Genomic DNA, 126784 nt, shown 5'->3' on the forward strand with positions numbered 1-126784 from the left:
GACATCTTTGAAGATGAAGATGACTGAGCAAGATGGTGTTTCATGTTTTTGAAAAGGGAGCCGGAGATACTGTAAGAGAAGTTACCTTTGGAACTCCTCCCTGAGAATTGACCGTTCATGCTCATTAACTCATCAATGGAAAATTTTGCCCCAAGTGAACCGGATGTTGAACCTTGACAGGGTCCCTAGAGCAATGACAGCTGTTGATGCTGATTATAAAGATACCTACCAGGAAAGGAGGCACCTTTGGTCCACATTTTGCTGGACTCACATTTTCAGGAACCAGTTAGCTTATGCCCCCCCCCCACCGATAATTTCAAATATAGATTTATGATACGTGTTTGGTTTAAAAAAATTTTTTTTAATGTTTTATTTATTTTTGAGACAGAGAGAGACAGAGCATGAACGGGGGAGGGGCAGAGAGAGAGGGAGACACAGAATCGGAAGCAGGCTCCAGGCTCTGAGCCATCAGCCCAGAGCCCGACGCGGGGCTCGAACTCACGGACCGTGAGATCGTGATCTGAGCTGAAGTCGGCCGCTTAACCGACTGAGCCACCCAGGCGCCCCACGTGTTTGGTTTTATATATTAAATAGGTATCTGTCAAAGTGGGTATCCAAAGTGAGGGATTTTACTTTTTATGATTAGTATTTGGCATTTTAATTATATGAAATAGATTTTTGGGAATAAAACTCCAATTCAAGAGGCAACATGGGACTCTTAGCTGTCATCCAGAGACTTTATTGTATATCATGGGCCAGTCATATCTGCATTTCTAATTCCAGTTTGTCATTCCTTCTGAGACACAGAAGGGGAAGAGCAGAGATGGGGGTAATGGTTTTTGAGCGCTACACATAAAGGATCTTATTTAGTCTTTATAAACACGATTGCCAAGAAATGATTGCCATCTACACTTTTTTTTCTTAGGTGAGGAATCTGAGGCTCAGGAAGATTAGGTAACATGCCTGGGGTCTTTAAAGTGTGTGATCGACAGAACTGAGACGTAGCTGCAGGTCTATTTTCATATGCTGCTTTTGCCAACAACCTATCCTACAAGAAGATGAAGGTAATAGCATTGAATTACTAACTTGAAAGTAACTATCGTGACTTTTACTTTGTTTTATCCCAAAGAAGTCTAGCTCAGTGCTGGGTACTGTAAATGACCACAGGGGTAGGTGAGGAGCTGGAGAAAGCATGAAATTTGGAGCTGTGGCACCCAGGCTTCAGAGCCAATTCCCAGGGCTTCCCGGATTCACCACTAACCAAATACGTACCCTCAGGAAAGTCAGCTTCCTCAGACTACCTATCTTTTCGGGTGGTTGTGGGGATTAATTGAGTTGATGCTAGTAAACCACTTAGGATAGTGTCTCATACATGATAAGTTCTCACTGGATATTAGTTTTTATTACGATTGATCAGACGGATTGTACCGTAGTGTAGGTATGTGAACTTGAGTAAGCCTCCTTTTCCTCCTCGGTAAAATATGGAAAACTCACTTATATGGCTATCATATTTAGCAAACATATGCTTTTATAGTCTTTGATCCGTGCTCTGTGCTCTTCAGGTATTAATTTATTTAACTTTCATAATAGGCCCACGGGGCATATACCATTCTGACCCCCATTTTACAGATGAAGAAACTGAGGACCTGAGAGGTTAAATATTGTCTTCAAGGCAATACAACTGGTAATTAGCCGAGGTGAGATTCAAACCCAGACACTCTAGCTCTAGAGTCTGAGTTTGTCATGTCTAATCCATGCCACAGCTGCAGTGAAACAACATTCGTAAAGCATCTGTCCATTTCCTGGCAAAGAGCAGAGGCTTAGCAGATGTCAGCTCCTCTCTCATTTTCTCAGTATATACCCTTCAAAATTGTCGTGGAGTGCAACATATGCATTTATTAGCTGGCCAGCATGCCTTCCAAAGATGCCCACGTTTGTGTAATAGCAGCATCCCTGGACTCTTTAGGGGTGCCAGACAATATGTGAACATACCTCTCTCTGATTAGGCCCGTCCTGGATCGTCCTTTCTGTTGCAACGCTGGAGTTCGAGGAAGCAGGACGTCAACATGCACTCATGCGTGTGCAGTGATCTCCTGCAGGGCAGTTGTCGGTGCTAACAGTGTGGAGTAGAGCAGCTGGAGGGCAGCGCTGATGTTTCCAATGACGGAGAACAAGTAATGGAGATGAGGCAGCCAAACGGATGGCACCTGACAGTAGTGTGCACACCCCCAGCTGCTGTTCAGGGTTCCTTGATGAAGATGCTAGGAAAATTTTAGGTGAGGCAGTCTGTATCATGTAGGGCTGTCCCAAGAAAATCAACTGTGGATGATTTCATCCACTGAAGGATTTCTAGCATCCTTTACTCCCAGATACGAAATGCTGGTAACTGCACCAGTCATGGCAACAAGCAGAAAACAAAACCCAAATATGCTGCCACACATTGCTACCCGTGGGTAAGGGGCAGTGGTATTGGCCCTATTGAGAATGGCTCCCTGTCGGGCCCTTGGGATCTACCTGGGATTATGAGTAGAAAGCTGCTTCTTCCACTGCCTTACTGCTCAACATCAGGGGGCAGCGGGGAACCCCTAGCATCAGCACCACCTGGAGCTTATTACAAATGCAGATTCTCACCCCTTCTCCCCGACCTGTGAATCAGAAGCTGCATTTTTTTTTAATTTTTTTTTTTTAACGTTTATTTATTTTTGAGACAGAGAGAGAGACAGAGCATGAACGGGGGAGGGGCAGAGAGAGAGGGAGACACAGAATCGAAAGCAGGCTCCAGGCTCCGAGCCATCAGCCCAGAGCCCGACGTGGGGCTCGAACTCACGGACCTGAGCCGAAGTCGGACGCCTAACCGACTGAGCCACCCAGGCGCCCCAGAAGCTGCATTTTTTAATAGACTTTATTTATTTATTTTTGAGAGAGAGAGTGCAAGCAGGGGAGGGGCAGAAAGAGAGAGAGAGTCATAGAATCCAAAGCAGGCTCCAGGCTCTGAGCTGTCAGCACAGAGCCTGAAGCAGGGCCCGAACCCACAAACCAACCGTGAGATCATGACCTGAGCTGAAGTCGGAAGCTTAACCGACTGCGCCACCCAGGCACCCCTGAAGCTTCATTTTAATGAACCCCCCCCCCCCCCCCCCCAGTGATTTGTGTACACATTAAAGTTTGAGAAGCACCATCATCTAGATAGAACATGGACTTGGGAATAAGAAGGTCCAGAGCTGAAATCAAGATTCTGTCTCTTATTAGCTCTGTCACCATGGGAAGTTCACTTAACCTTTCTGAGCCTCAATTTTCTGGTCTCTAAAAAACCCTTCCTCACCATGTAGGCACTTAACAGGCATTCAACACAGGCCATTTCCCTTCTGTCCTCCTCTCTTCCATCAGACGACACAGTCAGGAAGGCCAGTTAAACTCCTTGGTGAACCTTAGCGAATTTTTATTGTAGGAAATTGTGGCAAGATGAGGATAGGATGACATTCTCTCTCCCTGCCCCCTCCTCACTCTCCGGCTTGCTTTCTGCAGTGAGAGATACAATACTTAACGAGTTCCAGCCCGAGGCATCACTGGGCCATGACAAACACTGGAAGCACGGGCTGATCTGGGCGTGTCCAGGTTGGGGAGAAGCCAGTACCCTTGGCTCAAACGGGTCAGTTAGAAAGAGCAAGTAAGATTTCTAAGATAAAGTCTTGGACTAACGGTAAAGGATGGATCTTCAAAGGAACAGCCCAGAGGGCAAGTTCAGGTCCAGGAAATTCATTAGGCAGATGGTAGGGGACTGAGGATCAGAGAGATCTCTGGGAATGAAGAAGATGAAACCAAACTTGTCAGGACACTTTCAGATCTTTCTACTACATCCTGTTCTGCGCTCCCAGAGTACCCTGTACATTACCAAGGTACCCACCACTCTGCGTGGAGTCACTGTTTTTATTACTAGATTGAAAGCATTTTGAGGATGAGTATTATTTTAGGGATCATGTCTTGTTTCATTTGTTTATACATCTAGAATGTATACACGAATACTGTTTGTTGAGGGGTGAATGAATGAAATTTTTGCTTCCAATGTTACAGTTCCACCACAGGCTATTCCTTAGTGGAATCCACGGGACCTTTAATGGAGCAAACAGTGAGGCTCTCAATGAACAACTGCTTCTCTGTTGATCTCTAGTCCTATATGCCTCTACCAGGTAGCAGCCTGGGTTTCCCATGGCCCCCTCTCCTCTTACAGCTAGTGTCCTAAGCACAGAGAAGGAACCGAGGGGAAAGGATACAAAGTGGGGCAGAATTTCTAGCCTACCTGTTCTCCTGTGTCGATGGTTTTGACTCTGGTTGGACTGAGAGCCTGTTATTCCACAGGGAACCAGCTGCCTCATTTCCAGGAGATTATAGAGGCTAGCAAAGAGTGATTTTACTTTTTCTTTTTTTTTTTGAAGAGCCACCTGTCAGCTCCCTGGATAGCTCAGGATGTCCAGCCCCAAAGGAGCTAGTTCAGGAATTTACCTGAACTCATGGGGGCATTGAAACTGGCCTAGGGAAGACAGATGTAAAATCCAGCCTCTCCATTATAGAGGAGAGGAGGCCAACAGCCAGGTATTGCTGGGAACCCTTGGAGGGTGGAGGCAAAGGCAAAGGTTCCCAGGCTGTGCCCCATGATTAGGGCTGCTTAGTGAGCTTGGCTGCTTTCCAGAAATGGATGTTCTGAAGGAGAGAGCACAGCCCCTCATGCAGCCCCCGGGCCTCAGGACTGGAGATTAATTGCCATCGGGGATTACTCATCCTGTAAGTTAAATGTATTTCATTTCATCGAGTATCGGCTCCAGAGCTTGTTATCATGGCTCAGCAAGACCATCTGCAGCCAGGTGTTTCCTCACAAGGGGAGATGAAGGAGGGGGCTTGTTGGTGGGATGTGGAGGGAAGAATGGCCGGTGGAGCTTTGAAAGGAAATCTCGCTCTTACTTTCCCCCTCTCTTCCTAGCAGATGTTTTTATCAAGTTCTGGCTTTCTGAAGAATGCATTATTCTCCTCAGAAGACCCCAAGCAGAGACGAAGGGCAGGGAGGAGTTGGTGGGTGGATGGGGGGTGTGGAATGACCCAGGGCTCTTGCATGCAGCAACCTAAGTGTTGACAATGGTTTTGAAGCCCTTCTCTACCCTATTTTTTGTTTGTTTGGTGTGTGTGTGGGTGAGGTGGGGGTGGAGAGAGAAAAGAGCAAGGAAAGTAGGGAAGGGAGAGTATTTGGCACTTATGGACCACGTAGGCATCTCTCTCTCTCATGTTCATTTGTTTGTAGGGTCCAGTTCAGTCGCACCCTTTCTTTTCCAGTCCCCAAGCTTTACTCACATTTTGGCAGAAAGTTTGAGTCACCCTGCCATGTAAAGACCCATCACCAGACGAGACGTTGGCTAAAACATGAGATGTTAGGGTAAAAGAACGTGCAAAGGCTAGTGGAAGAAGGAAGTTCTCAATGCCAACAAGGTCTAGTGATCAGTTGCAGAAAGGAAGTCTTTTGTAACTATGTGTTATTCTCTTCCTCAATTTAATATGTCTCTGTATCTGCCTATCTCTCTATTTGTCTAATCTACTTACAACCTGTTATTTGTATTCATCAGTTCCTCCTCTCTCCTTCATCCCTGCCATGTCTCCCCGCCCCCACCCCTTATCCAATATGAAGTGGTTAATCGTAGAAGTTGGTATATAAGTCATTGGCTATCAAAGGAAGATTGCATCTGGACTAGGAATAAATGTTCCCAGAGCTCAAGTCACACGTGGAATACTGTGTCTTTCTTTTTAGGGGGCAGGTGAGTGTGTAAGAGACAGTTGCATCACCTTAGGGATAAAATGATGTTGTTACTCTCCTCTTGGGGGAAGTTGTAATCTGGAGTAAGAAGGGTGGACTGTGCTCACTTATTTTCAGCTCAGTATCCTCACCACCTTGTCTAAGGTCTCCTTTGCAGGACAGAGAGGAAGCTGGGAATTGCATTTCTTTCAATTCCCTTTCTTTCAGGGTTCTGGCTACAGCTTGTCCATAAGACGTTCTCACATGAGATAGGAAAGATGGAAAAAAGGGAAAGTCATTCTCCGGACCATTGCTGGCAGGTGTGGGGGTAGCTGGGGCTCCCCAGTGAGCTCTTAAGAACCCCCTGTCTCACTGCTGGAGCCTGAGACAGTGGCAGCCTCCCAGAGACCCAAGAATTTCAGCAGTTACCTGCTATGGCTCCCCTACCCGTTTCTCTTCCTGCTCTTAAAAAGTTTGTGCAAGACTGATTTCTATGTGAAATCCTTAGCTTTGTGTTCAGATGTTCTTATATATTCCAGGAATGCACGGGGAAGTGCTTGTTGTTTTCCCCAATGAATGCCTGTGGCAGGTCTCAGTGTCCTGGCACGGGGGCCAGGGGTGAGCATTTGTCTCTCACACCACCCGACGGCCCCTGGCTTCCGTCGGGCTTGAGCTTTTCAGCACTTTGCCCAGCAGTGTTTGCTGTGGTGAGTTCTGTCCAAGTGCTGAGGCAGACACGGCTAGTGGGAGAACAGGAGTGCTCTGCACTGTCTCACCACAGCTACTGTGTGGGCTTCGTGACAAGAGAAGGGTCAGCCCGGAGTCCCCTGCTGTTGAGCTGGAGGTTGTCAGGTGGGTGACCTTGTCTGGAAGGACCAGCATCTTGACAGAGGGAGCCTCTGGGTCTGCCAGGCCAGGTGCCCTACGAGGGGGCCCCTGTGGTGACTCTAGAAGCCTCCCTTCAGGTAGGGGCCTTGCTTCTGTGGCGGGTGCCCGGCCTTGGCCACACTGGATTCAAACACGGATGTCTGGCTGAGTGTATGTGCAGGAAACTCGGGCACTGAGTGAGGGCTCTGTGGAAGCAGTCAAGAGCATGGACTCTGGAGTCTGACGGTTGGCACCAGAATTCTGCTCCACAACTTACCAGCTGTGTGACCTTGGGCAAGTTTCGACACCTTTGGCCCTTAGTTTTCTCATCAGTACCATGGGAATACTGTATTAATAAGATCTACCCCCTTGGGATGTTAATCCACGTAAAGTACTTGGAACAGTATCTGGCTCATCGTAAGTGTTAGGTGAGAATAAGCCATTATGATGATGATACCATGGAAAGACAAGTTAGTGACATAATGGAACAAGAGGGCAAAAGGGGAAGACATTCTGAGGGTAGAATTCCTAGTCCACGCTGCTGGGGATTCACGCTTGTCTCCTACGGAGAGCAGGGTAGCTTCAAGTGGAAGCTAAGAGGGGGGTTCTTCACTAAACTCTGGGAGACAGTCGGGCCAGTGTTTGTGCTCTGACAGAAGGGGGGTAAGTAGAGGCAGTCTCTTCCTTGGCAGAGAACACAGCCCAGCAGGGCAGCATGAATTGGCAGAAAGGTGACAGTGCCTGGCAGGGGACATGTGCTTGGGACCTGACTGGGCCTTCTCTGGGCTGCATGCCAGACTCCCTCCAGATCACCTAAAATAGCTGAGGGGGGTACCTCACAAGACGGGGAAGGGCCCATTTTAGTAGAAGGTGTGAGAGTCTTAAGAGCTGGGTTATATTTAGATCGGAAACCAGCCCCTTGAGTGGAAAATAACCAACGGCTCTGGCAACAGACCGACCTGGTTTGAATTCCACTTCTACCACTTACTAAACTGTAAATATTTGGCAAGCAGGGGCCATCTTATTCATTGCGGAGTACATATGTGGAAGGAGTCAGTAGATGCGTGAGTGAATGGAGTATCCTGGCACCTCAGTTTCCACATCTGTAAGATGGAGAGAGTGTAGTGATCACTGAGTTGATCCAAGGATTACATTAGACAATCAATGCCCACAGGTACCCAAAGTTCCTAATGGATACTACGTTCCTTCTGTTATATAGTAAATATTCAGTATCTTGCTTAAAATAGGAACACAATACACTTCTTGCCTCCAACGTATTAATGCTGCTTTAGTGCTATAAATGGAGTCCATTCTGTACTTGTCATAGATTAGGTCCTTTAAAAGAAGAGACCGTACTGCTTACAGGCATTTTCCCAATTTGATCATTGCTTTTCGATGGTCATTTATGACACAATACTTTCTGACAAACATCAAAATATAGCCAGCTATTGGTGAGCTGGGTGAGTACTACTGAATTTTAGGAGAGTAAAACATCACAGATAGGTTACTAAAGACTTGAAACATGTTATGATCTGACTTGGAAAAGCTATCATATAGGAAAATATATTGTTGGGGACCCAATAACTCATAATATGTAAACACCACCTGTTAGGCCGTTTCTTTCCATGCACGTTCAAAGTGCTTTCTGACCGATTCTGTTCAGACAAGCTTGGTTGGAATCATGGACTGGTTACTTGCTTTTGTGCCCATGGAGGGCCTCAAAAAAATGGCCGAATCATCAACAGGAAAGGGTCTGTTTGATGTCTGGTCCTGTTTTTTCATCTAGACTCTTCCCAGTCAAACCTCCACGTCGTGCCACTGGAAACCAAGCACCTAACCTTATTAAATCTGGCCTTAAGTTTCACATCATCAAATCAACTTGCTCTAGCTTACAGGTGGCTCCGTTCCTCTCCTGTGTTGCAGAGTGCATGCATCTTGTTGCCGTTCTTCTCCTCAGAATCAGAATAATCTTTGGTTAGCTTCTGAGGGTTGATGGTCTATTCTGAATGATTGAAATTGCTTGCTATTTAACTGTCAGGATGGGTATGATGGACTTAATTTTTTTGAAGGAGAGCCAGCAAGCATCAAATGTACTTGCTGATGTCAAATATGCCTTAATAAGACTTGAGTTTGTCTCACTGCCTACTTACTGAATCAAAGTGTTTATTCTTACATCTACTTGCTAAGACGTGGTGTATTGTTAAGAGCAAAATCACTCCTTAGAAAGTTTTGTTTCTGACACTCTTCAATTCTGTTTCAAGATCAGAGAAGCCTTCCTGCCGTGCAGAAAATGCTATCTATTGATGTGGGGTAAATTTTCTTTAAGAACAAGTCAAGGCTACTTAATATGAGCAGAGCGACTCAATGGCTTGAATAACAAAACATATCAAAATGTGAATCACTACTGTCAGATGCAGGCTTTTAACAACTTTAATTGATATAATTAGTATGCAATATGTCTTACAACAAATGTAGGTACAATGACATCAAATATCAAAGAAGTTGCACATCTTTCCATCTTTTAAGTGATGTTGGCTAACTCACCCCAAGAAAGCAAGCTGGCATGGGTCTTCTGGTTAGCACTATTACCAGTATCAACTAATGCCTTAAAATCAAAGTTGAAATGGTACATTCATTTGCCAACAGGAGGTTAAAGGCAAAGAAGGTGAATCAGTGAATCAACGTGCAAATCAACACGGCCCAGTTGCAAAATTCATTTCCCACCCGTGAGGGTTTGAACCATGCACCCTTGCAAGCAAGACGAAGGGCAAACAGATGACTTCAAACCAGAATCAACTCTGTAAAGAACTCAGAACAACTTCAGGGCGGTGAAGGCCAGAGGTCTACCGCTGTTAGTGCTCAGGTATCTATACTGTGTTACCCTAACCTCCTGGATCCTAGCTCAGTAGTCCGGGAGACCTATGTCCTGGGACATCTTTTCATTTGGAGACAGAAACCATTCTGGTCCTGGGCACAGCTAACCCTGCAGTCAGTCAGCAGCACGGGGGGTAGCTCATAGCTATGACAGCTGCCCGATGTGGCTACCATAACAGCTGTCGCTTGATAGATGTAAGTGAAAACACACCAGTACCACAACAAACAAGAAACTGAAACTGAGATCCCTTATATATATCTGCGTTAATACTTTAAATGTCCATAAATATCTTTTCTCCAGAAACTGAAAACACTAGACATCGTTTCATTAATCCTCACAACACGTTTGTGAGGTAGTGTGGGGTGAGGTCAATGTGAAAGCAACACCCTCATTTAAGAAATGAAGACAGACATCCAGGGAGGGCAAGAGACTTCACTGGGGCCAGGAGAAAAGAAGACAAAGTTGGATCCCACTGTTCATCATTTGCAATCTGTGGTTTCGAAGAGGCTGCTTGCCTCCCTCCTGCTCTGACATTCTATCGCTTTATTGACCTAGTCCTATTCCTGGAAGGAATGTGGTTGCTTTAGATCCGCTGAAGCTATTTCCCTTGGGTAGACCTGAACAGACTCTCTGATGTCTAGGCGTCAATTATCAGCATGTATTTCAGGGGTGTGTGTGTGTGTGTTAAGCAACCTATGTTGAATACAGTTGTTGAAATTCTTTGGCCAACTCAGAAAAAAAATGCACTTGGCAAAATAAGGTTCAACCTATGGTAGTTTACACTGACATAACACGGAGTGTTAGAGTTTTTATGGGAAGCTGTCACCTTGCTGAACAGATCTTCCTGAGGTCCAGATCTCTCCCTTTGCCATAAGGATTTGGAAAGTAACAGGAGCAACAAACCCACCAATCGCTCTTGAACAACAGAAGACTTCGGTTAGGACAGATGTTACTGAGTCCGTGGTTCATAACTGGTCAGCATTTCCTGGGAAGAGGTTGGTCCCTCTGACCCAGCATAATGACTGACCCAGTATTTATCCAGAAGAGCACCACTTTGAAGGTGTTTCATGGACATTTTGTCAAAATGTTTGTGGCTGAGGGAGAAAATAAAAGGGATATCCTGTTTTTACTGAATTGTTCTTTGCTAAACTGAGAGCCTCTAGGCTTTATAAAGGGCATGAGAGTAGGGAAGAGAGACAACTATTCAGGCCCATCACGGCCAGAGGGGGCACCACTGGTCATCCCTGGCCATTTTTCTGAGAATGTCCACTTTTTTTTTTTTTTAATCAGAGATATCAGAATTCTTGGCACTCTACTTCTCATTACCTAGTCCTATTGTAAAATATCTCTGGGGGTTGCTCATTCTCCTTTGATATGGAAGGAATTTAAGAATAATTTCTTCGCAGGGGCGTCTGTGTGGCTCAGTCGGTTGAGCATCCAACTTCGGCTCAGGTCATGATCTCACGGTTCGTGAGTTTGAGCCCCGCATCAGGCTCTGTGCTGACAGCTCAGAGCCTGGATCCTGCTTCGAGTTCTGTGTCTCTGCCCTTCACGTGCTCACGCTCTGTCTCTCTCTCTCTCTCTCTCTCTCAAAAATGAAATAAACATTAAATTGTTAATAAGAAGAATAATTTCTTTGCAGAGTGTGGGATGGCAGGCTGTGGAAAGTGGAACCCTCCTGGCAACTGTGAACAGCGTGGCAACAATGGTTTTCATGTCAGTACTTGCTGGACCACAGCGAGTGACAGGTTGACCTGAGGGTCAAGTTTCTGGAAACCAAACAGAGCCATGGCAGCAGGTCCGGGTTTAGAAAGAAAAACTGATCCCATTTCAAGTTCTTTAAAACACTGTGGGACAACAGAACACATTCTGAAACAGGGCCCAATTTATGTTTCCCAAACCATGGAAGTTTCCCACTCCAATCAGGACATGAGATGCCATTTGCTAACATCAGGTGTTACAGGAGGATAGAGTTTGAGCCATGAAATAAAGCTATCTAGAGAACACACAGAAATACACAGCCAGCCACGCATGCCAAAACAACCCATAAGCCAACAAACTACTTTTTAGATAACAATTTAACAAATTGTTTCATTTAATTAAAAAGAAAAAATACTACTCTGGCAGTGTCCTGTTTTGTTAAACATGGGCATTTCAGTAACTCATGGTTTCTCAAACTCCGTACTATTGACATTTGGGGCCAGATGATTCTTTGTTGCGGTGGGCTAGCCCGTGCCCTGTAGGTTGTTTAGCGGATCTGTGGCCTCTACCTACTAGGAACACCAAGTTGTGACACTCAAAAATGTCACAAGACATTTTTAAATGTTTCCTGGGGGACGCAAAATTGTCTGCCGGTTGAGAACCCCTGCAATAAATGGATATCTGCAAACATGATCGGTTCCTTCTCAAAATTCAAGTTGTAGGGTCTTAAGACTGTATACCTAAGAGTGCTCATTAATTAAAGGGCAGAATTAGTGAGGTAAGTGTATGGGAAGAATGCACGGATTACTCATGGTGTCTGTTTCCTATGGAATTGCCTCCCTGAACAACTGCATATAGACTAATGCCTTTACCCTTAAAAAAAAAAGTTTACAGCCATTATCCAACAGACCGGAAGGCAGTGGACCAGCTGTTTCATGGGTATAAAGCAAGGATTCCAGACGCCCCTCCAAGCAGTGGATGACACTGTTAGTTATTGAGGGCCGATTCCTAGTTTCCTTAACGCGGCACTCAGTGCTTGTCTGCTCCCAGCCTGCCCTCCCAGCCTCCCCCACTGCCCCACCGCACGCTCACTCGCACACACGCTCCCCCTTTCTCTCCGATAACTAAACTCATGTCACAGCCCTCTCCCACGGAGAGCCTGGGGGCCGCGATCTCAGCTGCAGCCGACTAGAATGAGCATCCTTAGCAGAGATGGGTGGCCTGGAGGGGAGAACAGATAGAGGGCACGCTGAGCTCTGACAGCAACATGCTACTGTCCTTCGGCTTGCTGGCCTCCTCCAGGTCACCTTCTAGTTTCCTCTTCCATTAATGAGGCAGTGAAGAAGCCGGGATCCAGCTTGTAGAGCCAAGCAGACATCCTGTCAGCTACAACTAGGTAAAAACAGATTAAAAAGGAATCCGAGCAGCCCCTGCTTCCTCACCTGCGGGGCGAAATCCTCCCAGTACTCATTTCCTTGCCCCTCACTGAGATTTAATAGAATTTCCTAAATAAAAGTATAAGAAACGCCACAAACAAAAAGTCCCTCCCAAAGTAACCCCCCCCAACCCCCCCACAGACACAAAACAACTCAATCCCTGGCCCTCCGTCCCTCTTCCAGTGGATCCTGTTGGGTCCAGAAGCCTCCACCACGGCGGTCTGGCCTGTGGCTCCGGCTCCAGGCTGGCCCATTTTGGCTGCAGATAAGCCTCCACTCACCTTAAAACAAAGATTCTTTTTGTACCAGAAAGGGGAAGTTACAGCAGCCAGAGGAGAGGGAGGAAAACAAAACAACCAAACCAACAAAACAGGGCTTAAGATTGTCGCGCGATGCGCATCAGGTACTTGTATTAATTCTACTGGGAAAGCACTTATAAATAAAGAACAGTTATTTCTCATCCCAGCCACGTTCCTTCGTTAGGAGTCGTCGTACAGAGGGTTGTTGTAGTTTCCCCAGGATCCGTAGTCGTGATCATCCAGAAGCCTTCCGTAGGAGGAATGCCTGGTGGGAGGAGGAGAGGGCTGTGGTTATTTGGAGAAGTTGGCCGTCTGGGGCTAGCTGACGGCGGCCCGACAGCCTGAGCAAAGGAGGCCTCCAGGGCCCTCACGAGGGGGACAGGATGCTTGCACCCACCAGCCGTGGAAGCCTCAGTCCACAAAGCCCTGGAAGTTACCACCTGGGAACTGCTCACCTGGGAACCCAGCTGGCACCTTCCACTGAGACCAGCTGGGTCCTTGTCCCTCTCCTTGACCTCCAGTGCTAGAGAAGGAGGGGGACCCATTCCTATGGCTACTTAATAAGAAGTAATGGCAAAGGGAATGTTGCATTCGGGCATTTCACTTAAGTCCTGGACTCAGTTTCCCCAGAAATAATAATGACACCACTGTTCCTCTCTCCACCCCTCCTGACCAGCATATAGTGTTTTACAATCTACAAAATGCTTCTGTGTTCCATTAGTACTTGAGGGTCCTCAAAATAAGGCCAGGGACCAGGTATTGCTTATTTTTCTGCTGGGGAAAATTTCTCCCTCAGAGCTGTTGACTGACGTGCACAAAGTCACCCAACTGAGCTATGAATCAGATTCCTACCTCCTGGGTCCCGAGCTCTGAGCTCAGCTTCCCAGAGTCCGATTAGCACCCCTCAGTTCAATGGCAATATGCGCTTAACAGGCTTTGATGGGTCATTCTGGGAACCTGTCTCACAATCAATATTATTTCTACAAGAAACTGAAATCAGATAGTGATCACTCCTCTGTTTAAAACCTCAGAGTGGCGGGGCGCCTGTGTGGCTAAATTGGTTAAGCTTCCAACTTTGGCTCAAGTCATGATCTTGAGGTTCACGAGTTCGAGCCCCGCATCAGGCTGTCTGCTGTCTGTTGTTGGCACAGAGCCTGCTTTGGATCCTCTGTCTCCCTCTCTCTCTGCCTCACTCTGTCCCTCCCCAGCTTGTGCTCGCAAACAAAAATAAACATTTAAAAAACAAAAAACCAACAACCTTGGAGTGGGTCCTCATCTCATAGAGTAAAAGCCAAAGTTATTACAACAGTGTTCAAAGCCCTTCGGGATCTGTCCCCTGTTACTTTTCTGACCACATCAGCTACTACTCCAGTCCTTCTCGCTCTTTCTGCTCCAACCATGCCTCCCTGCTCCTTCCCATCATGTCTGGCACCCTCTTGCCTCAGGGCCTTTGCATGTACCATTCCTTCAGCTTGGAACAGCTGTCCTCCAGGTGTCCACACAGTTCATTCCTTCATCTCTATCAAGTCTTTGCACAAATATCACCTTTCCAGTGAGGCCTTCCGTAAGAGATCTATTTAACTTGCAATTCCCACCCCCCCAGCACCCCTGGCTTGATTTTCTCATAGGACTCATCACCTTCTCACACACTATATAATTTACTTGTTTATTTTGTTATTGCCGCCTCCCTTGACGAAACTGTAAATACGGATGATTTGCCTACTTTGTTTGTTCTTAGCACCGTCTCCAAAGCCTCGAAGAATATCCAGCACATAATAAGTCCTTAATCACTGTTTGTGGAAGAAACAGTGATTGGAAATAAACTACATCCCGAAAAGCCAATCTGTTCCCAAGACAGAAGCTTCCCAGGGAGGATTATCATCATTTTACGGCTAAAACTAATGTCAGGACTGGGAGAACGGCACAAAATGAAACATAGAGTGGTTCTGAGGTTCATGCTAGTGTGTGAATTATCACACCTGGCCACTGGAAATCATGTCTGCTATATACAGGACACACAAATGTGGCCCCCCCACCTCCCTCCCCCCAATTTTTTTCTCGGCTCAACGTGAAAACTGAACAAAATGAAAATACAATCTGAAAGGCACAGAAAGCGTGCATTACACTTACATCTCTGGCTACCATAATTGCTGTCGCTCTTCTATATGGTGTTTACATATACCAGGGATTTGAAAAGAGAAGATCTGTTGCAAAGAGCCAGGCCCTTGCTGAATTCGTTTTGAGATTCTTAGACCTCAAAATTCTGAGAGCTGGCTCAGCTCACCCAGCCGATGCACCTGGAAATTTGAGAATGTTCCACCATGTGCTTTGGTTTCCCCTAACGACCCACACTCATTTCTGTAGGTGTGAGAAGGAAAGAGACCAGAAATAACACACCGTTGGATCTGATGGACGGGGATTAAGGGAGGCCAGTTTTGGTAAACAAGGTCACAGGCCATGCATTGCCAACACCTCCCCCACACTTAACACCTCCAGCCTCAAACAAATCCTTCAATGGGACGGTTGAGAAATGGAAGCTATAGAATGAACTAGTAAAAACCTCAGGATTATAGGACTGGAGCTCAGCCTAGATTTCAGCATGACTTACTGTTGCACGCCTGGCCAACATCTACCTAATAAACTTGCTCTGATATTGATAGGGTACTCCTGCCTCGCCTTTGTATGGTAATATAACGTCTCGCAGCATTTTACATCTACCATATAATTTTATTCCCATAAAGTATCAGTTGGGTCAATAGATGCATGTCCTTGAATATGTTTTTAAACCCCTGTTTATTCATCTATAAAATGGAGAAACTTAAAATGTGTTCGAGCTGGTGGGAGGACTAAATGAGGTAATGCATATAAAAGGCCTGGCACATAGTAAATGCACAGTAAATGTTGGCCAGTATCGCTGTTTAATTTTTATTATAATGAAACTTACACAAGCACACGGCAAATAGTGGAAAAGGGCACTGAGTGAAAAGCAAGCCTCCTTCCCACCAAGAACTCCTGAAACTACACTCCAGGCATAGTTAAAAAACCCGTTTCTGATATTGTTGTTATTTGAATTAAAAAAAAAATATTGTGCTGGAGTGGGGCCAGAGGATTAAAACTCTCTCGGTCATCAGGTTTTACTGCTTATCGTTATTTTCAGGCAAGACTATTTGATCAGAGCCTCCCTGAATCTGCTGTTTTATAAGAGACATTCACGACATCAATACTAGGAAAATAAAAGCAAAAGACCGATCTTTACTTTCATTTTTCTTTGCTTTCTCATTTGAATGAACAGGGAGTTGAATAAATTACCAATAAATGAGGAAAGTGAAGCAAGAGATAGAGATAAGCCATAAGTGGGAATGTACTGAACTTGTAGCTTGTTTTAATATATTAACAAGGCTAAACAAGAAGAATTGGGTGTGCTGGGATCCCAGCCAGGTTTGGATAAATCGTATAATACTGTAGAGAGAGAAAGACAAACACATTTGTGTGTGTGTGTGTGTGTGTGTGTGCGTGAGAGAGAGAGAGAGAGAGAGAGAGAGAGAGAGAGAGAGAGGGGTAAGAGGAGAACAATGACCCTTTTAAACTATCTCTCTAGGTCAGAACTTCTTAGATCATGCACATTTTAGATGGAAATCGGGAGGCTTCAGATCGGAACTCGTGGCGTCCAAGAGGTGAAAACAATCTCACTTTCAAGATTAGGAAGATGAGGCTTAAGAAACCTACGTGACTCTGTCCAAGTGATTTAATGGTAGAGCTGGTATTGAAACCTGGTCTCCTGGCCCTGTTCTGCAACACCGCTTCACCTAATTTCACTCCGAATAGCAGTCTGTACGAATGTCACCGCTGTCAGGTCGAGGCGGTTATCTTTACTCAACTTCATGAAGACTGGTACCATTCAACATAGCTGCATTTTCTAACCGCTGTGCCTTGGCTCCCTTAGATGGTAAACCTCTTGGGGGCAGCCTACGTCTTACCTTCCTTTGAATTTTCTGGACATATAGTATGTTGCTCTTACTGTGGTGGCTCTTTCATAAATATTTGATGACGAATGCTTACATCAGGTACAGATAAATAGTATATATGGAGTTTGTTTGGTCGATACCAGCAGGGATTAGTCTGGCCCGTGGCAATTCATCGTGCAGTGTAACCACGGCAAACTGAAAATATTATTAAAGAATACAAAGGGTCAAAGCCATCACTTTGACCTTAATTGTAGGGAGAGGAAAGAGAAGTATAGCTAAATTTCTCTCATGCAGTGATGTGGCTTCAAAGCACCCAGCACCGTGCTCACAGGCCCTGTGAATCAACGGCACTCTGCTGTCAGTGCCCTTCTGCGGTACAGTATGGTTTAGGGAGCTAACAGCAGAACCCGGGGAGGACAAAACAGGGAGTGATTTATGTTAAGCCCTGGCTTCGTGGCTTCCTTCTCAAATGGCTTGGCTCTAACAGGAAGCAGCCCTTCCTACTCCCCTCCTCCCTAACTGCTGATGCCTTGTGACAACTGATACCTGTGGTGGTGACGTTTGTGGTTTGAGGCCTTTTCCACAACTGCAAAATGGTACCTATTTTAAGACCACCGTAGCATCAGTACTTAACGGAACTCCATTGTCTTTGAAAATGAATGAGGTGTTTTACTTGTGCTGAAACAAACTTATTTTAGATCTACCCTATGACCCAGCAATAGCACTGCTAGGAATTTACCCAAGGGATACAGGAGTACTGATGCATAGGGGCACTTGCACCCCAATGTTTATAGAAGCACTTTCAACAAAAGTCAAATTATAGAAAGCCTAAATGTCCATCAACTGATGAATGGAAAAAGAAATTGTGGTTTATATACACAATGGAGTACTATGTGGCAATGAGAAAGAATGAAATATGGCCTTTTGTAGCAACGTGGATGGAACTGGAGAGTGTTATGCTAAGTGAAAGAAGTCATACAGAGAAAGACAGATACTGTATGTTTTCACTCTTATGTGGATCCTGAGAAACTTAACAGAAGACTGTGGAAGAGGGGAAGGAAAAAAAAAAAAAGAGGTTAGAGTGGGAGAGAGCCAAAGCATAAGAGACTGTTAAAAACTGAGAACAAACTGAGGGTTGATGGGGGGAGGGAGGGAGGGGAGGGTGGGTGATGGGTATTGAGGAGGGCACCTGTTGGGATGAGCACTGGGTGCCGTATGGAAACCAATTTGACAATAAATTTCATATTAAAAAAAAAAGGAAAGAAAACACCTTCCCCTTTGTAAGAATCAACCCCAGTTCTCAGTGAAGGCTCCAGCTTTGCTTATTGTGTCACCTCCCCAAGTTCTCACCTCTTTAGTCGAGGAGTGAGTCTTGCCATTCAATTGTTAGCTCTTATTATGTGCTAAGAAGAAGAGATGTAAAGATGAAAAAGATATGGCTTAGTGCTGGGAAAACACAGCCTTAAACCTGCAGCTCATTAGTCATTGGTAATTAAGCCTTCAGACTCTTATCATCCATTTGCAAAGCCAGTCCTGTGCAGCTACCACTGTCTCCTTATTCTGTTGGTGGCTTTCTCTGATTGTCATCTCCCTGTCTGGCTCCTTTCATTTCAGTAGTCACTGAAACCTTACAATCTATTAGGCCCGATTCTGGAGCTGGGAGAACCGCCACGATCCATGTCCTAAGGGACTTTACGATCTCCTGGAGGCCGACACAATAAATAAGACATGAAAAATAATAGGACGAATGGTAATATGTGCAACAGAAGACAACAAAGCAATGAAGGGGAATGAGGAGTTCCAAACGTGAGGTGGGGACTGTAACCACGAATATGGTTGGTGATCAGAAAAGGTCTCACTAAAATGACATTTGAAAGGACAGGTAAACCAGGTGTGGGATGGGCCATGTGAAGGCCCGCCAGGATGCAAGGATGGTACAAAGAATTCACATATGGCCCCCACCCAGCTTCCCTTGATATTGACCTCTTATTTAGCCATGGTGCATTTGTTGAAACTAGGGAATTAGCATTGTCAGCTATAGTTTTGGAGCCGAGAAAAACTGTGACTCTTAGGGGTAGATTTATTTGCCCACATTTCCTGAAGCAAGTTAGTGGCAGAATGAGTATTCTAATTTAGGAATCAGTTTCTGCCTTTCTACTAAAATCCCAATAATGGAAACATTCCAAACATTGATTTTCAAGGTGTTCTTCCCATGGTCTGGGTTTCTTTTAAAGAGCAGCTGTTTTAAATTTATCTTTAAGTAACCACCTCTACTGGGGCACATGGGTGGCTCAGTCAGTTGAGTGTTCAACTCTGGTCATGATCTCAGAGTAGTGGGATCCAGCCCCACATCAGGCTCCACACTGAGCGTGGAACCCACTTGGGATTCTCTCTCTCTCTCTCTCTCTCTCTCTCTCTCTCTCTGCCCCCACCACTTGCAAGTGCTCTCTCTAAGATAAATTTTTTTTAAAAATAACCTTTACTTTGAAGGAGTAGATGAAATTTATTTTTTATTTTAAAATTATCTGCCAGTATCATACTGGCAGGCTCTCATCACTTGTTTATTTGTAAACAAGTTCAGAGTCAGGAGGTCACTACCGAAAGTGTATGGTTTAATAGATTCCCAGAGCTTCCCCTCCTCTAAATTTAGTTTCCCTTTATTTGGAATAAATGAACACTGCCCACTGCACCCTTAACTTTCCTACCCAGAATTATTCACTCAGCCAGGAACTGTTTATAAAACAATTATTACATGTCCAGTACTGCCAGGGGCTTTCTATCCTTCTAGTGGAGGAGCCCGACCAAGAATACAACGATTCCAGGGCAGGGAACAGAGTGGTACAAAGGAGAGGTGTGCAGCTAGGAACTCACCCTGGAGAGGGTGGGAGGGAGGCTTCCCAGAGAGGGTCTCTTTTGAGATAGACAACCTGGAATTAGGCAGATAAAAAAGAGGTGAGCCAAACACCTGTGACCGAGGGATCAACTTGTCCAAAGTAGCCAAGACATGAACCAGCGGGGGCACTGTATCTAGAATGTGTGTGTCTGGTGTGTTGGGAGATGGGGGTAGATCAGGGTCACTCAAAGTATGGTTCTCACACCCAGTGGCACTGGCCTCACCTGTGAGCTGCCACACGGAATCAGAACCTATGGGGACCAGCCCCAGGAAACCACGGTGGTGTTTTTTGTTTTTGTTTTGGGGGGCAATGTCTTGAAATTTATTTATTCTAAAGACCCATGAATAACAGATATAGGAACGGGGACAATGGTCACAAGGAAGACACTTGAAGAAGAAAAAGCGATGAAATGATTATATAAATGAGTTCAGATAGAAATACAAATTTTTCCAATCATAAACATTTTTAGAGATTGGTAATTTCTTTTCTTTTTTTTTTAAGTTTATTTGTTTTGAGAGAAAGAGAGATAAAGAGAGACAGCAAGCATGAGTGGGGGAGGGACAGAGAGAGGAGAGAGAGAATCCCAAGCAGGCTCCACACTATCAGTGTGGAGCCTCACACGGGGCTGGATCCCATGAACCACGAGATCATGACCTGAGCCAAAATCAAGAGTCAGACGCTTAACTGACTGAGCCACACAGGCGCCCCTAGATTGGTATTTTCTAATCTTACATGTTTTCTCAGATTGGTATTAGCCTATAGGTGGATTAAATTGGTTGCTAAGCTTAAATATGCTGATTTGGAACATGACAATGAGCTGCCTAATGTCCATTAAAGCCTTTTTTCCTGTTTAGCAGACAGACAAGGAGTGCCTAACTTTGCTTAGATAAGCCATGGACACATCCTGGGGATAAAATACAGGGTACTAAATTAATTTTCATTTTCATTTAAGACCCACTTCCTTCATGAAGAGTCTGTCTAGTATCACCTCTGAACATTTTCCCCTTTTTTGAACTTCCGTCAAATAAGGTTGAACATTACTAAACTGGGTTTAGGGGAACATTTAGGAGGTGTTGCTAACATTGCTGGGCGATCACATGAAAAGGAACCGTGTTTTTAATTACCCCCCTCCCCCATTGATTCTTATGCACATTAAAGTCTCAGAACCACCGAAGTACAGAATCAAGTCAGTCAGACTTACGGAATGCCAAAAGCTGATCCGAAAAAAGTCAACTCGCAAGTAACAGATTCTAGAAGACCTTAGACTTTATGGCTGGGCCCTACTCTTCAAACCTACCAACATCCAAAAGGAATCCCGTTGTATAAAATGTGGTCACTGAAAGACTTCAAGCAAGACAGGTGACTTCTAAGAGAATGCCCTGTCGTGTCTCTAAATCAAGATCACATTTATTTTTGTGACGGGAACAGCCCCTGTTGTCCGTGTGGGTTACCCACACCTAATTATAGCAGCATCCACATTGCTGGCGATAGCAGATACGGTCTCCTGCACAGGGGATTATCTCGTGGCAGAACAGCTTTGAGCCAATTTAAACACAGCAAACCCGACTTACCTCGTTCTTCAATCATCACTAATTAAAGCCACCCTTCTGCAAGAGGCAGGCAGGGCTCTTGCTTCCTTTTAAAGTTGCAAACAGGCCCTGAGATCAAGAGTGCTCAGAGATGGTTTCTGTTTATGAACATGTAACGTGGATGCAACCGCACGGGCGTTTAGAAGAAGCACAACTGAAACCGCCAAGTGGAACACGGAAGTCTGTACATCGGCGTGTAATTGGAAAACGGAGCTGCTGTGTCATCTTCCCCCCTCTCCTCTCCCCTCTCCTTTGAATCCCTGCCTACCCAACGGGACTGTTGGCCGCTACCGTTCTACCGAGCACCTAAGTAGTAAGCGCTGCGTTAACAACCATTACAGTGACAGGACGTCGTCCTTCCATCGTGCTCACCTTGAACCCGGTGCTGAAGGTTTCTCTCTGGTACAATTTAACCCTCATACCAATTTCGAGCTAGGTATTAGGTATTAGTAGTAGTTAGGTAGTTGTATTACCTAACCTGAGTTAGGTATTAGTACTATAATACTGATATAAATATAACTATATACAGTTATAGAACACAAAACTGATCACAAAGTGCATAATACATTTGCCCTAGAACACATGTTCTTAACCACCCTGCTGCACGGTCTTTGCAGGTGCCGTACGTTCATCACTCCATTTCATCTTCAAAAGAACCTTGAAAGAAGGGTGTTACCCACTCGATGTTTGCAGATGAAGAAATTCAGGATCAGGGAGGTTATCATTTGTCCAAGGCCACTTAAATAGTAAGTAAAAGGGTCAGTGCTGAACTTGACCGCAAAGCCCACGTTCCTCCCTCTGCACGATGCCACTGCAAGCTAAAATGCGGGGTCGGTAATAGAGGAGAGCCCTGGAAGGTTCAGGGCAGCTCATTTTTACGTCGCTTCCAAAAGTGGCTTAGATTACAGAAAGAGATGGTTCCCTAGGCGGGGGGTATTGTGACAAAACTAGAGGTCATGGGTCCCTGAAGAACAGGAGTGTGGAAAGAGATGGCTGAATTTACCAACGCCTTCAGAGAGAATTAAGATTTAGGAAAAGGGGCAACTACTGAGCCAGCACTGGCAGAGCTGACAGGACGTGTCCCTCGTCTGGTTGTGAGGCTGCCCTTTGAAGCAGACACTTCTTTTGCATTTGCAGGGACACTGGCTGAGCCAGGGTGATAGCCCGTGGTCACATGCCAGCAACTAATGGTTCCCTCACGGGCTGTGATTTCAGTCACTTTCCGCCCAAGCCAAGTGAGCTGAAAGACCACAGAAAACAGACCACTTGTCATGTTCGATTTCTCAGAAATCGGGGATGATAGAAATGGAATAAACTTCCAGCCAAGGAAAAACCCGCCCTTAGGTATACACACACACATGCATGCACACAGGCAGGCCCCCATGCACACACGCACACGTACGTACACACACACATTTGTCGATTTAGCCAAATGTATTTTTGATGAATGATCAGTGGGGCTTTCCAAGAATCTGGCAAAACAACACTTGAAGCGCTTTTAGCCCAGCCTTAAGATGCACGAGGGCTCTTTAACCTCCTTATGTTATCGTTTTGCCAAAATAATTAACAGAGCAGCAGAAAGGGGTTTTCCTTAGGGGGTTTCTAAAGAGGGGTCTGATCACTTTACCCATCCTTAATGGTGTAGTCCCAAAGATAAATAACAACCTCAAACCTATACCACTGGGGCCTTTCTACATTTAAGACGGAGGGCCTACACGGGGAGGGAAGCCATGACGAATTCAGTGTAATCATTCACTGAGTTCACCTCGTGTTGAGAATGCCCAGAGAAGATACACTTTAAATTTTTAAAATAAAACGTGATGCAATTTTAATCAGCACTCATTAGAACCAATTTTTATGACCTGCCAGCAAAATATTCCAAACACAGTACATTCTGCGATGGGAGCACTGTGTCTCATCACTGATGGGACCACAGTGCTAGAAGGGTAACTGGCACACCGCTAATGCTCACGAACTAGAATGCACCTGTACTGCTGAGAGCCCTTCCCGCTTCCCGCTGACAACTTTGATGATGATGGTGATGATGATGGCAGTGCTAGGTACCTGGGAGGCAAGGTCCATTAATTTTCCCAACAATGCTACCAAGTAGTTAATACCGTGGCCCTTATTTTTATGGGGGAGGGAGAAGTGAGGGCTCACGAAGCTCCGTGACATTTTCAGGTCACACCAGAGCCTGCTCAGAAGTGGCAGAGTGTGGATTCAAACCGAGGTCTCCCTGCTTCTGGAGTCTGAATTTTTTTTTTAAGGTTGTTTATTGATTTTGAGAGAGAGAGAGAGAGACAGAGGACATGAGTGGGGAAGGGGCAGAGAGAGAGAAAGAGAGAGATTCCCAAGCAGGCTGCACACTGTCAGCACAGAGGCCGATGTGGGGCTCGAACCCATGAACTGTGAAATCATGACCTGAGCCGAGGTCAAGAGTCAGACCCCTAACCGACTGAGCCACCCAGGAGCCCCTGGAGTCTAATTTTTAATCATGGTTCTAGACTGCCTGTCTGTAGTCAGTGGTTTGAGACAGTAATCTTGAATTCTCGCCTGGAGTCAAGATGAAGAGTCCTTAGATTCTTTCAAGATCCTTTTTGGCAAGTGCATGGCGAGAGGAGAGTGTTTTATTTCACTCCACATTCCAGTGGACGTCACACTTTTTGTGACACAGCCCTTAAGAAACTCACCACTGTGACAACAGAATGGTTCTCAAATTTACCCGTAAGTTCCTTTTCTGCCTCCTCCCACCCCAACACGGAGAAACTGGCTACAAAGAGGGAATGAGGTCCCCAGACTAGTTCATAAAAGCCAACTTAACTCAGAATTAAAATGGTGTATCTGCAGTGATAAACTAGTAAGGAAACCAGCTGGAAAAGAGTACCATTTAGGAAGATATAATTCATAAAATTAAGTTTTCTGGTCAAGGAAATACAAACTTAATGGAGAAAAAGATTTTTTAAACTACGAAGGAGACAAAGATGCTTTTATAAAGGCTTTTAGACACAGGTGACGCTGGCCCTTTAATTCCAATTTCTCTTTGAAACCTGGCTTTCCTGTGCTTTGTACCTTAGATACAGGTGATAGTACCAGGCGCTCTCATATTTAACACCATCGTTTGATTCATCCTGTGCACAATTTAGAACAAAAGATGGAGGGAGATAGCAGGGCAAGAGAAGCGGAAGGGCACCTGGGTGGCTCAGTCGGTTAAGTGTCCTGAGTTTGGCTCAGGTCACGATCTCAGTTTGTGAGTTTGAGCCCCACACTGGGCTCTGTGCTGACTGCGTGGAGCCTGCTTGGGATGCCGTCTCCCTCTCTCTCTCTCTCTGCCCCCCCCCCCCCCCGTGCTCTTTCTCTCTCAAAAATGAATAAATTAACCTTTAAAAAAAAAAGGGAAAGAGGCGGGAGAGTTGGTGAGTGTTGGTTTGGGCTGGGGTGGCCAGGGGAAATGAGACAGGGCAGCCACGGAGACGTGTGAAGTGTGATAGAGATGATAAATGAAGTCCGTGAGATCCACGGAGGCAAGCAGGCCAGGAGGGAAGCACCGGATGTGCACCTCTTGAGGAAGAAGCGCAGCTGAGGAGAAGAAAAACCAGTGAGGAGTGTACATGTGTGTGCACGGCAGTGCCTGAGTGACTAGGTATTCTTTTTTATTTTTTTTTAAATTTTTTAACATTTGTTTATTATTGAGAGACAGAGAGAGACAGAGCATGAGCATGGGAGGGGCAGAGAGAGGGGGAGACACAGGATCCGAAGCAGGCTCCAGGCTCTGAGCTGTCAGCACAGAGCCTGACGCGGGGCGCGAACTCACAAACTGCGAGATCGTGACCCGAGCCGAAGTCGGACGCTCAACAGTGCGTCTAGACAGTGATTAACAGCCAGGACAAAAGCAATGAGGCACTTAGATAGTAAAGAACAAGGGCACCAAACTGGAAAGGAAGCCTTCTGGAAGATGTGATGTGAAAGCTTTGCGTGAGAGGCAGCTAGAAGAAAAGCCTTCAGAGAGGGGGACCAGCCAGAGCCAAGGGCCTGGAGAGAAAAAGAGCCTGGCATAGTCTATAAGAATTGGGCAGACAGCCAGCGAGCGCACCTGTGGCTCTGTGGTTAGGAGGGAGACGTGTGATGAGCAAGAAGAGGTAAGGCAGGCCCCGCGAATGACCTTGAAGGTCAAGCTGAAGGGTTAGAACTGAACTCTCAGGGCAGGGGGAAGCCACTGGGGGCTTTTAAGGGAGGGAGCACCAGGGCCACCATAAAGATGGCTCCAGCTGTTGAGAAGAGAATGGGTTGGAGGTCAGAGAGGGGCTGTTCTCACCATGGCCGCACATGCCCTTCTGTCCCTTATCGGAGGCACCGCACAGACTGGCACGGCGAATAAGACTGCTGCTTGCCATGAGGCATGTTTTCGCCGTGAGGACCCTCGGTGTAAGTCACGTGGTTTTGAGCCGTTGGGATTTCACAAAGCAGGAGACAACAAAAGTGGGCGCTCATAGTCTACTGCAAGTTTCTATTTGACTAGGGCAAGTAAAACCTCAGCTACCATCTGTGACCACCTTCATTTCATAAAAGAGGAGATATTTCGAAACCAAAGATAGAAGGGCATAATCTCAGAGGGGAAAACCCCATTTTGTAGAGAATACACTACACGTTCCGTGTATTTTCAACATTTTTGCTTTAGAACCCGTGAAAACCTCCTTATCGACCGGGTACACAGCCACACATCAGTGTTCCGTACGTCGGTATTCAGGAACCACTGAGCTCACGCCTCTACCCACTTCACAAGTGAGGAACCTGAGGTCCAGGAAGCAGGTGGCCTTCTCAGGGTAAAGGGGGTAGTTAAGGGCAGAGGGCCAAGGCTTCAGCCTCCTGACTACAGGTTCATTCTTGTCCCGTTACGTCATCGTGCCGCGTATTTATTCTGCTTATTTATTCTGCTTTGCCAACATTCAGATACTGTACCATCTATTCCGGTCCAATGTGTAGTGTACCAGCCGTTTTTACTTCCCTGCCAGGATTTCCAAGAACTAAGTACGTATCAGGAAACAAGCACTCAGCAATCCAGCTCTAATGGAATCCTTCTCTTCATAAAGAAGAAAGTGTGGTGCGTCTCACCTGATCTTCAGATACGCTGCGACTCCGAACACCAACAATACGACGGCAATGACAGTCACCGTAATGGCGGCGATGCTGCCTGTGGAGGAGGAGAGGCACAGAGAGAGATGAAGGAAGGGTATTCGTTTCAGATCAGTCTGCACAGAAGTCAGAGCTAGCATGAAACCCAGGATCTTAATTCTGTCACCAAAATGCTTCTCATTCTAGGAGAGATTTGTTAAATGACCAACAGTATTAAGACCTTTTGGCTGGTCCGGAGTTCCGGAAACAAGCCAACAGTAACATTTTTTGCTTTAAGGATGACACAACCTGTTGCTGTTGCTATTGGTGTTTGCGGGGATTTTCGGGGACTCTTGTCTCAAATCTCCTGACACCCTGTTTCCTTCTTCTATAGGCTCGGGCTCCTCTTTCTATCCCTTGTGAAATCTTGGGAGGCTTAGGATGTTTTATTCAAGGGTCACTACAAAGTAATGTGGTTGGTTTTTAAATAAACCAGACCCACACAGCCGGATCAGTAGTGTCTACTTCAAAAGGATCACCTTGGTAGGAGAAGCGCTCATTTTAACGATGCCATCAGATCATGTTTTAAAACTCCTTCTTGGAAAGTGTGTCGAACTTTCATCCTTGAAAGGTGAATTCGGTTTTGTGGAGAGTAAAGTCAAGTTTGGTGTAAAAATAAGGTCAAGTCTGATAGGTAACACCACTTTCTGTGTATAGAAATAACCAGGTGTAATTATAAAGTAACATGAACGTTTCATTGTGTAGTTTGAAATCTGGCTCCAAAGGCAACTATTAATGAGCAGCTAAAAAGCCCTTTGAGCACGTAGCCTTATGAGAATAGCCACACTGCTTCCAAGTATTACAACTTTGGAGCACAATGCTCTTTTTGTGTGAGCTTTGGATTGTGATGTATATACTTCAGTTTTGTTTCACCTGGGAAATGCCAAGAATCAATTGGGCTCTTGTCCCCTAATAATTAAAGTGACTTTTTTTCGATGCTAAAGCTGGTGCTAGGGAACCCATCAGTCCACTGAGAAACTATTTACCACTGCAACCAACGCACGGGGCCCTTCGTCACACTGGAAAGAGCATCAGGGATCTGGAGTCCGAATATGTAGATCCAAGCGTGGCTCCATCGCGGTTAGCTGCGTATGGAGCACGGGTTATTTAGGTAACACCGACTTGGCATGCCCGTCACCTGCAGCAACCGAGAGAGAAGAGCTGCTCCACCCCCCACACAACTTGAGGAGGGATGAAATGAGGAGCCATGCGCGGCAAGCCCAAGTCTTATCCAAAGCGTACCGTCCTGCACCGGTGCCCATCTGTTGTGTACTGGACCTCAAAGGTGATGGATCTGCCCCACGCTTTTGGAGATTTACCGTTTGTAGGTTATTTTGCCATTTCTCCTTTTATTCCTTTCCCTCTCTTATGAATGCCTTTTGTATATTGTTCTTATTAGACCTTTCCACCAAAGGAATTAGAGCAGAGCTAAGAGGCAAATCAGTCTACTTACTTATTAACTCTTTACTAACTCCCCAAAAGCTCCGGGTGAAAGAAGGCTACATCAAACATCCACGCGCTGCTGGTTATGTCTCTCAAAGGGAGCCAAGGAGGTCCGCTGCTAACCCTGAGGCTAAGACCAGAGCTTGACGTGTCTACACAGACTGACCACATTCCACCATTTCAGAGTTGCCACACGTGTGGACGCTCACATGCCTACCTCCTTGCTCCTGGAATCCTTCAGAGCCAGCTTAGTACAATTTATCAGGTTAATCCTTTTCCCCTTGTTACTACTGTGAAGATAGAATTGTGGCACGAAATGGTCCAATGTACACATCGGATCGAGTAGAGAGAGTTCAAGGTCAGATCCCCTTATGGAAAACTTCCACTCCTCCTCTGAAAGGCTGCACTTGGCTTTGTGGCCTCCAAACTGTGCTGAAATTAGAACAATTCAAAGTTCACGGAAGCCTCTTAACAGCTCTTTTAAAAGAGCTTGTGAAATGAGGATTATGACTGCAAGGTAAGGTGCTGGGGGCCTTTCAAGACTCACAGAGATACAGTGGTTGCAATTAGGAGCAGTTGAAACACTGACCTTTAAATTTAATTTGCCCCTTTCAAAAAAATGGGAAAAGAGACAAAATAGAGTTGATTTCTTTCTGAGACGACTCTTTCTTGCTCCCGCAGAGTTTAATGCAGGAAACTGTAGGTTTGACCTTTTTCAAAGTTTCTTTCCTAACCTTAGGCAGTTGGATCTCCTCCAAATCCGTGATTTACTGGATATATTTATGTATCGCCTCTCTCCAGAGATAAATCAGGCAGTTCCCCAAGTCAAGTGCCGTTCTCAAAAAAATGGCAAGCGATAGAGTGACCAGCTGCCCCTCTAAGTGGCTGCTGGCCGTCTAGCTCTCGATGAAGCCCCGATCCTCAAATGGGGCTCTCAAGGTCATCCTACCTTGTTCACAAGAGGGCAGCCCCTGCAACCAGAGCTGGGATTAGCAGGTGATATTCCCCCTGCTGGGCTCTTGAGGGCAGCTGGGCAAAGGGGCCCTTCTGAGGGTTGGTCCTGCTCCACATGAGGTAGAATAGGTCGTACTTAAATATCTGGACCACTTATGAACTATTCCACCACCCGCTGGCTCTCCTCACAGGGTGCCAGCCAAGGGAGCAAGGGTCCTCTGGAAGTCGATCTCTATCAGGCCCCAAGCCTAGGAGGTCTTGTGTGGCAAGCCTGCTCTGCCCCCCACAGCAGCTACCTTCAGAAGCAGCGGGGAACCTCATCCTGGGAAGTTCCGCACCTCGGGGCATCATGGTTCCAGCATAATGGGTTGCTGAGCCAACATTAGCATAACTTTTATGGTAACTGAAAAGGCTTGATTTCCTCCTGGTGAAAACAAATGTCACTTCCCCCAGAGTTCTGTTTAAACTAAACTGGAATTTCCCTTCTCCTCCTACTTACTCTTTTTTCAAGGAGGGGCAGGGAGAGAGAAAAGGAGGAAGGTGTGGCCGGCCAGGGAAGGTTTTGCCCCGTGAGGAAGGTATGGACACTTGTGGGCAGGGTGCTGTGAGTGGGGGATGGGGAAGAGGCTGGCATTTCACTTCCTCCTTACTGGGGTTTGCCAGTTACTGACTGGGTGTGACTCATGCTGAAAAGCCCTGGAGCCAGAAGGAATTAGAGAGAATTGGAGGAAACTTATCTGTATATTTTACAAGCTGAGACGCAAGAATATTCCACTGTGCTAGCACATTCCACTGTGCCAACATGTTCGGCCTGACCGGAGGGTTGCTGAAGATCCACGCAAAGCCTCCTTGAAAACTGGGCCTCTCTGGAGGCTGGGATTTCTCAGGGTGCCATTTTGCCACTTTCACAACTCAGAACAAAAATAAACAAGCTAAAGGACAACCATAGTTGTCTCTGCACGCGGGTACTTTGGGCCAGTACGTGCCCAGAGCCTTACGGCCATCAGGTCACTGAAGTCTCTTTAGGAGATGAATGGAATTATCCCCACTTTATGGATGAGAAAGTTAGGGCTCAGGGAAATGAAGAGCTTGGTTCAGATCTTACAGTCTGATAAATGGTTACGCTAACATCTGAACCCGGACTATTTCATCGCACGCTTTGTATCTGTAATCACTAATACACACGTTATGTCCACTGGCCCTTCTCTTAGCTTGGCCAGCTCCTTCTCTTTCCTCATGACCTAACTAAATATCAACCCTTCCGGGCGGCTTTCTTGACACCCCCACACCAATTACCATGTTACTGTGGGTTCTCAACTCTTCGTGTCTGCTTCTTTCAAATGCTGTGTGTTGCGTTTATAAGCTTCCCCAGGCAGGTTCTAACCATATTCATCTCTTCCTCTTCTTCCTGCCCTCTCAACCCCAGATGCAGTCTCTAGTCCATAGTGGGTACTTGACTCATTTATTTAATGCTGAATGACGAAATGTAATGTTGGCAAAAAAAGAGAGAGAGAGAACTGGCAGTTTTGGAGCCCCATCACTGTGCTGAGAAAGTTCCCAAGCAGCAGGTTTTCCGTCTACCCATCTTGGAATCCCCTGCCCCAGGTCTTACCTGATTATCTACACGAATGACTCTATAGCCATGGTCCAACCCCTGCATCATGAGCTTGTGAGTGTCCATGGAGGACAGAGCTGGAGGAGTTATTTGGGGAACAGCCATCCAAACAGAGTCAGATGACATCCTTGAAGTAGGCAGAGCAAACTCCCAGAAGGCCATGCTCCTGGTCAGACCTGGCACTCCAGGAGGCAGGCTGTTCCGGAGGTCATCACTTGCCCTGCTTTGAGTCTGTTCTGTGCCCTGTGCTGTCCTGTTATAAACTATGGCATCATTTTAAGGGGTCTTTCTTCTCACACCTGATACTCATGCAACAGGCATGTCCCTTTCTTGATCACACTCCTACTGGTCCTTCACGGACATAGAAGTCTTCATACTCCAAAGGGACTCCGCTCCTATCCCAACTAACCCCTCGCCCCACTTGACCTGAAGAGGCCCGCCTGTCTTAAATGTTCCTCTGGGGACTTTTCTTGTTGAAGGATTTTCTCTTTTCCCCACTTTAAACGTGGAAGAAATGTTTCATATGAAATATTCAGCAGGATACTTGTCAATCCTATGGAGGATGGGAATATTAGGATATGGCAGGGCAAACCCGAACAACCTCTCGAAGAGCCTTCCCAGGCTCTTTAAAGGAGCTGCCATCGCTCTGAGAGCACAGGAGGTGACAACGGGCAGTTCCTGGGTGACGAAGGTGAGCTGTCCACAGGCGACTCCTGAACAATGTTTTCCTTGGAAATGCAACAACCGGCTTATTTAGAATGCACTCGTAAGTATTTTGACCAACTTCCTGGGTATGTGTGTGCACGTCTGATCTATTTTGAGAAGTCTGTAACAGACCTTTGGCTGTTTTTAAATATTCTTGCTCTTCTCTTTCCTTTTCCTGGTCCAGAGGGTAGGTAAGACATGGAGAAGAGGAGCAGGTGACCACTTCAGAGTGTGGCGGCCTCTCCAGTCAGGGTCACCAGAGGAAAGGAACATCTTTTCTCAAAGGAATTCTTCCTCTATAAACGCAGGTGTCTGCGCATGTGCTGGAGGAGGGGCGTGGGTAGTGAGTGGGGGAGAGGCTGCAGTGCAAGACCTCCGTGTGTGCCCGATTATACTAGGAAAAGTTCCTCCAGCAATAGTCTCCTATCACACCTCTATCCTCCCAACAACAATGATAACAGTAATAAACAACGCTAAAAATGATCGCGACTGACACTGTCTTGTTATTGGCTCTGGGCCGGGCACTGTTCTATGAGCTTCACTTACTCGAATTCATGTCATTCTCGTGAGAACTTCGTAAGGCAGGTGCTCTCATTATTTTCTTCTTACAGATGGGGAAACCAAGGCACAGAGAAACTAAGGGCGGGGAGGCGCAGAGTTGATCATTAAAATTGCTGGGACCCCAGCACAGGTTGCAGAGTCCATGTTGCTTGGGGCTGGGCTCTCCTGACACCCCGGGCTGCAGCAGTTAAGTGTGAGTCCACCTGGGGGTTAACTGGTGCCCCTGGCACCTCCTCTGCCCGCTGTCGCTGTCCGGGAACCAGGTCCTAACTCACGGCTGTGTGGCGTTTTGCGTCCTCCCGTAGGTACTGGTGAAGTTGGTCAAAGCTCTACAATTCAGAATACTTGTAGGCAGGACTAGTTAGAAGCAGACAGTAGTCACAGAACAGCGACCTAATAAGGCCATGTCCTTGGTTTCCAGCATGTGTCGGGGTCCAGAAGAATCGCCGAGATCACTGCCCAGTGCTATTCACCGCAGCATACCAAGTCACCATGGGTAGCTGGCAACTGCAATTCACGCTGGTGTGTGTGTGTGTGTGTGTGTGTGTGTGTGTGTGTGTGTGTGGGCGCGCCTGTGTGTGTAGGATGTGCTATGGGGAAGAGAAGGGAAAAAGAAAATCTCAGTTTTTGGATACTCTCACCCCAGTGGGTCCTAATTTTACCATTACTGAAGGTCACTTGGACTTCGGACCTTGAGTCCTGCTTGGATTTCACTTCTGTTTTTTTCCCTCGTTCACTCTGTCCCACAACAAGGGAAGCTAAGCTTATCTCACTCTGATCCCAAATCAATCCCATGAGTTTCTCCTGAATGAGCTGCATGGGTTCCTCTGAGCTAAGGCAGTTGCCGGGTGTGGAGAAGCAACAGGCAAGGCTGTGAGGTTTCACTTCCCAGTTGCGGAGACATGTGTCAGGCTCGGGAACCACACTGGGAAGCGTAGGATTGGATGGATAGGCAGGTAGGTAGTTATGGGGGGAGGTGTATGGTACCGAACTCTGTATTTCTGTCTCTAACTTGGGGATGTCTATAAAAATTGGAACCTTGGGGAGACACGGGAATGAGGCTGTTCTTTGAAGGATGGACAGGACTCGAATAGACAGCGATGAAGGTTTGAGTCTGGGGCCAGGTAGAGGGAGAATAGACACCTAACATTTCTAGGCTGAACATTTAGCACTGAGTCTGGAGACAGAAGCACCTCAACTGGTGTCCTTAAGTAAAAAATGGCATATTCCTTGTCTTGTCCATTTCATAGGAATATTGAGATGGGGGTGCTTTGTAAATCAGCACAAATGAAGGGGACTGTTGTGATCTTTGCAGAGCCCAGCCCCTTGACTTTAGGGTTCAGGAGTCCTAAGTACTGAGGGATTCACTGAGTAACTTACCCAAGGTCACCCAATTTACAGTGGTGACAAAACCAAAGTCACACTCTACGTAAAAGGATATAATGGAAATTAATAGGGATCATGAAATGGTTGGTATTTGGGACCAAATCATGGAGTATTCTCAAAGTCAGACATGGTATTTGGGGACACCGTGACAGTATGGGGAATGGGGACCATGGAAGCGTTTTGGGCAGAGGGATGATTTGCAATAACCTTCTCAAAAATCCAGTCTTCTCTTAGAACTCATCCCCAATGACGTCTGTTCATCTTGAGCCCTCTTTTTCTAGATATTTGCCCTTTTACTTAGCATGGCACCATTTTTTAAAGTTTATTTATTTATTTTGAGAGAAAGAGAGAGCACAAGTGGGGGAGGAACAGAGAGAGAGGGAGAGAGAGAGAATCCCAAGCAAGCTCCACACTGTCAGTGCAGAGCCCAACGCGGGGCTCGAACCCACAAACCGTGAGATCATGACCTGAACCGAAATCAAGAGTTGGACGCTTCACCGACTGAGCCACCCAAGTGCCCCAGCATGGCACCATTTAATAAACTTATTCTAGTATATAGCTAATACTGACACGTGTGGTTACGGGTAGTTATGCACACACACACAAGATAAAGACGAGATATGGTATTATACTAATGGTTTTATGTGAGCACGTTCTTTCTGCTCTCTCTAGACTGAAAATCCCTTAAAGCCAGAGATACCAAATACATTTCTTTATTTGTCTAGGCCCAAAGTAAGAAATTCATAAAATATACAATTGCTTCTGAAAAGCGTAGCTGTTTTTAAAATTGGACTTTATTAGCAGCTATGATGCAAATATGGAGCTCCCTTATAAGGCATACAGCTTGCACATGAATATGCTACAGAACTGTTTTTAATTAGCAAAACCTAAATTTGCCTCCGTAAGTTAGTCCTGCTCCCCCATGCCCCATGCCCCCAAACCTTTAAGTCATTAAATTATTGCTTACTCATTTCTTCAGAATGGCAGGAGGTAAACTTTATCAAATTTAGTCAAATATGACCGCAACTGGCATCTTTTATTTCACATTTCTACTCTTATTTAAATGATAGTTAATGAGCAGAATTGCTTAATGGGCAGATGTGGGATTCAAATTTCGGGGCAGAATCCCGAATACCTATCTTTTTCTTCTTCTGGTAATCAGAAGACCTGGTTTGGGGCCTGGTTCCACTTTCATCTAAATATTTTACCTACGTGGGTAGCATATAGAGATGTATACTGGAAATACTAATCTCTTCAAAGATGTATATTGGAAATGTCAGTATCAGGCAAATGCTTATTTCCTCTTCCTCAGTTCCCTTTCATGTGAGCACATCAGCTGTACTTCAAGGATGCAGGGAGCACAGGTTTGCAATGAATACAAGTGGGCACGGTCCCTGGTTATCATGGTTTTAAGGTTTTGTCATTTCGGGGCACCAGGGTGGCTCCGTTGGTGAAGTGTCTGACTCTTGATTTTGTCTCAGGTCATGATCTCACGGTTCGTGAGTTCAAGCCCTGCACTGGGCTCCGTGCTGACTGGGCAGAGCCTGCTTGGGATTCTCTCTCCCTCTCTCTCTGCCCCTCCCCTGCTTGTGCTCTCTAAACAAACAAGCAAACAAACAACATGTAAAAATTCTCCATTTCATTTAACATTGACAGTCTTTCCCAACGCAAATGAAGCCTCTTTCCCACGAGGAATTTCTTCGGGCTATGTGTTCAGATCCCCTGATCCCAACTCTTCTTCGACACTTGTAATGTGAACTAGCTTGGGTTTCTACAAACAGCAAACAGTGCTCCCCAGCCCCTTTGCCCATGGCCAGTTTTGCAGCCTCCAGTCAACGTCAGGGGGCGTTCCTCTCACTCGGCACTCCCTAGACTAAAGGAGCCCTGGGGAATGAGAACGCCCTCCTGAAACGTGGGTGAGCCCTCCGTCTGAACTCTATTACAGAGTCTCCTCCAGGACTGCTCTGAGTTCAGTCTTGGCGCGGCAACCGTTCTCAGGGGACATCTGTAGTATTATGCTAAGAACAGTAATAACAACAGAAAGGAAAGCAAAGTCATAGCTGCCATCATTTACCGTGGCTACCCTGTGCCAGGCCCTGAGCTGGGCACAGCGGGGGAGTATCTCCACTTTGGTGGTTAGGAACTGGAGGCTCCAAAAGAAGTTACCAAAAACCTGCTCCACTGGTTAGTGGGAAGGAACGGGATTCAAGCTTTAAAGCTGCATCCCCCAAACCTATGCTCTTCTAGTTTGTCATCAGGAGACCCGGCATACAGACCTGCCTTACAGATGCACCCACGAGCTGAGTAACCATGGGCAAGCCACTTTACCCCTCCCTGTCTGTGTTCATGACCTCATTTGTGTCTCTGTCTCTACTTGTAAACTGAGGATTCTTTCAATCATTCACACAGCTGCTGTTTATTGTTTACGATGTGTCAAACTTTGATGAAACACACCCTGCCTCTCAGCGCCTCTCTACAAATTAAATCGTTCATTTCAAATGCTTTGTCCATCACGAAGTGCAACACAAAGGTCTCATGGGCTCTGGGCACCTTCTACCCATAAAACTCTAAAAAGCCAGTAAGGAACTTTGGTTCCATAGGAGATGTGAGCCAACCTGGGTATTTTAGAAATGACCACAGATCTCAAGTTCAGGTTTTGCTTCCAGTGAGGTCATGACCAAAGGAATAATGCAATTTTACCATTCAACGGAAATTCTAAGAAGGTTCACTGAATCTAACCTCTTCATTTTACAGAACGGAAGGTGATAGAAATTAAGGGATTTGGTCGAGATCAGACTCCATCAGTTGCAGAGCTGGGACGAGATACCTTTTGATTTCTGGTTTGCATTCTTTTAAATTCTCTAATTCTGGGACTCATCCCAAGTGAAGCCTTCAAGGACTGATAGCTGAGACAACAGATAGGGATAAGATCCTGGCCTCTACTTCACAGCCATGTTTCCAAAAATCATATGGAGTCATGAATTCAACATGCTGTTTTATTCTTTTCTCAAATTCAGATGAAGACAAAAACCAGTCTTTATTAGGACAAAAAGGGTTCGCCACCTTGCATGCTATCCACCCAGAGTAGGGACCACACTCTGGGAACATAGCTCCCAGGAACATCAGTTTCTCAAAGGGGTTGGGAGAGGAGATGCTGGGCTGGGGGGGTGAGGCACCGGCCCTCAGGGCCCCGAAAGAGGCCAAAAAGAACAGAGGGCAGAGAGCTGGGGCCAGCAGCGTCTGCCCTGTCAACTCCTGTCCCTGCCCCTGGGAATGCAGCAGCTTTATGAATACTGCTTCTTAGTGAAGGCCCAAGTTGGTAGAAATGTGACGTAGGAGTGACAGCTGTCTCACCCTGCCTCACCCACTCCCAGGAGCAGTGCAGACACGAGGGAGGACTTCACTTCTGGGTCCATCAAGCTAAGCCCTGTGTCTGCCCCTTCACATGCGCTATGCCAGTTTCTGCCCTTCTCAGCTCTCTCCTGCAGGACAAATTTGCAGTGCCTGGCTTTATAGCCTAGCATAATTAGTTTTAAATTACTTTATACAAGGTATATAATTCAGCCTAGACTGAATTATAACTTCTTTACAAAAATGTTTTTTAATGTTTATTTATTTTTAAGGAGTGGGGGGAGAGGCAGAGAGAGAGGGAGACATAGAATCCGAAGCAGGCTCTAGGCTCTGAGCTGTCAGCACAGAGCCCCATGCGAGGCTTGAACTCATAAACTGGGAGATCGTGACCTGAGCTGGAGTCGGACGCTTAACCCAGGCACCCCTGGACTGAGTTATAACTTCTAATGAGCTAAGAGAACTACAACTTGCCATGGGGTGAGGAGGGGGGGATTTCAGCTCAGATTCCTGGGGCAGAGGGAAGGCGGGCAGGGTCGGAGAACAGAGAATCCCCTCTATGGTTTGCCCGGATGAAGGAGAATTTTCTTTCCTCTTCTGAAAATTCTGATCTCTAAGTGTGAGCGGGTCAGCTGTGTCATGTCAGGTCACCTAATTCCTTGACTGGGGGACAGATATTTCTATTCACGAGTCAAGTCAGAAAGAGGAAAAGAAATCCCTAAATCACTCTGCTACCTGAGTATCCTTAATGCAATTCGCATTGAAATTATGGAAAAGAATTCCCTGGGGTTCTTTCAGGTGGGAACAACTAACTCCATGGCAGTGGGGAGGAGGAGGAGTGTGGGGGCTGAGAAGTCAGCCTTTTGTGGCCCCTGACTTTCAACAGTAAGGGACCAGGTTGAGAATCTCAACTTGGAAGTCATCCCTTTGTGAATTCCACGGAGGGGGTGAATAATGGATGGCACTGCTTGCTTAAAAGCTGTCACTGATCTCCATGGACTCCATGGACGGGGAGGTTTTTGTTATTGTTCCTTCAGTATTTCAATGAGGACAATGAGGCATGACCATGGATAAATCAATTCTGGGTAAAATAAACCAGAAAAGTTGGCCCAGGCTCTTTTTGAGACTCACCCAGTCTGCAAGGCAAGGCTCAGGGTCCTTTGGGGTTCACCAGCCTTAGCACGTGAAACCTTCCACACTGGTGTTCCCTTGAGAACATAAGCAAGAAGGAAGGGAGGAACCTCTCAGAGCCCGAGATAGAGACTTGACCCTATTTGCCAAGCGGTGTGCAAATGTATGACTTTTATCATGGAATATGGGTGGAGAGCAGAGAGTTTCAGGACACCTGTTCCAATACTTACCTTGGCCAATGGCAGTGACACTAGTGTAATTAATGCAGCCCAAGGACTCAGGGATCTCTGCAGAACCATTAATTAATTTAGCCTTGCCTCCATGTATTTAGTCACCTAGGCCAGGTAGAAATCTGCTTTTGGATATTATTATTTTACCAAATTTTAATTTTTCCCAGACTCAGGCCCCCAAGGTTTTAGCGTTAAAAACTTTGGAAAGAAAATAATTTCCAGGGCGCCTGGGTAGCTCAGTTGGTTAAGTGTCTGACTTTGGCTCAGGTCATGATCTCACGGTTCCTGAGTTCAAGCCCCGCAGCAGGTTCTGTGCTGACAGCTCAGAGCCTGGAGCCTGCTTCAAATTCTGTGTCTCCTCCTCTCTCTGCCCCTCCCCTGCTTGTGCTCTGTCTCTCTCTCTCAAAAATATATAAACATTAAAAAAATAAAGGAAAATAATTTCTAAACTTTGATGCCAGTAAAGAGGAGTGAAACCCTAGCTCCTAACTGGCCACACTCAGGGGCCAGTGGGTCCTTGGCAAAATCCTAGCTCGGCTTTTGTATCCCCGTCTCCCCACAAGATTTCTTTTCTCCCCACTAGAAATCTCCAGTTGTTGGAGATTTCTTTACCCTTTCCCTCTGCGTTTCCCAAGTTCCACAAAACAGTTACTATTTCAAATGTGAACCTTTTTATTTCTCCTTTACACGCTCTTCTGATTATCCTTTTCTGTACTGTGTTACAGATGGGTACTTAAATGGATCCTTATTACCTAATATTTACAGTAATAATCCTTTTGGGAGTCTTAAAGTGTTTTACAAACATTCCATTTTTTTCAAGTTGAGAAAATCAAAGTCGAGAAGAGTCAGACTCTTGTTGGTATCCACACAGAGAGCTCGAAACCCACTGTAATAATAATAATAGCTAACATTTACTTGGTGTGAACTGTGCAAAAGACACTTTATATATACTTGTCTCAGTTAATGCTAATAAGCACCCTATAAGGCAAGTACTGCAATTCTGTTGTCCTTGTTTCATAGATGAGCAAAACGTGATACTCAACGACAAACAAACTTGTGCCCGTCTCCTCTCCAACGAGTGGCGTCGGTGGAATCTGAACCAGGCAGTCTCGTGCCAAAGTTTGTAATTCTTACCCCTCTTAGAGCCTGTCTTTAAAGTGACCCCACAATTTCTCCAAACAGAAATACGGCAAAGTGTTTTTGATGGCCCACCTCCATGGACTCACTGAGATTTTATGATTTTAACCTAAATTCACCTTCAGTTTTGAGATTGTGGTAACCCCCCCCCCCCAAAGGTTGGGAGTCTGATGATAAAAGGAAGGTACCGTGACCTAAGATGCTGGTTCTTATTGGCCAATATTTTCCTTTCGTACGACCGGAGAAACAAGGCATGCTGAGGGCAATATCAATTAAGCATCCAGCATGCGTTCTAGAACACGCTGGGGTGGGATTTCTACATTCTTATCTGATAAAGATGATGGATTGGTGCTGATCCGTTTTCACTTTCCTGTTATTATTTTATGATGAAAAAGACATGATCTTTGCAGTGCAAAGATTACGGTAAAGGGTCTGGATATAGAACTGGTTCTATTCCAACCAGTTTCCCCAGTGAGACAGTAAGCCACAGATTCATTAATGATATCAGCTGTGCTTATAAGCTAAATCCCACTCTCTCAGTGAAGCATTTCCAGAATCACTTTAGTCATATACGACTGGTGAAATTATTTGAAACAGAAAGTAAGAAAGTGTTCCATGGAGACAGAAACTCTCCAAATGTAATGAAAGGTGATGCTAAGACTATTAAAATACGGGATGGAGTTGCACCCCTACCAGGTAACAACATAAATGGTAACTAGCTGGTTTCATTACCTTGACATGTATTTTTTAAAGGATATTTTGGAAATATCTCAAAACCAGATTAAGGTTTAGGTAGTAAAAGTAAACCAAAGGAGAAATAAAAGTCATAGAGACAAGACTGCAGAATAATTTTTACCTAAAATGAAATCTGATCTTTGGAGTTCCTTTGGGCAATTTACTTGGAGTTAACAAACTTTGAGGTTTAGCCTAAGCTTCAAAAATTAGGCACAAAATAAAAAAAAATAAATGTGAGTGAGGGTTTTACAGCAATCCATAATCTCATCAGCTCTGAAGTCCATCGGAACCAAAGGCAGGAGGCAGTCAGCAGGTCAGGAAGGAGGTGTGGTGGGAAGGGGCAGTGGGAACCCACAGTGGCAGCACAGAGCCCTTTAGGTCGTCTATAATGATCGCAATGTATTACAGGGGTATCTGTGTGCATGGGTGTTATGAACTAAATGTTTATGCCCAACCCCCAACTCATATGTTGAAATCCTACCCCCAGTATGATAGTATCTGGAGGTGGGGCCTTTGGGAAGTGACTAGGTCATGAGGTGGAGCCCTCATGAACGGGATTAGTGCCCTTATAAAAGAGTCCTCAGAGAGCTCCTATGCCCCTTCTGCCACGTGAGGACACAGTGAGAAGATAGCCATGTGTGAACCAAGAAGTAGGAGGTCTCATCAGACACTGAATCTGCAGGTGATTTGATTCTGGATATCCCAGCCTCCAGAACGGTGAGAAATAAATTGTTTAAGCCACCCAGCCTGTGGTATTTTTGTCGTACTAGCTTGAACTGATTAAGACAGTACGTGAAAGTGTTTTTCTTCATCCTCAATCCAAAGGTCAGGGTTTACGAGGCTAAGAAAACACGTGGACTTATTATGTGAAATTTGATATTTAGTCATTAAACTATACACTGTCGGGTGCTAGGAATTTCTTTGTGAGCCCAAACAGACAAGGCCCCACCCATAGTTACCTGGAAATGCAGGGTAAACGATGAACAAAGAGCCACAAGCATAAATGTGAAGAAGAGATACAACTGAACTGTGACAGTGTAACTGAAGACCAGAGCTAGACTGGGGGGCCCAAGAGAGACTTCCTGAACAGGTGATCTGAGCTGCTGAGACCCCAGGAATGAGTTAGAATTAACTGGTGAAGGGATGTGTTTTGGGTTCCCAGGAGAAGGTGTGTCAAGAGGGAGATCAGCATGTTCATGAAACGGACAGACGTCAGCGTGGGAGGGGCAGAGAGCAAGGAGTAGGGGGTGGGATGAGGCAGGGATGGCAGGGCTCTGTGGCCTTATGGATTCCATCCTAAGGGCAGTGGGATGTCCCAGAGGGGCTGGGATGCGGGGAGGAGCAAGGGGTGTGTGACCTGATCAGATCTGTGTGTGATCCTCACTCTGGCTGCTCTTTGGTGAATGGGCAGGATGGGGAGATGGGTGCAGGGGAGCACAAAGAGGGGCCATGGCGGTGGAATTATGGGAGCTCGGACACGAGAGCAAGAATGAAGTGAAGCGGATGCATTTGGCAGCTACGAAGATTTAGAAATCAACAGTGTTCGGTACTGAGAGGACACAGGGAGCAAAGAAGAACAACCTGAAAAGATGGTGGCACCTGTTATGGAAAGAGGCCAGGCTTGGGCATGCACAAGGATAGGACGTCTGTACCACTGAGCCTGAGACGGATATAATACACTTCAGGATTATCACTTCCTGACACACTGTGGGCATTCCAAAAGGATGTGATCGGCAAATTTGACATTCGTTTAGATGATGCTCTCACTATGTGTTCTTATTAAATCACCATTTTCTCCCCTTAACATATTTTTAATCATCTAAATATGATGGTAATTAACTTACTACAACACACATTTTTTATTCCTAAAAGTTTTCCATGTGTCCTTTAAAAAATATTCTTCCATAATTCGCCTATTTTTGAATGATATGGAAAATTTTAACACTTCAGTGTGACTGTCAACTATTCAAGATTACATAGACCTTGCAAAATAGTGATATTTTGGTTAAATAAGTAAGTAAATAAATATATTCTTCCATCTTTTTAAGGACTTAATTCTTTCTCAAATCTATACTCATCGTTATGAGTTAATCATGGAGTAAGGAGCTGTCGTGTAGAGCTAAAAGTCCCCTGCAGGTATGGATGTAGAGATGTCTAGATGCCCATGCCTGCCAAGTGCCCTTTATTTAAGGGTATTTATTAGCACAGTTTGTACTGAATAAAGACGGGGGTTCAGACAAGCAATTTAAAGTTCGAAGGCCTGCGGCACCTGGGTGGCTCAGTCGGTTAAGCTCCTGACTCTTGATTTAGGCTCAGGTCATGATCTCGTGGTTCATGAGCTCTAGCCCCGCGGCAGGCTCTGTGCCGACAGCGTGGAGCTTGCTTGGGATTCTTTGTCTCCCTCTCCCTCTCTGCCCTTCTCCTGCTCACTCTCTCTCTCTCTCAAAATAAATAAATGAACATTAAAAAAAAAAATAAAGTTCAAAGGCCTTCATCGATTTTCACAATATGTCCTCTTTGTAACGGGAAGTATAAGATAGCATAAAGAAGGCCAGTGGACGCTTGGATTTTATAGACAAAAGAGAATATCCCCTTTGCATCAAGCAAAGTGACTGTAATTTTAGTTTTCATTTGCATGAATTGAAGACATTTTGAATATAACTTGGAGCGCGATGTCAGTTTATCTCTCAAGCATTTGCTGAGCACCAAATCGTGCACGACACCGTTTAATTTAGTTTATGGGTCAAAACATATCATAGTCATAGTTTCCGCCCTTTTAGAGTTCTGATTCAATAACACAAGAGGATCCAAATTTAACATATCGTGCATCTCTTTCTTTCTTAAAAACAAAACAGATACAAACATCAGAACTCATTTGCCCTGCAGAGCCGCTCTGGGATGGCCGTGACTACCACCTCCCTCTCCTTCCATCAGGCAGCCCCACCGCCCCTTGGACTTGGCTGGCCACACTCCATCCACGGGGCTTATTTCCACAGTGGTGCTGGAGGCCATCAGTCCTCCCCTGACTTTTCACTTCTGTGATTTCAGGTAGGATGGCTCTAGTGGAATAAACTCTTGACTCAGGGCCAGTTAGGAGAACTGAATGGCACTCCTGGTCTGGGTGCTCAAGTGAAAACTTGAGTAAGTTACTGAATCTCTTTGGTTGAACACATACCATCGAGATCACATCACTGGAATGTTCTGAACATCACACAAGGGACTTACCTGTGTCAACTGCTAGCCTGACTCTTAGAACACGTATATTCTCAGTCAGCTTCATATGAATATGGATCTCATTCTTCTGCATCGGACAATTGTAATACACAATTTCATGGCAGATAAGCCAAAAGGACCTGAAAGATTGTCTCTCTTATATTTAGTTTATAGCTAAGAGCCCTTAAAGTCAAAGTAGTTAAGTGACATGGTTTATCAGTGGCAACAGCAAACTGGAAACCACGTAGAAACTGGTCTTTGTGTTTCTAGCACTGAACTTCCTGCAACTTAACCATACGTGTTCCTGACAACTGAATATTCTTAAAATATAATTCTCAGCATTTTCTTCTCCTGATCAAAAGCTCTTGATGACTCTTAATGGTCTGGCAAGTAACGTAAACCACCTTATCCTGCTACTCAGGGTCCTCTAACACTTGCTCTGAAATCTTGTTTCCTGCTTCTTCGAGTTTCCTCTCCATGCAGTCTGGGATCCACTAAACTAGGTTACTTGCCATGTTGTGTTCATGCTACATTGTAAGCTCCATGAGAACAGTGATGTCTCATTCATGGCCAAATCCCCAGTACCTAGTCAGATGCCTGACTCATAGTTAAAGCTCAATGAAAGTTTGTTGAAAATGGTGGACATTCTTCATTACAATAAATGTAACAGCAACAGAAATAATAATAACAATAGTAAAATGGCAATAATAATGATGCTAAATCATAGTAAAATAATAATCATAGATATTGACTGGGCCATTGATCAACAGTCACTAAGCTATAAATTTCTTTTTTTAAAGTTTATTTTATTTATTTGGGGGGGGTGGGGCACAGAAAGAGGGAGAGAATCCCAAGCAGGCTCTGCATCCTCAGCGCAGAGCTGGGATGGGGGTCAATCCCACAGACCGTGAGATCGTGACCTGGGCTGAAATCAAGAGTTTGATGCTAAACTGACCGAGTCACCCAGGCGCCCCTAAGCTGTAACTTTCTTTTTTTTTTTTTTTTTTTTTTTTTTTTTTTTTAATTTTTTTTTTCAACGTTTTTTATTTATTTTGGGGACAGAGAGAGACAGAGCATGAACGGGGGAGGGGCAGAGAGAGAGGGAGACACAGAATCAGAAACAGGCTCCAGGCTCCGAGCCATCAGCCCAGAGCCTGACGCGGGGCTCGAACTCACAGACCGCGAGATCGTGACCTGGCTGAAGTCGGACGCTTAACCGACTGCGCCACCCAGGCGCCCCTGTAACTTTCTTAATTAAACCTTATAATAATCCAGTCATGTGGATACTGTTCTTATCCAACTGATGACATGACCAATGCTCAGGGAGATGAAACAACTTCTCTGGTGTTGGTTGACTGACTCTTTCATTCACATGTTCAACAAATGTTACTGAGGGGCTACCCTGTGTCAGGCTCTGTTCTAGGGATTGGGGACACAGCCTACATATTCCTCTTCGTGAACAAGCTCTTTGCTTTCAGGAAGCTGACATTCTAATGGCAGAAGACACACACCCACTCACTAAATAAATGAGATAGAAAGTGGTAAGAGATCGTGATGGGATGACGGTTTCATACAGGGCTAAGGTTAAAGGCTCTCTGAGGGGATGACCGCCGAAGTCTTGACTGATGGAAAGGAGTGAGCCGTGAAAGACCTAGAGGTTTTTAAAATATCTCAGGCAAAGGGAACAGCAAGTACAAAGGACCTGAGGTAAGAGTGTCTCTGGTATCTTCCAGAAAATGGTAGGCTGCCGGTGTGTCTGCAGGTGAAGGTGGAAGAAGAGAGCAGAAAGACCGCACAGATTAGATCACATGAACACTGCAGGCGCCTCACAAACTTGGCTTTGGCTCTGATTCAGAAGGTAAGCAACAGGAGAGTCAGAGCCGGGGAGTGACAGGTTCTATCCTGGGTTCTAAAGGGATCTCTCTGGCAAGGATGTAGCTAGTGGGGATCAATTACAGGAATATTAAAATCGTATCTGTGACCAAAGTCAGAGGAGCCTGGGTTCTGATGGGCTGCATGAGGAGTCTCTGAGGAAAGGAGTCCAGGATTAGCCCAAGGTTTCTGGAAGGTGAGGGAGGAGCAGGTCAGGGGCTGAGGATTTCAGGACCTTACCACATACATATTCAGTGCAAGACGCCTACGAGCCACGCACGTGGAAATACGAGTTAGCTGACAGCTGGATGTACACGTCTTTAGTTCACTGAAATGAAACAGGGATAGAACTTTCTGTCTCAAAGTTATCAGCATGTGGATGGCATGGTGAGTCCTGTGGTGGGATGAGATCATCTCAGGAATGAGTGTGGAGAGGTCAGCAGAGAGGAGGGCAGGACTGGCCCTGGGTTGCTCTGGTGTGGGAGGGGGTGAGAGGCAGGGACTTTGGAGGAGTGGTCAGCGAGGCAGGTGAAGGAATGAGAGATGTGTCCTCGACGTCAGATGGAGACTGCGCTTTAAAGACCAGGGCAGTGACCATCCCTGTCAAATGCTGTGGAAAGGTCAGGTCAAGCCAGGCCTCAACCCCTAGACTCGGCAGACGTGGAGGGCATTGGAAAACTCACCAAGAGCAATTCTGGGGCTTGCAGCTGCTGGGTAGATTCTGAACTACTTTGCCACTGCTTCCCTACTTTGCACGCAGGTGCTTGGATCTCCTTTGCCCTGTCTCTCTTTAGGTCCAAATTCCCTTCCGCTCCTAGGACCCCGCTCCTGTGCCCCCTCCGTCACAGAACCTTCCCTGATCCCCTAGTCAAATTTCACTGCCGTGGCATTTACCTTGTTTTAGCATTATTCGTTGGTGACTGTATCTAGATATTTGTTGAATGGATGAGTCCCTGGGCCAATAAAAATATGCCATGTGAACTTCATGCAGAATAAGACAAAATGCTAAACAAAAGTGTGGTATTATTACTGCCACAATTAGGGCAGCTCACGCATCTGAACACGAACACCCCCAAACGGTAACCTGCCAGCACGGTCTCTGGGTGCTGCTGGGCCTGCGGGGCTGGGGGAGGAGGGAGCGCAGAGACACCGGCTGTTGAAAGAAGACTTGATTGTGGTTTTAAGGATCTGGGCTCTGGGCCCAGCTCTGCCACTGGGTGGTGTGACCTTGGGTGAGGCCCTCCAAACTTCTGGGACATAATTTCTTCACCTTTGAAACGAATGAACAGATTGTACCCCATCTGCTCAAAGATCCTTCCACACACTTCAGTTTATACTCAGGTTAGAAAGTAATGTGGTCACTCTAATGGTATTAAGAGTTACTTGCGCCCTTTCTCTCTACTCAAACTGCAAAGATTCAAAGACAGGTCTCCCACGTCTCTGCCTCAAGCACAGTATACTGGTGGATGCAGAGGAAATGTTTTTTGATTTAATAGATCACAAGAATAAATCCTTTCTGGTCTATGAAATGTACACTGGCCCGATCTCTCTTCACCCTGCCACCCATCTGTCTTCTCAAATCAGTCCCTCCTTCCTTCCTTAATTCACCTCGGAGTTGCTACTGGGTGTAATATTCCCTAGAGCTATAAAGGTTCATGACCCAGCTCTGTCACTAATTTTGCACCTCTTGACTCTGTTGGCTTAGAGTTGAGGACATCGAGACACAGGTTCTACAACACAGGCCAGAGCACTGGAACTGGACGGTCTCAGATAATCCAGCCCATGGAACTACGGTACTTGTAGAAAGTGGTAGGTTGTGTCTGATTCTGGAGATTTATGCATGGCAGGCTCAGAATCTGTGCTCAGGAATCTTAATCCACCATGTCTGAGTATCCCGGAGGGGACAGAACTCGGGAGAGAGGGCCATCAGCCAGAAAGCCGAAGACACGGCGTCACGGGGGTGGTGTCGTGGCCTGAACTAGGGAAGAGAGAAGAGATGAAGGCCACTTCAAGCCAGTACTTTGCTGGCACCTTTGACAGGGACAGTCCTTCAGACACTGAGTCAACACCCACCCTGTTCCAGGAACTGGGTCCGCGTTACAGAGGTCACCTGCAGGCTGGGAGCACAGCATCCTACAACACCACACCGAAAGGCACTGTGATGAGTGCTGGCCGGAGGTGTAAACAGGGTGCCAATGGGGACGGGGGCTGCACAGACGAATCAGCCTTTCAACGGGGTGTGCCACTCTCTACTGTACCCTTCTCCACTTTGCTCTCTGATGGGCCCTCCGGGAGGCTGACCTGTATGGACGACGTCCATGGGCTTCCCCGTTCTTGGCTTCTGGCTGTATATCTAAGGGAAGGGAGACGGGGAGGGCAGAAGGTTTATTTATTTCACTCTCAGGGTTAGCTGTGTCTCTCAACCAAGAGTCGGTGCTTCTGTCAAGGTGGTCTGTTCTACAAGACTCTCCTTGTGGGTTCTGGTGACTGTTCCCTCCTCCAAGGCCTGACTCACGATAGCTCTGCTATTATGCTCCCCTGTGGTTACCCTGGACCTTCGTAATTAATTCCTTTACCCCCGTTTGACTGCATCGCTGTCTCTTTTGGGACTCTCACGGATGTATTAGGCCTTCGGCATCAGAACGTGTAATTCTTCGGGACTTCATCCCCTAGTGAACTCATCTTCCGTGAGGAATCATGTCTTGTTAATCTTAGCCCTCTCTCCCCACCTCCACTGCTTACTGGAGTTTCTGTTCGTAGAGGTTTTCATCGTTAAACGGGAGTTCAATTCTCCTCGGTCACAGCCATTCCTTTGACTCCACCTGGTCATGTGTGGCTCTATTCTGAATACTCCCAGGGCAGCCCACAGCTCTGGCAGGACTGTCCCAGCGAAGGGGCCACAGAGCCATTTCCTCCTTCACCTTCTGGCTGCTCTCACCTTATTGTTTCTTGCTCAGGAGGCCAAACGCTCCCACTAAAGCCTATTCCTGCTCAATACCCTCAAGTTTACCATTTTTACGTCAATGTCACACACATGGGACCTTCGAAGAGACCCTAAATCTCCCTCCACTGTAATTTCCGAGATTGGAAAATCAAGATAAAAATAATACTGACTTCACAGGGCTGCTGGGAGAATAAAAACAAATCCAATGTCCTGTAAAATTTATTGTCTTTCCCATGAACTCTAGCAGTGACTATAAAGAATCAGCCAAGTTCTCGACACACACCCCCCGCCCCCTCCCTACTTTGCTTTACTGGTTTCCATGAAGTAAGCACTTCGTTAATACACTGAGAAAAATACTAATAACTGACACGTCCTGAGCACTTACTAAGTAAGCACTTCACAGGCATCTCATAGAATCTCCCCAAGGATCATGTACAATAGAACCCCTTGTGTCCCCATTTTACAGATAAGGAAAAATAAGGGCACAAAAAGATGAAGTCACTTGCCCAAGGTCAGGAGCCGGAACTAAAACCCAGGAAGCTGCCCAAAAGCCACACCCCCCTTTGCTTATACTGTCTCATTACCCCCTTTGCTTATACTGTCTCATCTGCTGCCATTGTCTGTGACATCTGTGAAGACAAATTGTAAAGACTGGTTGTAATAATGAGATATCCTGTAGAAATTATCACGTGACTAAAGGCAAAGTTTGCACTTCTGTGGACATTCTTGTGAATTCAGCTCAGGCACTGCACCCCCAAATTCAAATGTAACCTACTGTGCTGGGTTAGCGGAACCGCATTCTTAACATCTCCGTGGTCTAGTGACTGAGACTCACCTGAACTTAGAGCATGCTCCACTTCCTGCATGATCACCCCGGGGGAGGCAGTGGTCTCGACGTCGATCAGCATACAGGTCACTTTGGTCGGCACTGTCGCTTGGGGCGTCGTCTCCGTGGGCACGGGCTCTGCCGTGGCATGCGAAGTGGGTGTGTGGTCAGAGCTGTGCTCTTCTGCTGGGGACTCTGGTGTGGCTGGGGCTCCTGTGGGCTTGAGGCTGGTCTCAGCAGAGCTGTGGTTGGTGCTGGCAGAGGAGGCAGACGAAACCTCGGGGGGTGAGGTTGACAGGGGTGGAGGTGATGAGGCTGGAGCCTGAGGGGAGGTGAGTGCAGGAGACTCGGTGGGGGACTCAGCGGGGGACTGAGCTGGGGTCTCAGAGGGGGACTGCGACCCTGTGGGTGGCACGCTTGCCTTGGGAGTGCCTGAGCTGTGTTCTGAGGGCGTGGGTGTCAAGTGCTCCCCGCTTGTTGCGGAGGGGTCTGTGTTCTTGCGCTCCCAGTGAGAGGCCGGGAGGCTGGTGTCCTCCTCTCTGGGCTCTATGGAAACGTTCTTGGGGAGTGTAGGTGTTGGAGCCGAGGTCGTAACTGGGAAGACGGATGTGCCAGTGGTCGGGGAGGCAGGGGGGCTTTGCGGAGAGCTTGTCCAGATGCCGGTCGACGAGATGTTTGTCGGAAGAGAAAGAGGCAAGGGGCCTGATGTAGGCAGGCTCTGGACCCTCAGCCCTGTGGAAAAGCCAGTACGAACGTGGTGAATGCGTGGAAACCCGGGAGGCAAGGCTGCTTCATAGCACGTTCACAGATCTTTCTCATTTTGCATTGCGCCTCCCCAGTTGTGCAGGTGACTTTTAAATGTTTTCTTCCCGCTAACCGCTCCCTCCTCCCTTTGTGACTTATCAGTAGGAACCAGCCCGAAGGCTCCGTAAGAATAATTAGTGGGTCAGGCAACACGAGCCCGGCCAACACACTGAATGAACCCATCTCGTCTCCTGCTTGCTTAGAAGTGTGCCCTTAAAATAGTGAGACTCTCTGAGGAACTGACCTTTATGGGGATTTGTCCAGACTGCTGAGAGGCTGGTTCCCCAATGCCTGCAGTGATACCCAGGGTATGTGCTGAGGGTGGGGAAGGCGTGGTTGGTGAGCGCACAGCTGGAGGAGCTTACTGATTGGCTGGTCCCTCTGAGGGGAGCTCACTGATTGGCTGTTCCCTGTCCCAGGATTGTGGGCTCTGCATTTATGCACAGGGATGCTGGCGCTATGGGCTTGTCGGCTGGCATGAGTCAAGATGTGGACACATCCCTTGTGAAGGAGGAAAGGGGGGGAAAAATCCCAGAATAAAAGCTGAGAGGAGGAATTTGAGGTTTGGAAATATCATCTGAGACTGGAACCCAGTTCTTTCAAATTCTAGCTGGGGTCTTTACAATCGTACCATCTTGCAAAATGTTCTCCTTCACATTTTGTAAAACTTAGAATTAGTTTCTTTTCTTCCTTCCTTCCTCCCTCCATTTACACATTCCGTTTAATTAACTAATTAATTCTTTCATTCAAGTACTTAATAAATGGCTTCTATGTGCTATCACTCTGCTAGTACTGGGTTTTGATTTTTTTTTTTTTTAATTTTAATGTTTATTTTTGAGAGAGAGAGAGAGACCATGAATAGAGGACGGGCAGAGAGAGAGGGAGACACAGAATCTGAAGCAGGCTCTAGGCTCTGAGCTGCCAGCACAGAGCCTGATGTGGGGCTCAAACTCAGGAACTGCAAGATTGTGACCTGAGCTGAAGTAGGTCGCTTAACTGACTGAACCACTCAGGCGCCCCTTGATTTCGCTTTTTATGTAAACCATCTTTTGATTGACTCCCATGCCCCTTATCATCCCCCCAACTAGCTTTTCCCCTAGTCGTTGGCACCCTCTCTCACTCAGCTGCTCACTTAAAAACCGAGTCAACCTTAAGTCAAAACCTTAAGTCATCTCTTTCCCTCATACTGCACATCAAATTCATTGGCAAATTATAATGGCCCAACCTTGAAAACATCCCAACTTAATCACTTTTCACCACCTCCCCCATTATCTCAACATCACCTGAGCCACCAGTCACTTGCTAGACTATTGCCATAGTCTCTTCATTGGTCTTCTGCTTTTCAGATTTTCTCCCTTTCAGTTACTTTTCACATAGCAGCCAGCATATTTTAAAGTGATCAGTCAGATCATGTTCGTCAACTGGTCAAAACCCTCCAAAGCCATCTATCTGCTGCACCTAGAACAAAATCCCAAACTAATCCCCCATTGTCTCCCCATGCTCTCTTCATCATTCCAGTTGGTCTCTACTCAAATGGCCACCTCCTTCTCAGAGGAGCCTTCCCAGATGATCCTAACTATAATCATTCCTACTCCAGCTAGCTCCTTGCTTATTTTTTTAAAAGATTACTTTTTTAATTGTTAAAATATACATAGCATTTACCATTTTCACCATCTTTAAGGGTACAGTTCAGTGGCATTAAGTACCTTCCCATTATTGTTCAACCATCACCACTAACCCATCTCCAGAACTTTCTTATCTTTCCAAACTGAAACTCTGCACCATTAAATAATAGTACTCTCCTTTCTTCCCTCTCCCCAGTCCTGGAAACCACTATTCTACTTTCTGTCTCTATGAATTTGATTGCTGCAGGTAATGCAAGCAAGTAGAATCATATTATAATTGTCCTTTTATGATTGGCTTATTTCACTTAGCATAATGTCTTCATGGGTCACTCATATTGCAGCAGGTGTCAGAATTTCCTTACTTTAAAAAAATGTTTATTTTTGAGAGAGAGGGAGAGAGAGAGAGAGAGAGCGTGCGTGCACAAGCAGGGGAGGGGCAGAGAGGGGGGACAGAAGATCTGCTGTGTTGACAGCAGAGACCCCCGATGAAGGGCTCCAACTCATGAACTGCAAGATCATGACCTGAGCCAAAGTCAGATGCTTAACCAACTGAGCCACCCAAGAGTTTCCTTCCCAGAAAATTCCACCCAGAATTTCCTTCCTTTTTAAGGCTGAATAATATTCCATTGTATATATAGACCACATTGTATTCATCCATGCATTCATTGATGGACTTCGATGGGTTGCTTCTACCTTTTGGCTACCGTGAATAATGCTACGAATCTGAATGTACAAATATCCATTTGAGACCCTGCCTTCAATTCGTCATATACCCAGAAGTGGACGTGGTGGGTCATATAGTAATTTTATGCTTGATTGCTTGAGGAACCACCATACCCTCTGGTCATTTTGTGTTCGTAAAATAAAATAGTTCTTCCTGAAATCATTTTATTTATTTATTTATTTATTTATTTATTTATTTATTTATTTTATTTCTCTCTCTCTCTCTCTTCTATCAGAATATAAGTTCCATGAGGGTATAGGGACATGATCTTATTCATTGCTGTTTGCCTCAGACAGTGGCTAGGTATAGTAAGTGCTCAGTATGTACTTGCAGAAGGAAGGGAGGAGGGAGGAAAATGAATTAACTTAAGAACTTCATTCAAAAATACCCCAGAATCTTCTCTCTATTCTCTTCTATATATCCTTAGTATGGCCACACCCATCATAGCTACCTCAGCAATGGCTGCCTACCGGGTTGTAACATGAGGGAAGGAACCTTGCTTTGAAAGTCAGCCTCACTCTATGTCACTCTACCATGACATATACCTATCCCGGATGTCATGTTGGGTCTTCAGCTATTTAACCCTCCATACTCTGAGGAGATTTCCTTGGGGGGTAGCATATAGGTAATGGTCAACCATGATCAAAATTCATAAGGAATAAAACATGGGCTAGATTCCAGCACAGAGGAAGGGGGGGAAAGATGTATATGGATGCATTCTGGCACTCGGGATAAAACTGCTTACTTCTTCATTCTTGTGCATAGTAGCCTCAGCAACTGATGAAAAGTTGTGCAACAGAATCTATCCTGAAAACATAATTTTCTCCTGCCTAACCAAATTTAACATTTGGATTGTTATCAAAGCACTTGGTTTTATCTTACAGAAAAGGAGTTGGTCAAGACCGTAAACCATACGAGGGCGACTGTCCTAGGAAACAGGAGGGCAGACCTCCTAAGTTAGCCACATAATAGTCCATGTTGCTAGGCAGACTTTTGGCAGTTCTGAGTGTCAATAGTTCAGGATGGATACAGATCAAGAGATCTTTCAAATATAGACATAACAACAGTTGGGAGAAAGATTATTAAAAACACTAGACCTTCATATGGACCTTTGGAGCTTACTAGCTCTGCCTCCTGGTAGCTCCCATGGCTCATTATTCTGTGGCCACAAAACAAAAATGGTAATGTTTACTGTTGACAGTATCGTTGAACAGACTGGCAGAGGGAGGGAGAAACAGTCTCAGTCTGGTAGCCGAGTCAGAATCTTTGGAAACCTGGGATAAACTAGGAATAAGTCATATACAAAGAAACACTCATTCATTCATTCATTCATTCTTTCATTGAGTAGCTTCTATGTCTATAGCTTTGTCCTCAGGGAGTTCAATATCCAGCAGGACGGAAACGACACCTGACTTCCTGAAATATGATGTGGTAACTGCCTCGCTGAAGCAAAAGCAGGTTAGAGTGGGACCCCTGAAGTACAATGAATCCAATCTGCATAGGGACCATGGAATGCAAAAATATACAAATGTCATTTTCAGAGGACATTTAGAGAAGTCACAGAAGAGATGACATTTGAGTTGGTTCTGAAAGGATGAGAACACACAAGATGCCACTTAAGGCATGTGATGTTCAGGGTGACACTTGCATTGTCATTTCCAGTGGAGCTAAAAGCTGTACCATGGAAATCATTACAGTGCTAAAAATAACATGCTCCAGTAATGGTTTTGTTGCTAGAAATGTCCATTTTCTTGTTTAACCCTGACTAATGTACTTTAATAACCCCTACCCTTCCTGCTTCCAAAGAAGACTGGAGGCGGTCATTTCCCATGGCTACCTTCTGAATACTTATTTAAGGTTCTTTTAAATGTTTATTTTTTGAGAGACAGAGACAGAGAGGGAGAGAGAGAGAAAACATGAGTGGGGGAGGGACAGAGTTGGGGGGGCAGAGTGTAGGGAGGGACAGAGGATCTGTGCCCCATATCTTCTGAATACTTACTTAAAATACATTCCAGTCTAATTCAAGCAATTCCTACTCCTAACGAAATAACAATGCAGGAAGTTGTGACTGTGCTGGTTATCTTCCCTTGAACAAGGCATCAGAAGCCTCTGATTTGCCTTATTTGACGGTACACACACCATACTGCTCTGATTGCATGGTGGTGGGTATCTTCAGTGTGAAGATATCCAAGGTTTATTCTGACTGTCCTTGGGAGTGCCTGCTGTCTTCATCCGCTCAGGCTGCCAGAACAAAATACCATGTCGACTGGACGGCTCTAAGAACAGAAATCTATTTCTCACAGTTTGAAGCCTGGGAAGTCCAAGCAAGGTGTGGGCCTATGCAGTTTCTGGTGAGAGCTCTATTCCACACTTATAGATGGCCACCTTCTGTGTCCTCACAGGGTCTTGCCCCCTGGAGAGAGAGAGAGCTCCTTGCTATCTCTTCTCACAAAGGCACTAATCCCATCCTGAGGGCCCCACCCTCATGATCTCATCTAATCGTAATCACTTCCCCAAAGCCCCATCTCCAAATACCATTACATTGGGGTTAAGACTTCAATGTTCAGAACCACGGAGAGAGTCTGAGGAAGTATCATTTCTGCTTTCTTACATGTTGGCCTTGTGTTTCCCAAGGGCTACCAAACTGAGTAAGTCAAACAGATAAGGATGTATACTTTCTCAGATTAAAAAAAAATTTTTAGAGCTGAGAGGGCCTACGTGGTGAATGAGTACAGCTCCTCATTTGACAGACGGGGGGCAGGCTCAGAGTGGAAGTGGTGTCAGTGACCTCAGACTTCTAGGAGGAGGATCTGGGCCACGTTGCCTGGAAAGAATCATTTAGGGACAGAATCGGAAGTAGACCTTCCATCCTCAGCTCCCCCTACTCCACACACACACACACACACACACACACACACACACACACACCACACACTGCCCTCGACATGAAAATAGTGGTAGAATGTACTGTAGTAACCGCCATTACAGAGTAAGCAAGGAGGCGTCCACAGGAGACGGGGCAGTTGAGTCAGTTAAAGTAATGCAGTGCCCCATACACCTTCCCACCCAAAGCAGAGTCCCTTTGCCTTGAGGAAAACAATTAGTTCTAATATTTCCTTGAGAAAATGGCAGAACAAACAGGATGAAGAAATCCAACCCATTAATCTCTAAATTAGAGGTGAATTGTGCATTGTTCCAAAAAACAGTGACCCACATTGTCAGATACGATGTGCGCTGCTTGGGCAGTGACAGGCCTCCATGCCTGAAACAGACTGACTCAAGGATTGACTCTCTCAGACTTGGCCCGCATGAGAATACTAGGGGTATGATGACCAACCGAATGCGATCGGAGATTCCTCCTCATAGGCTAACAAACGGCAGTCTTTCCTGAAGTGTGGGCAGCTTGAGGCTTTTACGTTGCGAGAGCAGTTGGCAGGCTGATGCTCAGAAGAAAAGCAGATTCTCAGTTGGATCGAAAAGGACTCACGTCCACGTCCATTGGGCTGCATGGGAGAGACCGATATCCTAGTTTGTGTCACTTGGATGGATGAAAGAAAGGTGTCTGGCTCCAGCCCCGGTTTCTTGCCTTGCTAGGAGAAGGGACTTGGCAGCTGATAGCTGGGGCGGGTAGGTGAGTTCTCCCAGTGCCGAGAGGAGTCACAGGATATTCCGGGGAAGGGAGTCCGCACTGTGCACATGTGTTCGCGTCTCCCCGCCCGACTGGCCGTCAGCAGCAGTCGGGAGCATTGGCAGCCGGTGGACAACGAGTGCCCTGAACTGGCACCTTTTCCCGGGCTTCGTGAGCAGCAGTCTGGGTCAGTGCCAGAGTCCCAGGTAGCCTGATTACCTGTGCTGCTTGCCTATCCCCCACCCCCACCGCCGGCATGTCCTTTCCTGCCCTTGCCTCATCAAGTACCTGAGGAAACATGTGACAGAGCTTTGGCACAATCAGTGAAACTCGATCAAAACGCAGTCAGGCTCTTCCTCGTTGCTGCCAAGTCAGCGTGAGCATTGCCTTTGACTGTGGTCTCGAGGATCACGCCAGGCCTGCCTGGCAGAGGCCCCGTGGCTGCTAAGTGATTGCTAAGGTTAGCCAGACAGCCACGACAGTGAGCTTCCTAAAAGGCCGACTGGACCCTATCACACCGCTCTGACGGTTGAGAGGAAGAAAGGAAGCCCGCACTGGCTTCTCCCTCCACTGAGGATAAAACTTCAAATCCCCAGCAAGGCCTGGAAGGCTCTCCGTGATCCCAGTCTGCCCCTCCAGCCTTGCACCCAACAGGCCCTCAAAACACACCAGGCTTTTCCCTTAATTCTATTCCTTCTGCCTAAACAGTGCTCTCTCTTTTCTCTGCCTGACTTCCTCCTATTCATCATTCCAGTGTTAGCTTAAGGGCCTTCGCTGATTCTCCTGCTACATCTCTCCCTCGCCTGCTCCCAATCTCTCATGTGCTCCGAGCACCCAGTCCCTTAATGTCAGAGCACTGCGATCCACGTGTTAGCTATGTAATTGCTTACAAGAAGCTTGGTTTAATGCGTGCCTCCCTCTTTAGCCTCCAGAATGCACGTGGAACAGGGACTCTAGTGGATTTGCTCACCACGTATACCTCACTGCCTGGCCCATAATAGGAATTCAATCCCTAGAATGACAATATTTTGGCAATCTGAAATATTGCCTCCTGTCTACCTCTCTGCCTTTGCATTTGTTGTTCTTCCCACCCTGAATCCCCTCTTCCCATCCCAATTCCGAGAACTCCAGAGCCTCCCCTCCTCTGTGAAGTTGCCGCAGCACTTCACACAGATTTCAACTGAAGCACACTGAGCCATGATTTCTCTCCACGTTTGTCTTCCATCCGTTGGGAGCCCTAATAATAGAGACTGCGGCTTGTTTTGTGTGTGTGTGTGTGTGTGTGTGTGTGTGTGTCTTAGTGCCTGGCACAGAGAAGGGACTCAATAAATATTCATTGAGTACAAACATGGATCCTCTACCCTCTGAAAGACAGAAATGTTCTCTGGCTGATAGGCTGGGCCCTGATAGCTACAAATGCATTTTCCCTCTGATTTGTCTGTAAGTTCCATAAAAACCATTGGCTAATATGAAATTGTAGACGGGTCTTGAAACAGACGTTTGCTATTTTTGCTTGCTTGTTTCCACTTTGAAGACTGCAGGAATTTCCCCTCTGTGAGCATGATATAGACCAGAGTTACCAGCTCTTGAAACGCTGGCCATCGATCAGTTGGCCCAAACACAGGCCAGCCTTACCAACTCTTTACAGAATGGACTACCCTTCTGTTAAACAGAGAGGAAAAGAGAGAATAAAACTCATCTTAACATGACATATAATTTTCAATATCAAAGCTAGGTCCTAGTGTCCTTTAGTTTGAGTGAAGTCACCATTAGGGACATTCACACTTACAAAAATTGCCCAACCGAGGGCACCCAACACTTCAGAAGGTTCATCTAACATCTGCAAAACCATTACTAATCAGAGTCTGGTCCAACCATATGGTATTTGAAGGCTATCGTATGTCTAGACAGAATGTGTATGCCCCAAAGCCATCAAACTGTGCTAAGAAGACACTTGTTTGAAGTAGAAAAGCCATATTCTCCTGAGTGTTTTGTTTATGGAAATGAGATGCAATTCTAGTCCAAAAAGAGGAAAAATGTTTCTGTTTTTCAGCCACCGAATCAGAACCTGCAAACCTGGAGTATGACTCAATTTCTCTATCCATAAAATCAGGACTAATGATATCATCAGGCTCCCCGTGGGTGCTGTGAATGCCAACGAGGGAATAACACTTGTGAAGAATGTTGTACTTCCTGGAGAAAAAAAGTAACATTTTCTTCCTTTTCCCCAGAAGCCACATCTGTCTTTGGTCAGTCAGATGTCCCCCAAAACTCATTCTCTTTGGTTGAGTGGGGGTTGTGGTGGTCTGTCTCCAGGAGGAGGCTATGCTGAGCAAGGATGCCAACAGATACCCAAAATTCCAAAGTACCATATTGGGGTTTCTCAGGATAGAGCAATGGAGAGAAAGAGACAATGTAGGGAGGGCGAGAACCTTCTCATCGGCTGTTCTGTGGTTGAGGGGGATATGGGCGTGTACAGTGGGTGGTAATAGGATGGAAGAAGAAGAAAATCTAACACCTCCAAGCGGATGTCCAAAGGCTCAAACCCACGAACTGTGAGATCATGACCTGAGACAAAATCAGGAGTCAGACACTTAACTGAGGGCACCACCCAGGTGTCCCAGGGAATCTTCTTTTAGGTTTCAAATGGCCCCCGTGGCCAAGGCAGCCCTGGTGGAGGTCACCACTGTCTTTTCAGCCTAAATGCACTTGCCCACTTTTTCCCCCAGGTTGTGCCTAGTTCAGGGTGCCATCCATGACCCCTTGTTCCACACAAAGAGCTGGAGCTCTTTAGATGGCCAGCTCCACATCAGTCTGCCTTTGAAAGGACAGTTCTCAAGGGCATCCCAGACTGACGCATCCTGGCATTCTTCTTGGTGAATTAGTAGGCAATCTGGCTAATTACAGGATAATGCCCCAAAATGCAATCAGATATTGTATTCCTGTTTGACTCACCACTAAAATTCACCAATGATCACCCAGAGGTCATGGCTCCAGTGCAAACATATTTCCATGACCGGGCTAATGACTCAGAGGAAGTTTCCTCTGAAGGGACAGGACAGCAGATCTTTCTGAGAGAAGACAAATAACCCTTGACATTGGTGGGCCCCCTTCTTCTTCCTACCACCAGTTTTTTTCTAAGAGTTTCCTCCAGAAATGGCAGTCAGCATAAATGGTACGCTTCATAGTTTCTTTCTTTTACTTTTTATGTACTTTTAAAATCAAAATATAACATACCTGTGGTATGATGCACACACCTTAAGGGTACAAATCAATGCATTTTTACACGTGTATTTCCTGGCATAACCACCACTCAGACAAAGATACCCTCTCCAGCAGCCCAGAACGTTCCCTCATCCCCTCTCACAGACTTAACTCTCCAACGGTAACTCTTACTCTGACTTTTATCACAAAATATTAGTTTTGTCTGCTTTTGAACTTCACATACATGGAATCAGTGTGTACTTTTATGTCTGGATCTTTCACTCACTGTAATAACACTGTCTTGTGTTTTATGTTTAATAACCCATCATTTTTCATTGCTGGACAGTATTCGATTGTATGAATACACCACAATCTATTTATCCCCTCTTCCAGTGGCAGACATTTGGGCTCTTTCCAGTTTAGGGCTGTTATAAATGAGCTGCTTGCTTCCTATCTTCTTAGTTAACACTTTTCTAGTGCTTACTCCAAGCCAAATTTTCTGGGGACTTTATAAGCATTAAGGTGAGCCATCTAAGGTGAAAAGAGGTTAAATAACCTCTCAAGACATATAACTCAAAGGTGGTGCAGCTTGGATTCAGTCTAGAAGGCAATCTATCTCAGCGACTTGCCTTCTTAGCCACCTTGCTAGATGGCTGCCTTCTATGGTGAAAGCTATAAGCCCAACCACTTATTAGCTGATCGATCTCGGGCAAGTCTCTTGATTATCGTCTTCTCATCTTCAGACTGGGGATAACTACAGTATTCCTTTTGTACATCTATCGTGAGGATGACATAAATAATATGTACAAGGCAGACACTGTTGCTTGACTAAGCTAACATCCATTCCAAATCCCCTCTTGCCTGCCTCCCTACGAGGCTGTGAAAGCTCGATGCACTTTTCCTAGTCTCCTCTGCAGCTAGAAGAACCTGTGGACCCCAGTTCTGCACAGTGAGATTGATGGGATGTAGGTTAACAGGCTCCTGGAAAAATTTTGCTTTCTAATGAAAGGCATATATAAGAAAGGGAAATTCCCTTCATACCTATTCTTTCCCCCTCCTTCCTGTCTTAATTTTTTTTAATGTTTATTTTATTTATTTTGAGAGAGAGAGAGAGAGAGCAGGGGAGGGGCAGAGAGAGAGGGAGAGAGAGGATTCCAAGCAGGCTCTGCACTGTCAGCACAGAGCCGGACACAGAGCTCGAACTCACAAACCATGAGACCACGACCTGAGCAGAAATCAAGAGTCGGTCGCTTCACTGACTGAGCCCCCAGGTGTCCCCACTCATCCCCTGCCTTCTTCCTGTCTTTAATGCAGATGTGATGTCTGGCACAGTGGTAGCCATCTTGTGAAGCTAAGAGTGAAAGTCAATCCACTAGGGAGGATGAAGGCGTAAGAGAGAAAGAGCCTTTTTCCTTGATAATACTGTTGATCTTGCCAAGCCAGGACTGGTTTGCCTTGTCTCCAGACTTCCTGTTAAATAAACAATAAATGCTGCTGGGGATTAAGGCACTATTGGTCAGGTTTCTCATGACTTGCAATTGAGATGAGAGACTATGTAAAAAAGCTCATCCCAATGCCTTGCACAAAGTAAGAGCTCAGTAAATATTAGGCCATCGTGTTGACCACTATCTAATCGGAAACTGGGCCCTATTGCCTTCACCTCCTTTAATCTGCTAATAATTTGCAGAAGGCACTTTTTAGGCACAATCAGAGAGAGACTATTACTCCCCATGGCATCAGCTGTGAGCCTTGGAGATGGAGTGCCCCCACATCCTTGAACGAAGCCACAGGCAACAAGGCGTTTCTGGGGGTGTTCGCTAGGCTGATGCTTCTGGACGCTGAGCCACCTCACACACCCACAACATGCCTCAGAAAGGAAAAAAAAACAGCTAAAGGTGATTTGTATTTTTCCACTTTATTAAAAAAAAAAAAACATTCAGAGAGTCCTGGGCGGTTTCATCATGAATCTTGATATGACATGAATGAGGCTGAGTGGCTTCAGTAGGCTGAGCAAGCTGAGGAAACAGCACTTAACTAACCACCAAGGACCTGCCTCTCGTTATTCTCAGGCAAGAACACCCTCACGAGAATGGCATCCTCCCACTATTTTTAAATTTTAAGCTTTGCTTCGCAGCTTACTTTTTAAAAATTCAATTAGACTTTTGTTTGTTTAGGTCCAATGTGACCAATCCCTATTGCGCGCCTGCTATGGAAGAAGGCATACTGGGGGAGATAGATTTGTTTCATATTTCATATAGCCTTTCCACTCACCGCGGCAATTTGACTCTAGTTTCCCCCCGTGTATGTTGATGCTTTATGCCTTTTGCACCTGACGCTTCTGAGTAAAGACCTCTGACACTGGAGCAGTCATGACTCCTCCTCTCCCACTCTTCCCCCACACAAATCATCTGTTTTGTCAAGTGTGCTGAAAGGTGGGTGCTATAGTATGAATGTTTGTGCCCCCCCCGCAATTCATATGTTGAAGTACTAACCCCCAATGTGACAGCATTAGGAGGTGGGGCCTTTGGGAGGTACTTAGATCATGAGTGTGGAGCCTTCATGAACATGATTAGTGTTTATTTTTTTTAAGATAGAGGGAGAGAGGGAGAGAGCTGGGGAGAGGACCAGAGGGAGAGAGAGAGAATCTCAAGCAGGGGCAACACACAGCGTGGAGCCCTACTGGGGGCTCGATCCCACAACCCTGGGATCGTGATCTGTGCTGAAATCAAGAGTTGCACACTCAACACACTCAGCCACCCAGGTGCTCCGGATTTGTGCTTTTATAAAAGAGACCCCACAGGACTTCCAGCCCCTTCCACCTTGCGAGGATGCAGAGACGATACCAGCTATGCCGGGAAGAGGGCTTTCCACAGAACTCAACAGTGCTGGTGCCTTGATCTTGGACCCTCCAGCCTCCAGAACTGTGAGAAATAAATTTCTGTTGTTTCTAAGCTACCCGGTCTGCGGAATTTTGTTACAGCAGCCTGAACAGAGTAAGACAGAAGCAGATAAACAAGCAGATAAACAACCAGGTGAAAGGGATTGGTAGGCTATGAAATAACACACTGAATTAATTAATTATAATTTCTGTGCTTTTGCTCTCTTTCTGCCTTTTAAACTGTCTCCTAAATAACAGGTTTAAAAGCTCAGAGTGTTGGCATGAAAAGGTGCTTAACATCACTCATCGTCAGGGAAATGCCAATCAAAACCACAATGAGATACCACCTCACACCTGTCAGAATGGCTAAAATAAACAACTCAGGCAACAACAGATGTTGGTGAGGATTTGGAGAAAGAGGGTGTCTTTTGCATTGCTGGTGGGAATACAAACTGGTACAGCCACTCTGGAAAAACAGTATGGAAGTTCCTCAAAAAGTTAAAATTAGAACCACCCTAGGATCCAGCAACTGCTCTACTAGGTATTTACCCAAAGAATGCAAAAACACTAATTCAGAGGGATACATGCACTCCAATGTTTACAGCAGTGCTATCAACAATAGCCAAACTATGGAAACAGCCCAGTGTCCACTGACTGATGAATGGATAAAGAAAGGGTGATGTATATACATATATACATGTATGTGTGTGTGTGTGTGTGTATATATATATGCATATACATGCATGTATATATACATACATATATATATGTACATATATATACATGCATGTATATGCATATATACATATATGCACATGTATATATGTATATATATACATGCATATATATGTATACATACATACATATATATGTATATGTGTATACATATATATACATGCATGTATATATGTATACATATATATACATGCATGTATATATGCGTATATATGCATATATATGCATGTATATATATGTATACATATATATGTATATATAAAAATATGGAATATTACTCAGCCATCAAAAAGAATGAAATCTTGCCATTTACAACAACATGGATGGAGCTAGAGTATTATGGTAAGTGAAATAAATCTGTTGGAGAAAGACAAATACCATATGATTTCACTCATATGTGGAATTTAAGAAACAAAACAAAGAGGGGAAAAAAAAGAGGCAAACCAAGGGAAAAAAAAAGACAGAGACAGGCAAACCAAGAAACGGACTCTTCACTGTAGAGAAAAACTGATGGTTACCAGAGGGCAGGTGGGTGGGGGGTTGGGGCAAATAGGGGGTCGGCAGTGCATCTGTCGTGATGAGCACTGGGTAACGTATAGAAAGAAGTGTTGAATCACACTATATTGTGTACCTGAAACTAATGCTACATGGTGTGTTAATTCAAATAACAAGTTAAAAAAAAAAACACCTTCCAGTGTCAGGACATAGCCCTAGGATCGGAGGATCTCTCTCCTCTATAAACATCTGAGTGAGAATGCGGTCTGTTACTCATTTGAGTGTTCTAGGCGGGAAGCGCTTTGCGGGTGTCAAGGCCACGCACGGTGCCGTGGACATGCTGCTTCTCCTCTCTGAGAGTCGAGTCTCCAGTCATTAACCCCTTTTCTGGTGAGGGGGCCTCAGTGCTGCACTTGGTCTCTCGGCTGAGAGGTGTCACTTTTCAGAACTAACCCTGGGTGGGGGCTGACAACTGTGTGGATGGAAACACCGCATGGGAAGACCTCATTCCTCACCAGACACTCCAGGAGAAGACTCTGTGTTTTATCTTCTCGTGGAATGTGGTCCGAGTCCTGCTATGTTGTCCAAGATAGGCACAGCATCCTACGGGAACAGAGAACCATGTACCCATTATTTCCCTGAATAAAGAGGGGGGGACTCGGTCTCTAGGCGCCTCCAGTCACATGTGCAGGCTCACAGCTCACACGAAGGGGTGAAGGGCAAAAGCTCAGTGGCGGCAAAGCTTATTTCCAGTTTATGTGCTATCAGGGTACCCGGTTAATTTCGGAGGAGTGACTCTTCTCCGCAGAAACGTTCCCTATAATGAACTAAATCAGTAGAAATCAGTATGAGGAACCACGCTTTATAGAGGAGATGTTGTGGGGTAATGAATTTTAATCAAATACGTTAAGTGATGAGGGGAACTGGCTGTGTGAAGAGATTCCATGGTGAATCCTCATTTGATGTGATTAATTACTTCCTAATTTGTCGCTTGTGGAAAGCAGCTTTCTGATTTCTAATTTGCCTAGAAACCCAGACTCTCTCATGCTCTTGCTCCTGAACGCATTCACCACTCCAGAAAGAATTAGCCTGCTCTCCCTAATCGCCGAGTTTACGTCGCTGCTTAAAACACCGTAAATCACTAGTTGGGTACACACAACCGCATAAACATCGTCTCCAGGGTTTCATTGGTTAACCACCACCCCCCCCCCCCCCGCCCCCGACTGGCGCTCCTCTCAGTGTCTCTGCCGCAAGGCCACCTCTGCTAGGAAAAGTGTCAGCAAAACCATCGGTGGGGATACTGGAGTACAGCGTATTCTGATGAAAATCTTCAGGATCCAAGAAAATGCTGCTCTGCAGCCCCTGCTGACGGATGCTATTAAACGCATCAATCTGGGAGGACAGAGGCCGGCGGCGTGAGCTAATTTGGATGGATTGACGGGAGAGATACAGAAATTGGTAGCTCAACTCGAAGAGTAATTTTTTTGCTTCGGTACACTTAGAGTAAATTGATAAGTGTTGCTCCTGAGAGAAAGTTTATGCAAAAAGTAACTCTGCCCATTTGATACCTTCTGAACCACTTCTTTAACATATTCCTAAATTCCCTCCGGTAACGCTGGGATGGATGACACAGTGACACCGAATGCACGTGTGCTTAATTTGAGGCCGAGGCAGGTTTAGCTCATGGCTGCATTTTAGGTTTTTATTTAGTTATTTGTTTGGTGTGGAGGGGCAAAGAGAGAGAGAGAAAGAGGAAGAGAGAGAGTGAGAGGGAGAGAATCCTAAGCAGACAGCTGTCAGTGCAGAGTCCATCACGGGGCTCAATTCCACGAAGTGTGAGATCGTGACCTCAGCTGACATCAAGAGCCAGATGCTTAACCGACTGAGCCACCCAGGCACCCCCTCATGGCTTTATTTTATTTTATTTTATTTTATTTTATTTTATTTTATTATTTTACTTTTTTAAAGTTGATTTATTTTGAGGTGCCTGGGTGCCTCAGTCGGTTAAGCGTCCGACTTCAGCTCAAGTCATGATCTCAGGGGTTGTTGAGTTCGAGCCCCGCGTGGGGCTCTGTGCTGACAGCTCAGAGCCTGGAACCTGCTTCAGATTCCGTGTCTCTCTCCCTCTCTCTCTGGCCCTCCCCTGCTCACACTCTGTCTCTGTCTCTCTCAAAAATACATAAACATTAAAAAATTTTTGGAATATATTTATTTTGAGAGAGAGAGAGAAAGAGAGAGAGAAAGTGTGAGTGGGGGAGGGTCAGAGAGAGAAAATACCAGGCAGGGTCTACACTGTCAGTGCAGAGACAGATGTGGACTTGAACCCGCAAACCGCGAGATCGTGACCTAAGCCTGAGTTAGATGCTTAGCTGACTGAGCCACCCAGGCACCCTACTCATGGCTTTAATTTAAAAGCAATTCCCAGGCCAACCTATCCAGCCTCCTGGGTTCCAGTGCTCTATCTCCAAATGCCATTTGGGCTTTGCACTCAAACTCAGTAAGTCCAGCAACTGGTCACCTTTCCTCCTCTCCATCTTCTCCACCAGCTCCTTCCCTTATTTCTGGCATTACCTTCCCTTATCCAAGTTCCTTTTATTTTATTTTTAATAAAGACTATATATTTAAGGAGTACAACATGATGATTATACATATACACATAAAGTGAAATGACTTATGTGAGTCAAGCTAACTCACATATCATCTCCTCACGTAAGTGCCCCTTTTTTGTGTGTGTGATGAGAGCACCTGAAATCTACTCTTAGCACACTTCTAGTATTCAGCACAGTATTATTCACGGCAGTCCCGGTGCCATACATTAGATCTCTAGACTTAGTCATCCTGTGTATCCGCAACTTTGTATCATTTGACCAGTCTCTCCCCATTTCCCCACCTCCAGCCCCTTGGTGACCACAGTTCTACTCTCTGCTTCTATGTATTCGACTTTTTAAAATTCTACATATGGGTGAGATCACAGTTTTGTTGTTTTTTTTTTTTTTTTCCTTTCTGTGTTGGTTTGCTTCACTTAGCAGAATGTCCTCCAGGTTTATCCATGTTGTTGCAAATGGCAGGATCTCTTTGTTTTTTTAAGGCTGAATTAATATACATAGAGATAGAGATAGATATATAGATATAGATAGATATAGGTGCCATGATTTCTTCATCCGTCCATCCAAAGTCACCCAGCCCACAAGAGGCAAACCTGGGGTTTGTTTCAGATAAATCTAACTATTTCAGCAATTCTGCAAGTCCTTTTGTAAGGAGGATCTTATTCCTGTAGATATGGAAGCCATAAAGGCAAGTGTTTACACTATGGTTAAATATTAAGCTACAAATGAATGCACATGTGCACATGAGTGCGTGCACACACACACACACACACACACACACACACACACACACACATATACACAGTCAAGCCAAACGTACAAATTCCTCATATATCCGGTCAGAAAGAAATGGGTGGGTCATTCTTTAGACTATAGGACAGGCACCCACATATCCTTTGGCAGGGATTATCTCCCAGCCAGACTACTGACACGCCTCTTGTCCAGCTCAGAGGCTATTTTTAGCATGACAGCATCACATCTCACCCTAAAAGCACTTATCAACTGTTAGTTGGGTCTCTGCAGACTGAAGCAGAAGGTCTCTGCTTGCTTGGTATGGCTATGGGGCTGGAATCGCATTCACAAGTCTTCATCCAGAAAATCTACCTTTTATTAAGTCCTTATCAAATAATGATACATAGAAAAGCCAAATTCTTTGCAAGATCAGGAATAGCATTTCTATTTGCTGTGTAATTGAATCAAGAGCATTTCGGCTTTGGCTTCTCTCTCTGAAATCCGTCCTTTCATTTATGACCTAAGCAAAGGACAGCAGAATAAAAAAGATACAAGCAACCTTTCCGAACCATTCAGACAAAATTAATTCTCCTTTCTATGTAAGGTTGCACACACACCCTGGAGAGGAATGTGTTTGATGATAACTTCAATTTCCGTTTCACTCTAATAAAGCTACACTTTATTAAAGTAAACACTACCGAGCGAAGAAAGGAAAGCAAGGTTCTCTTTAAAGAAAAAAAAGTTTGGGGCGCCTGGGTGGCTCAGTCGGTTAAGCGTCCGACTTCGGCTCAGGTCATGATCTCCCAGTCCGTGAGTTCGTGCCCCGCATCGGGCTCTGTGCTGACAGCTCAGAGCCTGGAGCCTGCTTCGGATTCTGTCTCTTCCTCTCTCTCTGCCCCTTCCCTGCTCGTGCTGTGTCTCTCTCGGTCTCAAAAATAAATACACATTAAAAAAAACTTTAAAAAAGGTGGTATAATTTTAAGAGGGTAACATTAGCAAGTCTGAATCTCCAGCTTCACAAATGAGCCCGCAGTTCCATCATTCCAGCGGCACACAGGGCATTCCTTAGATGACATTTCATCACCAAACTCAACAGGTCCCAATGTAACCTGAACAATTCCAAAACAGTTCTAAATGCTCCCTTGATGTTGCCCAATGGCACTAGCTAGTCCCAGTGAATTAGAAGGAAATTTGATTTCTTCCTCACTTTTGTTTTCTGTATCCCATCAAACTCAATCCTTGTTTATCCTTCAATTAAAACAACTATTTAGAGCCCACTCTGTGCTAGGTACCATGCTAAGTGTTGGGGACAGAATGATGAACAAGGTCACTGCCCTCGCAGAGCTTAATATTCAGTGGAGTGAGCCAATTAGCAAGTGTGAGGTTAGACTGCTGTGTAATTAGCGAGGGCACAGGGCACTGGGTAGGCACATCAGAGGGAGGGCTGCAGGCGTATGCAGGTCAGGGGGTCAGTGTGGAATTTCTGAGTGAAGTGACCTCTCAGATTGGATGTGAGGGATGTGTGGAAGTTAGTCCATGGAGAACAGGGAGGGTGGGAAGAAGAGGGAACAGTATTTTTTTTTAATTTTTTAACTTTTTAATGTGTATTTATTTTGAGTGAGAGACAGAGAGCAAGCAGAGGAAAGGCAGAGAGAGAGAGGGAGACACAGAATCTGAAGCAGGCTCCAGGCTCCGAGCTGTCCGCACGGAGCCTGATGCAGGGCTCGAACCCATGAACTGTGAGATTATGACTTGAGCCGAAATCAGATGCTTAACCACCTGAGCCACCCAGGGCCCTGGGGGAACCGTATTTTAAATAGAAAGAGCATCATGTATGGAATCCCAGAAATGAGACAGCATGAAGTCTCATGTCATGTCTGGAACCTAGAATGCCAGAAAATCTGGGACCAGACCAGGTAGGGCCTCAGAAAACACAGATGAGCTTTGGACTTCATCCCAGTAATTCTGAACAGGGGGTGATGTGATCAGCTTTCAGCTTCTGGAAGATCGCTCTGGGGAAGGTAGAGAACTGGCCAGAGCCTGGTGAGTCTGGAGCTGGGGAAGGCAGCTGGAGGCTGTTTCAGAGAGGAGAAGCTACTGTCCTGGATGAAGGCAGGGGCCATGGGCTCCTTTTATGTCACTTTCTGTACTCGCATGGGGGCCGCACAGAGAGAACACTCGTGGGTCTGCAGAGCAAACATACCACTCTGGGGCCAGAACAAGATCTTCAAACCCCGACGCTGCTCCTCATTAGCTCTGTGACCATGCAGAAGTTACTTAATCTCTTGGTGCCTCGGTTTTCTCAAATGTAAAATAGGGATAATAATAGTGTACACCCCGTAGTAAATACACAGTAGATGCAGAACTCCTACATCTAAGCACTTAGAAAAGTGCCAGGCACAGAGGAAGCAATCAATATTAATTATTATTATTAAATGTGTTTGGCATTACGCTGCCACCTGCTTTATTCATTCTCATCACGCTTTACTTGGTCTACCCCATGGTGACATGTCCAGCCCTCCCGCCTCACTCCTTCCTTGCTTAATTCTACTCTGCTCATGCCTTCTACGTCATTGTCAGCACACCTTTCATCACGTCCCTCTCCTTTTCCAGATAGCAGAGGCCTCCCAATCAAGCCCCACATCCTTAATCTAACAATAAAACCCTTCTTTAACCTGGTCCTATTCGCTCTTCTCCAAGCTTATTTCCCAGGTATACCCCAGAGTATGCCCTTCTGGCTTACAAGAATTTAAATTTGCAAGGAGTTTCATGTAATATCGGCTTTAGCTTATGATGATGCTTTTATTCACATTTATGAGAACTGCTTTGGTGTGTGCTTCCCAAGTATTCGAGTGCCAGGAAACAAGAGCCCCTATGAAGTCATCTTCCCAGTGGTGAAATATTCCCAGCGTTTTTTGGTTCATAAGTCTATAGCAGTGACAATCTGATGCTCCATTTACATTGCTTTTATTGATTTCTGTTGTCTTCTGTTGGCTAAAACAGAATAGTAAGTGTTTAAATGTATGGTATGCAATAGCCATAAATAAGCTGAACAAAGGCATTCAGCCTTATCACAGAGTAATTAACGAAGGGAAATTGCCTTGGAAGGCCATGCCATGACAACTAATGCCATTTAGTTAAGTGACAGTGTCCGTTTGAAGGGGATTTGATGTTGTCTTAGAATAAGTAGATTAGGGGCGCCTGGGTGGCTCAGTCGGTTAAGCGTCTGACTTCAGCTCAGGTCATGATCTCGCGGTCCGTGAGTTCAAGCCCCGCGTCGGGCTCTGTGCTGACAGCTCAGAGCCTGGAGCCTGTTTCAGATTCTGTGTCTCCCTCTCTCTGACCCTCCCCTGTTCATGCTCTGTCTCTCCCTGTCTCAAAAATAAATAAAACGTTAAAAAAAATTTAAAAAAAAAAAAAAAAAAAAAAGAATAAGTAGATTAATTTCAGGGCTCAGGAAGTATCAACATCTCTTGAAATTAATAGTAATTATGTCTCAGACATACAGGAATTTGCCTTCTGGAGGTTTTCAGGAACAAATTACCCTTGAAAGACTGAAGAAGGCTGTTTTCTCAAAAGATACATTCTGCTCAGTGTTGGGCACTGGCTTATTCTTCCTGTCCACACACCAATCCCAACTCCTGCTTCTTGGTCTTGACATTCTACCCTCTGCCTTAGTTCCCTCCCTGCTTTCCTTCTACCACTTTACCAAAGCCCGACTCTGTGGCTAGGTCCTCTGTCCTTTGTGAAGTCTTTTGTGATCATTACAATTTACAACCGCTTCTCCCCTCTCTAAACTATCGTTTATTTTTTATTCTTTTATTCCCATCTTTTTCGAGTATATAAATAATGTATAATTAATGCACAATGGGATTTAACCCAAGTATACTCCTATGAAACCATCACCACAGTCAAGAGAATGAATGTACGTATCACCTCCAAAAGTTTCCCTGTGCCCCCTTGAAATCCCATCCTTCGCCACACCTAGCCCTGTTTCTAAACCACTGATCTGCTTTCCGTCACCACTCAAAAAAATTCTCATGCATTTAACTTCTTCATTTGCTATAAAATCAGTTTTGCCTTAAACACTCAGTTATCTTATAGAGATACGTAACGAACAGGGCAAAAGTATTTTATATCTATCCCCATATATATTCCATTTCTCTTCTCCTGGCATACCAGTTGCTGCCTAACAAATTATTCCAAAAATGAGTAGCTTAAAACAACATGTATCATTTTGCAGTTCCTGTGGGACGGGAATTAGTATGCAACTTAATTGGGTCCCCTGTCTCCAGGTGTCTCACAAAGCTGCAAACAAGGTATCTAGAGCATCAGTCAGCTCAAGATTCAACTGGGGAAGGAGCTGCTTCTAAATTAATTCATGTGGTGGCAGGATTCAAGTCCTGGTGAGTTTTTGGATGGAACACTTCAATTTCATCATGGCTATTGGCTAGAGTTCACCCTCAGTTCTCTGCCACCTGGGCTTTTCTATAATACAGCACACAACATGGTGGTTTGCTTCATCTGAGTGGGCAAGCAAGAAGAAACAGAGAGAGAGTGTGAGCAAGATGGAAACCACAGCCTTTTATAACCTAATCTTGGAAGTGAGATTCCAGCACTCTTGCTAGATTCCATTCCCCAGAAGCAAGTCTTCAGATCTATCTCACACACAGGGAAGGGAATTAAACCTGGAAGTGGGGATCACTGGGAACTACTTTAGAATCAGACTACTGCTGTTTTGTTCTTGTTTTTGTTTTTGGTACATATATCATAAAGAGCACAACACACTGTTTTCATTTCTGCTTTAAAAAGATAATTCCTGGAGCTCTTCATTCTTTGGTTAGATCTAGATTTCCACCTGGCATCATTTTCCTTCTGGATTTCCTTTAATATTTCTTACACTGCTTGTCTGTTGAGACACAGTCTTTCAGCTTTTATATGTCTGAAAGAATCTTTACTTTGCCTTTGTAAAAGTTAGTTTAGTTTAATTCACTGACTTTTTTATTTTTGTGGGATACAGAATTCTTGACTGACAGTATTTTTTTCAAGTATTTTAATGCTGTCACTTCACTTTCTTATGACTTGTATTGTTTCCAATGAGGAATCTGCTATGATTTTTATATTTGTTCTTAATTGTCTTTTTTTTTCCTGGTTGCTTTAGAGACTTTCTCTTTTTCATTGGTATTAAAACAATTCGATTAACATGTGGCTTGATGTAGTTTTTCTCCATGTTTCTTTTGTTTGGAGTTAGTTAGAATTGCTTATATTTCTAAGTTTATAGTTTCCATCAAGTTTGGAAACATTTCAGCCATAAGGTCCTCAAATATTTTTTTCTGAACTCCCCATTTCCCTTGAAGACATGTATATGAGGCCACATGAAGTCATCCCACAACTCATTGCTGGCTTTTTCAATTATTTTTTAAATCTTTTTTTATCTTATTTCAGAAAATCGTCTTTAAATTTACTAACTTATCTTATGTTGCATGTAGGTCCTGTTAGTCCCATTCAATGTTTTTTTGTTTTGTTTTGAATTTGGGTCTTTTTGGTTTTGTTGATGTTTAAACATTGTAATTTTCTTCTTTATACCTTTGTTTTGGCTCTTTTAAAAATCTTCTACATCTCAGAGTGCCTAGGTGGCACAGTTGGTTAAGTGTCCAGCTCTTGGTTTCAGCTCAAGTCATGATCTCATGGTTTGTGAGTTCAAGCCCTGCATTGGGCTCTGTGCTGACAGCAGAGAGCCTGCTTGGGATTCTCTCTCTCCGTCTCTCCCTGTCTCTCCCTTGCTGTCTCTCAAAATAAAGAAACTTAAAAAAAACCTTCCACATCTCTCCTTAAAATGCTTTTCATTAATTTTTCTTTTCACTGTGAGTTGTATTTTATTGCTTCTTTACATGTCTGGTAATTTTTGATTAGGTGATAGGCAGTGTGTATTTTCATGTTGGGTTATTTATTTATTTATCTTTTTAGCTATCTATTTATTTTTGCATTACTTAAACTGTTTTTGAACTTTGTTTTAGGACATGGTTATTTGGAATCATTTTGATTCTTTCATGGCTTACATTTAGGCTTTGTTAAGTGGGACCACAGCAGGCTTTAGAATAAGGTTAATTTGGCCCCTGTACTTAGGCAATATCCTTCTGAGTACTAAACCTGATGCCCCATATATTATTAAATTTCTCTCTTGTTGCTGCTGGGAACTTGAATTACTCCCAGTCTTGAATGAATGTCAGAAATTTTTCTGTCAAATCATGTCTGATGATTCTTTCTTCAGCTCTAAGAAGTTTTCACACAAGCATGCACGAATCAGTACCCAGCTTAGGCCTTGAAAAGAAACTTCTTCAGGTTCCGGAGCTCTCTCTGTGTATAGTTCTGGTAGGGTACCTTAGGAATTTTAGCTTCTTTGTCCTCCTCTAAAATTCTCAATTCCATTTCTTCAACTCAGGGAGACTGCCTGGCTCTACCTAAATTCTTTTTCTCTGTACCCCAGACTGGCACTCTAAGTATCAGACTGAGACAACTGTAGGGCTCATCTTGATTGCTTCCCTTCTCTTAGAGATTACTCCCTATTGTCCAATATTGGAAAACCAATGATTCATATAGTTCGTCTGTTTTTTTTTTTTTAGTTGTTTAAGGTTAAAAAAGTTAAAACTGGTCTCTGTTACTCCATTATGTTCAGAAGCAGAAATCTATTCCATATGCTTTAGTAAGCTATAACACAGTTTACCCTCCTCCCCTCAATTTTCATATATCCCTTATGCTCATGAAAAAGTGCTCCTGGAGGGAGACACGTATCATTTTCCTTCTTTTTCACCTAACACAGTGCTGTACATATATTGAAAAATATATGTTTCTTTTTACATGGTCTCTTAGAAGGGCTGGCTGTGAACTATCTTCTGTTTGCTCTGTAATAGTGTTCTTTCTCTTATCTCTGTTTTCTCCATATTTAGTTCTTCTTGTCACCCCCTGAATATAAGAGCTTTTTTGCACAATGTCACCAAATCTGATGGCTTCAGCTCTCATCTTTGTTAAATCCTGGGTGGCAACTTTACTACACCAGAGGACTTCAAAGTGGAATTTATGTGTCAAATATTTTAAAGAGGAACACAGGCAAAAAAACAAAAAAACAAAAAACAAAAAAATCCAAAACCTGCCATTTGGAAAAATTAGTCTAATGATCTTAATTATTATACTTGGTTGAATCCCATTAGTTTAGTTATCTTCCCGCCTTCTGATCCCGAGCTCCAGCTCTCTGTTGTGATTTTCAATGTCTTCTCAACTCAGATGGCAGCATCCTACCTGTGACTTACCAAGACTTTCCCTGGATGATCCTAAGTCCCTGTCTCTTGGATCACAGACAGAACCTAAGCTCCATTTGCTGTTTCTGGTACTGTCCTAAATTTCATCTTTCGCTAGATCTGTGTTGTTCTGAGGCCAACAGTATTCTGGAGGAGCTCAATAATCCCTATTTATACTACAGTTGCAAAATTCTTCTTCCTCCAGCTGGAAAAACTGGTTTTGTAGATGAAGATATCAATGAAATTACTATCTCATAGGTGAAATTCATTGCCTTAAGCACCTACTGCAGTGGCTCCAAGGCCTTGCTTGCTTGAATTAAAAAGCCTGCCAACTATGCGCACACTCTGTTCTTACCTCGAGTCCAGTATATCCACAATTTATCTTATCATCTCTCTTGCCTTTCTGATCCTTCCTCCGTGGTTCCCATGTTCATTAATGGTGCCTTCAGTCTCCCATTTAGGTAAGCTTGAAGCGCAGGAGTCATATTGGACACCTCAGTCTCTTCCTGTTTTCACCTGATCTGTTTTCCAGTTCCAACAGTTTTATATTTATGATGTCTCCTGTATGTTACAGATTCTAACCCTCCAATGTGTTCTCTTATTCATTTTTTTCTCTATATTCCCATCATCATTCCGTTCCTGCAAGGCCTCATCCCTGGACCCCTGACTCTGGTATCACCAATCCATCCCACGTGGTCTTTCTAGATAAGTCTCCCTCAGAGGCAGCCCACTTATGTGACTTCCCTCCTCAAAAGTTTCAACAGCTGCCCACTGTCTACAAAACGAAGTCCAAACAAATCCTCCAGCACTGGAGGCTCTTTCCTCAGTGACTTTGGCTTATACTACCATCGTGATCTTACCCATCATGACTCCCCCCACAGCTGCCATCTCCATCCGAACTGCACTTTTCTTTTCTCTCGGAATTCTCTGAGGCTCAGTGACGCCTGTTTAAACCTACACGTGTGAACGTTAAGGTCCAGCACACATGCCAACCCCTTCATGTCATTTTCTCAAAGTTTCTAGCCACAAGTAATAGCCACGTGCTTATGCTTAGAACACTGCCTGGCACACAGAAGACACAAATGAAGTATTTATTTGATCAATAAATGACTCTTTCTCTTCCATGCTTTCACAACATTTTTTTTACTTGTCCAATAGCACTTTTATCATCATCCTGCCTTGATGCACTAATTAGTTTATTCATTCAACAAGAAATGATTGAGCACCGATGAGGTGCAAGGTTCCATGCTATAGAGTTAAATGAGTAATGTTCCGTCTGTCCCATAGCAGTACGAATGTGTCCACTGTATACACACTTATCTTTCCCATGGCAGTATGAATGTGTCCACTGTATACATGGCTGTCTCTCTCATGGCAGTGTGAATGTGTCCACTGTATACACAGCTATCTCTCCCACAGCAATGTGAATGTGTCCACTGTATACACACCTGTCTTTCCCACGGTGGTATGAACGTGCCCATTGTATACACAGCTGTCTCTCTCATGGCAATGTGAATGTGTCCACTGTATACACACTTGTCTTTTCCATGGTGGTACGAATGTGTCCGCTGTATACATGGGTGTCTCTCTTATGGCAGTGTGAATGTATCCACTGTATACACAGCTATCTGTCTCCCACAGCAGTGTGAATGTGTCCATGCGTACCTGGCTATCTTTCCCATGGTCATGTACGGTCATGTATGGTCATGTCGAAGTATATCTGGCCATCTCTCCCATGGCACTGTGAATGTGTCCACTGCATACACGGCCATTTCTCCCCTAGTGAGGTTCCCAAAGGAACAGACCACATCTTATTCCTCCTGACTTCATTCATGGAGCCTAGCACAGGGCCTTGAATGACTTGAATGACTTCCGAAAAAATGAAATAAATGCAGCTCAAACAAGAGTCAGGATGCTGACAACCTGTTTATGTCTCAAATAATGGAAAGGAGGACAAAGGTCACTTAGTACCCCCAGAGGAAGGAGGTGCTGACTTACTTCTTTTTATTTGACTTTAATCCCTTTCAAAACGGAACAGAATTCTGTCCTTCGAGATCAACCGTAAGAGAATACCACAACCAACACAAAATCTCTCAAGTTTAGTTTCTTCAAAAGGTAATCAAGCTAATGGAGTGGCAAACTTTAAAACTGCACAGTTTCAAATAGGGTTTGCTTTTGCACACCTTTCCTTAATATAATTGTTGTTTATAGATAGGGCTACTAGAATATTCACTGCCTCTAACTTTTAATGATGAATATTTATAGTGAATACAAAAAATGTCATCAAAATGTTAGTGTCTTCCCTTCTAACAATGAATAACGGAATGGGCCCCTGTCACACCCAAACACACTCCAATGACAGCTGACTGGACCGGGGGTGTCGTCACCTGACCCAAGTTGGACCAATCAAATCCTTTCCTCTGGAAAATTAATTGCATTTGGGACCGAGACATTAGGTGATTTGTCAGAATTAATGTTTAAATTGGGATGGCATCATCCTGTATGCATAAAGAAGGAGAAACCAATTTACAAATGAAAAAGAATGAAGCAAACATAAAAGACAAGCACAAATAATATTGAACATTTAATGTGTCCAGGTACTATGTCGTTGAATTCTCACAGAACTCCACTAAACTCAAGTATTTACAGTTAAGGAAACTGAGGCAGAGAGAGATTAATGGGAATGGCAGGGCCGCGATGTGAACCCTGTCAGACTCCAGAGCCCAGCTTGTTAGCATGACCTTACACTGCCCTGGACCAGCAGAGCTGGGTGAGGGACCTCGAGACCCCAGGGAGCAGAGTTGGCTGGCTTCTTTATCAGATTTCCTGATCTCGCCTGAGACTCCTCTGAACTTTCTGCCTTTGGATGTTATACGGAAGACCAATTTCTTTTATGAAATTCTCCCCCTTCTGCTTAAACCATGGCAGAGGGTTCTGTTACCTGCAATCTAAAAGTCCCATACAACAGCCCCGGCCCCTTCATTCACACTCAAAGTCAGACCTTGCTTTGTCATTGAACTTCACGTGCCTGTGCTCATATCCCCATTCCCAGCAACCTCTGGTGCTGTTGTATTAGTCTCTGTACGTAGGCAACACCCATGTGCCTCAGGTCTTTGCACCTGCTTCTCTGCTGTACAAACAAATCCGTTACTTGTCGTGGAAACGTACAGAGAATAACACAAAGGGCAGGAGATGCCTGGGACTTTGCTTAATTGATGGGCCTGGTTAAATTATGAGAAAATATTTTATTGTGAGCTGGTGTCTGTAATGTCTGCAATTAACGTCTTTAGTATAATTAGGCAGTTCCAACATTAGCTAGAGAAGGGTAATTAAATCTGTGTTTTGCCTTTCATACCACAAAAGAAACCTTTCAAAACAACCGAGAAAGGTAAAACCTAGCTAAATACATTTTTTTTTTTAACCAGGAAAGTTTGCGGCAAACTTTTGTTGGCATCAAAACACATGTAAATCTTCAAGCTGGTTATTCGTGGCAGGCCCTGTGCATTGTAAAAATGCCACCTCTCAGCATTATCGTTATTAAAGCAAGAAGGCAAGCATCAAATTATTTTATCAAGCATATAATGGAAGTCTAGCCCTTGTGGTTCTTGGCTTCCGGCTGAAGAAAATGAAGAAACTATATTCAGGGCTCTGCATTCAGACGGGTCAGGGCTAAATCACTGCTCACCGCCTCTGAGCTGTGCCACCTTGGGTAAGTCACTGTGTCGTTCTCCTTCCTCTAAGCCTCGGTGTCTTCATCTGTAAAATGGGAGATTCATTGTATTTATTTACTTCACAGGATTGTGGCGAGGATGAATCGGATGATCCCCTGCTGGGAAAGGCCGTGTGCCCCAGGCCCCAGCATCTGTAAACTTCCTTGCTGAGGGTGCCAAACTCAAGGCCCAACTGTCCTCTGACACTGAGCCATTTCTGGAGCCAGTCACGTAGCCAGCGAAGGAAGGTCCCCAGGGGGGACCTGGCTTGTTCACTCCTTGCTATTAAAAGGTGCTGAGCCCCTCGTCCCGGATTCCTCAGCTTTGCACAACTGCCTGCATGGGTGACATCTGGGCCACAGTGTCGGGTGGGATTTAGTGGGAGAAGTGTTACCATGTGACGCTCCTAATGTCTGCCGTGCTGTAAGGAAAAATGGGCCTCGCTGCAATCCACTGAGTCTCACTGTCTTCTTTCAGCGACTGTGGGGTTTTGGCAAGCCAGTCTTCCTGCTTGCTTGCTCACGCTCTTTGGGTCTTTTGGGGTCTTTTTTTTTTTTTATCCCTTGCCATCGTCTATGACAGGAGTTGGCAAACCTTTTTCTACAGGGGCCAGATAGTAAATACTTCAGGTTTTCGGGCCACGTACAATTTATATGGCAGATTTTTTTCTTTGTGAATTTCTTTTCTTGAACAACCCTTTCAAAAATGTAAAAAACCACTTCTAATTCACAAGCTGAACAAAAATAGGCTGAGGGCTGGACAGGGCTCTCACTTTCATGAGGCTGGGGTCCTTCCCTGTTATCCACACATAGCACTTAAAACAATATGTAGTAGATTAGTGAAAATTCAGAAAACGTTAGCTCTTTTTACACTTCCTGCTTTTTGTTTGTTAATGTCTAAACCTAAGGAAGCCCTGTTAGTACTCAAAATCAGGGTCCCAAATGACGGAGAACTTTCTGGTACACATCATAATGCACCGTGACTAGTTTTTCCTACTCCTGCAAGTGAGTTCTGCCTCTTTGGTTACAGGACAATTCTTTACTATCAGGCTTCCCACTGCCATGCCAGGAAGAGATTACAGGTTAAAAACAAAAAGAATAGATTACAGGTGTGTGTGTGGAGACAGTGAACCCCTCAGCTTTCAGGGCAGCTGGGCAACTGGGCTGGGACACTCGCCTCTGTTTACCCCAGTGTGCTGGGTAAATGTTACCATTTTTAACATGATAAAGGTTGTTAAGCTCTGCTTCAAGCCATTAAGTTATTGTTTCCTTAAGTCCAGCTTTGGGCTATATGGGGTTTTACATGTTCAAATCACTCTTTTCAACTAGAGTATGGAGGGTGTGGAACTCCGAGTCTCTTTACTGATCCCAGGTGACTGTGGGATGGCTTCTCCGACAGGACAGGCGATGATACAAGTCACATTAACTGGTGAACTCTTAATGGTCTAGACAGCCTCTGAGGAGAAAGATGAACTAAAGCAGCTAGGAAGACATCAAGGCCATAGAAAAAATAAAGACAAAGTAAATCTTAGAAGACCGCAAGACTGAAAAGTGAAGGGTTAGTGGGGAAAAGGAGGCCAGAGGGAAGTAATCATTCAGTGCCCATGAATTTCCAGGCACCGATTCTCATGAAACAGGCAAACTCTCTGGGGCCTGACATAAAAAAGAGACGAGAGGAAAAGTAGTAGGAGAGAGAAGTAAATGGGAGGAAGAGGGAAGAAGCTAGGGTAAAGTGCTGTGGGCTGCAGAAGCTGTTCATAGGAACAGATGCACAACAGGTGACGCCGTGTCTCGGGTCCAGCATGGCCACCAGCCCATGGGAGGACAGACTCCCCCTGGTGCCTCATGGCCGGACATGCCCACATCCCACGGCATCGCTGTATCACGGCGCCTTGCAAGAGTGACCGTGTATCACCCAGAGATGTTAACAATGAGTTATATACAGTCTGCTTTGTTTTCTGAGTCAGGAAAGCATTTCAGAAAGATTTCCCTCAAAAAACAGTTGCGAGTTATGGTTTCAAAAACACCTTCCATAAAAGGATAGAGATTTTAGTTTTCCGAACAGCCTCATTACCAGACCATCGTCAGTAACAAAAGCCACACTCTGCTATGACTCTCACGGCACGTGAGTGGCGGTGCAGGTCCCCCTCGACGGACCTGTCCTGGTGCCCCCTGTAGTCGGCTCCTCTAATTTTTCCTCTGAGTATAAGATTCTGAGCTGTCATTATAAAAATACGACAATATCTGGTCCCTGGAATAATTTCTTATGATATCAGGGGTGAGCTAGGGCAGTGGGGATCTGATTTTTTTTTTCCTGTTAAAGTATTGGCGGAAAAGTAGGCAAATATGCACGAGGCTAACAAGCATCCTTTATGGGGTCAGAGCCCAGAATCCTCTGAATAGTGAGCTGATTGACTCCAGAGGTGACAATGATTTTCTGTATAAAAAGAATTAGAACTAAACTGTACATGTCCTGGAATAATGGCATCTTAATTCAGGCATATCATTGGGGAAATTGCTTTAGAATTTTTTTTCTGTTAAAGCTTGACTGAACTTCTCAGAAAATGTTCCTGGAGGAAGTATTTCTGAAAGGCACCCTAAACCCTGGATGTGGAGGGCCACTGCCTCGGGACTAAGTTCCCATTCACCAATGGTGGCCAGGCTTGAAACCTTAATCCCCAGTGGCAGCGACTTTATTTGAAAAATGCATGCATTTCACTAAGGTGGAACACAGGTGTTCTTTGTGTGGTTGGAAGAAGTTGTTATTTTTTTTAAAAAAACGTTTGCTCGTTTGAATTTCCTAATTTTCTACCAAACATACATATTGCAACTGTAATAATGCAGAGCTTATTTATTTATTTATTTTTTAAAACTTAAAAAAAATGTTTTAATTTTTTTTTGAGGGACAGAGAGAGACAGAACATAAGCAGGGGAGGGGCAGAGAGAGATAGGAGACAGAGACTCTGAAGCAGGTTCCAGGCTCTGAGCTGTCAGCACAGAGCCTGACATGGGGCTTGAACCCACGAACTGTGAGGTCGTGATGTGAGCCAAAGTCAGACGTTTAACCAACTGAGCCACCCAGGTGCCCCAATGCAAAGCCCATTAAAAAAGAAAAGAAAAGAAAAGAAAAGAAAAGAAAAGAAAAGAGAAAAGGAAAGGAAAGGAAAGGAAAGGAAAGAAAAGAAAAGAAAAGAAAAGAAAAGAAAAGAAAAGAAAAGAAAAGAAAAGGAAAAGAAAAGGAAAAGGAAAGGAAAGAAAAAAAAACTATACCCAAGCCATTGTAGGAGGGTTGATTATACAGGGGTCAGTAAATTACCAATTTACCTGTCTCTCCTAACTCTATTAATCTAATCAATACAATGAACGGAGTCAAAGGCGACTCAATACCAGTGTTTCACAAACCTCTTCAGTACACAGACACCTGTAAATGTCTGGGAAGTGTCAAAAACTAGTAAGGGATATCCCTCCCTTTGTATTCATAGGCGTGCTTGCGTCTTTCAACTCTCCCAAAACTCACAAAGTGGATCAAGGAAATTGAGATCAGTGATCTATTGCTGGTTGGAGCCTCCCATCCCATATTGTTGTTTTGTTTTGTTTTGCTTTCCAGAAACAAAAACAAAATCATAATCTAGCCTGACTGGGAAGGGCAAAACTCTCATTAACTACATTGTCTGGTTATGTCTCATTACAGCCCAGTTAACTGTAACACTAGGCTCAAGATGCCTTAAAAAAAAAAAAACAAAAAACAAAACAAAACAAAAAAAAAACCCCGATACATCTGAATTTAATGCATCTAATAGAAGCTGTAATCTTTCAAAAACTGGATGGTGTGGCCCACCTGTTCTAGCTTTTCAGAGGCTGTGCTGACAACCAAAGGTGGGGGTTGGGTCAGTTGGAAATGTGCAAACTGTCCCCTGAGCTGATAGCACCAGCTTTCAGAGTAAGCTCGTGCTGGACAGAGTCTGAATGAACCATGCAGTGGGGTGGCAGGATCGTTGCTGTGTCTGGTGCTCTACTGTGGATGCAACCACCTCCACATTCTATGCTGATAAACCAAAATGGGGAAGGAAGGCTAGTGTGGCCAATAAAAGTCTTATATGTCTCCCTGTCTCCTGAAATGGAACGAACAGCGCCATACTGGCAGAGATATGGAAGTCTAAAAAGCAGGACAAAGCCTCTCTCGGATGCTATTCCACAGTCCCCAGTGGTGGTCTTTCCCCCAGCACATCTGTGTTAGGTAGAGCGGGAGCTGGGAGGTGCCAGAGTCCTGACACCTGAGAGAGGTAGCCTGGGCTCCCTTGCTCCAGGACAGAGGAGACAGCCAGAATCTGCAGCGTGTGGACAGTATGGGTTTTCTACATCTGAAAAATGTATGTTCAACTCAATGGCCAGCTCGAGGCTTATGCCACTGCAAGAGGGGGGAGGATCTGAGGTTATCTAGAACCCACGGCAGGACTTTGTCTTCAACTTATACTGTCTTCCAGGACCCAGATGCAGATGAGGACACCTGACCCGCCAGTGGCCTCCAGAAGAGACAATGTCCCCAGCTCTACCCCGGGGCTGTGAATATGAATACTGGAAAAAGTGCACTGACTGCTTTCAGGATGCTGAGAATTTTCGGGGGGAAATAAAAGTATTTTACACGCTGAGATCATTTATTCTTTTATACTCTTTGTAAGTCTGTTCACATTTATTTGAAAAATGTTAGTCTCTTCCACGTATACTCTCCAGCACTGTCTAAATAGCAGCTCTTGCTAATTATCCTATTTCAAGTGTATGTTGCATACATGTGTCCCACTGTGAAAACAACCTGAAATACAAAACCAAAACCAACATTCAAACCAAAATACTGAACAAAGTTTCTGAAAGCACTGTGGAAATGGGAAGGGAGGAGTAAATTTAAATATCTAATGTGTGATGGGATTGTAGTGTGTACATTTGCATACTATTCATTTACTCTTAAGAATAACACTGGGGGGCCTGGTGGCTTAGTGGGTTGAGCACCCGACTCTTGGTTTTGGCGCAGATCACGATCTCACTGGTTCGTGGAACAGAGCCCAGTTTGGGATTCGCTCTCTCTCTCTGCCCCTCCCCTGCTTGCCTGTGCGTGCTCTCCATCTCTCAGAATAAATAAATAAAACTTAAAAAAATTTTCTAAAAGAGTAACACTCTAAAGTATTACTGTCTCATCCTTTACAAATGAGGAAAATGAGGCTGGGAGAAATAAAGACCATTTAGCCGATAATGGGAAGGGCCAAGGTTTTCAACTGTCACCTGCTTGAAAGCAAATCCCATGCTTTCTCAGCTATATTGGACCAGCTCCCAGATGTCCCTCAACTCTCCTATGCCAAAATTGTAAACTTTCATTTCATCTCACTGCCTGGAAACCCAGTGCATCATCAAGATTACATCATCCAGGACTTTATATTTAAAATGAAATAATCCAGGGGTGCCTGAGTGGCTCATTTGGTTAAGCGGCCGACTCTTGATTTCGGCTCAGGTCATGATCTCATGGTTCATGAGTCTGGCTCCACACCGGGATCTGTGCTGACAGTGCAGAGCCTGCTTGGAAGTCTCGCTCTCTCCCTCTCTCGCTGCCCCTTGCTGCCTCTCTCTCTCTCCAAATAAATAAACTTAACAAATTATAAAATGAAATAATCCAGAGAACACAGAAGCACCCATTACTAGGCTCAGATTCAATCTGCATTACTCTCTTAGAGTCTCGGCCTATCAGAATAAGAAATCATGGGGTACTACTTTGAATGTCTACAGAACATGTTTTCACATGGGTGTTTAAGTAAAAGATAAGTCCCTCAAATATACCTCTTGATTCTAAGAAGCCATTTACAGCACAATGTCAGTGCTCAAATAACACTACTGAAGAGAAACACTAAGAGACAGAATTTTGAGAACACTCAGATTCAACCATGATGTTAAGGAAGGCAAAGATTTCAAAAAGGTTTTAACTTAGTTTTGTGCTTCTTTCTGAAGTTACCTTATTGTTCTAAAACATACAAGCATACAGCGCAACAATAAACAGAGGAGTTCTGAAAGAAACGGAGAGGTTTCAAAAAACAAGTGGACAGAAAAGGTTGAGAGGGAAGTATTGTCACAGGCATTTTTGTTAACACTGTAAAACACACACACACACACACACACACACACACACACGCACACACACACACACACACAGTATTTAGAGCAAAAAGCAGGGATCCCTAACGCAGCACAAGAGGCTGTGGATGATTGAGAGATTCCAGAGCAGTGTGGCACTGACTTAGCTCATCCTTCTTGGCTCTCTAGTCCCTCAGGAAGGTGATTCAGGCAGCCTTGCTCCACCAGGCAGGACTCAGGAATTTCGACATTTCCACCCCCTGCCCTGCTCAGAGACAGGGATGCATGTTATCAAGACTCCTGCTCACCCTTGCTCACCTTTGTACATGCCAGCCCGGCCCCTACTACCTGTGACCTCAAGGAGTTGTATGCGAATAAAGAACGATCTGTGACAAGAAGTCATTAGGCTGGTGGCTGTCCTCTGGTCCTGGGGCAGATGAGCACCAGGCAGCTAACTGGTGCTGCAGGGAGAATGTGTTCTGATACCCTGGACTTCTCAGAAACCTTTGGGACTTTCTCCCAAAGAGTGTAGACCAGACTGGGAGAAAATTAGGATGAGGCATAAGGTCATTAAACAGTTAAGCCAGCCCCTCATGTGCCCCACCAGTGGAGGAAGGCGATGGAATGAACAATTCAGCAAAGTGGAACTCAGGACCTCAGAGCTGGCCTCCCCAACCTCTTCATTTTCGGGTAAGCAAACGTAGCCCAGAACCATGACTGTACTTTTATGAAGCCTAAAACGTAATGATGATCAGATGCACCATTATTTCACGTACCATGAAGAGAGAGCCAAAGTGCTGCCCACAAACTATGACAGGCCACCAATTTGGAGACGCATCCAGGTTCAGGGGTGGTAAATGTAAGACAAAAAAGCGGGTGTCTTAGAACTGATGAGCTGTAGGAAGCAACTTGCCCCTAAACGCCCCAATCTCCGCCCTTGGGTGTCTTTTGTCTGTGCTGTACCGTGCGGCTTCACCTTACAGATGAGGAAGCTGGGGTCCAGAGGTTGGGTGACTCACTGAACCACTGAGCTGATGAAGAACAGAAGTGGGGCTCCGACTAGACCCTGACCCCTACACGTGGCCTCTACTTCAAGGTATCCATCTTTGGCTCTGGAAAACAGAACTAAAAATGTGTCTGCAGAACATCTGCTTCCTGACTAGGTTTTGCTTATGATAATACAAAAATTAGATTGCTGTTCTGAACCCAGGGAGCAGGTTGGAAGCAGTCAGGGTAAAGGTTTGCCAGTGCGGGAGACAGTGCCTCTGGACTTATAAATGCACTCGGGAAACCTATGAAGTAGGTAATTCACATGCCTGGCAATTGAGGAACTACTTATGGCAGATTTGATGTTTCACTCGACCTAGACTTACCGGAATGTGGAAGGGGGTGAAAGCCACTTTCTTTTCCACAGGCCTGGCCCTTCCCTCCCCAAAGCTACCCATGATTCTTCCACCAGTCCTGTGCCACCACGTAAATAGTGGAAGCTTGCCCTGTTTGTCACTACACGCGTTGGTAGCTGACCAGCTCCAGGTGGCCCAGAGCCCCCCCACCCCAGACTTAAGAAGAGGGCCAAAGCCACACAGGAAGATGGCCCCCTCCTCAGTGCCTCCTCTGGTCAGGCTGGCATCAGAGCACAAAAGAGGCTTGGAAAAGAATGATCTGGAATGTCTCATCTGGCTGGTGCCCCAGGAACCCCAGACACTGTGTACCTCTTGTCCACATACTGTCACTTCTAAGTTTAGCTCAGGGAGGCGTGGACTCTAAGTCCTCGTGTGTGGACAAGCTTCCAGAGCATTCCAATTAAACGGATACCTGGATTAAAGGTGAATGCATTTAATGTCCCTCTCACTCTTCCCACCCCGCCGCCCCCTCCCCCCGCCCCAGGGCCCAGGGCCCAGAGTTGGTCACCTGGCTGTGAACAGCCTTGGTTTCCTGAACATGCCGATGTCTTAGACAATAAATTAAAAAGGTCGTGCCCAGATTCACTTGGCCCCTGTTAGGAGCCCTGGGAGCTCAGCCCACAGATCTTCTCGAGATGAGAGTGTGATCTCAAAAGCAGTGGGAAACAAAACCCCGCTGCTCCCCGGCCACTCTCTTGTTGCCTGGCATGACAGCAAGGTGTGGAAAGGCTCCCCAAAAGGGGAGCGGCCAGGCTGCCCGTGCTGGGACAGGAACAAAGGCATCGCGTCCTCTCCAGGTATCCGCTTCCATCATGCCCCCACTAGGTCTTTTGGCCTTTGTTTTCCTTGCACTCCGGGCCGCAAGAAGAAAAGGAACATTCTCAGAGCTGTGCCTTCAGACCCAGTTGCTGGAGAAAATGTATCATCCCTCTCGAGACACTGTTTTCAGGAGCATGACAGGCACTTCAGCCCTTGGGATGAAACGTGAGGCCATCTGCCTTCCCTGTCTTCCTCTGCAGGACCACTGTGGGACTCAGGGAGGCAAGACATAGGCCTGCACTGAAGAAAATGGGAGTGGCCAGAGCATTCAGGTTCGGTGTTTGCATGTCAGCAGCTTGGGTAACACAACTTCTGGAAGCCGTGCTGTGCTCTCTGCATTTAAGTGCCTCCTTGTATGTTAAGCGGGAGTTTAGGTTTGTGCTTTCTTCCCAACGCCTACAGACCCTTTTTAAGCCACTTAACCGCCAGGAAGGGCCCTGGACCCCCAAGGTGACCACAAGGGGCCTGCGAGCTGGGCTCCCTCTGGGGGGTCTCCCAAGTAAGCCTGACCGGGAACGGCCGGAGGATATCAGCTGCTCCTTCCCACCCTACCTTGTCATCAGGAGAAGCCCCACATGCACATGCCAGGGCCACCTTAAAATAGCCACCTGCAAGCAGAGACCGCAGCCAAACGTGGTTTACCTCAGGCCTGAATTCAGTTTAGTCTGGTTCTCTGTCCGGAAGGTTATTTCTGGTTTTGAACATGAACAGCTTTGGCAAGCTATAGCTCACCATCTACTCTCGTCCCTCACGGCATTTCTTTGGTCTTCTTTTACAAAGAAGTATTCTTCCAATTGTGGTTTTTCACTTGAGTTATACATTGGAAGCAGGCGGTGATGTTGCAAAATTACCAACATCCAAGCTCCGTCCCCCGAGTTTCAGGTTTGAATGCTCTGGTGTGGGGCCGTGACAGTGGAACGACACAGGTGTCAAAGCTCCTGACACTAATCACGTAGTTGGAGACCTTCTCCCCTTTACCCCACAGCATCGCTTAAATACGAGAAAGCACCGCTATTCTCAGAATGAGCAGAAACCCAAATCCTGCTGGTCTGCCTCTATTTCTAGGATACGAGTTTGAGACCCTCCCAAACTTAACGCTCGGTTTAATTCAGCCTGATGACAGCACATCAGGGATTTTGCTACCTTTAAGTAACAGGGAGACAGAAGTACATGATCAAAAGGAAAAGTTGCTTTTTTTTTTTGTTCAGGGGAACAAAGAAAGAAAGTGGATGCAAAACTGGCCAAGGAAAGCACGGCAGACAACTGACCCTAAACTGCCTTTTCTCCCTACATACGGTTAACAGGACCATGTCAGCGGGAGGGAAGTTGATTTCACACTGTTTAAAAGTTTTTTTTCTTTAGTTTAAATTTATTCATTCTGAGAGACAGAGAGGGAGAGAGAGACAGACAGACAGAGGGAGAGAATAAGTGGGGTAGGGGCAGAGAGAGAGGGAAAGAGAATCCCAAGCAGGCTCTGTGCTGTCAGCACAGAGCCCGATGCAGGGCTTGAACTCATGAACCATGAGATCATGACCTGGGCCGAGATCAAGAGTCAGTCGCTTAACCAACTGAGCCACCCAGGCGCCCCATGATTTTACAATTAATTACGGTTTCAGTTCATTTAAGTGTCAGTATTATACTTCCCTCCTTTTCCTTCTTCAGTGCACCCTGGCAAATAATCAGGGTATGACATGAGAAAATTTCAACTCTCCTTTCGGGTAATATGGTATAGAATTCAGGATGCATGAAAGTCTTCTTACAGAACATAGAACCCACATAAAGGGTGAAGCATAAAACCAGAATAAATCAACTTTCTTATTTCCTGACCTGTACAAACTTCATTATCTAGACCTGATGTTTTGGTAACCTGATTTCCAAATGATGCAATGTCCCTTTCCTTTAATTTTTCTTGAGACAAATGCTCTAATTTTATTTGTAGGATTTGGGAGGAAGGAAAGTTCAATGTCTAATTTTTCTGATATATTTAGAGCTATTTTCCTCTGCTTTCTAGGAGACCAAACAGAGAAACAGAAATGGGACCAAATTCTATAAATCGATTATGGTTGGCTTGTCCTTAAATATCATAAACTGCTGAAAAGAAACGAAGTCAAATAGACATGTATTAGTTTTATTTTGAAAGCTGCCTCAGAGAGGGTGTTAAAAGTAAAGAGTGCTGCAAGAACGAAAATGAAAGGAGGGGGAAAAATCCTGGGAAGACTTCAGAAATAATGAACTATTTCTTACCAGCCTCTTCTAAGCCATCAGAATCCCGTGCCTGCCACTTTACCCACTGTGCTGGTCTGGATACGTAAGCAATCCAACGTGGTGGGGTTAACAGCTGACAATCTGTCACTGTGTTGCCTAATAATGGGTACATTTTGCCCAATATTCTAGCCACTGCTTCACCTTCTTGGCATATTAAAATATCCCCCAAGGAAAAACCACAAGTTAAATAACAGCAGAGCAAGAGGACCTTACAGGTAGACGTGGATTGGGTTGGATTTTGTGTCCTGCTTTCATGCCCTTTCAGAATTTATTTAAGGAGTTGGGAGAGTCAGAATGTGTTAGCTTATGAAGTTTTTTTGGAACTGAAACCAAGAAGAAAGAAAGAAAGAAAGAAAGAAAGAAAGAAAGAAAGAAAGAAAGAAAGAAAGAAGGAAGAAAGAAAGAAAGAAAGAAAGAAAGAAAGAAGGAAGAAAGAAGAAAGAAAGAAAGAAAGAAAGAAAGAAGAAAGGAAGGAAGGAAGGAAGGAAGGAAGAAGGAAGGAAGAAAGAAAGAAAGAAAGAAAGAAAGAAAGAAAGAAAGAAAGAAAGAAAAAAAGAGAAGGAAGAAAGAAAGAAAGAAGGAAGGAAGGAAGGAAGAAAGAAAGAAAGAAAGAAAGAAAGAAAGAAAAGAAACAACTTTGAACTTAAGCTTTCACCAGCTCAGCCTGTGTGCCAATGTCAACCTCTGCTGGTTTCCCCGACAAGCACCCCCCCCCCACCGCCCCTTCTAGTGCGCCCCGTGGCAGTCTGTCTCTGCAGGCCGAGCCCTAAGGTGTTCCCACAGCCAAAGCCAGATGGAGAAGCGGGACCACCGTGAAGATCATTTTAGGTCAGAATACAGGCCAGACCCCCAAACTGGTTCTGCCCAAAACTGCCTGGCTGTCCTTATTTTATCACTTGGCTTTACATGGAGAGACACGGTTCCAGGACTCACCACACGACAAACAACTGTGACATTCTACCCCAAGACTTAATGCGAAGTGGAGACTGAGCTGATCAGTGTTTGCAAAGCCTTGCACACCTGGATATGTTAATGTGAACGAATGTGCTGGCTGGCACAGGGGGAAACAAAGCCCTCCCGCAGTTCATCTTCTTGACCTAAACTGGCAGATTTAGGGGATTTGTGTTTGCACTACGTCCAAAGTTCTTACATCTGCGTAAGGATTTCTGACTGGAAAAAGGACTTCTGCTCTGGGAAAGAACTGCCTGGTGGATTCGAGGTACCAAGCCATCTGCAAAATTCCACGCCAAATCCTCAAAGCTTGCTGTTTCCAGACCCCAAAGCTAATCAATTTGGGAGGAAATTGGCTCATACAATACCAACCCAGGAATGCCAGCAGCCAAGATCCAGACGCTGGATGTGAAATCACAGGTGGAATCCGCTCCCAGTCTGCAACACGCCAAAATTACAGATGTAACCAAATCATCTGGATAGGAGTCAAGAGGGCGGATACTGAGAGTATGGGCGCCACTCAAATTGGAATCAGACGGCATCAGCGAGACTGGTGGCGATAAAGACTCTCCTTGACCAAACTGTAGCCAGGTTCCTCTGGGTCTTCTTCTCCCCTAGGCCTTGACCCTGGGGTCCCTCCTCCCCCTCCGCATCCTGTCTTTGGCTTTCCTAGCCCAGTCTCAGCAAGAATCCTGCTAAGTCAGTTTACTGAGACTCCCCCCACCTTTGAAATCTGATCACCTTTGGTACCTGCTAAGGAGCCTCCTTCCTCTCCTTTGATGTTTTATACATTTACTTGCAGGTGTCTTTGGCCTACCTTCAACATAGTTCCCGGTGAGGTCAGTTTAGCAAGAATCCCCCAACCGTTGATGTGTCCTCTTAGTGATTTTCCATCCACTGCCCCCTCACCCTGTTCCTTGGCTGTAAGTCCCCACTTGTCCTTGCTGTATTTGGAGTGGAGCCTGGGCTCTCTCCTCTAACTCCAGAGTCTTGGCACCTACTGCAACCGTCTCGAATAAAGTCTTCTTTACCATTTTAATACATGTTGGAATAATTTTTTCATTAACAGTAATGACTGTACTGCAACAGGACCCAAAGGTCAAGGCATTTTGGTGACAACAAATGTCACCGTCTGCTTAGCAGGGAGCTTATGTTTTCCTTTGTGTGATTGTTTTGTTTAAATAAACTTAAAAAAAAAAGAAAAAAAACCCTTAGTTATTTATTTTATTTGCTTCCCCTACTAGTTTAACAAAGAGCCGACACTGAGTATTTTAGCTTTAAGGCTTTATCTTTAAATAAACTGTTTATTTTGGAATAATTTTAGATTTATATAAAACACTGGCTATTTCAGTTATGAGGCTTTACCTTTAAATCAACTGTTTATTTTGGAATAATTTTAGGTCTACAGAAAAATTGCAGCGGGAATACAGAGAGTTGCCACATAGCCCTACCCAGTTTTCCCCATTGTTAATATCTTACTTTTGTCAAAACTAAGAAATTCTCATTACATTACTATTAATGAAAAATTTAAATGTTTATTTTTTTTTCAACGTTTTTTATTTATTTTTGGGACAGAGAGAGACAGAGCATGAATGGGGGAGGGGCAGAGAGAGAGGGAGACACAGAATCGGAAGCAGGCTCCAGGCTCTGAGCCATCAGCCCAGAGCCCGACGCGGGGCTCGAACTCACGGACCGCGAGATCGTGACCTGGCTGAAGTCGGACGCTTAACCGACTGCGCCACCCAGGCGCCCCGAAAAATTTAAATTTAATTAAAATTATTGTTAATTAGACTTTCTTCAGATTTTATCAGGTGTTCCAATAATGGCCTCTTTCTCTTCCAGGATCTAGCCCAGGTACACACTGCATTTAATTTTCATGACTCCCTAGTCTCCTGGGGTCTGGGACAGCTTCTCAGCCTTTCCTTGTTCTCATCCCCTTGGCCTTCAGGAATGCTGGTCAGGCGTCCAGTGGGATGTCCCCCAATCTGAGCTGATCTGATGTTTTTCTCATTGAACTGCAGTGATGGGGTTGTAGAAAGGATATCACGGAGTGAAGTGTCCTTTTCATCACGTGGTCATGTTTTTGTGATTATTTGGAGTGTTACAAAGATGGCAGGTTTTGCCCCTTAATTTCAGAGCATGAGTCTTCACATTGCAAAGGTATCCAAGGGGAAACCCACTACCCAAGACATTGGTGAGAAATTTTACTGGAGGGTTCACGGCGGAGGAGGAAAACGTTGTCTGGCATGTGACAGAGAACAAGTTAATGGAAATCCTCTCTAACGTCAGTGTTCCCTCTTACACAGGAAGGTCAGCTCATGCGGCCTCTTATGTGTGCCCAGGTAGCCTCTGGAGCCACCAACCCCAATCCATCTGCACCCCAAGAACCCCCTCAAACTCCCATCTTAAACATCTGTACACCCATCTTCTGGCATAGCAAAGGCCATTCTGTAGACCCATCTGCACAAAAGTCACCTAGGGATAATAAACTAAATCATTTTGTCAATCACAATTTTTGTTTTTTACGTAAGGAAAGTTTATTAAATTCTTTTCTACTCATAATCTAGTAGGCAAAAAAAAAAAAATGACTTCAATATAGAGTCCACCCATGCCAGATGAACTGGAGAGTTCAGTGGGACCTGGTGTGGAGGGGCAGGCTGGGTGAGTAGAAACTTAATTTGCCTAAAGTTTCAAAATTGCCCTTCTTCACAGTCACGCACACAAGGAAATCCCAAAGTCACTCAGTTCGCTTCAGTTGTTGGCCACTCACCCCTCCCTCTCTATGTCCCAGATAATCTTCAGGCAAGACCACCCCTAAATTCCAGGAGAGGGGAACATGAGATGAGGAGGGCAGGCCATTGAGTCATTCATTCCATCACTCAACAAAAAATTATTCCTTATGTTTAGCTGTTAAATCAGGCAGTCCCTGCCCTTAATGTAGCTTTTATTTCTTTAGGTTTTAATTCAACAGATGTTTTTTAAGCTCCTACAAAATATCTGGGAATGGACTAGACCCTAGAAACACATAGTAAATAAAACAGATACAATCCTTACCTTCACAGAATCTATAGTCTAAGGAGAGATCAAAGAATCATAAAAATAAACTCATTTTGGGGCACCCAGGTGGCTCCATCGATTAAGCATTCAATTCTTGACTTTGGCTCAGGTCACAATCTCACCATCATGAGATAGAGTCCCATGTCATGTTCCGTGCTGGGCAGGGAGCCTGCTTCAGATTCTCTCTCTGCCCTTACCCTCCCACCTCTCTCTCTCTCTCAAAATAAGTAAATAAATATTGAAAAATAAACTCATTTCAAGCTATGACAAGAATCATAGTGAAAGCATCAAGAAAAGATGTAATAAGATCTACTCTGTGTGTGTGGGTGAGAGGAAGAGAGAGAGAGAGAGACAGAGGGAGAGAGGGAGAGAGGGAGAGAAGAGAGAGAGAGAGATTTGCAGGGTGGGGGAGCAGGAGATTTACTTTTTGGAAGTAGGGGTCAGGGGATGCCTCTCTGGAGGAGTAACATTTATAGGGGAGGGACTTGGGGAATGAGTCAAATTAGTTAAGCTATGAAAAGCACAGTTCGGGCTGAAAGGAGGGCCTTCTGGAATGTTCCAGGAACTGCAGAGGACAGTGTGTCTGGAGTATAGCAACCCTTATGACCTTGGCAATCATTCAGGGCCAGGTTAAGACCATGTTCAGGGTTGTGAGTGCTGCCCTCCCTGTAGGAGGCATGGGAGGTGCTCGGGAAGGCAGGAATTAAGCACCGCCTTCACTTCATAGAAGAGCCCTGTGCAAACTGTGAATAAATGCTAACCGACCTGTCCCCACCTCCGTTAGCCAACCACCCTGCTTCTTCTACACCCACACCCACATCTCAGGAAGGAGAGCAAGGCAGCAAACCCCTAACCAGGGTCTGATACAGATAAAAGCTGAAGCTCCTCTCTCATGAGAAGGAAAGAGCTACATTTGTATACTGGGTACCTTGCTAGTCCCCTGGGCATGCCTGCCTCTGAATTCAAGGATGACAAACTACATTGGTGGTTGCAAAGACTTGTGTCTACACCCCAGCATCCCTCCTTAAGCAATGACTCTGCTACATGGTTCAATAGCGTCAATTTTCCAACGGTAATTTGGGCTCACGTTTTGTAAATAGGGTAAGAAGGTCCGTATTTTTGTTGACAGTTTGGTTAACAACCAGGCAAAGCCACAAAAAAACAACAGTAGTAGAACAATGACAACGAAAGCCCTAGTTACAAAGACAATGGTGTTCAGCGTTTTGTACCAAATGAGCGGCCGCAGACGCGTAATGCTCCCATTAGCATTTGCCAAAACCAGGGACTAAAATATCTGTCAGTGAATTATGGATTATTGGCGATCTACTGGGTGCAGCATGTGTCTGAGAAACAAAAGGGACAGAAATGTTTACGATGGGGGAAGGAGAGGTGGCCCAACGGGACATCAGAACCCACAATGCTTATGCAACAGGAACTTTCTAGAGTGAAAAGGATAATCCAGACAAACTGCAGGATAATAAGAGCCTTGCCCAGGGAGCCAGAAGACTTGCTGGGTTCTAGCACTAAGTTTGTCATTAACTATCCGCGTGACCCTGGGCAAGTCAATTTCCCTCTCTGAGGCTCTATCGCCACATTTATATCATGGTGCGGGGAAGGAGGAGTCTGAAGAATGTTTATACCAATCTCTAAGGTCATTATCATCTGAACCTTCTATGATTCCATGATGCTAGATCTCCACCGTCAACTCTAGAAGCCACCAGATGCGTGTGGCCATTTGAATTCGATACAACGAAATGAAAATTCTAGTTTCCTGTTGCACTGGTTACACTACAAATGTTCAATAGCCACGGGCAGCTAGTGGCTGGTGCCAAAAGAGAACATTTCCATCATGACAGAAAGTTTTATTGGACAGCGCTGTTCTAGACCTTCTTCTTTAAAAGAGACTCTTGAAGAGTCTAATGTGAACACTACTCATGATCTTAGTTATTGAGTTTATTGTAAAATTAACTACTGCTATCACAAACACTACTAAGAGTTGACATTCATTGAGCACTACTTTGCTAGAATTGTGCTATGGGCTCCTTTTGATTTAATTCTCACAAAAACCCTTAGAGATAGGGGCTGTTATTTTCCTTACTTATAAATGAGGAAAACAAGGTTCAGAGTGATTATGTCGGCTGTTCAGGCCACATCCTAAAAGTGGCAAGGATAAGACTTGAGCCCACTGACTGTCATCATCCAGAGCCCCCGATGTTTGTTCTAAACTTGTTCTCTGGTCTCACTGTCTTATGACCAAGCCTCTTGGACTTCTCAGTCTCTCCTGTGGTGGACGCTGGACCTTTGCACATGCTGTGTGTAGGATGCCCTCCTTCTCCTTTTCTCCTTTGCCTGGCAACTTATTTGTCTTTTAAAAACTAACTCAGATATGGGACGTCTGGGTGGCTCAGTCGGTTAAGTGTCTGACTTCAGCTCAGGTCACGATCTCGTGGTTTGTGAGCTCAAGTCCCGTGTCAGGCTCTGTGCTGATGAGCCTGCTTCAGATTCTGTGTCTCCCTCTCTGTCTGCCGCTTCCCCACTTGTGCTTTGTCTCTGTCTCTCACAAATAAATAAAAACATTAAAAAATTAAAAAAAAAAACCTAACTCAGGTATCACTTCTCCATCAGGCAAAACAGTTGCCCTGTCTGCTTTGGGTTTCCACTACGCTCCATTCATGCCTCAAGAGAGCCCACAAGCCTCCGTTATGGTATCTGTCTGCAAGTCAGGTCTCCTAGCAGACTGTTCTTGCATTCAAGATTAAGTCTATATAATTTTTATATATCCTCAGTTCGCAAAAGGTGCTGAGTCCATGTTTGCTGAACAAAAATACCAAATATCTTTCTCAGATTACGAGTCACCACCTTTTCCAACCACTGCCGCTTATCTAGATGCTTTCCATTTTCCCTGGAACTTGCAATTTAGATGCATCCATTACCTGCAAGCAGACGGTTCTGGGTTCTGGGTTCTGGAGCCTCCTTCAGATTCTGTGTCTCCCTCTCTGTCTGCCCCTTCCCCACTTGTGCTCTGTGGCTCCAAGTCTCTCTACAAGCAGGCTGTCATTCATAAGCAAGGAAATGTTGCCACTTCCTACCAAGTCTGGTAAAGTTCTGTCCGCATTTTCTGCCATGCACCAGGCCTGGGCAGCACTCTGGCCTAACTGCCTACAGTGTTCAGAGGCTGTCCAGAAACACTTCAGTCCCATCAGGGTGCAGCTTGGCCAGTGTCTTGCTTCAGTCCCTCCCCGCAGCAACAGGACTTCCCGCAGCTGCTTTATGAAGGACGTTGAAGTTGTTCACAAGGGTCTTGGTGCACAGTTAACAAGATACCCGGTAACCCCCACACATTCTCCGCAGGAGGAGAACGGCATTACCCCGCTCCCCACCTTGTAGCTCTTCACGGCACTTCTGTAGCTCTCAGAGAAAACAGGAGAACAAAAAGTTCTTCCTGCCTGCCCTCCCTGTCCTCTAAAGTCATACAGGCACCTGTATTCAGAGTTACCTTTTGGCTTCTGCATTTTCAAGAGCTGAGGTAGGTCCAAGTCTTAAAAACAAAACAAAACAAAACAAAACAAAACAAAACAAAACAAAACAAAACAAAACCCCTAATTGACCAACCTAACAAACAAAAACAGAATCAGAAATATCAATAGAACAAAGCGTAGGAAGAGAAATGCTATTTCGGGTACCTGGGTGGCTCAGTCGGTTGAGCGTCTGATGTCGGCTCAGGTCATGATCTCAAGGTTTGGTGGGTTTGAGCCCCGTGTTGGGCTTTGTGCTGACAGCTCAGAGCCTGGAGCCTGCATCGGATTCTGTGCCTCTCTCTTTCTCAGCCCCTCCCCTGCTCACGCTGTCTGTCTCTCTCTCAATAATAAATAAACATTAAAAAAAAAAAAAAGAAATGCTATTTATGAAGACCTTCTGTGTAACAGGATTGTTCTGGGTAAGCTCATCTCTTGTTATCCAACAGTGCAAGAAGGTATACTGAATGATCACATTTTACAGATGGGGATACTGAAGCCCAGAAAGCACTGAATAATTGAAAGAGCAAGGGCTTACTGGCAGAGAGAGCTGGGTTTAAACTTGAACATCACTAGTTCTTTGGTTTTGGACAAATGTTTGGATCTCAAGTCTCTTTTTCCTCATTTGGAAATAGAGACCAGTAGTACCAACCTTCCAGGGTTGCCGCAGAGCTGGACAAGAAAACGTCTGTAAAGTGCCTAACATGACATCTGGCACTTTATTAGGTGTAATGTTAGTTCCCCCTTCCCTTGCCTGCTACGTGCCTGAGATGGGAGTTCAAAAGCAGGGTCATGGGCTCCAAACCCGAGTTCTTTGCAGATCTGGAGTGAGAACGTATCTCACCTGCCCTTCTACCGCAAGCTGAACTTGAGCGGTTCTGGCAAACGGTCTCCATTATTTTATGTATCTATGCCCAGCTTTAACTCTTTTAGAAACCAAAATCAAAATACGTAAGTCGTGTATCTCCCAGTGCATTTTAATGCACCTTCAGCGCAGCCTGGTCATGAAAATATCTCTGCCAGCCACTTAATGTCATAGAACCACTTAGGATAAAGGTTTAACGTTGGCAAAAGAGAACAATCATTGGGTTTCAGTTCCTATGGAATTTGCAAAAAGCCCATAAGATACTGGGAGCAACCATAGTCTTTCCTGTCCTAAATCTTTATTGTAGTCCCCTTCCTTTGAAGGACGCTAGGTATTCTTGCGGAAAGAAAAAAAAAAATCTTTTTGTATAAAGTGTGGGCTGCATTTAGAACTGGGGAGGATTTCAGTTTCAGTAGTTTTCTTGCTGGCCAGAGATATATTTGTTCTTTGCTTGGTATATGGTAGAAGATTCTGAGCTTCTAGAAAAACTCTTCAAATCTAGACTCCAGGCAATGCACTGTTGATCCTCCCATGGAATTTCTTTCTCCTTCTCCAATGCACGGGTCTATGCAAATGTGGTCTCACATGTTTACGTACGTTGTCACATGACCACGTATTTCCCAGCCTATGCACCCCTTCCCTACTTTCAACGCCCTAAGAGCATTGTAGAGACAGCTGTGGTACAACGAGAAGGTGCAAAGTTGGAGTGGTGAGAGTAGCACTGAGTTCTGGCTCTGCCCCTTTCAATGCGACTTTGGACATGTTGCCTCACTTCTGTGAGTCTCGTTTTTTCTCATCTGTACAATGGGGGTACGAGCCAACTGCCAAAAGCTTGTGAGGATCCAGTGTCATTTTGCATCTGAAAGCTCTGTGGAAACTACCAGGTGCTATTCAAATGTTTTCATTAGAATTTAAGGAGCAAGAGCCTGAAGAACTACATGCTTAGGGTAGTCTTTTCCATTTGTAAAGTTTTTTTTTAATGCTTATTTATTATTTTTGAGAGAGAGCAAGGACAAGTGGGGGAGGGGCAAAGAGAGAAGGGGCAGAGGCTCCATGTTGATAGCAGCGAGCCCCACGTTAGGATCGAACTCATGAACTGTGAGATCATGACCTGAGCTGAAGTCAGATGCTAAATCAACGGAGCCACCCAGGCACCTCAGTATTTTCCATTTTTAATTTTTTAAAATTGTTTTATTTATTATTTTTGAGAGAGACAGAGACAGAATGTGAGTGGGTTAGGGGCAGAGAGAGAGGGAGACACAGAATCTGAAGCAGGCTCCAGCCTCCGAACTATCAGCACTGAGCCCACTGTGGGGCTCGGACCCACGAGCTGTGAGATCATGACCTGAGCTGAAGGCGGACGTTCAACCGATTTGTGCCACCCAGGCACCCCTCCATTTTTAAATTGAAATTCACCGTTGCCAGTAGTCTGATTAATTTTGGATCAGGTATTGGAAAGCTTAGAGATTAAAGACTTTAACTAACATACGTGATTTCCAAAATACGAAATTGTGCATTAAAATGTGGCTTTTATGGCATTCTACCAAACAGACTGTAACGGAAAGAGCAAAGTTAAAACACCCATGACTCGCTCCCAGGGCTCTCACTGACCCACCACCTCAGTGACACATCTCTGAACCATTCTGCCCCCCCACCTACAATGATTTCCTTATCTGTAACTACAAGGACAATCTCTGCCTTTGTGGGTGATCAGAGGGTGACGAGGATGCATCCAAGAGCAATCTGCACATTGGAAGCTATAACCCACGTAAACTTGAGCCAGGACTACCCCTAGTATGAGGACATCCTCTAGCACCAGACCATCCTGAGGAGCCATATGTATTTTCAAAGCAAGAATGAACGTCAGATGTTCTTAACCTTATTAGGGACCCAGAGTTCAAGTACTGGATGCAATCTATGGATCTTCTCCCCACCCGTCCCCGCAAAAGGACACATAAGTACATATATGCAATGCTGGGTACAACTTTAGGAGTTTCATAGAGTTCCTGGTGGTCATTTATGGATCGGCCAGGTTTTCGTAGACTTCAGGTGAAGAATCTGTTGCAGATCATAAAGAGCAGATGCCAGAGGTCCTCGCATTTGAGACTTTTACTTAACAGATGATACACGGAGGCAGGGCACTTATCAGTGACCTTGCCACAAGTGTTAAATATAGTTTTAACAATGTTGTTCTTCCATTTTAAAAATCTGACCACTCATATTCTATAGAGAAAGCTCAGTTATTTGGAATATTTTATTGGTAAATAAACATTTAATTTGTCATCCCTGTTAAATCAAGACAAGTTTATGCATATCTTATCCATTTTCCATACCACAAATTGAATTTATACCTTGAAATGATGCTGTGTAGTAAGGAAGTATAGACTGAATTAATCCAATGTCCCATTTGAAGCCAAACTGCTAATGCTTTTAGAAGGATACTTTATCCACCAGGGCTTAAACCTAAATTCTTAGATGCATTTTGATCTACCTATTAATCATGCTTCCTGAATTTATATACTAGCTAACTGCCAGTACCCCATCCAAAAGAAAAATCAAGTGTTGGTTAAGTCTGATGCTAAAAAAGTGGATCTTTATAAAAATAAAATCAAGAAAAGTTGTGAACAATATAATTTGCACATTAAGGAGTCCAGGTGGTAAGGGTTACCGCTTCCCTTGCAGATGGGGATTTAGTGCCTGTTACTTATTCACGGTCATCACAACCAGTAGAAATTTCTTTCTTGCAGTGCAGTGGGGTTGGTTCATGTTTTCTCAACATGTTAGAACATATCATCAGTGCCACAAGTGAACAGCAAATTAGCTGGTTTGTAGCACTGAGTTTATAGCAAAGTCCAATCTATACGTTGCTTGCTATGTAGTTTCAAAATAGCAGCATTTTTTGGCCAGACATTATGAATCAGAACACAGGTCAAATTTGGGATGTTAAAAACCTTGTAGTGTATAAAAGACAACCTACTGAGTGGAAGAAGGTATTTGCAAATGACATCTCTGATAAATGGTTAGCATTCAAAACATATAAAGAACATATACACCTTAACACACACACAAAAAGACAAAACACAAAAAACCAAAAACCAAATAATCTAATTAAAATGGGCAGAAGACATGAACAGACATCTCTCACAAGAAGATATACAGATGACCAACAGACACGTGAAAAGATGCTCAACATCACTCACTCTCAGGGAAATGCAAATCAAAACCACAGGGAGATATTACGTCACACTGTCAGAATGGCTAAAATATAAAATACACGAAACAAGTGTTGGCGAGGATGTGGAGAAAAAGGAACCCGCGTGTACTATGGGTGGGAATGCAAACTGGTGCAACCACTGTGGGAAACAATATAGACGTTCCTCAAAAAGTTAACAATAGTGTTACCATATGATCCAGTAATTCCACTACTGGGGATTTACCCAAAGAAACTGAAAACACTAATTCAAAAAGTTATATGCACCCCCATGTTTATAGCAGCATTATCTGCAATAGCCAAATTATGGAAGCAGTTCAAGTGTCCATTGACTGATGAATGGATAAAGATGTGGTATATATATATATATATATATATATACACACACACACACACACACACACACACACACACACACACTGGAATATTACTCAGCCATAAAAAAGAATGAAATCTTGCCATTTGCAACCACATGGATTATTTAGAGCATATAATGCCAAGTGAAATAAACCAGTCAGAGAAAGACAAACACCATATGATTTCACTCATATATGGAATTGAAGAAACAAAGGAGCACGGGGAAAAAGGAAAGCCAAGAAACAGACTCTTAACTATAGAGAACAGACTGATGGTTACCAGAGGGGAGGCTGGTGGGGGGATGGGCGAAATAGGGGATGGGGATTAAAGAACACAGATATTGTGATGAACACTGAATAATGTACAGGATTACTGAATCACTATATTGTACACCTGACACTAATATAACATTGCATATTACCTACACTGGAATTTTAAAAAAATTAGAAGGAAAAAAAAAGCCCTTTTCAGGAAGTAAAGAACATAGATGTTCTCTTAAATCCAAGCTGCTATTGTTGATAGTTCGACCAGAAGAGACACAGCTTCAGACAGAAGATAAATGAAGTCACCTTGGCTAGCACAGACCTGGTGAAGTACCACCTGGCTCATGTCAGTGAACTTTGTGCCTCTAGTTCAAGTTTTCTGTGTCTTCCTAGAAACCCAACAATAATGACGTCAAAGAGAAATTGGGTCCTTTTCTCCAGAACTCCCTTCCCTTCATACACCATCTCAGCAGGCTTTTAATTTTTCCGGGGTAGTTCTTGCATCAGTAGTCAATGACCTCTTCCCACCAATTCTGAGAAGAATTTATCATGGAGATTGAGGCTTAGAGCTTCGGAGGTTATATTCCAGATCTGCTTCTAGCTTCTGCCTCATGTGCCGTGTAGTCTCAGGCAGCTGCCATTCCAAGTTTGGAGAGGAGGTGGAGAGGTGGCCAGGCGGGTCATGACAAAACTGGTAGCCTCCAAACTGGCCAGCTTGACTTGCCAAGGGAGACAAGCTATTTCACCAGACCTGACCCACTTTCCTTCCTCTTCCCATCAGGCCCCTCAGGGTTTGAGCCCAGCTGGCTCATCTGCTTTCTTCGGTCTCATGTCTCTGGAGAGGCCAGGATGTTCTCAGATGTCAGTGGTGGGGATCGCTTTTCAGACTTTAATGGTTCTTGTCACTCCTTTCATTCTGGAAGAATTATCATAAAGAACAATCTTCCATGCAAAAGATTGGTCATCCCAAGCATGTGCCCCAAAACAGATACATGAGCTGGTTGACTTGCTCAACCCTTATATAACCTCAGATTTCCTGATTAACTCCTTTAATCTTAATTGTTTTAGAAAAAAAAATTCAAAGCTTCTAAAGCTCTTTACTCCTAGTCTCCTGGGCACTGATGTTGGGTCCCAAGCTGTTTGACCACATTGCTTTGGCAAAACAATGGCTCTCCCTGGGATTTTAAAAATATAATGAGGCTGTTCTCTTGCTTTGTAACTATTTATCTCAGCATGGACTCAGTTCTCATCAAGGAGCTTTGTTTATAGCTTTACATTTTTTTACTCCTTTGAGAATAACCCAAATCAATAAAGACTTTAGACAGTAGACCTCTCACTTTTCTTAGAATATTTCTCTTGCCTATATAAGCAAAACTATCTAGGTAATTACATCTCCTATAAGAGAAATTATACTTTTTCCGGGGAAAAGAATTTCAAATATTGATTTTCACTCTGCCCTATCAGGAAAGCTGTAATTCCAAAACAACATTGACTAGGTAGAACCAAACAAATGTCCGTGTCCTACCTAATCAGAAGATGTGGATGTATATGAGTATAGCTATTGAATATACAGATTATCCAGCTTTTTATGGAGACGAAGAGTTGAGTTTTAGATATTACAAAAAATGCATGAATCCATTGAATATTAATTTTCCCTGAAAAAAACATCCTTTCTCACATTACCTGGTCTCCTCCTTTCTAAATTCTTCTAATTATTTTGGTAAGGAAGGATGCAAGTAAGAAAGGAGGAAAACACACATCCCACCCACAAATACACTGGCAGAGAAGTGAAACAACGCCCTCAAATTTGCCCCATGCCTCCCAAACAGCATACATGCTACAAGCCATGCCAATATTACAATGTTCCTGAAGCATCTAGAGTATTCTCGAAGTTAAGCTGGCTGCATAAGCAGAATTGCTATTGCTTAGTGCAACCCATTCTGTGATCTAAGGAGAGTCATTAAAAATCTCATTAATTTAGACCATTGGTTTTCAATGAGGCTGATAAGTTTAGAAATATGTGAAGGCATTTCCTTCCCTCCCTTCTTTTTTTTTTCCTGTCTCTCTGCTTTTCTTTTATCTTCCTTGTCATACTGTCTGTAGGTGCTACTGTTTATGTAGTGGTCAGGGACCAGGGATGCTGTCTTTTTATGCTATGTCCCCTCCAAAAGCCCACAGCACTCTGATTAAGAAATACCCGATTTAAACGGTCTCAACCAGCCCTCTACAATCAAGGGAAATAGAAATTAAAAAGTTAACAAGTAAAATAAAATATACCTGACGCGACTGCAGCTGCTATCTTGAATAAAAAGTTAACTTACAGTTGATTAAATTATTGCCTGCTTCTTTTATCAGTGGGGGGAGTGCCTCTCACGAACATGGCTTAGTAGTGAAAATAATACAGCTAGCATCGGTTAAAACCATGTGCCGGCAAAAAGATATGTGGAAACCCTAACCCCTAGGCACCTGTGAATGTTACCTTAGTTGGAAATCTGGTCTTGGAAGATATAATCAAATTAAGATGAGGCCATACTGGATTAGGGTTGGCCCTGATGCAATATGACTGAGTGACCGGTGTCCTCGTAAAGGGAATCTGGACACAGACACAGAGGATGAAGGTCACGTGAAGACAGAGGAAGAGACTGAAGTTAATGCTTCCACAAGCCAAGGAATGCCTGGGGTTACCAGGAGCTGGAAGAAGCGAGGAAGAGTCCTCCCCTTGAGGCTCTGGAGGGAGCATGGCCCTGCTGAAACCTTAATTTCCTACTTCCAGCTTCCACAACAGTGAGAGAATACATTTCTGTTGTTTTAAGCCATTCAAGTTTGGGGTAATTTGTTATGACAGCCCTAGGAAACTAAGACAATAGCTAATCTATATTTATCCCAAACTTGGCAGTTTGGCACAGTCCAAGGGAGCATGCAGTTTGCAGCGGAATGGGGGGAGTGCTGTTTGGGTACAGGCCACTTACTGGCATCTTCTGCTGCCGGGTGACAGAGAAGGCAGGAGCCGGTGTCCCCTCCTACCCGGGAGAGCACACTTTCCTTTGAATACCTCTACCTATGAATCCTTTAAAGGACAATCTTTACTGGATTCTCTTAGCTAAAGTGAAATTTTATTGCAAAAGTATGTGCCGCTAAGGGTGGTTGTCCAAAGACAGCACGCTTGTTTGGAAAGCGATTACAATTCCTTTCCAAATTTCACGAGCTGCTGTGTGATCCTGTGAAGCAGGCTAACAGGATCTCCTCTCCTTTCTGTGCTTCCCCTGGGACCTTCTGATGTCCCTTGCATTCGTGGAGCCTCTCACCATGCAGCTCCTTACCCAGGAGCTGTCCCAGCTCCCAGGGCACTCTCCACTCCCAAAATGTTTTCGTCCTACAGGCTACTAGAGGCTCTCTGCCCTTCTATGTGCCAGTCCATGGCAATAAATAAATTACTCTCAGCTACTCTAATGCATTACTTCTTTTTTTTTTTTTAAAGCTTATTTTTTTTTATTTTGAGAAAGATAGAGCATGAGCAGGGGAGGGCAGAGAAAAGAGAGGGAGAGAGAGAATCCCAGTCTCCACACTGTCAGCACAGAGCCCCACACAGGGCTTGAGTTCACGAACCCCAAGATCATGACCTGAGCTGAAACCAAGAGTCAGACATTTAACGGACTGAGTCATCCAGACACCCCAATGGTTTACTTCTTTCAGAGATCATGAAGCCTTTAATCCTAACTCTAAGTGGAGGAGTGCTAGGGAACAATGAAGAAGGGGCTTTGGAGTCTTTAAAGTCGGGGCACTCCTATTCCTATAAACATGAGATTTGTAGTCTAAGTTCAGCCGCTAAGGAGCTGTGAGATCTTGGGTCTCCATCTTTGAGCTTCAGATTCGTCAGTTCAACCCAGTAAGTCCTGAGCACCTACTGTGTATACACTCACACCTGGGCAAGGGATTTGAAGCTAAGACAGCATTCTTCCTCTCCAAAGGCCGGAAGTCTAAAGGGGTGACGTATGCAAACAGCTGAAGGGGAACTCTGAGCTTACAGGATGAAGAGAATTTTGGCTGGCAGCCAATGGAGTACAGCATTCTAGAATGAGGAACTGGCAGAGCGAAGGCCTGAAGGTAGTGGCGTGTGCTTCCATCCTGGGGAAGACTTCCCAAACAAGAATCATCTATTTGTTTCTATAGCCTCTCATACCACGAGTACCCGCACTATCTCTCTTTCGTTCTGCCTCTAACTCAGATCTTAAGCCACTTGCTAAGGAGTTTGGACTTGTTTCTGTAAGAAATGGGGGGTTTCTGGAAAATTCTTTATAAAAACTTTGAATAATGGGAAAATTTAATCATCTACAAAAAATGGGAGAGAAGAGTGCAATGGACCCTTATGTACCCTTTGCCCAGTTTCAAGAATTATCAACCCAAAATCATTTTTTTTCTGTTAACCCCCCCCCCCCCCACACACAAAACTATTTTCTCTAGGATTTTGAAGCAAATACTAGGCACAGTGGCACTTCTTATGTAAATATAACAGTGTGTATTTCTAAAAGATAAGGGCTGTGGGGCACCTGGGTGGCTCAGTCGGTTAAGCGTCCAACTTTGGCTCAGGTTGTGATCTCAAGGTTCATGAGTTCGAGCCCCATGTCAGGCTCTGTGCTGACAGAGCTTAAAGCCTGCTTCGGATTCTGTGTCTCCCTCTCTCTCTGCCCCTCCTCAACTCATGCTCTCTCTCTCTCAAAAACAAATGAACATTTAAAAGGGCTATTGCTAAAAACATATGGCTATGTCATTGTCATACTGAAACGATAATAATTAGTATCATCAAATGTCTAGGCAATGATTAAATTCCCAATTGTCTCAGAAATATCATAATTTATTCTTACAGTTTTGGTTTGATCCAAGTAAGGCCCACAATTGTGACTGGTCACTGTGTCTCTCTTAAAGTCTCTTTTTCATCGATAAATCCTGCCTCCCCATCTTTCTCTCAATCTCCCTTTTTTCCTTGCAATTTATTTACTGAAGAAACCAAGGATGTCTGTCCTGTAGAGTTGTCTGTGGTCAGAAGTTTGTTGATTCCACTTCTGTGGTGTTACTTAACACCCTCTTTGGGCCTCTGTATTTCCTGTGACTTCACAGTTGGATGTGGAGGCTTGATCAGATGTGGGTTCCCTTCAGTGTGGGAAGCCTATTTCACAGGGGATGGTGTACCTTTCCATCAGGAGATATAGTATCTGGCTATGCCACCCTTCACGGTGTTGTCAGCCAGTGAGGGTCAGTGCCAAGATTCACTAACTCATTAGGTGATACAATATGGTGCTATTCTATTTCTACCATGACATCTTCATTTATTAGCTAGGATACCTATATAAAGACAGTCATCCCATTATCTAGTATGTGGTCACCCCGTGGGACACAGCACAAAATAAAGGCAAAAATAAGATCAATCAATCAAGAATTTTAATTCTATTTATGTCTTATTTCCCCAAATAACAGCCTCCTCCAAGGGAGACCAATGAAGCTGTGTGCTGTTACTGTTTTGTTCTGGTATCACAATTAACTCGTGAGTTTGAACAATGTGATCCAATCCACTGCATTTATCCTTACTGACGTTCAATTTGTCCCATCTTTGGCCAGCGGGAGCCTCATTAAGTGGTTCTGAGTCTTTCTGACAGGAGCCTGGTAGCCTTTGACAGCATTCTTACTACCTGGTAGAACAAGATATTCTAGGCTCATCTTATGTATTTTCTAACACAGACGTGGAATTCGCCACTTCTCTAAGAAGCCTTCGTTCTTTTTAAAATTTTATTTATTTATTTTTGAGAGAGAGAGACAGACAAGAGTGAGAGAGCATGTGTGAGAGGAGGAGGGCCAGAGACAGAGGGAGAGAGAGAATCCCAAGCAGGCTCTGTGCTGTCATCACAGAGCCCAAGTCGGGGCTTGATCTTCTGAACTGTGAGATCACAACCTGAGCTGAGATCAGGAGTTGGACACTTAACCGACTAAGTCAGCCAGGCACTCCTCCTTTGGTGGAAATGGGGTTTAGGAGCCACAATCAGAGCACCTAGAAGACTCTTAAGTAGATCTAGGGTTGCTTCTCCTCCTTTGGTGGGGAGGAGGCAGTTTGGCCTGAATGATTTCCAAAAGAGTGGTGAGAGACTGTGAGAAGGGAAAGGGTGGCCAGTGACCATTTAGGAGTTACTGTGACAGTCTAGGAAAAGATGACAAAGTCCTCGGTCAAGTCCGTAGATGCGGGGATGGGGAAGAGGACCAGAGTCGAGAGAGAAACTTCCGAGACCAAATTTACATAGTCTGATTTGGCCATTCAAGACAGTAGGGGCTAAGGTGGGTAAAAGAGGACAGACCGGGTTCAAAGCCTAGCTCTGTCACTTATCAGCTGTGTGATTACTTAACTTCTGAGACTCAGTGACCTGAACTACAACATGGGATTGGTACTGTCTCTCCCATGGGATTAGATGAAGTGGCAAAGGAAATCAACATCATAGTATAGTGCGATACCTACTAAAACTAAAAATTACAAATGCGAAATCTCTGCCTTATACTAGCATGTTTATGAGCCTTATTTGGAATACAAAGGGGTTGACCTATATGCTCATGGGGTGTTAGTAATGGATGCTTTCACATTTGTTTAAACCACATTTTATTGATTATTTTATCAAAAAGATGATATAACAAATTTAATGTTGCTGAAGAAAAACAAATCCTATATTCTTTGCAGACTGTTTTTCTTATTTGATGTCTAAGATGACAGATTTCATTTTAGAGAAGCTTAGAATAATGTTTTAATTTAAAATTGCTCCCATAAGTGACAAAAAAATCAAAATCAAGATATTAAAAATGAATGAAGTATCTGAAATACTGATCAGTTAAGTCAGAGTTTCTTAAAATACTGAGACAGTTGTTCTGATCAATGATTTATGTAGCGCTCTGGTTTTACAAAATATAATATTACTTTAAGTCAATTCCTTCCCAGAACCTTCCCTGCCCGTTACGTCAGTGATATCCTGTAAACCTTCCTGAGGTTTTTGCTTTTCTAAGATATAGTTTTTGAAGGCTCCATCAGAAGGATTTCTGAATCAAGATTTTGAGGATAAAAATAGCTATCCAGCAGTTACTATAGCCACATTAAATGTTGATAAAGAGGAATTGAATTATTGATACTATCTTTACTTTTTTAATTGTGAAGGTAATACAAACTATTAAAAAAATTTCAGACACAACAAAAGAGCATAAAAAGCAATACTGATCCAAAGCCCACCTGCCAGAAATAACCACTAGATTCTTCTGAATCATTTTCTGTGCAGGCACAGATATAAAAATAATGCTTTCAATATTTCATCACAATGTACATTTATTCTGTAACTTGCTTTTCTGATACAATTGTGAAATATAAAGTGACAATTATTATTTCAACAGATCATAACCTATTTAATGTGTTAGTACATAAATAAACTAACCGCCTCATTCATCCAAACGCTTGGTATTATGTGATTGAATGAACCTTGAATGTATGCTAGTTTACTGGATTAGTGCTTTATACCTAGACATTTACGTTATTTCCAATGTACTAACATTTTAATTATTTTTGCCAACATATTAATATTTTTACAAGTTCTTCACCAAGGGTTGCCTGGGTAGCTCCGTTAAACAGGTGACTCTTGGTTTCAGCTCAGGTCTTGGTCTTGGGGTCATGAGTTCAGCCCCATGTTGGGCTCTGCAATGGGTGTGAAACCTACTTAAAAAAACTACTTAAAAAAAAAAGTTCTTAACCAAAACAAACAGACTCTGAATCAGGTCTGGGCCAGTAAGAGACACATTCTTGTCAATTTCTGTGTCTATTTATAGTTTCCATAATAAGAAAAAAAAAAACAGTGGGGGGGGGCAGCTTTTAAAAACTGTTACCAAACAAGAGACAATAATCCCTTACTGACATTTCATTTTTTTTAACAAAAACTTGGCTGTAAATTTCCTAATCTCAAAAATCACATCTCTCCCTCTTTCTGATAACCCTCCAAACTGGAACGGTTCTCAGTGATGTAATAATTTTTGCTCCTTCAGCAGCCACATTTGTCTTCGAGATTTGGGGAAACTTGTCTTGTGGATGCATGTTCCTTTCCCTTCCTTTATTTAAAAAAAATTCACTTGAGGGGCGCCTGGATGGTTCCGGGGGGTAAGCATCCAACTCTTGATATTGGCTCTGGTCATCATCTCACGGTTGTGGGATTGAGCCCCGTGTTGGGCTCTGCACTAACAGCATGGAGCCTGCTTGGGATTCTCTCTCAAAAGAAATAAATAAAAACTTTAAAAAATGTTACTTGAATAGCTTTATTGAGATGGACTACACAAATATAAAATGATGCAGCTACTTTCGAAAACAGTCTGACAGTTCCTCAAAAATTAAGCCTAGAATTACCATAGGCCCTGCTTTCCATCTCAGTCGGGGACACGGTCTTTCCCAGGGCCGGGAGGTGGGGGAATGGTCACCTGTTGTCCAGAGTCACGCCCACACCCCCAGAGACAGTTCCCTGCTGGTCCTCCAGCATCGGGGCAGACTCACTGTCCTTTGCCCCCCCCCAGTTTAGAGTCAATGTTGCTACACTTCAAGATGCCTGGGCGCCTTCCCGCCTCAAGAATGGGCAATGGACCTCACTGGTCAAGCAAGGCAGGTGTTTTTAATGCAAAATGTCATCTTTTCTATTCTTTGCTTTGTTTATAGGTTGCACTTCAAGTACAATCTTAAATTTTACCATTGCCCCTGAGGCTTCCAGACAAGTATGTGGTTATATCCTAAGCTCCTGTTCTTTTTGGCAGCTGCTATATAATGAAATGTTTCTATGTGAGCCGGAGAGTTCCATGAACATTTGTTGGATAATGAAGCTGAGGGATATGCCAGCCTGGGTGATTTTAACACCAGCCCTGTCAGGGGGTGTCAGCCCCGCAGGTCGGTAACACGTGCTCTCGGGATGCAGGTTTGATTTAGTCAAGGCTTTAATCACTTCCATCCATTGCTTGTACTAAAACACAATTCATATTTCAGAATGACCAGTGAAGGCAGAATGCAGAGTCTTTAAGGTCAAGAAAACTCCCCATTCTGTTCAAGTTTATTAGTAAATAACTTATGCTCTCAACACTCAGCATCTGTATTTACTTAACTTTCTCAAACATCACTGGGAAACCGCCAGTCATGCTTCCTTGAGACTCAAATTATTTTTCACCATCGGGTTGTTTTTAGTTATTCAGAAAATTCTCAAAAATGTTCAAATAGTGGAGGTATCTTTATCTTTCTAGCTGAGCTCAAAGGTGACGTTTTCTTTCTTTCTTTTTTTAATGTTTATTTATTTTGAGAGAGCAAGCATGTGCACGTGCAGGGGAGAGGCAGAGAGAAGGGGAGAGAGAGAGAGTGCAGAGCCGGATGGATGCAGGGCTCCATCCCACGAACCATGAGATCATGACCTGAGCCGAAATCAGGAGCTGGATGCTCAACTGACTAAGCCACCCAGGTGCCCTAAAGGTGACATTTTGTTTTTTTCTTTAAAGTTTATTTGTTTTTTGTTGAGTTAAAGGGAGACAGAGCATGAATGGGAGGTGCGGAGAGAGAGGGTGAATCCTAAGCAGGCTTTGTACCATTAGCGTAGAGCCTGACATGGGGCTCAAACTCACGAACCAGGAGATCATGACCTGAGCTGAAATCAAGAGTCATATGCTCAACCCACTGAGCCACCCAGGTGTCCCAAGGTGACATTCTCTCTCTCTCTCTTTTAGTTGGGGAGGGAGGGAGAGAGAGAGATAGACAGAGAGAGAGAGAGAGTGGGAAGGGACAGAGAGAGAGGGAGAGAGAGAATCCCAAGCAGACTCTGTGCTGTCGGCATGGAGCCCAACCTGGGGCTTGATCTCAGGAACAGTGAGATCATGACCTGAGTCGAAACCAGGTCAGATGCTTAACCAACTGGGCCACCCAGGTGCCCCCCAAGGTGACATTTTCTTAATTGGCCAGAGAACTTAAGACATTTCAGCTATTTTAAAGTGACATCCATGGGGGTGGGGGGGCAGGGAAGGCTTACATTTTTAAAAGAAGTGTTTTGTATGTGCATAGCTAAAAAAAAAAAAAAAAAAAGCTGATTTTAAAGCTTAGCTTTTGTAACCCTCAATGAAAACTAAAGGCTGACTCATATTTTTTTAAAAAACTAACTGAAAACACTAGACATGTGCACCTGATAGTAAGCGAGTTTGCCAATGTCTCATTTTTGGGTTATCTAAGGTAAAATTTGAATTAAGTCTTCATTTTGGCCACCCTCAAAAATGTATTTTAATCATTCAGTTCAACAAATATATTTTGGGCACACCCTAAGTGCCACATAGTATTTAGCACTGGGGATCCTACAGAAAACAACCGACAAAATCCCAGGGGGGCAGGGATGGGTAAGGGGTGGAGGGAGATAGACATTAAAGAAAAAGCAGAGGGAAAGGCAGTTAAGGGGCACTGGTAATATGGTATTGTGAGGTGCAACAGGCTGTAATTTTAAAGTGCTGGTCAGGAGAAGTCTCATTGAGAAGGTGCCATTTGAGCAAAGATTTTCGTGAGGTGAGGGAATGAGCCATCTGGAGAAAGGATGCGCTAGACAGAGGAACCAGCCATCGAGTGCTTTAAGAAAGCCAGTGTGGCTAGCGTGGGATGAGTGAAGAAGATGCAGAGGCCCAGGTCCAAGGATGAATGTGGTGGTGGCTCATGGTGGTCTTAATGGCCACGGTAAGGACTTGGGATTTCACTCTGGATGCAATGGGAAGCCACTGTAAAGCTGTGAATAGAATGATGACGTCATCTGATACATTTCGATTGGATCAACTGTTGCTATGTAGAGAAAAGACTTTAGGAAGGCAAGGGCAAAAGTTGGTTGACCTACGAGCCAGCCACCACAATATTCCAGGAGAAAGAGATGGTAGTTCACCCAAAGTGAGAGCAGTAGAGGTGGCAAAGCGTGTTTGAATTCTGTATCTATTTTAAAGGTAGGGCAAAGAGATCCTGAAGGATCGGATGAGGGGCGTTGAGAGAAAAAGACTCAAAAGATTTTCAACCTGACTCAAAGAGGACTCGTGATTTTCAACCTGAGCAGCTAGAAAGTTGAGTTGCCATGCAACATTTCCTAGAATGTAAATGATGAATGATCATTTATCCTTCAAAACTGATTAATTCCCTCTCTTGCTCAGGCCTGTCTGAACAGCTCTTCAAAAAGGAGAATTCCAGAGCTCTCGCCTCCTGAATGCTGTCCCCATTACCCCTGTAATTTTTAAGACAAACATCCAGGGTTCCGTTCCTCATCAGCTGGGTGATGGCCGTATTCATCTTGATGTTGCCTCTCAGGCAGCATCCATCGATAGCAAGGATTCCTGACTGGCAGAGTGTGCCCGCCGATAACTTGCCTCTTTTCCCCAGCCAACAAAGAGGTGTTAGGGCCACCAGATCCTTTAGGACCTTCTGATGAACAGATGGGCATCTAGATTCCCTTGTGTTCTCATTCTCAGATGTGTTGAAATCCTTTCATAATCTAATATAACTTGACATGTTCCATGAACTCAGTAGAATGATGGTGTCTTAAACATTTCCCTAAACACGTAGTGACAAGGCATTGTAGTGAATAAAGAGAGCATTCGTTATTTGCATAGTGAATAAAGAGGGCCTCCTTTTATCCTTACAATGATTGTCATTGTTCTTCCTAAAGAATCCGAGTTATAGTACAAAGCAAGAATCATATAGCATGGAGTGTTTAACAGTCAAATAAATGTTCAACACCAGTATAATGGTATCTGTCTGTTGCCCATATGCGGGATCACAAAAGCTTTTCTAACAGAAACTGAAAAGATTTTCTAAGAAGCGGATAGCACCGGTAATAATCCGATGTCACAGATACAATAGTAAGTGAGCAAACTCTGTCAGTAATGAGGTTATGCTTCTGGACAACACAAAACTGGCAAGAATATCGTAATTTAAAAGGTAACATATATTTTCATCACCCCATTCAACCATGGCCAAAAAACAAAACAAAACAAAAAAATCAAACAAAATCTTCTCCCCTCCAATTCTTTTCATGTTCAACACCTGCACTAGAGTTCCTCTGTCCTTATTTTCTCCCTCATAAAAAAGTAAATCAGGTGTCAGAATTTGGAAGATGTTATCATCAAAGTATTCTACCATTCATCTTATTTTGTATCCTATAGACATGTTTTCTAAATACCACACTGGTAACTTCCCACAATGGTTTTCCACGAACAGTTACCTATTCACAGATTTTGCCTTAGGTATAAAAGGTGCAAATTCCCACCACAGTCCAATTGCTTCAGGTTGTTGTGTTTTTTTTTTTTTTTCCAATTTGCCTTGAAATTCTAATATGCTGCTTGAGGCTCCATACCTACAGATTTCAAGTATTCCAATAGACCTATACAGCAAGAATTATGTAAACCTTATATAATTAATATTTGTGAGATGTACGAAGATCCTGGCACAGAAGAAAGCATTGAAATCCAAAGCTATTCTCTAACTTTCTTTTTTAATCAGTTGCCAGCTGGATTCTAGAAGGCTTCTAGTTCCAGCTCTCAGGCAAGAACATTGCTACCATTTAAAATACGTATACTGTTGTGTGTGTGTTTTTTTTTTAAAGGAACGGTACAGGAGGCTAAGGTAATAGAGCCTCAGGAAGGCTACGGAAATCCCAATTGTTCAAAACCACATAACAATGCTATCCTAGAGATAGCTGCTCTTAAATTTGTCTTCCCAAGAACAGACTGAAAAGGTACAGGACAACTAATGCTAGGTGAGGTGGGGTTCAAAATAGAGCTAATCCTGTATCAAACCCCTTGTTTAGGTGAACCGCAGATGAAAGGCCAAAGGTAGGGGTTCTAGATAAAATACGGGATGCCCAGTTAAATCTGAATTCGAGATAAACCACGAAGAATTGTTTAGTTTAAGTGTCCCAACTATTATGAGGGACATACTTAGAATACACTGTTTATTTGAAATTCAAATTAGACTGGGCAACCTGCGTTTTTATTTGCTAAATCTGGCAGCGCTAGCCAAAAGAAAACTAAAACAGCTTATTTTCAGTTGACATTATACCACCCTGTACCAATGAAAAACATAGATGGAAAGAATTATGTAATTGTCTGTTTTGTTGTAACGATTTCTACATCACTGAGACCTTGGCAAAGGTCTCAAGGTTTATAAACGACATTAAAACAGGTAAAAGACAGGTGAAAGAAACGGGCTACTTTGGCATAAGGATTATGACGAGCCCTTAATGATCTACACATCAGAAAATCTGATGTTATGTGAATTCTGTCATTTAAATAATTGAAGCTGTGCCTAAAAATATAAGCAATGCCACACATAAATCCGTTTTATTTTATAGTCACCCCACTTGCACATTCACTGGACGACAACCTATTAGCCCTGCATTTCCAAGTAAAAAGCAATCATTGCCTAAGGCATGCACTCACTACCTGCCTACCTCTTTTCAGAATTGCCACTGTCTTCTAAATGAAACATTATTTTTTCCCAAATAACTGTTTCATTCAGTATCTTATTAGCAAAGCAAATATTTGATTCCGAAACTAACATGTCCAACTTAAGTGACAGATACTTGCAAAAGAAAGCAAACTGTTGTAAAGGCTATGGGTGTTAAGACAGCCAATCCCTTTTGAAAGTATTTTTAAAATGTCCATTGTTTCCAAATTCTGTGGCCACCTCCTCACCTACCCACCCCTGCAGAGAAAACTCTTGCTTAAGAATGTCTGATCAAACATCAGACATTGGCCAATATTTTCCTTATGAAAACACACAATTAAACCTGGCCCAAATGCTCAAGGTAAATTAGAGATCTGACCATTACTGATGATTTGGGGCTTGAGAGACAGAGACAGAGAGAGAGAGAATGAAAGAGAGCCATTCTGGATCATTCAGATAACCATGAGCTGCCTATTCCTAAGTTCTTGGATCTGAATCATCCAAAATTTATGGCTCTAGGAATCTGACTTTAAGGTTTAGCTGAGTTGGGCTTCTGAAACACACACAGTTTGCAAAAGGCTTTGTGGAAGAAATAAAGTTCTTCATGAGACTTGACTTCTATTCGTTACAGAGCATTTTTTGGACTGTTATGCTAAAGCTGAGAGGACACATTATTAACCTTTTCAAATTAGGCATTTAGTAGGCTCAGTTGAATATTTTCTTAATTTGCACATTAAGGTTTGCCAGAACAGCTGGCACTGTGCTAGGATATTAGTTGAGATCTTTGATTTACATAGTCTAAGCACAAGCACAGAAACTCTATTTCCGAGAGGGGGGCGTGATGGGTAGCAATTGCTACTAAACTTTATTTACAAGAGTAATAAAAACAACAGTGGCTAACACTTATTGAGTGCTTACCACGTCCCGGGCACTGTAGGTATATTCAGTCACTTAACAGTTTCAACAACCTTATGAGGTTTTACTTTCCCAATTTTGTTTCTTGTCCTAAATTATACACTTAGTACCTAGTAAAACTTAGCTTTGTACCTAGGCAATCTAGAATCTTCCCGCTTACCACTTTGCAACACTGCCTCGGTAAAGGTATCAGATAACAATGAAGAGCTTCCTCCTTCTCAGGTCAGGTTTCATGGGAAGGAGGTGTCACTTCTTTGTGCTACTGACTTCAGGGAACAGGAGATAACCAGGCTAGAGGACCTTGAGCAACCCGTCACCCCCACTCCCAGACAACCACGGATAACCTCACTGTTCTTAAATGTGTGTGCATTTTTGGTTTATTTTTAATAGGTTTATGATATGATTTATGGTGAGGCTTTCCTATGCTTATGATAAGCTCTTGACCTATATATCAGGATCGGCAGTGAGAACACAGCCATAAATGTGTAGGGTGGGGTTGCCCTTCCATGATAAGGACATTCTAGATGTTAGTCACCTGGAGAAGAGCTACCTGATAAGCCCAGAGCACAAACAGGATCTCTAGCTGGTGGCCAACTGCAGTCTAGCTCTCTTGGTCTTGATCACCAAAGGGCAACCAGTCGTTGCCTAGGGCAACCTAAGTACTGGGGTAAGATATGATAGTTTCTTCGTGGAGAGAGCAGGGATAGACAAGGCAGACTCTCCAGGACAGGAAAGTAGGATCATGGGGTTTGTGTTTCTTTTACCTGTGTTTGCTTCCCTTTTGTCCCCCTTGAGTGTTGGAAAAGGGCTTTATCTCAGATGTCTCAGTGAGGAAGTTTTTTTTTTTTGCAGGGTGGGGGAGAGCGCAAGCAGAGGAAGGGCAGAGAGAGAGGGACAGAGGATCTGAAGTGGGCTCTGCACTGACAGGCTGATGATAGCAGAACGCCCAGTTTGGGGCTGGAACTCACGAACCACAAAATCATGACCTGAGCAGACGCTCAACCAACTGAGCCACCCAGGTACCCTTGAGTGAAGAAGTTTTTAAACAATTCAGCCATAGAACACCAAGAGGTGGCAATGATGGTGGTGGGCAAGGAGAAGAGAATCCAGAAGGGAGAGGGAAAGGAATGAAGATGGAAACTTCCTGCACCCTGCCATCCTCCCTCCCTCCCTCCCTCCTCAGTTCTGCAGCCAAAATGTGATGGTGCCGGCTTGTATTTCAATTTGGAGGCAGGACTCCCGTGTGCCTTGTACAGAGAGATGTTTGAGAATGGTCTGTAAAATATCCTTAACAGTTTATGCCACAGTCAACTTTGAAAGAACTGAAGATGGTTCAAGCTTTCTCTCTTCCTTCTTTTTAAAATACAAGTGAGTAAGTGTCAAGATTACTTTTGTTGACAATGCCCACATATTTGCAAGTGTCCAAGTGTCCGTTATTCAGGCAGGAGTAAGTGCTATGAATATACCTAGTGGATTTACTAAGCTACAAAATGTCCCCTGCCAAACCCCATTTCTGGCTCAAGAAGGTATCACCTGAAGAATTTTACTGGAGGGGTGAAAAAGAAGGAAGAGGAGAAGGTAGAAGAAGAGGAGGAGAAGTTGGAGGAGGAGGAGGAAGAGGAGAGGAGGAGGAAGATTACAGGAGAACACAAAAGTAGCAACTACTGGGTGAAACTAACCAGAGCTTCACCAGAGGAGCTGGGAGTCACTGAAACATACATACATGCCACACTCATTTCAGGAACCCTCACCCCTCTCTCCTTTACTGACACCTCTATTGTTTTTCCCAGAAAAATGCTATTTTGGTTTCTGAAAACACCCTACTTTGGGATGCAAAGAATCACATGAGGTATTTATGCCAATTTTTATATTATTTTCCTGACAACTAACTGCAAGTAGCCTCCCCTAAAGAGATTCCTTCAGATGGAAGGTTGAAAGACATGCAGAAACGTTAACTATGTTTCCAGGGTCAGGAGACCCCCCAAACTGGGAGGCTGTGGTTTTCTCCCTTCAGAACCACCCCCCCACCATGTGTACATGGATGGGGATGAGGCTACTCTGTGTGTCCACCAGCCCTCTCTCTCCACTGATGGACAAGGGCAATAGTCTCACCTCCAGAATAGCTGGGCTAAACTCGAAAACTGACCAAGAAAAAAAAATGTTGAGTTCCTTAGGAAAAAAAAAAAAAAAGCTACAATACACTGCCTAGTAGGGTTAATACAGGTAGTGCCAACTGCCAGAGCTATCAATAAAAATTAAAAAGACAATGGAGCCCCTGGGTGGCTCAGTCATTGAGCTTGACTTCAGCTCAGGTCATGATCTCAGGGTTCTTGGTTCCAGTCCCTCTTCCGGCTGGGTGTTGACAGCTCAGAGCCTGGAGCCTGCTTCGGATTCTGTGTCTCCCTCTCTCTCTGCCCCTCCCCTGGTCACATTCTGTCTCTCTCTCTCAAAAATAAATAAACATTAAAAAAACTGAAAAAAAAAAAAAAAAAGACAAGCCACAAGATCAAATTGGGAAACAAACCTATCTATAGGCTCTACTGGCTCAATCAAGTTTTTCTGAGCTTTGAGTTTCATGAAAAGATTCCTAGCGAGGAGAAAAGTAAAGGCACCTTTCATGTCATTTCGTAAACACCTCTTGCCTGGAGTGGGGCTGGAATTGCCTCACATGGCAACCCCGTGGTTCGGGATGGCGGCTGTTACACCTGCTAGGATCCTGGCGCTCCCCGCTGAGGCGGTGTAGCCAAAGCGCCCAGAGTGTTCCGGAACCTCCGCAGACGCGATTGCTAACCGTGCGGATACCAAAACGAAAGGTTTTCTCAGGCTTTCAGCAAGTCGAGAAAAACAAAAACAAAAATGAAACAAAACACGCTATACTCTCAAGTCTGGAAACTTTTCCTGAAAATTGCACTCTCTTTTGTGAGCTGTCAGGAAACTCCTGGCTTCTTTTCCAAGGATTGTAACGACCGCTGCCCACAATTACAGGAGCCCAAGCGATTCAGGAGGAAAAGAATTCACGGACTATATAGGCAGCAGTCAAATCGGCTTGTGCCATATGGCTTTGGAACATTCTTATCGAAACATGCCGGTGTCCGCGTACTCCGCTGCTTGTTCCCCTGCCACCTTATCCAGAGTCAGCTGTCCCTTGTCCGGCTGCATTTTCTGGAAAAGCTGGGTACCCAGCACCAGACTGAAAGCGTTGGTTGAATGTCTCCCGGCCCCCACTAAGCCGAGCTCAGTCCTGATCCTCTCTCCACAGCCCCTGCCAGAGGCCGCGGTCGGTGGTCCCGAGACCCGCGAGACGCGCGCGGCGAAGACTTCCTGAATTGGTGTCGGGGGCGGGGGGTAGTTTTAGCCAACTTAACGGGTTGTGCCACGGTCTCTCCCCTTTTGGGGAGGCTCCGGGTCACGGGGTAGAATGGCAACCCCAGGTTTGATCGCGAGTCAGGCAGCTGCCGGTGGGGCTGTTAGTGCCGCATCATCCCCAAGCGCACCTCCTCACAGACGCGGGAGACCGGAGAGCAGAGACCGCCAAGTCTCAGGGACCGCAACCAGACCCGCCGCGCGCGCAGCCACCGTTTAGAGCCATCCAGATGCCATCGCCCCGCTCCCCCGCCGCTTCTCCCGCTTTCTCTTCCCTCCCAGGGTCCAACCTCCTCAAGAAGTCGGCTGCCCGACTCTGGCAGGGTGTGCTCGGAGACCCGAAAAGCCTCAAGTCGCCATCAGTATCGCCCACCAGGGTTCGAACGCGTCGCGCAGCCACCTGTTCCACAAAGCCCCGAGTTTGTGCGGGCGCGGGCTGCGACAGGAAGGACCCCGTCACCCCCTCGGTCTCGCACAGCCCAGGCTCTCCACAGGCTCACACCACCCCAAATTCAAGTGCGCACATACCTTCACGCAACTCCGGAGGCTCGCGCCACTCGGGCCGCCCGCGCGCGGTGACTTACTTCCCGGTGTCCCCGCTCCAGCCCCAGCTCCAGCCCCGGCCGCCGGAGCCCCTCCCGCGCCCGGCCGCTCGGGGAGGACGGCGCCCCCAAATACCTGCCGTGAAGATGCAGAGAGCGAAGAGAGTCGTGCAGACCATGGTACCCGGGTGTTCGGTGCCGAGCTCCGGGAATGACCGAGCGCTCCGGGCGCGTAAGGCTCCTCCTCTGCCCGGCTGGCTGCCGCGGGAGCCGGGAGGCGAGGGCGGCTCTGCGCGCTCAGCCCCGGCGGCTCGGGCTGTTCCTGCGGCTGACGAAGCCAGGCAAACGCGGTGCGGCTCCGTCAGCTGCGTGTGCTCCCGCGCCGGGCGCGTTTCTGCTCCATCCCAGCCGCCCGAGCCGGGGCCGCCTCTGCCGCCGCGCCTGCCCCCGCCAAACCCCTCCCACCCGGGCCCCGCGGCGCTGACAAGGCCACCCCCTGGCCTCCCCTCTCCCGGCGCGCTCGGGTCCCGGGAGCCCCGGCCCAGGGCGGCCTCTGCTGGACAGACTCGAGTTTTGAAAAGGTTTAAGAGTCTAGCACGGTGCTGGGAACTAAACGGATGCTGAGTGTGAGCAGATCTCTGCCCTGGGGAGTTCATCTCAACTTTTCTCATGAATGCTTACAACAGGTGACCATATGCCACCTTAGGCGTCAACCCGAGGAGCCAAGACCCCGCTATTGCGTAAGAGAATACACATTACTTTCCTGCGTGCAGGTTACACCCTCATGCGCATTCAACCCCACTGCACTTCCTGCTGCCTGAGCCAGGATGTCTTTTATCCTATTCAGCTTCTTACCAGAGGAAATAACACTAAGGTCAGGTAACAGTGATCATGGGATCACTGAGCCAGGCAACCTCCTAGGTGTGGTATCATGACTCCTTCCAACAATCTTGTGACATAAGATTGCTGCTATTCCATTTACCAGATGAGAAAACTAAGGCCTAGAGAAGAGAAGTAATGCACTCAAGGTCACATAGCTGGTAAGGGCTGGGACCCCATAATTGAACAGTTTGTGCACCGGGGTTATAAAAACAAAGGCTGACATTTCCTGAGTGATTGCTGTGTGCTGGGCAACTGTGCTGCACAGATATTAACTGTGTGAATTCTCACAACAGTCCCTTGAGGTGGGCACTATTATATCTTCGTTTTCAGGGGAGGAAGTGGAAGTACAGGGAGGTTTAAGTACTTGTCCAAGACCACACAACTAGCTAATGGTATGGGTAGGATGCACCCGCACCCTCATCCTCTGTACTAAACTTGGTTTTCAAACCCCAAGGTTTCTGTATGTTCTGTATGATCAAAGCTGACCTTGCACTTAATCTTCCCCACCACCTTAGACTTGCTTGTTTCTCACACCTCTATCAGACCAGATGCCAGATCATCTCTAATATCTCTGTTGTTATGAGCCTGCTGGTCCCCTAGTCACCAGAGCTGGAAAGCGGCTGGAATTAATGAGCCTTCCTAAAGAATTAATTTGCTCAGGACCATTAGTAGCTCTGGGGAGCAGCTTTCTTTTCCTGTGGCTTCTTTTTCCTGTACTCAGGTTTCATTTTCTCACTTGTTTGGGTCTTATCACGGTATCTGTGATGACGTGCATTCCTCTGCCTGACCCCACCGGTTACCACTCGTGCAGCTGGTCACGCCTTCCACAACCAGATGAAACTGGGCTCAGAGGTTTGATGGTTTGTTTTGTTTTACTGGGATCTTTTTTCTTGGTTAATTGATTGATCCTTGTTGGAATGAGAAGTAGAAGATACCACAACCAGGTGCCTATCCTCTTTCCTCCTCCCTAGCCAGAGAACCTGTAAATTCAATTTGTTAAACATGTTTTCTGAGTGCTTTTGACCTTGAGGTTTTTCCAGTTTCTGGTGCTCTCTACATGATTATGAAAAATTTCTGCATCTGCGCTGTGGTTGTCTTGGGGGCAAGGATCATACACAGGTGAATTTTATATGTAAAATAAAACGTGTATATTTGTATATACATATTTCTTCTTTATCTTATTTACATATAAAATTTATATAAGGCAATGATGCCTTTCAAGGAGGGCCATTTCAGTAACTAACTCTATGATAGAAATAAATGTTTTTCAAAATCCCTGTACAGAGAAAAATATTCGATTGGATTTCAGCAAAACTTTAACGGAAACCCTCTGGGGCACAAAGCATGTGTGACTCCAGCTTTGATATCTAAGATGATGGTTTGGTACCCAAAGGATGGTGATTCCCACGTCTGAATCAGTTAAAATTTCCAAAGCTTTTCATTGTATACGGAATAGAGTTGAAAATGGTTTCGTTCACTAAAATCAGTCATTTTTATTAATGGTTAAAACTTGTAATTTATTAATTTGGTGAAAACATATTTGATCACTTACTAGATGCCAGACCTCATGCAAGGCTGTGGGAATGTAATAGGTTGTAAGAGTCAGGGTAGGCCAGGTTATGCTGCTGTAATAACCCACCCTAAAGTCTCAGAGGCTTAAGCAATAATGATTTATTTCATGCTCATCAACGTCTGCTATAAATCCAGGTCGTTTCCCAGAGTAGCTATCCTCTACATCGGGGAACTCAGTGCTATACCTCCATGTCAAATCCTGCTTCCACAGTCACCGAGATAGAGAAAGGGAGAAGCGGAGACTTAAGTGAAGCCTTTCCATCTTCTACCTGGAAGTCGCATGCACTTCTGCTCCTATTTTGTTGGTTAAAGCAAGTCATTGGCCATGTTCAACTTCAGGAAAGCAAGAAAGCACAATCTTCTTCTTTGCCCAGATGGAGAGGAGAGCTAGAGAGCAGGGGACAGTTGTGATGTGTGCCACAGTGCTTCATTGTCTCTGCCATCAGGAGCTTATGTTCTGGTAGTGGAAAGTCAAACATTGAATGAACAATCATAAAAATACATGCAATAACTTATTGTATTAAAAATGGGGAGACAGAAATGGGTGAAATGTTTTTAAATTTTTTCTTTAAATAAATAGAATTTTTAAAGAGTTTTGAAATATATGCAGTAGCTTATTATATTAAATTCTATAAATAATAATACCCACTAACATTTATGGAACTTCTGCTATGTATTAGGAATTGTTCCAGGCGTTTTATGTACTACGTTTAAACTTTGTATTGCATAAGGTTATATGAACTTTACAAATAAAGAGACTGAGAGATACTAAAAGAGACTGTAAGTGTGAAGGAAACCAAAAGATGCTATGAGATATTCCACCAGGGGGATGTGGACTCCTCAGTGGGTCCAGGAATGGAATTTGCATGCAACTCTTTAGTCACGTCTTATAGCAAAAGCCAGTTTCCTCATAGAATTCTCTTAGTCCCTTTATAATACTCCAGTGGGATAAAATCTAAGATAAATCTGCCTTTTACTGACTTCCACTATTTTTTGATCACTGTTAAAATGAATTTCTAAGGTTGTAGGCTTTCAACATCTTATGAAAAATTGCCCTTGGTTGACTGAGTTTTCGACATCCTGAATTTATTATAATTTACAGATAATATCAAATAATATAGTTAGGTAATACAGAAGTGTTAGCTTTGGGCCCTTGGATTCTTCCCGGCCTGGGAGAGACAGAATAACTTGGTTGAGAGAGCGGGGTGAGGCAGTACGTGCAATGGTTCGAGGCTGGGTTCTGATGTCTATCTAGCCCATGGTCCCCGAAGGCTGGATTCTCATCTGCTTTCTACCATCTACTAACTGAGTGACTCTAATTACTTGGCACCGCTATATCTCAGTTTCCTCCTGGCATTATTGGGAAAAGGAAATGGATTATATAGGTAAAAAGGTCTGCATGTTCTCAGTGCGGATCAATGTTATCTATTATTAGAGGAGAAACTTTGGGGGGGTGCATTAAAAAACATTTGTGGATCTAAAGTGCAAGAGCAAAACGTCACCGCCTGCTACATTTATTTCTTCACACATTCAGCTGTGGACTGGGCTTCTGCCTTCAGTAATCCCACGCTGCTACAACTGGGTTGCAGGGGAAAGGCTCTTAACCTTCTGTGACAGCCCCTCCCCACCTCACCCTCTTCCCCAAAGGCAGGAATGCAGCAGCCTCCAGACACTGATAGCTTTTGTCCTGGTTTTATTTCTTTTCTCAAATTGCATTGCAAAAAACGTCTCCATGGGCTCTGCTACGTTTCCTCACATCGCTTTGCTTTTCTCTTCTCAACTCCCGATTTTCTCTTTTTAAATATTAATGACAGAAAAGAGTAAAAGCAGTTATGCAATATGTGTAAAAGTGTAAATTTGGAACTTTGCCAAGAAATATTTGCTTGAACAAGAGCCATTTTAAAAGGGCGAGATGAAACATGATTACTTCCCTCATTTAAATACAATTGTTTGAAGTCACTTGGGCTCTTTGAGGACACAAAACCACATGTCAGTAATTTTTATTTTAATTAAGGAGGAAGCCCTTAAAATATTTCAGGAAGACACTGGCTTCTTGGAGGTGATGCACATAATGAGACCGCTTATTTAAACAAGTCTAAAACGTGATTGAGTTGATGCTGGAGACCTGAATTATTAAATAGAAGTAAAAGATAAGTCACATATGTAGTTTAAAAATTTCTAGAAGTCTGATTTTAAAAAAGGAGAAAGAGGTGAAATTAATTTATTAAATGTGTTTAATAATATGCTTTATTTAACTTAATATCTCTAAAATATCATTTTACACGTAATGAATATAAACATGTTAATGAGATATTTTACATTCTTTTTTTCGTCCTAAGCCTTCAAAACCCAGTGTGTATTTTATACATACATAACATCTCAATTCAGACTGGGTGCACTTTGAAAATTCAATAACCTGGCGTGGCTAGCAGTTATCATAATGGGCAGTGTGGTATAGAACATCGATTGGCCCTGCGCATTACCTCATGATATATCCTGTGAAAGTACGAAGCAGTGCTTGTGGGACTTTCTTAACTGACAGTGGAGTAGTTAGAAGTCTAGGATTTGCTTATTGCATGGCCTCTAACCCTCATTAACCTCTCGACTCTCAGTTTCCCCTTCTGTGAAATGGAGATTATGCAGGGTGCCTGGATGGCTCAGTTGGTTAAGCATCCAGCTCTTGCTTTAGACCTCACAGTTCATGGTTGTTGTTGTTTTTTTCTCAATGTTTATTCATTTTTGAGAGAGAGAAAGATGGAGTGCAAGCAGGGGAGGTGCAGAGAAAGAGGGAGACACAGAATCCGAAGCAGGCTCCAGGCTCCAGGCTCCAAGCTGTCAGCACAGAGCCTGAGGTGGGGCTCGAACTCACGGTCGGCGAGATCATGACCTGAGCCCAAGTCCAATGCTCAACCGACTGGGCCACCCAGGCGCCCCCACAGTTCGTGGTTTTAAGCCCTGCATCGAACTTGGGATTCTGCTTGGGGATTCTCTCTCCCTCTCTGTCTGCCCTTCCTTGGCACATGCACTCTCTCTCTCAAAATACATACATACATACATACTTATAAAGAAATGGAGATGATGATAATAATAATGATATCTTGCTTCAGAGGATTGTTGTAAGGATTAAATGCACAGAGGGCATTTAGAACAGACCCTAACAGAGGAGAGCCTCAATAAATGTTAACTGTTACAGTTGGTAGGAATGGTTATGATGATAATGATGAGAAATGATTATTAATAGTAAAATCTTTTCAATTGTTATTGCAGTATTTGCAATAGTAAGTTCCTTACTATTCAGAGGCATTGACCTTGTCGTTTCTGCCTAGAAGTTTATGTACGCATTCAAAGTTTAGAACGACATTTCTCAAACATTTTGGTTTCAGGAACCCCTTACATTCTTAAAATGGATCAAGAACTCCAAAAACTATTTGTTTATGTGGTGGGGGCCTTTTCAGGACCCTTTCAGATAATTGTAGCTTGTTTTCTTTTACATTGCACCAAAACCCAATCAGCGGTCTTTTCTTAAAAGTTAGCAGCAGTGTGGAATCTGAAAGCGTCTCAGTGAAAATTTCATATTCTGTTCCATAAAAATCTGTTGGTCTAGGAGTGCCTGTGGGGCTCTGTGGTTAAGCATCTGACTTTGGCTCAGGTCATTATCTCACAGTTCCTGAGTTCAAGCCCCATGTTGGGCTCTGTGCTGACAGCTCAGAGCCTGGAGCCTGCTGCTAATTCTGTGTTTCCCTCTCTCTGCCCCTCCCCCTCTTGTGCTCTTCTCTCTCTCTCTCTCTCAAAAATAAATAAACGCTAAAGAAAGAAAGAAAGAAAGAAAGAAAGAAAGAAAGAAAGAAAGAAAGAAAGAAAAAATCTGCTGGTCTATTTTGCACATTATATCTTTTACCCATGTATAATTTTGTTACATCATGCATTGGTCATATAGAAAATATTGGTTCACTGAGTTATGAAGATCTTCCAAATCTTAACACGCTTTGTCATACAACATCAAGAAGATTACATTCGTTAATATCTCCACCTATATCATCAGAAAAATCTTTAAATATTAGGAAGCTGTCAAGTTAATGGTGGAGGATACAAGTTTGGCCAAATTCTAATTTTCACTTGACAGCTTGAATCTTACCATTGGCGCTAATAATCACTGTCAACTGCATTCCTTGAAGTGACAGCCTCGTGTATGGGGAAGATGGCATACGAATATCCAAGTCTGAATAACCGTAGTTTGTCTGAGTCATTTTTTCAACTAAAACTTGTGTTCCACCAAAACGCGGTTAGTACAGCTTGCAACTTGAATCATCACATGAGTACGTTTCCTTGGGACAATCATCTCATTTTGGTATACGGCAAGCATGCCTTGTGCATACGTCCCACTTGTTTACATAGACTAGAAAAAAAGATGTGTACTTAAGATGATGATTTGATAATGATTTTTGCTGCTTATTGAAGGACATTTCTAAGCGAAACATGTTTTTTTCCCCTTTACACTGAGCACGCATGGTGGTGAAGAATATAACGGCTGCAAGTATAACGTGCTGCCACTGCCTTCTGTGACGCTAAGACTCTAAAGTTTTACCTACAATTGCTCTGACATTATCAAGGCCTAAGTCAACATCCAGAAAGATTAAATAAAATTAAAAAGGTAAATAGCATCTTCATGTTATTGTGAGGATAGTTTTGACTTTGCAGACCTGACAGAATCTTGGGAACTCCAGGAATTAGTGGACCACACTTTGAGAACTGCTGGTGTAGGGAAATACCTTCAAAATTTGTTAAGGATGTCGACTGTTTTATCTGTCCAAGGAAGACCTTTTTTTTTTTTTCCTTTTCCTTTTTTTTTCTTTTTTCCAGAGAGATGTTTATTCCCCTTTTGTAAGCAAGTGGCTCGAACGATGATCGCAACTTCCTATAAAGCCTGCCTCTTTTGCAACAGTGATTGGTATAGGGTGGACATCAGACTCTGATTTACTGAGTGCACTTTCCAGGATTTTAATACTTGCTACACCAGAAAATGCCACTAAGGGTTGCTCTCTGGAGATGAAATTATGGAGCTCTGGTATTCTGGTAGCCACTGTAGCATGTGGAAAAAAGCTAGTCTGAAGTAGGATACAGAAACCTGACTCTCAGAGAGAAGGAGGAATGGGAGAAAAGAGGTCCGATGGCTTTCCGGTCCCTAGTCACACTTGTCTCTGAGATGTAACCACACCTTTGCCCTTCTTGCCACTCTGAGCATTTCAATAAATTGCCCCTTCCGGTCATGCTAGTTCAAGCTGTGTTTCTGTCATCTGAAACCAAAAGAAATTAGCTCACGCCGAGGGCAGCAAAAGCTAACTTCCAAAGTCATTAAGTGAATGTTCAGTAATAGAGATTGAGGATTGTCTTTTCATTCAGGAAAATTCCAGTCTAAGCTATGAGCAAAAAAAACCCCAAAAAACAAAAAACAAACAAACAAACAAACAAAAAAACAAAACAAAAATCACAGCAAAACCACACCACTACTAAGTTATTGGATCAGTATATGGTGAAACAAGTCAGGATATTCAGCTTCTATTAAAAAAATATGCATGGAACTGAAAGTGGTGAATTCATAAAAGTAAATACAGTTCACCAATGACACTACAGGCTTAATAATACATTATAAATTCCAATTCTTTCCACAAATAGTTGTAATGAAAAACATAATGAATAACCTTGGTTTTAAATACCTTACATTCTCATAATATTTGTAAATTTATCCAACGAAGCCTTTTTTTTTTTTTTTTTTCTGTTCTACACATGTTTTTGCCACCATCAGTTGTAACAAATCTTAATAGATTCTACTTCGGATTGTACTGAGTTCGTGTTTTTTTCATCTTCTTTAAAAATATTCTTGGGGTGCCTGGGCGGCTCAGTTTGTTAAGTGTCCGACTTTGGCTCAGGTCATTATCTAATGGTTCATGAGTTCAGGCCCTGCATTGGGCTCTGTGCTGATGGCTCAGAGCCTGAAGCCTGCTTCAGATTCTGTCTCTCCCCCTCTCTCTCTTGCCCCTGCCCTGCTTATGCTCTGTCTCTCTAAAATGAACAAATGTTAAAAAAATTAAAGA

The 126784-nt window shown here is 44.5% G+C and overlaps 1 protein-coding gene across 1 annotated transcript; it reads right to left on the minus strand.

Moving 5' to 3' along the window:
• Positions 1-9055: 9055 nt before the first annotated feature.
• On the minus strand, positions 9056-118801 carry PARM1 (prostate androgen-regulated mucin-like protein 1). Its single transcript, XM_019467440.2, has 4 exons — positions 118375-118801; positions 48681-49403; positions 26512-26590; positions 9056-13219 (listed from the first exon to the last, which is right to left on the minus strand). Exons 1-4 carry the CDS (start codon positions 118415-118417, stop codon positions 13135-13137), a joined length of 930 nt encoding a protein of 309 aa, XP_019322985.2. The 5' UTR covers positions 118418-118801; the 3' UTR covers positions 9056-13134.
• Positions 118802-126784: the final 7983 nt, after the last annotated feature.

The sequence above is a fragment of the Panthera pardus genome, unplaced genomic scaffold (genome assembly GCF_024362965.1).
Source record: "Panthera pardus isolate Hobbes unplaced genomic scaffold, ASM2436296v1 HiC_scaffold_13, whole genome shotgun sequence".
In the NCBI taxonomy this organism is placed as follows: Eukaryota; Metazoa; Chordata; class Mammalia; order Carnivora; family Felidae; genus Panthera; species Panthera pardus.

What these genes read in the sequence shown, in the direction of transcription:
- PARM1 (XM_019467440.2), bottom strand. Translation starts at nt 118,417, where the DNA reads ATGGTCTGCACGACTCTCTTCGCTCTCTGCATCTTCACGGCAG. An exon ending in GGAGCATGCTCTAAGTTCAG is followed by an intron (nt 26,591 to 48,680) that starts GTGAGTCTCAGT and finishes CCTCCTCCACAG; the next exon opens with GCAGCATCGCCGCCATTACG. An exon ending in GCAGCGTATCTGAAGATCAG is followed by an intron (nt 13,220 to 26,511) that starts GTGAGACGCACC and finishes TCCTCCCACCAG; the next exon opens with GCATTCCTCCTACGGAAGGC.